Below are 128,839 nucleotides of genomic sequence, written 5' to 3'. Positions count from 1 at the left end.
AGCCCTCTGGGTGCTGCTCGTGGCTGAGAGAACAGAAGGGAGCCCTGTCCACTGTGGGAAGCTGCTGTTTCCATCACCAGCCTGGGCTGTGGTGCAGAAAGAAAGAAGGGGAGTCTGGGTGGGGCGAGGGGGGCAGCAAAGGGCCCGGACCTTCGTGGCAGCACGGACATGCGGGACAGCCATTGTCGAGCTTGGACTGACCCTACTTGGTGACGTTAAGTTCTCAAGCTCCAAGAAACAGCATCTGAGTTCTTGAGCTCAATCTTCCCACCAAAGAAAATCATACACAAGTCCCGGCGCAGGAGCTTCACAGATCAAAGCACGGTCTGTGTCCACATTTCCTGTGGGTGGGTCAGGCCCCACTGCAGTCCTGAGCCAGCTCTGCATTCCCACCAGAACCCCAGGAGATCAGATGCGGGGTGAACTCTGAGAAGCGCTGCTCTAGGGCACAGGTAGGCTCATTGCAGCCTTGTCCCCAGCGGGAAAACGCAGTGGACCTGCAGCAGTCAGAGGCAAGGCACACTGCGAGCTCCAGGAACAGGCAGGACCCGAGAAACGTAGGTGGGTGGAAGCAGGAAGAAGGAGAACCCAGCGCAAAACTGATGATGCATATTAAAAACATGCACATGGCTGGCAGGGTGCCATGGCTCACGCCTGTAATCCCAGCACTTTGGGAGGCCGAGATGGGTGGATCACGAGGTCAGGAGTTTGAGACCAGCCTGGCCAAGATGGTGAAACCCCATCTCTACTAAAAATTCAAAAAAATTAGCCGGGCGTGGTGGTGGGCACCTGTAATCCCAGCTACTTGGGAGACTGAGGCAGGAGAATCACTTGAACCCAGGAGATGGAGGTCACAGTGAGCTGAGATTGCACCATTGTACTCCAGCCTGGGCGACAGAGCAAGACTCAGTCTCAAAACAAAACAAAACAAAACAAAAAAACATGCACATGGCAAAGTGACATAAAGGAGAGTGTTGGGATGGTGGGTGCAATGGGAGCCGTATTGTGTCAGTGTGAACTCTTCTGAATGTGATTATTGTTCCTGGTTATGTAAGAGCAGGTCCTTGTTCTCAGGAGACCCATGGAGAATGGTCTTTACATGTGTAGGTACTTCTATATGGCTCAGCAAACAAAATCTATGCAGATACTCAGAGAGAGCCCGTGGAGCAAAATGTTGACAATCTGTGAGTCTAGGTAAAGGGGATATGGGAGGTTTTTGTTGTTGTTTTTGTTGTTTTGTTTTTTCTGTTTTGTTTTTTGTTTTTTTTGAGACGGAGTCTCACTCTGTCACTGAGGCTGGAATGCAGTGGTACAATCTCTGCTCACTGCAACCTTTGCCTCTCAGGTTGAAGTGATTCTCGTGCCTCAACCTCCTGAGTAGCTGGGACTACAGGTGCGCGCCACTACACCCAGCTAATTTTTGTATTTTTAGTAGAGACGGGGTTTTGCCATGCTGGCTAGGTTGGTCTTAAACTCCTGACCTCAGGTGATCCTCCTGTTTCGGCTTCCCAAAGTGCTGGGATTACAGGTGTGAGCCATTGCGCCTGGCTAATTTTTATATTTTTAGTAGAGATGGGGTTTTGCCATGTTGGCCAGAACTCCTGGCCTCAAGTGATCTGCCTGCCTCGGCCTCCCAAAATGCTGGGATTACAGGCATGAGCCACTGCACCCAGCCGGATATGGGAGTTTATTGCACTGTCCACAGAGTGAAGGTGTGGCTCCTGGACTTCCTCCCTCGTCCAGAGGAGAGTCAGGCTGAACCAGCCGTGTCCCAGGAGACCAAAGGAGACACACACACACACACACACACACACACACACACACCCCACCTCCCCCACCAACAAACCACAGAGATTTTTACTGAAAATAAGTTTTCTTCCTCTCTTCTTGTAGTTACAAAGATAAACCAGGTTTATTGTAAAAATGTGAAATGACTAAGAAGTGTATAAAGCAAAAAGCAAAGCCTTTTTTCACCTTTGCCCCTTCCCCAAATCTTAACCTCTGTGGACAGCTTGGCAGCCCCTTCTAGGCATTTTTCTTTCCAGGTGAAAGTTCTGTCAATCTTTTTTCCTTCCAGAGGGAGTTCTGCACAATTGATTGTTCATATATCGGGGACAGGTTTCCATGGCAAGACATACAAAACTCAATCTGATTCTTTTTTACTTTTTTTTTTTTTTTTTTGAGACAGAGTCTCGCTCTGTCACCCAGGTTGGAATGCAGTGGCATGATCTTGGCTCACTGCAACCTCCGCCTCCCAGGTTCAAGCAATTCTCCAGCCTCAGCCCCCTGAGTGGTTGGGATTACAGGCACCTGCCACCACGCCTGGCTATTTTTGTATCTTTAGTAGAGATGAGGTTTCACCATGTTGGTCAGGCTGGTCTCGAACTCCTGATCTCAAGCAATCCACCCACCTCGGTCTCCCAAAGTGTTGGGATTAAAGGCGTGAGCCACTGCCCCTGACCCTTTCTTACTTTTTAAATCAAGAACTGAAAACGACTTTATCTACTCTTCTTAGAACATGGCCACGCCCATGGAAGTCCCCAAAGTAGGCTGGACAGGCCACAGCAGCACCCAGAGCAGTGGTGGCAGCTCCTGTTGAGCTGCCCTCCAGAAGCCAGTTCTGATGCGTGGCCTCGCCGGGGGCCTGAGAACCCCTGTTTCCTGTGAGGCTGGGCCAGGGACAGGATAACAAGGGAGGCAAAAAAGAGTGCTGGCTGGGAGCCAGAAGGCCTGGGTTCCAGCCCCAGCCCTGCCGCTTGCCTGCTGGGAGCCCTTGAGAAAGTCACTTCCCCTGCCTGAACCTCAGTCTCCTCACCTTCAGATGGAGATGCCGGCCCAGAGGGTACCGGAAGCCTTTCCTGGCTTGCAAACAGGATGCAAGTCCATAAAGCCACAGGGTGAGGGCGCTTCCCAGTTCTCTGTGCTTCGGAACAGCGTGCTGCTCTGGGGGACCTTGGAAAGGTGACTGGGCTCTTCTGGTGGTTTGGGGTGGGAGTTGTAGTTTCTGCTCCCGGATGTTTGCCCACGTGTGTGGAGCCTGCCTGTCTGTTGCCCCTTAGAGGGAAGTTGGCAGTAGGATGGGTGGGGGGGCCGTGGATGTTGGGAGGCTCTAAAGCTGAGCCCAGACTCTCAGGCTTGGGAAGGACCTTCCTGATCAGCCTTCTGTCCATGGCTTGAATTCCTGTCTTGTGGCATCAGGAAAGACTTATGTCTTTTAGGGTCCAACCAAGAAAGCAGAAAAACACTCAGGTGTTGCAGACAGAGGGCCTTCATACAGGGAGTTAGTCACACAGGTTATGGGAGAGCCGAGAAGCCGAAGAGGGTGTGATGAGTTAACCCAGAGATTAGCGACTGCGAGAAACCGCCACCGCCCCAGGATGGAGGAGCCAGGGAGGTGGTGGGGTTAGCAGATCCTGGGATCGGGGTCACCCAGTGCCAGCCAGGGGCTTGTGGCAGAGAGCTGGAGCACATAGGAGACATGGCTGCTGCCGCTGAGCTCACCAAGGAAGACAGGGAAGGGGAGGGATACCCAGCTTCTCTCATCACATGTGCCCCATCTCCAATCTCACCCAGTGCCTCGCTTTGGCAGAACCCGCTGAAAAACGCAGCCTGCAAGCATCAGCCCCCACCCTGCCCCAAACACAGAGAGGAACATATTTGAGGTCAGAGGCCCAGGACTGGCCCAGTGACTGTGTTTAAATGCTTCGGGTACTGGGGAGCTCACTCTCTAACTCTTAACTGTAGAGGTGGTGGCAACAGCCTGTTTTGCTGGCGGCTGAGCATGAGCGTTTGGTTCAGAATAAGGAAGAAACATTGGTTTCCTGTGACTCCCTACAGAAAGACGAGGGGTTTGTCTTGGGAGCAGAAGCCCCGTGTGTGTTGCTTTGTGCTGTCATGTCTGCCAGGAAGGCTCTTCCTGCCCTCCCATCACCCGAGACCCAATTCTCCCAGAAAACCTTCCGGCACCTCCATGTCGAGGGATAGTACCCTCATGTCCGTCCACAGCACCTGCGCTTCCTTCTCTATTTAGCAGAATGTAGTGAACATTATGTTCAACATGGACTTCTCTGTTTGTTCTGCCTCATGCATAGGGGGCATGGAGCTTGGAGAACCTGACTTTGCCTACCCAGAGCTGGCTCTAGGTTAAAGAGATGCTTGTTGAGGCACCTATAGTGTGCCAGGTCTGCCAAGTGCTTGGCATGCATTATCTAATTTAATTCTCCCAACAAATCTGGAGGTTGGTATAATTAGCCCATGCCTGCTCAGCTGGAGAATCTGAGGCTCAGAAAGGAGGGTGCCCAAGGCCACTTGGCTAGTGGGGGCAGAGCTAGGATTCGAACACATCCTCTTAAAGGCCGCATTCGTTAGCCACGGGGCCACGTGGTCTTGCCACAGTGCAGCTGGGCCCAGGGTGGGATTGTGTGAAGTTCCTCACTGGGAATGTTTCCAGCTCAGCTCCTGGTGCCTCCTCCCCTGTCCTCTGTCCAAGGCCTCATGTCAGCCCCTTGAAGGTGAGGCAGCCATTCCCACAGCCACTTCTCTATTCTGAAATGACCAAGAGGCCTGGCTGGGACAGCAGGTCTGACCACAGATTGACAGATGTTTCCACATGTGGAAGTGAGGTTTGAGCCTCGATGTGCTGTTTCTGCGGTTCCCTTTTCACGCTTTCCTTGGGGGATGTGTCCAGACATGGTCTCATTGCCCTAATAGGTTTCCATGTCTGCTGTGCACAATCTTTAGACTGTTTAACAATCCTGTTCACTGGTAGAGCACTGCCCAGTTTGCACACAGCACTTCCTTATGCATTGGCTCAGTGGCTCTTCCCAACAAGCCTGGGACTTGGGTTCATTTGCTGGACGGAGGCTCAGAGAGGCTAAGTAACAACAGTGACAACAATTAGTTGCCTTTTGCAGATCTGTCAGCATGCCTCACTAAAGACAGACAGAAACTGCCCTGTACACAGTGTCTCGCTTGATCTTCACAATAGCCCTGCAAGGTAGATATTATTACAACCCCTCATTGGAAGTAGGGAAACTGAGGCTCAGAGAGAATAATTGACTTGCCCAAGGTCACACAGCAGCAAATCCACACCTAGAACCCATCTCTTGGTCTTGACTCCTGGTTCAGTGTTCTAACCAACTGTTGAGAACATCCATCAAACTTAAAAATATATATGACTATATTTCAACAAATCTATGACATCATTGAATATAGATACACCACTCTTTTATATACCCCAGGAAATAGAAATGCTTTCAGCTACAGTAAGACACAATACTTCTCATCACTTAGAATTTTTTTATTTTAGACTAATTAAAAGAGCTCTTTCATATCCGTATGCATCATGTATATATAAGCATATATAATGCATCATATATATGCATCATATATAAGCATATATATGATACATATATATGCATACATATACATACATATACATATATGCATATATATGCATATATAAGTATATATATGCATACATATACATACATATACATATATGCATATATATGTCTCTCACTTGTCTGTACATAGAAGGAAAATTTATCTGAAAATAAATTTATATGACATGAAATGGATTTATATGAAAATAAACTTCTTCATATTCAAAATCTAACTGAGTAGCTGGGCATGGTGGCTCATGCCTGTGTCCAGCACTTTGGGAGGCCAAGGCAGGTGGATCACTTGAGGCCAGAAGTTTGAGACCAGCTTGGGCAACATGGCGAAACTCTGTCTCTACAAAAAATACAAAAATTAGCCAGGTGTGGTGGCACAGGCTGTAGCCCCAGCTAGTTGGGAGGCTGGGGCAGGAGAGTTGCTTGAACCCGGGAGGCGGAGGTTGCAGTGAGCCAAGATTGTGCCACTGCACTCCAGTCTGGGCGACAGAGTGAGACTCTGTCTCAAGAAGAAAAAAAAAAAAGACAAAATCTGAGTGAGCAGTAGAAGCCCAGCTCTTTCCCACAAGATCGTTCTTCGCACCAGCAAATGCTGGCGATGAAGATTTCTCCCTCTCTCTTCAAAAATATGTTAGAGAGGCAAAGCATGTTCACATATAATAAAGTACACAAATTATAAGTACACTTGATGAATTTTTATCCACGTTAATATTCATCTAGACTCACTGGTGGGTTGGAGCTGGCTCACATTAGGATTGTTAAACACTCAGGAATTTTGCAAACTGGTTTTTAAATTGTTGGTCACTTAAAATCAGCTGCGGGCCAGGTGCAGTGGCTCACACCTGTAATTCCAACACTTTGGGAGGCCAAGGCAGGAGGACGGCTTGAGTCCAGGAGCTTGAGACCAGCCTGGGCAACATAGGGAGACCCTGTCTCTACAAAAATATATATATTTTTAAATTAGCCAGATGTGGTGGTGTGTGCCTGTAAGTTCCAGCTACTTGGGAGGCTGACATGGGAAGATTGCTTGAGCCCAGAAGATTGAGGCTGCAGTAGGCTATGATTGAGCTGCTGCACTCCAGCCTGTGTGACAGAGCGAGACGCCGTCTCAAAAAAGAAAAACAAAAACCAAACCCCAGCTGCAATGGGAATATTTTACATCATGGAAATTGGCAAATGCTACACAATTCAGGGCTGTTTTTTTCCCTTCAGAGGTCTGGTTTACTGGCCCACCACTGAGTGTAGCTACTACCCAGATGGGGAGAGCTTCCCAGCACCTTAGAAGCCTCCTTTGTGGCTGTCCCAGCCCCTTTCCACCAAGGGAACAACTACTGGATGCGGCATTTCCTAGAGGTGGCTGAGGGCCACTGGCGCTGGGCTCCTGCGCAGGGTTTGCCATTGTGCGGGGCTGGCCCACTTTCGACGCCCATGGGAGGAATGCTGCTAAACACGTCCGATTTACCACCTCCTCCACCCCGTACCCACAGCCATTTGGTTCCTAGAGGTTAAAAGAACACTCCTCTATTGTCTCCAGGATTTCCTTCCAAGCCACAGAATCCCATTGTCGATGTGATGGTGTAAGCGGGCTGTGACCACTCCCTGGAGAGGGCCTCCTGCCAACAATTACTGTAAGACACACCCCGATTTCAGAGACACTAAAATGTGAAAAATCAAGCCTCTTAGAGTCACCAAAATACAATATATTGCCTTCTGAAGATCTTTACTGAAGCAATTTCCTTTGAGAAGCAGCTTGTCTCCATCATTAAGCCCCGGAAAGCAGATGACACTGCAGTTCCTTGGGGCTAGCTGTTTCCGTGGTCACTTCGCCCCCAGACAGGTAGCATCTGCCCACCTCTCTCATGGGGCAGCCAAGTGTTACTACCTCTGGCCCCAACCTGGAATAAGAGGGCCAGCAGGCCGTGGGAAACCTCAGCTCTAATACCAGGCTGCTTCTGGACAGTCCTTTCTGGGTGTGGATAAAGACCAGGCTTGCGCCCTCTGGGGACCATTCAAAGCGGTCTTCAGGATCGGACCTCAGACTCATCCCTGTGATGATTGTTTCAGGGTCCTAGTGAGTTACTTTCCCAACCTGACTGTGAGCTTCTGCCACTGTGGTTTTTTTTGTTTTTTGTTGTTGTTGTTGGTTTTGATATTTTTTTCTTTCTTTTTTTTCGAGACAGAGTCTTGCTCTTTTGCCCAGGCTGGAGTGCAGTGGTGTGATCTAGGCTCACTGCAACCTCCACCTTCTGGATTCAAGCGATTCTTCTGCCTCAGCCTCGCGAGTAGCTGGGATTACAGGCACCTGCCATCACACCAGCTAATCTTTGTATTTTTAGTAGAGACAGGGTTTCGCCATGTTGCCCAGACTAGTCTCAAACTCCTGACCTCAAGTGATCCACCCACCTCAGCCTCCCAAAGTGTTGGGACTACAGGCGTGAGCCACCATGCCTGGCCATGCAACTGTATTTTAATAGCCTTTGTGTTCCCAAGGCCCTGACATGGAACAAGCACCCAGTAAGTATTTCAATGAATGAGCAAATGAAAGGCCAGGAAGGGAGAGGCTTTATTCTGAAGTCTGCCCACCAGGCTGCCCTTGGGAAAGCCACTTTCTGCAAAAGTCACAGGAGCAAATGAGACAAAGATGCAAAATTGCTCTGCCTGAGCTGTGAGGGGTTAACTGTGAATGACTTTAAGTGACCTTGGAGACCTCAAGACCACCCCTCTGTGACTTGGTTCAGGCTGCCCTGCCATGATGTCTGCTGGGGCCAAGGCCTGGGTCCCCGGGTGGGGTGAGGTGGGAGTGGCAGCAGGAAGGATCCAGCTGAGACTTGCCCTGGGGGGCCAGGGAAGGAGGGTGGCAGGAGGCAGAATCCACAAATGAAGTAGATCTGGAGCCAGGCAGACCAGCCCTTAGATATAATCTCAGAAGGGACTGGGAGAATGGAAGGATTTTGCTGAGGATGGAGTGAGAGGGTTGGAGGGTTGGGTATGTTCCTGAGAGCATATCCCTGTCTATGTAGCATTCAGAGAGAAGCCCACGTGCTCCAGGCCAGTGGCGGAGCCTTCAACATGGAGCTGGAAGACCTGGGCTCGAGTCCCACCTCTGCCATGTCCCGTCCTCCCTCGTGACTCCCAGTAGTTACTGCCTTCTCTGGGCCTCAGTTTCCCCAACTGGAAATTAAAGAAAATTACCCTGTTCCTGCATCAGATGGTTGGTTGTAGATATCACTGAAATCTTCTCCCGTGGTATTGAGCTCTTGGCCAGACACAGAGCAATTTACATGAAATGATTTTCGAAGTCTGGTCCAGGGACCAGCAGTGTCAGCATCACTTGGGAACTTTGTCAGAAATGCAAATTCTTGGGCTCCACCCCAACTACTGTAGACCCAAAAACAATTTTTATTTTGATTTTTATTTATTTTATTTTTATTTTTATTTACTTTTTGAGATGGAGTCTTGCTCTGTCACCCAGGCTGGACTGCAGTGGTGCAATCTCAGCTCACTGCAACCTCTGCCTCCTGGGTTCAAGAGATTCTCCTGCCTCAGCCTCCTGAATAGCTAGGATTACAGGCATGCACCATCACGCCCAGCTAAATTTTTTTATTTTTAGAAGAGGCAGGGTTTCACCATGTTGGTCAGGTGGTCTCAAACTCCTAACCTCAGGTGATCCACCTGTCTCGGCCTCCAAAAGTACTGGGATTACAGGCGTGAGCCACCGCGCCCCACCCCAAGGACAATTTTTAAATGATATGATTCATATCCCATAAAATTAACCCTTTAAAGTGTGCAGTGTGGTGGCTTTTAGTACTATCCACCAGGTCATACAAACTATTATCACTAATTCCAGAATATTTTCATTGCTCTCAAAAGAAACCTTGTACCATTTAGCAGTGACTCCCCACCCCCCGTCCCTCAGCCCCTGCAATCACAAACCTACTTTTCATCTCTATGGATTTGCTTATTCTGGACACTTCACATAAATGGAATCATAGAATATGTGGTCTTTTCTTTCACTTAGCATAATGTCTTCAAGGTTCATCCATATTGTAATATGTATTAGTACATGTTGTACTGATAGAACATGTATGTTGTAGCATGTTTCACCCTTTTAAAAAATCTTTTTAAATTAAAAACATTTTTTAAATACATTCAAAGTTTTTTTTAGAGTAGTTTTAGTTTCACAGCAAAATTGCAAGGAAGGTATGGAGATTTCCCTATGTTCCCTGCCCCCACAACATACGCAGCCTCCCATCATCAACATCCCCCACCAGAATGGAACAATTTTCACAACCGATGAACTGACATTGACACATCATTATCACTGCAAATTCATAGTTTACTTTGGGGTTCACTGTTAATGTTATACATTCTATGGGTTTGGACAAGTGTATAATGACATGTATCTGTCATGATGGTATCATACAAAGTATTTTCACTGCCATAAAAATCCTCTGTGCATCACCTATTTCTTCCTCCTATCCCCCTAATCCCTGGCAACCACTGATCTTTCTACCGTCTCCACAGTTTTGCCTTTTCCAGAATGTCATTCTCTTAGTCCATTTTCTGCTGCTATAACAGAATACCACAGACTGGGTAATTTATAAAGAAAAGAGACTTACTAGGCTCGTGGTTGGGGAAATCCAAGATTGAGGGGCGCATCTGGTGAGGGCCTTCTTGTTGTGTCATAATATGGCAGAGGGCAAGCAAGCTCACAGAACAGAGAGAGGAACTCAGACTGAACTCATCTGTTTATCAGGAGCCCACTCCTGCGATAACTAACCCCCTCCCCTAATAGTGGTATTAATCCATTCAAGAGAGCAGAGCTCTCATGGCCTAATCACCTCTTTTTTGTTTGTTTGTTTTTGTTTTCAGACAGGGTCTCACTCTGTTGCCTAGGCTGGAGTGCAGTGGCACAACCATAGCTCATTGCAGCCTTGACCTCGCAGGCTCAAGTGATCCTCCTACCTCAGGCTCCCAAGTAGCTGAAACTATAGACATGTACCACCATGCTTGGCTAATTTTTAAATTTTTTTAGAGATGAGGGCTTGCTATGTTTCCTAGGCTAGTCTTGAACTCCTGGACTCAAGTGATCCTTTTGCCTCAGCCTCCCAAAGTGATGGGATTACAGGTGTGAGGCATTGCGCCTGGCCCTAATCACATCCTAAAGGTCTTGTGTCTCTACACTGTTACAATGGCAACTAAATTTCAACATAAGTTTTGGAAAAGACATTCAAGCCATAGCATTCCACCTCTGGCCTTTTGTATGCAAGGAAGACAAAACTCTTGTCTTCCTTGCATACAAAATAACATTCATCCCATTCCAATAGCCCCAAAGTTTTAACTCATTCCAGCACCGACTCAAAAGGCTGAAGTTCAGAGTCTCATCTAAATCAGATATGGATGAGACTCAAAGCATGACTCATGCTGTGGCAAATTCCTTCCAGTTGTGAGTCTGCAAAATCAAAACAAGTTATCTACTTCCAAAATACAATGGTGGGACATGCATAGGATAGATGTTCCCCACTTTTACACTGTTGGTGGGACTGTAAACTAGTTCAACCCTTGTGGAAGTCAGTGTGGCGATTCCTCAGGGATCTAGAACTAGAAATTCCATTCGACCCAGCCATCCCATTACTGGGTATATACCCAAAGGACTATAAATCATGCTGCTATAAAGACACATGCACACGTATGTTTATTGCCGCATTATTCACAATAGCAAAGACTTGGAACCAACCCAAATGTCCAACAATGATAGACTGGATTAAGAAAATGTGGCACATCTACACCATGGAATACTATGCAGCCATAAGAAATGATGAGTTCATGTCCTTTGTAGGGACATGGATGAAATTGGAAATCATCATTCTCAGTAAACTATCGCAAGAACAAAAAACCAAACACCGCATATTCTCACTCATAGGTGGGAATTGAACAATGAGAACACATGGACACAGGAAGGGGAACATCACACTTCAGGGACTGTTGTGGGTTGGGGGGAGGGGGGAGGGATAACATTGGGAGATATACCTAATGCTAGATGACGAGTTGGTGGGTGCAGTGCACCAGCATGGCACATGTATACATATGTAACTTACCTGCACATTGGGCACATGTACCATAAAACCTAAAGTATAATAATAATAATAATAATAATAATTACAATAAAAGAAAAAAAAAAAAAAAAAAAAAAAGGATAGATGTTCCCATTCTGAAAGGGAGCAACAGGAAAGGAGAAAGGAGTAACAGGCCCCAATGAAGTGCAAAACCCAAAAGGGAAAACAAGATTAAGTCTTAAAGCTGGAGAACAATCTCCTTTGACTCCACGACCCGCAACCTGGGCACACTGGGCAGCCCTGCCTCTATGGCTTTGCTAGGCTCAGCCCACGCAATTTTCACAGGTTGGGATCTCATGCCTGCAGCTTTCCCAGGCTGCCATCACTCACTGGCAGCTTAACAGTTCTGTGGTCTGGGGTGTGGCCGCACTTCCACGGCTGCAGTAGGCATTGCCCCAGTGAGGACTCTATGCAGTGCCTCTGATCCCACATTTCCACTCAGCATTTGCCTAGTAGGGCTTTCTCTGGTGGCTCTGCCCCTGTGGCAGGTTTCTGCCTGGGCCGCCTTTTAAATCTGGTTGAAGGTAGCCATGCCCCCACAGCTCTTGCATTCTGTGAGCTTGCAGACCTAACACCATGTGGATGCTGCGACAGTTTAAAGCTTGTACCTCCTGGAGCAGCAGGTTGAGCTGCACCTGGGACCACTTAAGCCACAGCCAGGGAAGTCAAGAGGTGCTGCACTGGAATGAGGGGGGCAGAGTCCTGAGATGGCTCTGGGCAGTGGGCCTGTGGAGGATGTCCCAGGCATGTCCCCTGAAACCATTCTGCTCTCCTAGAGCTCTGGGCCCGTGATAAGAGAAACAGCCTGGAAGAGCTCTGAAATATCTTTGGAGTCTTTCCTCCATTGTCTTGATGAATAACACCTGGCTTTCTTCTATCTAGCCTGATCTTTTAAGCAAATGGTTGCTTGGCCACACCCTTAGTATTCTCTTCCAAATGTTATTGCTTTTCACTCTTTAGGTGGCCAGGCTGTAAGTTTTCCTTTGCTTCTCTTTTAACTGTAAATTCTGTCTTTAAATCATTCCTTTCCTTTTGCATCTCACTGTATGTGGTTAAAAGGAGCCATGCAGCAACCTGAATGCTTTGCTGCTTAGCTGTTTCTTCCATCAGATATCCCCATTCATTGCTCTTGAGTCCTGCACTCTATAAAGCCCTTGGACATAAACACAGTTCAGCCAAAGTCTTTGCTACTTTGTAACAAAGATGGCCTTTCCCCTTAGTTTCCAATACCTTGTTCCTCATTTCTGTCTGAGACCTCATTAGAATGGCCTTTACTGTTCATATTTCTACCAACATTCTGGTCATGACCACTTAAATAATCTCTAAGAAGATTTAGGCTGTCCTTAGTTCTAGGGCCTTCTTTTGAGCCCTCAGCAAAATTGCCCTTAATGCTCCATTCACAGAAATCCAGGCTTTTTCTAGCCTGCTCCTACAAACTCTTCCAGCTTCTATCCATTACCCAGTTCCAAAGCAGCTTCTACATGTTCAAGTATTTGTCATGGCAATGGCCCCTCTTCTCTGCACCAATTTTCTGTTGCTATAACACAATACCACAGGCTGGGTAATTTTACATATATATAGAATATATATATATAATATATAGAAAAAATATATATATAGTATGTATTTTATATAGTAATACTGAGTGTTGACTCATGGTTCTACAGGCTGGGAAGTCCAAGGTTGAGGAACTGCATCTGGTGAGGGCCTTCTTGCTGTGTCATAACATGGCAGAAGGGCCAAGAGAAAGAGGACAGAAATCAGGCTGAACTCATTCTTTTTATCAGGAGCCTACTTCCTAGATAACTAACCCACTCTCACAATAACAGCATTAATCCATTCATGAGGGCAGAGCTCTCATAACCTAATCACCTTTTAAAGGTCTTGCCTCTCAACAGTTACTATGGCAACTAAACTTCAACATCAGTTTTTTGAGGGGACTTTCAAACAATAGCAGTCATATATTGGAATCACACAGTATGTAGCCTTTTCAGATTGGCTTCTTTCACTTAGTAATATGGATTTAAGTTTCCTCCATTCTTTTCATGGCTTGATAGCTCATTTCTTTTTAGTGCTGAATAATAGTTCATTGTCTGGATGTACCACAGTTAATCCATTTACCTGCTGAAGGACATCCTGGTTTCTTCTTTTGGCAACATGAAAAAAGCTGCTATAAACATCTGTGTGCAGATTTTTGTGTGAACATAAGTTTTCAACTCTTTTGTGCAAATACCATGGAGTGTGATTGCTCGATCATATGGTAAAAGTATGTTTAGCTTTATAGAATGACAATTTATCTTTCAAAGTGACTGTACTATGTGCTAAGTGGCTGTACTATTTTACATTTACATTTACAACGATGAAGGCAAGTTCCTGTTGCTCCATATCCACCTCAGTGTTTGATGCTGTTTGTATTCTGTATTTTGGCCATTCTAATAGATATGTAGTATCTCATTGTTGTTTTAGTTTACATTTCCCTGATAGCATGTGATGTAGCATATCTTTTCTTATGCTTATTTGACATCTGTATATCTTTTTTGGTGATGTGTCTGTTAAGGTACATGGCCTATTTTTTAATTGGGTTGTTTTTCTTCTTATTGGGAGCTTTAAGAGTTCTTTGTATATTTTGGACAACTGTCTCTTATCAGACATGTCTTTTGCAAACATTTTCTCCCAGTTTGTGGCGTGTCTTCTCATTCCCTTGACATTGGCTTTCACAAAACAGAAGTTTAAAAAAATTTTTAATGAATTCCAGCTCATTCATTATTTATTTCAGCAATAATGCTTTTGGTGTTATACCTGACAAGTCATCACCATACCTAAGGTCACCTAGACTTTTTCCTATGTTGTCTTCTCAGAGTTTTACAGTTTTGCATTTTTAATTTAGATTTATGAGGTACTTTGAGTTAACTTTTGTGGAATGTATAATGTCTATGTCTAAATTCAGTTTTTTTGTATATGGATGTCCAGTTATTCATATTTTTTAAAAGACTGATTTTTGCGTGATATTTTGAAAAGACTGTCTTTGCTCTATTGTATTGTCTTTGCTTCTTTGTCAAAGATTAGTTGACTATATTTATGTGGGCCTATTTTGGGCTCTCTATTCTGTTTATTAATCTACTTGTTTATTCTTTTGCCAATACCACACTGTCTTGATTAGTATAGCTTTAAGTCTTGAAGATTACTATAGCTTTAAGTCTTGAAGACTACTATAGCTAGTAAGTCTTGAAGAAAGGTAGTGTCTGTCCTCCAACTTTGTTCTTCCTCAGTATTATGTTGATTATTTTGATCTTTCCCTCTCCATATAAACTTTAGAATCATTTTTCAATATCCACAAAATAATATGCTGGGATTTAGATTGGGATTGCACTGAATCTATAGATCAGGTTGGGAAAAACTTATATCATGACAATTTTGAGTCTTCCTATCTGTGAATATGGAATATCTCTTTATTTATTTAGTCCTTCTTTGATTTTGTTCATCAGAGTTTTGTAGCTTTCCTTATGTAAATCTTATATATATTTACTTAGATTTATACCTAAGTACTTTCTTTTATTGGGTGCTAATGTAAATGGTATTGTGTTTTAAATTTCAAATTTCACTTGCCCATTGCTGGTATATAGGAAAGTGACAGACTTGTACAACAACCTTATATCCTACAATCTTACTATAATCACCTATTAGTTCCAGAAATTTTTGTGTTGATTTTTTTGGATTTTTCTACATAGATAATCATGTCATCTACAAAGGCAGTTTTATTTCTTCCTTCCCAATCAGTATAACTTCTATTTCATTTTCTTGCCTTATTGAGTTAGCTTGGACTTCCAGTATGATGTTGAAAAGGAGTGGTGAGAGGAAACATCCTTAACTTGTTCCTGATTTTAATGGGAAAGCTTCTAGTTTCTCACCATTAAGTATGATGTTTGCTGTAAGTTTTTTGTAGATATTTTTCATCAAATAGAGGAAGTTCTCCTCAATTCCTAGTTTACTGAGAGTTGTTATATGAATGGGTGTTGAGTTTTGCAAAATTATTTTTCTTCATCTATTGATATAATCATGGGGTTTTTCTTTTTTAGCTTGTTAATGTGATGGTTATATTAATTTATTTTCAAACTTTGAACCAGCCTTATATACCTAGGATTAATCTCACTTGGTAATGAGGTATAATTCTTTTTATACATGGTTGGATTTGATTTGCTAGTACTTTGTTGAAGATTTTTGCATCTGTGTTTATGAGATATATTGGTCTGTAGTTTTCTTTTTTGGTAATGTTTTTGTCTGGTTTTGGTAGTGCTGGACTCATAGGATGAATTAGAAAGTATTTGCTCTGCTTCTATCCTCTGAAAGTGATTGTAGAGAATTGGTATAATTTCTTCCTTAAATGTTTGGCTGAACTTACCAGTGAACTCTTCTCTGCCTGGTGCCTTCTGTTTTGGAAGGTTATTAACTATTGATTCAATTTTTTAATAGATATAGGCCTATTCCGATTGTCTATTTCTTCTTTTATGAGTTTTGGCAAATTGTGTCTTTCACGGAGTTGGTCCATTTCACCCAGGTTATCACATTTCTGGGCATAGAGTTCATAGTATTCCTTTCTTATCCTTTCAATGTCCGTAGGATCTGCAGTGATGTCCCTTCTTTAATTTCTGATATTAGTAATTTGTGTTCCCTCTTTTTTTCTTAGTCTGGCTATAGACTTATTGATTTAATTGATCTTTTCAAAGAATCAGCTTTTGATTTCATTATTTGTTAATTTTCTTTTTTCAATTTCATTGATTTCTGCCCTAATTTTTACTATTCTTTTTTTTCTTCTACTTACTTTGGTCTTCTTTTCCTAGTCTGTTAAGGTGGAAACTTAGATTATTGATTTTAGATTTTTCTTCTTTCCTAATATATGCATTTGATGCTATAATCTTCCCTCGAACCACTGCTTTGGCTGTATCTTACACATTTTAATAAGTTGTGTTTTAATTTTCATTAGGTAAAAATATTAAATTTTTTTTTGAGATTTCTTCTTTGACCCATGTATTATTTAGAAGTGTTTTGTTTAATCTCCACATGTTTTGGAATTTTCTAGTTATCTTTCTGTTATTGATTTCTAATTTAATTCTATTGTTGTCCGAGAGCAGATGTTGTATGATTTCTACTCCTTTTAATTTGTTAAGGTGGGTTTTATGGCCCAAAATGTGGTCAAATCCATTCAGTTTTATGGCCCAATAATATTCCATTGTATAGATATACCACATTTTGTTTATCTACTCATGAGTTGGTGGACATTGGTGGTGTTTTCATTTTTTGTTAATTCCATTGTACACTGAATATACAATTCAGTGGTATTTTGTATGCTCACAATGTTGTACAGCCATCACCTCTATCTAACTCCAAAACATTTTCATCAACTCAAAGGAGATCTTGAATCCATTAAGCAGCCATTCCTCACGTCCCTGCTCTCAACCCCTGGCAACCACTAATCTGCTTTCTGTCTCCATGAATTTAGCTATTTTGGATATTTCATTTAAATGGAATCATACAATATATGATCTTTTGTATCTGGCTTCTTTTACTTTTCATAATGTTTTCAATGTTCATCCATGTTGATAGCATTCCTTTTCAGGGCTGAATACTGTTGGGTTGTATGGATATACTACATTGTGTTTATCCATTCATCTACTGATGGATGTTTGAGTTGTTTCCATTTTGCTGTGTGAATAGTGCTGCTAAGTATTTGTACTCACTGTACACATTGTACAAACATTTGTTCAAATACCTGTTTTCAATTCTTTTGGAGAATTGTTTTCAATTCTAGGAGCAGAATTGCTGGGTTATATGGTGTCATTGTGAGGAACTGCCAAGCTCTTTCCCAAAGTGGCTGAACCATTTTACATCCCCACCAGCAACGTATGAGAGTTCCAGTTTCTCCACATTCTCACCAGTGCTTGTTTTCTTTTCCTTTCCTTTCCTTTCCTTTCTCTCTCTCTTTCTTTCTTTCTCTCTCTCTCTTTCTGCCTTTTAAATTATAGCCATTCTAGTGGATATGAAAGAGTGTCTCATTGTGGTTTTGATTTGGATTTTTTAAGTGACTAATGATCGTGAGCATCTTTTCATGTGCTTCTTGGCCATTGTATATATTCTTTGAAAAAATGTCTGTTCAAGCATTTTGACCATTTTTAAATTGGATTATTTTGTCTTTCTGTTGCTGAATTGCAAGAGTTTTTTATATATCCTGGATTCTAGATGCTTATCAGATATATGATTTACAAACATTTTCTCCCATTACATTATTCGTTGTCATTTCTTTTTCCTTTTTTTTTTTTTTTTTTAGACAGGGTCTCACTCTGTCACCCAGGCTGGAGTGCAGTGGTGCAGTCTTGGCTCACTGCCACCTCCACCTCCCCAGCTCAAGCAATCCTTCCATCTCAGCCTCCCCAGTAGCTGGGACTACAGGTGCACACCACCGTGCCCTGCTAATTTTTGTATTTCTTGTAGAGATGAAGTTTCACTATGCTGCCCAGGCTGGTCTCGAACTCCTGAGCTCAAGTGATCCTCCTGCCTCAGCCTCTAAAAGTGTTGGGATTACAGGCATGAGCCACTGTGCCCAGCCTCATTTTATTTTCTTGATAGTGTCTTTTTTTTGAGACAAGGTCTCACTCTGTCACCCAGGCTGGAGTACAGTGACATGTTTATAGCTCACTGTAACCTTGAACTCTTGGGCTCAAGCAATCCTCCTGACTCAGCCTCTCGAGCAGCTAGTACAACAGGTGTGTGCCACCATGTCTGGCTAACTTTTACATTTTTTTGTAGAGATGGAGTCTTGCTGTGTTGCCCAGGCTGGATCTTGATAGTGTTTTTTTGTTTTGTTTTGTTTTGTTTAGATGGAATTTAGCTTTTGTTGCCCAGGCTGGAGTGCAATGTGCAATTGCGTGATCTTGGCTCACTGCAACCTCCGTCTCCCGGGTTCAAGCGATTCTTCTGCCTTAGCCTCCCGAGTAGCTGTGATTACATTCATGCACCACCATGCCAGGTTAATTTTGTATTTTTAGTAGAGACGGAGTTTCACCATGTTGGTCAGGCTGGTCAGGTGATCCGCCTGCCTCGGCCTCCCAAAGTGCTAGGATTACAGGCGTGAGCCACTGTGCCTGGGCTTGATAGTGTTTTTTGATGAAATCCAAGTTACCTGTCTATGTATATACTGAGCTGACCCTGAGACATGGCAAAATGTGTGAAGATGGTACTTGAGTGAGTGAAGTTTGGGCAATGTTGTTTCTAGTGAATTCTTTCTCCTTGGTGGTTTTCTCTGGCCTGTGGATATACTTTATTCAGCAAAAGATGCCAGGGCTGAGGGGATATGGCCTCTGGTCTGCCACCCAGAGGGGGTAAACTTGGCAAGACCCCAGCCAGGCTCCCCTTCCTCTGCTGTTCCTAAACAAGCATTCATGGACAAGGGGTCTCTGGAGCAAAGGAGAGTGACTCCTTCCCTCTCCCGCAACCTTGCCCACTTACCTTGTAGCCAGCCACTCCTTCCTCTTTCTGTAACTGGGCATTGGTCCAGCTGCCAGGCCCGGGACCTCTCCCGTTTAGCCAGATGTAGTTCCAAAAACAACTGCAGGAGTATTTGGATACATTTTCCAGCCTGGACTAGTGGTGTTCCTGTCCATAGCTGGGATCCAGGTTTGTTTCCTCTGGGTGGGGCTACAGCTCCTTACCTCCTGGAAGGTTATGGAAGTGTGGTTTTCTTTTTCTCCTTTCTCTTTTGGAACATAAGCATCTTTCCAAGTCCTTCTGGCCAGATGATGATGGTGTGAGCCTGTCAGTCTCCCATCAGTGCTGAGGGGCCTCAGATGCTGCTTCTTATCCGTAACCCAGATGCTCCCAGGTGTGTTTATTTCCTAGAGCTGCTGTGACACAGAGCCACAAACTGGGAGGCTCAGAACAACAGGCATTGTTCCTTGCACAGTTCTGGAGGCTGGAAGTCCAAAATCAAGGTGTTGGCAGGGCTGGTTCCTATGGGAGGATCTGAGGGAGAATCTGTTCCAGGCTCTCTCCTGGCTCCTGGTGGTTGCTGGCAATCCTTGGAGCCCCTTGACTTGTAGATGTATCACTCTAGTCTCTGCCTTCATCTTCACATGGCATTCTCCCTGTCTCTCTGTCTCTGTGTCTTCTTCTCCTCATCTTATTGTAATATTGGAGTAAGGGCCTACCCTGCATCAGTATGTCCTCATCTTAGCTAATTTCATCTGCAGTGACCCTATTTCCAAATAAGGTCACATTCTCAGGTTCTAAGAAGGACATGCATTTTGAGCGGGATAATGTCCAGCCCAGCGCACCAGGCAATGCCAAGGGCATCACCAGGTAGGAGGCTGGAGATGACTCCATTTCTGTGAGCTGAGCTCCTCCTTGGCTCCTCTGTGTCTTTGCTTCTAACAGCCTGTGACTGCCACTGTCTCTCGAGGGCTCCCCTTGAGCTATTAGGGGGCTTTGTGTGCACAAAATTCAGACACACACATGCACAGACACACACATGCACACACACATGCACATGCACACACACACACATGCACACATGCAGACACACACATATACACACACACACAGAGCCAGAGTGCCTGGGCATTCGTGACCCCTGGAGCTGTCTTACCATGGTGATGACTGACAGGTGGGCTGGGCGCGGTGGCTCACGCCTGTAATTCCAGCACTTTGGGAGGCCAAGGCAGGTGGATCACCTGAGGTTAGGAGTTCAAGACCAGCCTAACCAACATGGTGAAACCCTGTCTCTACTAAAAATAGAAAAAAATTAGCTGGGCATGGTGGCGCATGCCTGTAACCCAGCTACTTGGGAGGCTGAGGCAGGAGAATCACTTCAACCTGGGAGGCGGAGGTTGCAATGAGCCCAGATCGCGCCATTGCACTCAAGCTTGGGCAACGAGAGTGAAACTCCATCTCAAAAAAAAAAAAAAAAAAAAGGAATGACTGACAGGTGCACATGCAGAAGTGTAGAAGCCTAGATCCCTGGCCTGGAGTTGGGCACAAACTCTGAGGTGTAACTTATACTCCAGAGCCCCCCACTGGTCAGTTTCAACTGACTTCACCCTCCGAGTCTAGCTCCCCCTACTCTCACACTGGCTTGTCCTGGGAGCACTTTCTTAAGAAATCACTTTCACGTGAATTCTCTTCCCAAAGTCTGCTTCTGGGCAGCCCAAGCTGAAACAGATCCCCATACCTGGAGCCTGCTGCAGCCAGGACTGATATGCAGGAACCCAGCCCAGGAAGCCACAAAGGGATCCACCTCCCCAGATCCAGGGGTTCATGATTCATGGGCAATGGTGCTCTGTAAATGGGAAGGCCCTCTGTGAACACTGGGGTGTTTGCCACGCATTGTGCTCAATTGTCCCTTCTATGGGTGGGCCTTCCCCAACCACACTGTCCAAGATATTCTAATCTTGTCCTTTCAGGCTGCTGATCAACTAGCTCAGGAGTCAGTGTGGACATGTCACACTTCTTCCTCCATGAGACGGAGATGACCAAATCTGTTTGTAGTTCTGTGTGCCAACCTATGAACCAGACCTGAGCCCCTTACCCCTCTGACAGTCGGCTTCAGGAAATCGCCATGAGGCTACAGGTGTGTGTTGAGGGGTGGGTAGAGACACAACAGAAGTGGGTGGCATGGGGTCTGGCACACTTCTTCATGTAACCCACTTGTACCTGCTGGACCTGCCAGTCTCAATCCCAAATATCATTGTAGCATTTCTCTTTTTTTATATTATGACAAATACTTATTTATTTATTTATTTTTAAATTTTATTTTAAGTTCTGGGGTACATATGCAGAATGTGCAGGTTTGTTATGTAGGTAAATGTGTGTCATGGTGGTTTGCTGCACCTATCAACCCATCATCTAAGTATTAAGCCCAGTATGCATTAGCTATTTATCCTGATGCTCTCCCTCCCTATGCACCTCCTGAAAGGCCCCAGTTTGTGTTGTTCCCCTCCCTGTGTCCATGTGTTCTCATTGTTCAGCTCCCACTTAGGAGTGAAAACATGCGGTGTTTGGTTTTCTGTTCCTGCATTAGTTTGCTGAGAATAATGGCTCTCAGTTCCATCCATGTCCCTGCAAAGGACATAATCTCGTTCCTTTTTATGGTTGTATAGTATTCCATGGTGTATATGTACCACATTTTCTTTATCCAGTCTATCATTGATGGGTATTTGGGTTGATTCCATGTCTTTGCTATTGTGAATAGTGCATTGCAGCATTTCCATTGTACAGTGGGTTGCTGCTGTGCCTGCCTCACATTAGGATTTGGTGGATCTGGTCATAGCCAGCTCACAGAGGGAAAATCAGCCAGCATAGTTGCTTGATGTCTCATGGTCAGGCTCTGAGTCTCTGTAGGGTTCGGTAGCATGCCAGCAATTGTTTTTCAAAAGGAGAGTAGTTCTCCACTGCAGAAAATTTTAGAGGTCTGTACTGGGACTCTTCTACTGGGGTTTGTTAAAGGCTCCACCCAAGTTCTTTATCTAGCACCATAAATCTTCTCAGTCTCATGGCTAGCAGAGCAGCTCACACTGCAGCTTGGACCTATGCAGCGTTCTCTTTTGCTTTGTCTCAGAACTGAAAGCTTTCTGAATTGCCTAATAAATAGGTCAGAGTAGTGTTCCCAAGTGTGGTATATGCTGCTTTGAAATTCAAGGAGGACAAAGAAGGTGGGCATAAAACAACAGAAGGACAGTTTCTCTTAGTTGGGGAGATCAGAAGTCTGAAACCAAGATGTTGGCAGGGCTGACACAGGCAATACAAGAGACCCGTGTATTGCCTCTTCCTGCTTCTCTTGGCTCCAGACATTCCTTGGATTGTGGCTGCATCACTCCAATCTGCGTCTGTGGTCACATGGCCTCCTCCTCTTCCCTATGTGCCTCTGTTCTGTATGTCTCTTATAAGGACATTTGCCATTACATTTAGGACCTGCCTGCATCGTCCAAGATTACCTCCCCATCTTGAGATCCTTAACTGAATTACATCTGACAAGATCCGTTTTCCAAATAAGGTAATATCCCGTAGGTTCCGGAAATTAGAACATGGACATATCTTTGCGGTGAGGTGGGGGGGGGCACTTTTTCATCCTACTGTATGGTAGAGGTGCAAATGCAGCAACTTGTCTTTTTTTCTGAGAGGGGATGGCTTGGCATGCCTCAGATCACAGGTTCCTTAAGATCTTCATCAATACGGGGGACCCTGAATTTTCAGAGGCTTTATCTTCCACTCTCTGGTGTGCATACATTTTTGTTTTGTTTTGTTTTGAGATGGAGTCTCACTCTGTCACCCAGGCTGGAGTGCAGTGGCACGATCTTGGCTCACTGCAACCTCCAACTCCTGGGTTCAAACCATTCTCCTGCCTCAGCCTCCCAAGTAGCTGGGATGACAGGCGCCCGCCACCATGCCTGCCTAATTTTTGTATTTTTAGTAGAGACAGGTTTTCACCATGTTGACCAGGCTGGCCTCGAATGCCTCACCTCAGGTGATCCACCCACCTCAGCCTCCCAAAGTGCTGGGATTACAAGCGTAAGCCACTGTGCCCAGCCATATATTTTATTAAAGCATCTTGGGTTCTTGCCATTTTTCCTCCTTAGGTTTAGAGCAGCAGGAGCATGAGGGCAACTGTCCAGTGAAGGGGGTCTGCTGAGAGGCTTACCCACAGCATCCACTGCAGTGTCCTTGATCATCTTGACACCCCATGCTACCACCCAGGTCCATCATGTTAACATCGTGTGAGCATTGGCTGCAAACTGCTCACATCTGCGTCCTTCTCTGCAGAAGTGCTCTCTGCCAAACAGTAGACATCTCACCATGGAGGTTATGCCCCTTTGGGGATGTGGCAAGTCTTGCCAACTGACTTACCTGAGGACACAAAATCTCCTCTCTGGAGGGGACGAGTCAGTGCTGTAATTCATGCTCCAAAGGCCCTCATGAGACCAGAATCAGGCTGGCCTCCAGCCCAGGGATGTCATAGATTAACTTTCTTTCCCTGCTCTGTCCTGCTTCCCTCTTTCCACTTCCCCTGAAAGCCCTCCCTGCAAAAATCCCCACCTCTGGATCTGCTTCTAGGGAAACCTGACCTAAGAGATTCCTTGGGTGTATTAGTCTATTCTCACACTGCTAATAAAGACATACTCGAGACTGGGTAATTTATAAAGGAAAGAGGTTTAATTGACTCACAGTTCCACATGGCAGGGGAGGTCTCACAATCATGGTGGAAGAGCAAGGAATGTCTTACATTCCTTTTTCCAAATGGGAGAAATTGGCCAAAACAGAGGGACTACAGGCCCCATGCAAGTCCAAAATCCAGCGGGGCAGTCAAATATTAAAGCTCCAAAATGATCTTTGACTCCATGTCTCACATCCAGGTCACACTGATGTAAGAGGTGGATTCCCATGGTCTTGGGCAGCTCTGAGCCTGTGGCTTCATGGGGTACAGCCTCCCTCCCAGCTGATTTTGCAGGCTGGTGTTGAGTAGCTATGGCTTTTCCAGGTGCACAGTGCAATCTGTTGGTGGGTCTACCATTCTGAGGTCTGGAGGATGATGGCCCTTTCTCACAGCTCCACTAGGCAGCACCCCAATGGGGACTCTGTGTTGGGGCTTCAACCCCACATTTCTTTTCTGCACTGCCCTAGCAGAGGTTCTCCATGAGGGCCTCACCCCTGCAGCAAACTTCTGCCTAGACATCCAGGTACATCCTCTGAAATCTAAGCAGAGGTTCCCAAACCTCAATTCTTGACTTCCGTGCACCTGCAGGCACAATACCACATGGAAGCTGCCAAGGCTTGGGGCTTCCACCCTCTGAAGCCACAGCCCGAGCTGTACCTTGGCCCCTTTTAGACATGACTAGAGCAGCTGGGATGCAGGGCACCAAGTCCCTAGGCTGCATAGAGCAGGGGGGCTCTGGACCCTAGCCCATGAAGCCATTTTGTCCTCCTAAGCCTCTGGGCCTGTGATGGGAGGGGCTGCCACAAAGTCTCTGACATGCCCTGGAGACATTTTCCCCATTGTCTTGGCGATTAACATTTGGCTCCTCATTACTTATGCAAATTTCTGCAGCAGGCTTGAATTTCTCCTCAGAATATGGATTTTTCTTTTCTACTGCATCATCAGGCTGCAACTTTTCCAAACTTTTATGCTCTGCTTCCCCATTAAACATAAGTTCCAATTCCAAACCATATCTCTGTGAATGAATAAAACTAAATGCTTTTAACAGTACCCAAGTCACCTCTTGAACACTTTGCTGCTTAGAAATTTCTCCCACCAGATGCCCTAAATCATCTCTCTCAAGTTCAAAGTTCCACAAATCTCTAGGGCAGGGGCAAAATGCCATCAGTCTCTGGTAAAACACAGCAACAGTCACCTTTGCTCTTCCTTTGTCTTCCACCATGACTGTGAGGCCTCCCCAACCATGTGGAACAGAGAGTCAATTAAATGATACCATGATGGAGGATGGAGTGAGGGAGTCCTGAGGCTGGACCATGAAGGTGCTCTGCTGTCCCTGCCATGTAAACTGCTCTAGTGCCTCTCTGCTGTTGGATATCAGGAAGAAAGGATTTACCAAATTGGTAGCTGCATACCAAATTCCAGAGACAGTGTTGATCTGCTGTAGTCAAGATGCCACATCTGGCACAGTGGGTGAAACTGGACTATGCCTGGCTATGTTTATGGTAGTCTGCAGTCAGCTCCTCTGAGAGACCTCCCCTGACCACCTTATCTAATGATGCCTTCCAACTCCCAGTCTTCCTCCATTCACATTATCCTGTTGTTTTTTTTTTATGTCACTGATTACTGTCTGCAGCCATGTGATCTATTTATTCGTTTATGGCCTTTCTCCCCAATTAGGGTGTAGGCTCCAGGGGAATAAGGACATTGTGTGACTTGTTTGCAGCTGCATCCCAAGCACCCGCCACTGTAGTAGATGCCTAACCAATGTGTGTTGAATGAATAAAAGAGCAGGCCAATGTTCTTTCGCTCGAAGTAGATAGAGGGGAAGAAATAGGGTTTTCTGTGGAGATTCCAAGGCAGAGGCCATTTCTGGGGGTCACTGGGTGGGAGAAGGCAGGTCAAGGTGGGTTGTCTTCCAGGCGGTGCAAACCCCCTGGCCTCTTCCAGCCTCTCACTGGCCAGTCTGCTTGTTGGGTCTGGCACAGGCCTCAAGGAAACATAACATTTTTAATAAAACCTCAGAGTCAATAAAGGCGAATGGTCCCGGGTGCCTCTCCTGCCGGCCCCAGCTGTTGACTTTAGAAGTCAAGAGAGTGGGGAGTTGCCCAATTCTCGTGTAGTACAGGGAGATATAAGCTAGAAGGGCCTAGCCCATTTTATATGAAAACAAAACAAAACAAAACAAAACAAAACTCACCAGGCCCTGGAAAGAGTCCACCACCAGCCAGAATCAAAGGTCCATTCAGAGCGACAGAACTCCTCACATTCGCCGCTAATGAAAACCAAATTTCTCATCCCTCTGAGCATTTCCAGGGGCTACAACTAGAAGGGGCTGCAGAATCTTTGGCCACCCCTCCCACCACCGAAGGGGCCCCACTGTGTTAAAATAGTTTTATGATAATATAGGCCTCGTATTTTTCTAATTTCAGGCGTCAGTGATTTAGGACGGAGTTGTTTTCATGGAAAAAGAAATAGAACCTGTTTGTGGCAGGGCAAGACTGCCGCCGGGGCAGATATTCCCACTGTGTGCATATTTAGGTAGGGGGGTGAGCCTGCCATGAAGCGGCTTGGACCTGGCTCCGGGGAGTCCTCGTTCATGAAGTGCCCTGCCTTGGGCGGGGAAAAACGGGCTGGGGGTTTCCAGACAGATTCAGAGACAGTCACAGTGACTTCTGTTTTTTGATTTCATGCTTTGTGAAATCATAGAATCACAACTCAGAAAGGTAGAGGCATCCCTCTCAGATGCAGAGAAAGGGCCTCTGTTTTTTTAAAGACATTTTCTCATTTCTTTTTCATTTTTTCCTCCCCCTTGATCAATTTTTATAAGCAAGTATGTGTAGAAATGTCACTTTTTTTTTTTCTTAAAGTCAACTTGATTCTTACTTTGAGCCTCCAATACTTTTAGTTGGTAGGAAACTTAATATTTTCAGCGACTGCTCTACCTTCATCAGGATCAGGTGGAATTCTGTCCTTGTTTCTAAGTTTTGTTTTGTTTTGTTTTGTTTTCAGATGGAATCTCACTCTGTTGTCCAGGCAGGAGTGCAGTGGCACAAACTCAGCTCACTGCAACCTCTGCCTCCTGGATTCAAGTGATTCTCCTGCCTCAGCCTCTTGAGTAGCTGGGATTACAGGCATGTGCTACCACGCCTGGCTAATTTTTGTATTTTTAGTAGAGATGGGGTTTCACTATGTTGGCCAGGCTGGTCTCGAACTCCTGACCTCAGGTGATCCTCCTGCCTCAGCCTCCCAAAGTGCTGGGATTACAGGCATGAGCTACTGCACCCAACCTGTTTCTCAGTTTTTTTCATCTGTAAGATGGGGAGAATGATAATACATACCTCAATGGGCTGGGTTAAAAAATGGCAAAATATTTAGAATAGTGCCTGGCATAGAGTAAGTGTTAACTATTATTATTATTATTTTTGTTATTCCAGAGATAAAGAGAAGGCATCAAACCTAGTATGAGGGTATCAGGGAAGGCTACCTGGAAGAGGTGGTGTTTCAGCTAATGACAGATGAGGTAGTCCTTGCATGATTTTGAACTCCTCTGCTTGGACGTTTATCAGTCTAGAAGTCTGATATGCTATACCCTGAACAAGTGTGCTAATTTTAGAAAACTGTAAAGAAGAAAACAGAAAACAGCCATAATCCCATCTTTGCATTGATTTCATTCTGGATTAATTTTATCTCTATTTTTAACTATATTAATTGATAACCTGTATACGCAGTGTGTGTCTGGCTAGAAAAATGTTTATTTCTAAAAAGTATTTATATATTTATAGGAAATAAAGATCTGAATGGGGGAGAAAAGCCTAAAATATTAATAGTGGTTATCTTTGGAAGGGGGTGATTATGGATCATTTTTCTTGTGTGTTTGTTGGTAATCCGGACTGTCTACTTTCCCTCTCATGATTGATTATATATTAGTTTGTGTCATTTAAAAATGTCATTTAGTCTGGGCGTGGTGGTTCATCCTGTAATCCCAACACTTTGGGAGGCCAAGGGGGAAGGTTTGCTCGAGGTCAAGAGTTTGAGGCTAGCCTGGGCAACCTAACGAGGCCCTGCCTCTAGAAAAAAATTAGCCAGGCGTGGTGGTGCACACCTGTAGTTCTAGCTCCTTGAGGGGCCAAGGCAGAAGGATCACTTGAGCCCAGGAGTTGGAGGCTGCAATGCACTCCAGTCTGGGTGACAGAGTGAGACCCTGTCTAAAAATAAAAACTAAAAATATTATTTAAAATGTAATATATAGAACTCAGGAACCATAGATGGAGAGTCTCATAACCTTTATATTTTCAGACCATGAAGGAGAGTGGGGTAGCTTGGCCGGACTCTGAGCGGCCTGGACCCACAAATCTGAGAGGCTGCATGTGGCCTCTGGTGTGGTCACACGGTTCTATAAGGAAACTGAGGCAGGACATAAGGCTTCACTTGTGAAGCGGTGGCGAGGGAGGGGGCAAGGGCCAACTGGATGATAACAAAGACTATTGTTAAGACCTTGCCCCCAGTGGCACATGACATGCCACTAACCCTGAGGGATTGAGAGACATTCAAACCTGAGGTTTGGGGCACGGTGCCCTTCCTGTGACTTTGGTGCTAATGATGTCTAAGATACCTCTTAGCTCCTCCCTCTGTCATTGTGCACAGGCTTCTCCTTTGCCTGGACTATTTTAGTAGCCTGTGAACAGGTCTCTGCACCCTCATCCCCAGTCCGCACCATCATGGTGCTCCCCTCCAACACATACGTTTCCGCTTGGCTCCCCCGTGCCACCGACCCCTGACATGGATCCTCTCCCACCTCCCATCACCATTGCTCCACCTGCCCCACCATCCTCCCAGCTCAGCGACACCTGGTTCTCCAGGCCTTTGCACATGGGATTCCCTCCTGCCACATCTCTGCTTGATCCATTCCTACTCATCTTTCCATCTGATCTCGGGGGAGAGACATTTTCTCTGAGGAGCCCAGCTTGTTTGCCCTGATCCACAATGGGCTGGCACAACCTGCTTTCCTGTCTGCCCTGTGAGATCCCTGAGGCCATGGCTGTGACTTGTTCACCTTGTTCTTGGTGTCTGGCACCTGAGGGTGGGGTGGGGCTCTGTGTCTGGTGAATGAGTGAATGAATTCTGGCCAAGGCCTCGAAGACACCCAGCCCAACGAGCTGAGTGGGGTGGTGTGGCCCAAATGGTGTGTTTGGACACCAGAGAGCCCGCATTGCTGCCAGCTGTCAGGGTGGGCACAAAGGAGGGTAGTCCAGGCCGGCTCCAGGGCTGCCGCACTCCCCTTCCCATGATAGGTCCCCCGGGCCGGGCGCGGGGCAGGCCCTTTCTGTGGGTGAATATAAATATATAAAACAAACAGCGCACTCTTAGCTGCAAAACTAAAAATAGGAAGCGCGGGATCCGGCTCCCCAGGCTTCCCCAGCCACTGGACCACACAGGTGTGGCTGCGGATGTCGGGGCGATGTGGCCCCTCACCCCTCCCAGCTCTGGAGCCCTCATGGGGAGGAATGAGGGGCATTTTGGATTTCTGCCAGGAACAGTTCATTCTTTCACTCTGGCCTCCCTCCTGCCCCCGTCCCATTTGACAGCTCATTTCATTTACGACCCCAAAATGAACCGACCCACTGAAGTGTATTCTCTACTCACGTGGCCAGGCTGGGGTGTTTGGTGCAGCTGAGAGCTGCCCTCTGGGCCATGCTGGGGGGCCGCATTTATGGGGGGGTGCAGTCTGGGGCAGGGGAGGGGCCGGGACTGAGGAGAGAGGCAGGGCTGGGTCTGCATCCAGCCCTGCCCTCCCCTACACACGGCACTGGCCCCACCCCGCGCCATCTCCTGAAGCCCTCACCAGGCCCCAGCGTGGGAACGTGTCATCTCTGGCCTGTAGCCTCACTGCCAGGACATCCATTTCTCAGCATAAAAGCCAAAGCCATCCCCATGGCCACAGCCCAACAGTGGCAGGGCTGCTCCTAGGGGCCGGCAAGGCGGGTCCATCTGGGCCACTTCACCCCACAGGAGGCCACTTCTGGGAGCCCCCAGGCCACAGCCGGCTCTCTGGGTCCATCACTGGGCCCATCTGGGCCAACCTCAAGCTGTGGGGGCTGAAGAAACTGGAGGGACTCAAAGTCCAGCCCAAATCAACGGGACTCCTAGAGCCTCCAAAGCGGAATTCTGCAGTCCAGGGGCTCCCAGGCTGTGGAACTAAATGGCTTCCTCAGCCTGGACTGGCTTCTACATGACCTAAGCTCCTGCTGGTGGCTCGAGGGACATGGGTGGGGCAGGGCCCAGGGTCCAGGAGGCCAGGGTTGTAGGACTATGAAAGTCAACCCCACCTTCAAGCCAGGTACACCCTGTCCCAAAGCAGACGACCATGGGGCGTGGGGTCCTACTCCACACCTGGCACACGGCCGGTGCTCATTCAGCGTATGACCAAAAAGGGAGACTCAGAGAGGGACAGGGACCTCCCACCGCCACACGGCTAAGGAAGGGAAAACCTTCCTCACATCAAGACCTTTAACAGGCCCTTTCGGGAATGAGCCACCCGGGGTTGGGAAGTTTTTCTTAATACCTAACCTGAATTCTTGCTGTAACCGAGGCAGCCTGTCCTCACTCTTGTCCAAAGGGGATGATGTCCACTCTGTCCACCTGCTGCCCAGCGATGCCGCCCCCTGTCGCCACCTGCAGGCTGCTGTGGCTACTGCAGCGCTTCCTCCCGCAGCCCTGGGACCTCAGGCAGGCTGAGACTTCTCTGGACCTTGAGTTTCCCCTTGGCAAGCTGGGTGTGCTGGTTCATGCCTGCTAGGGTGCAGGTGATGGAGATTGGAGTCAGGGACTCTGGAGGTCACAGTTCCTCTCCCATCTGCTGTGGCACCAAAGTGTGCCTGGTGAGGAGTGGCTACATCCCCTACAAAGTGACCCCATATAAACATAAATAGAAACGGTCTTGGCCGTGTAGATGCCGTTTCAGGACCAACCCTGGCAGAGGCTGCCCAGAGCAGACCCACAGAGAAGTTCTGTAGCTACAGCTGAGGTCCTGTCCAGAGATGGACCTGCTGTCTTTTGGGTAAAAGGGGATGCCGGGCTAGGGAAATGGAAGCTTCTTGTTGGGAGTTGAGTTTCAGGCAGACCAACCAAACTGAGCAGGGCAAAGCTTTGGGAGTGGTTTTTGAAGTCAGTGGGCATCACTCAAAAATAAGGTCTGTTTCATGAAAATTTCCCTTCACAAATCCCAACTGGCCAGGCTCTGGGCTGTGTGTTGGTACAAATCCCAAGTGGACCAGGCCTCCCTGCTGGCAAAGTGGGAGCGGGGCTGTCAAGCCAGGTCCCCACACCATCACACCCATGCTACCATTGTTGGGCTGTGGTCCCAGTTCAGCCATGGACAACCCCAGGGAGGCATGGACCTTGATGACACTCCTTTGTACCTCAGTTGTCTCATCTGCAAAATGGGGGCACTGAAGTGGCTGCTTGCTCTCAATCCCCACTGTTGCTAGCTTGCCACAGATCTTGAAACACGAGCCTCAGAGGGGGGTTCTCACCAAGGCACTTGGACTATCCCTCTGCCTCTGCCCCCTCCCCAAATCTGAATCTGGGGAACAGGCAGGAATTCTTCCCAACATGGCTGGGAAGAATCACAGCCCGCTCATGATTGGTGGAAGGGTCGTGGCACTTCGAAGACCTATTTGATGCTCTCCTGGGGTCCCAGCCATACAGGAGCAGGCCTCACTGGCTGTCCTGTGGCCAGGGTGGTCTCTGCAGCCATTCCTGAAGAAGTTGGAAGCAAGGAGATGAAGGCGCTGGGTGTCTCTGTTCCTGTTCCTTCTGGGCAACAGCGGGAGGTCTCCATCCTCTCCCCCACCCCGCCCCACCTCCATGCATTGCCCTAGAAACCTGGCACTGGACTCCTTCCACACATCTCAGAGTTGTATTATTGTAACAAATCAGTCAAAATTCCATTTTACAGTTAAATAGTACAGAAGACAGTTTACTGTACAAGCAAGTTGTGCATTAAAAACAAACACCAAGCAAATGATAGTGCAAAGCAGTTTCCACCCTGCTCCATCCTCTTGCCAGCTCTGGGATGGTTTTACGTCGGATATGAGTGCAGCAGGTGTCACACCTCAGCATGACAATATGTCACAAAAGATTGGTACCCACTACTGACAGGCTCACAGTAACACTGTATCAAAACATCTTCCTTTCCTCGTGCTTCCTACATCAGTGTGTTTGCCTAGTACAACTTTAAAGCAGCCTTGTAAATAAGGACCTACTTTTACCAGCCCAGGCTGTCTGTACCCACTTTGGGCCTCACAGACTCAGTATGGCTGCCATCACTTTTTGTCAGGGGATGGGGGATGGGGTAGGAAGAGCAATTTATTTCCTATCCCTGCCCCTCCAGGATCAGGCAGGGGTAGTAATCTGGGATGAGACTACAAAGTGCTGGGCACTGGGAACCCAAAGGTGCCTCCCACGCTGACCTGGGACCAGCTACAACCAGAGAACAGGAGGGAAGAAACTACCAGGACAATGGATTCATTAGCTGCTTCCTGAGAAGGCAAGGAGAGGCCCCTTGGGTGCAGGGAGTCAGCAGCTATTTTGAAGAGATGGAGACTGTTTTTCCAGTGAGGACAGGCCAAGAGAAACCGCAGCAGGTGGGAATGGAATAGGATCACCAGAAGGACTGCCTAACCTGCCAGTGTGTCTCTGGTGTATGGTTCTGGCCATTGTGACAGGTTGGGTGGGGACAGTGCTCTCACAGAGACAACCACTGAAGAGCATTTTGTAGGGCAGATTTCTGCATCCACAGAGGCCGAGGCAGAAAGTTAAAATACCGCATGCTGCTAGCCTTTATGAGTTCCCTTACGCCTTTTCTAAGCCTTTCTAGGGCCAGAGAACTCTGATGTGAGAATCCATGCAGCCTGGCCCTTGGGCAAGTGCCCACTTTCCCATTTTGCAAAATTCAGGGGCAAGACTTCACCTCGGAACACAGTGCAGCCGAGCTGTGGCTGGAGAGCCCTTTACAGTGCTTCTGTCCTGCCACGCACAGCCAGTGCTCCCCACTTCTCACATCCTGCCCACCTCCGCACAGCCTCCTGGACAGATGTCCTAGGGCCACAGAGGAGAGACAGCCCAGCGTCTCATCAGCGTTTCCCTCGTCCTCCCAGGGGAGCCTGTGGTGCAGGCTGGTGGGATGCTGCCTGATGGGGAGTGTAGCCCCTTCAGAAAGTATTGAGACCCTAATAACCCCACACCCTCAGGAGGCAGCTGGGGGTCTGCGGGGGGGAGAGGGGGTGGGGATGTTGCTTATAATCACGGAGCTATCATAATCACAGAGCTATACCTGTAAGAGACCTTGTGTTTGAAAATGTTAGATTAAGCTTCTTTTTCTAAAATCAGTTTTAAAAACTGTTTTTTTTTTTTGCTCAGGACTATTTGCTTTCAGAGCACAAAACAGGTTACAGACAGGTGTGTGCCAGGTGTTGCAAGATTTGGCTGGATCCTCCCAGGCTTGGGGGATGGGGCACAGCTTGGCTGGACCCAAGGGGGACAGGGACATTGATGTCTGACCCAAAATGATCCCTCACCTCAATGCCTTCTGCTAGGACCTATCTGGCCCTCCTGTTCTCTCCACAAATGGAAATCATGAGACCACCTAGGGGAAAGGGGACCTCCTACCCCCACCCCCCCCGCCGCCCTGCCAAGAGAACAGAGAGTGGATGCGTTGAGCTGGTAAAGTGCATGGAGGAGCTGGCCTGTAGGTGCTTTCCTGGGTTTAAGGACCTGATGCCATAGACTCATCTTCTCTGGGGCCTGGGACCCATACGGCTAGGGGAAAGCCAACAGTTAGGAACGGAGGGGAAGCTGGGCTGGGGGGACTGGCTTGGATGTATTCTCAAACCATCTCTGCCAGCAGCGTGCTGGGTCCTGCCCCATCTGTACAATGAGGGGAACCCCGCTCAAGGGTGGCGGGGGCGGGGGACACTTTCCAGTTCTGACTCAAATCTGTGTAAATGCAGAGGGGGCTGGACCCAGGGGGTGCAGGGGCTCCAACGAAGGTGCAGGGGTCGGGAGGCTTCCCAGGGCCTGAGGCTTATCTCTGGAAGAGAGATGGCCTCTGTCCCAGGAGACATGGGCCCCATGCAGCACTGGGCATAGCTGGAGACAGTGAGGTCCTTCTGGGGAGGTGGCAGGAGGCTGATTCCCCACAGAAGTATGGGATGAGATGGCCAGGATCTGGGCCGGGGGCAGTGTCCCGGGCCGGGGTGGGGGTGGTTCCTTATGCCTCTGTACGAGGATGTGGCTGCACGGATGCAGCCAGAGCCACCTACCAGCCGGGACCACCCTGGGACCGAGACCACCCTGGAGCGCAGGTTCCATTCCTGCCCGGAGCCTCGGAGCCAGCCCATCACTGGTCTTGAAGGTTGTTAGGGTCCCCGCCTCCAGCGGGAGGAGTCCACCAGGGTGGTCAGTAGGGCCGCCACACGGCCTCATCCATGCGGCCTGGCGTGCTCAGGGCTGTGGGTGAGTTGCTGTGGCTGCCGTCGGCCTCCACGCCATCACTCTGGCCGCCCAAGCTGGGGTTCATGAGGTTGCCGGCGGCGACAGAGGCAGCGCTGCTGGTGCAAGAGGCCAGCATGCGGGTGGGCGAGCGGTCGCCCCCACTGCTGCTGCCAGCCACCATGGAGAACTGGTAGGAGCCAGAGGATGTCCCGTAGTAGAGGTGGTAAGGGGACGGGTTGGCCTGGAAGGGCCCGCTTTGGTTCTGCGGGGCCCCCGGGTAGGGTGGCGGGAGGTAGGTATGGTGGAAGCGGCTGGTGGCCGGCATGCCCGCCACGCTGAGGCTGCTGATGCTCGTGCCCGAGGGCGTGGCGCTGTAGGGGAAGGCAGCTGACATGGCCCCGGGGTAATGCATCCTGGGGTCTGGGAAGCGGCTCTCCGTGAGGGCTGGCAGCGTGGGGAAGGAGCGGTCAAACTGGCGGGGGTCGGAGAATGGGTTCAGTTCCGAGGTGCCTGGAGGACAGCAAGGAAGAGGTCAGTTGCAGCTCAAGACAACCCCAGGAGGCCTTCCTGAAGAATGACCTTGGGCTCTGGTTCCCAAGGCCCATCTGGGGGACCCCTAGTTCTAGACCTGGCTCTCCTCTTCCTGCCCTAGGCTGCCCGGGGCTTCCCCTGCCAGGACTCTCAACACAGACCTGCCGGGAAGCTGGTGGGAGCGTGCCCCGGGCCAAGAGGGGCCATGGGAGCCCCCCCGCAGCAGCAGCAGAAGAGAGGGGGGGTCTTTTCTTCTTTTTAAATCCTCCTTCCCAGCCTCGCAGAGGAGAGGCCTAGGATGCGGTGGTGGGGCTGAGGGCAGAGTCAGCTCAGGCCTCCCAGCAGCCCTGCCCAGGCAGGTTCCTCTCCCCACTGGCCCATGTTAACAGCTGGGAAGGCTGTGGATGTGTAAAGGGCTCCAACGACCGTGTGAGACTGGGAGTTGGAACCCGCTTTTGAAGACAAGGAAATGGAGGCAGAGAGAGAGCAAGGCTGAGTCTCTGTGGCAGAGAAAGGACTGGTTCTCATCACAAGGTCTCTGCTGGGGACACACGTGCCTCTCCTGCCCAGGTGCAGCATGCGGAGGTTCTGTGCGCTCACACCTGGGTTGTGGGCACTGAGTTCACAGGAGCTCTGGCCTCCACCTCACCCTGGGCCTGTGTCTCTGGTGCCGACTCGTGGCCACACAGTGACTGGATGCCACCCTCACCTGCCTCGGCAGCAAAGCGAGACAGCAGTCAAACTTGGGGACCCAGACCCTGACCTGGTCACAGTGTCCAGCCCAGACCCTGCCCCTGCTCCCCCAGGAATGTGGCTTCTCAATGGGCTCCAAGGCAAGGGTGTTCCATCCTCTGTCCCCAACTTTTGTCATCACAGACCCCCAAAACCTCAGCATTCAAAGGGGCTCAGGGATTGAGTCTAACACCCTTGATGGGGAAACTGAGGCCCAGACAGGGTGAGGCACTTGCCTCAGGGTCACACAGCACATTGGACCTGGCACACAATCCTAGGGCCTCTGGTCCTGAGCCCCAGCACGTACTTGAGAGGGAGCTGTCCCGTCTTTGAGGCAGCACAGGATCAAGGCTTACCGTGTGGCTTCTGGAGCCAGACAGTCATCCTGGTTTGGACACTTACTAGCTTTGTGTCCTTGGGCAAGTCACTTAACCCTCTCTGCGCATCAGTTTCCCCATATAAAACATGAGACGATAACAGTTCATCAGGATTCAGTTAATTCACATAGAGTACTCAGAATGGCACGGGGCACAGAGCAGGGGTCCATGAGGCTTTGCCAGGCCACTGTGGCTGTGGTGCCTCTTACTCTGGGTACCGAGGAGAACTGGCTCATTCAGGGCCCTGCCAAGTTGAGGCCCTGGTGCAGGGCCTCCCTTCTACTCTGGCAGCAGGGGGAGGTGGATGAGCCCCCAGCAGTGGTGCAGAGGTGCAGTCTGTCCAGCCCAGCAACCCCTCTGTGTCACCCACCAAAGGATAAGGGCCGGTGCTAGCCGGGGTGGGCTCTGCCTGCCATGCCGAGGCTTGGCTGAGGACGGAGAGCTATGAGCCTGAGATGCTGTGTGACGTCGGCTGGGACCTGGAACTTCTCGGGGCTTTGGGGTCTTCCCAAGTCAGCTGGGGTATGTTTCCCTCAGCAGCGGACTCTGGCCCTGGGTGTGGATCCGAATGGAGTGATGCTCCTGGCTTAAGAAGATGTGGGGACAACAGTCTGGGTGGCGGGGGCCTTCTGGGACATCTGGGATGCTCCCTAGTAGGTCACTTGGCTGTCCCTGACCCTTGAGGCCGAGAGCCTCCGAGGCACCTGGCTGCCAGTTTATCTGGGGAGCCCCTTGGGGGGAGAGGTCCTGTTGCAGGTGCTGGGCACGTCAGCACAGCTGAGACGGGCGGGATGGAAGTGGGTGCTGGCCGCCTGATGGGAACCCCATTCTCAAGACGAAGGAGACAAACGGGGACCGCAGGATGCAACGGCAGGACTGTGCCCCTCAGAGCTCACGCGGGCTGCAGGGAGCTGGGCTGGGCCTCCCTGGACCTGCCACCGTCCCCTCCAGCTTCTCTCCTCAGGGCCACCACCCCTCCTCTGGGGTGGTGGGGGAAGTACCTGCCCTCAGCACTCCCTCAGACACCCCAGCAGCTTCCTCGGAGCTCCTGTACCCCCACCCCGCGGCCTCGCAGCCCCAGGAAACCCGAGCTGCCCGGGGCACTGTCGAGCGGCCAATCCCAACAGTGGAAGAAAATGTTTATTTTCTTCTCCAGATTGCCCCGGCTGCTGCATGGTGGCTGAATGAGCCCTTTCAGCTGTGAGAAGCCCCCATTGTGGGCGGCTGCGGCTAGGGGCTGGGGCTGGGGCTGGGGTATGGGAGGTGCTGGGGTCTCTGCATTGCTTGCCAGTGACCAAGGTTGGGGGGTCAAAGCAGTTAACAGGCACCGAGGGAAGTGATATCCCAAGGGGGATCCCCAGGAGGGAGTCCAAGGGCAGAAGGAGGTGGGCCTGTGAGAGTGACTTCCCAAGCCTGGGTCTGCCAGCAACCCCTCTTTGTCAGGGACCTCTTTCTCCCCACTTCACAGATGAGAAAACTGAGGCTGAGTTTAAGTGACTTGTCTAAGATCATATAGTCAATGCCTGGCAGAGCCTGAATTCCTAGCCTGGTCCAGCTGACTGCAGAGTTCATGCTTCTGCCCTGTCCTGGTCATCAGAGGCCCTTTCTCTCACCCAAAGGGGATGGGCCTGAGGATGGAGAGGCCTGGCTGCCTGTGGCCCAGTGCTGTTGGGGACTAGTGAGGGACTGGGCCAGGCCTCAGGAGGAAGCAGGCAGAGAAGCAGAAGTCAGCCACTGCCCCACACAGGCTGGGCTCCTTTCCTCCCAGCCCAGGGTGGAAGCAGCAGCTGTGCCTGCTGTGGGGCCAGGCACTGATTCCCAAGCTGTGCCCACCCAGCAGTGGATGGGCAGATGTGGGCTCTCCTTCCATGGGGGCTGGTGGACAGGAAGCCACTGTTCACCCCACCTCCTGGATTCTGGCCCCCCCGCTGGGCCCCGATTCCCCTGGCCTGGCTCTGTCCATGGCAGGGAAAGGCTGGCTCTCAGGCTACGGCACCTCGACAGATGCTGTGGGCAGCAGAAGCAGGGGCAGCTATGTGGCAGCGTGCAGGGCTCCTTCCACTACCTCTTGAGAGCAGACCTCCAACTCGTGGGCTCAAGAGCTGACAGTCTCAAATGCACTAGCTCCTGGGCTCAGAGAGGCTGGGCCTGGGGCTTCTCCCGACCTTGGCGTCTCAGCAGGACCAAAGCCAAAAGTCCTGAGCCCAGGCCAGAAGGGGAGGGGTCCTCTCTTCACACTGAGGGCCTGCACCAAGGCCCTGGCCACTGCACTATGCCTGGAACAATGTCAGTAGGGAGACCCAGTCAGCCCCCACCTCAGCGTGGCACCAGAGAAGGGGGTGGGGCAGGCAGACCGGTTGGCAGCCCCTTCCAGGCCCCTTTATCTGTCCCCTCAGAAGTACAGAAAGTTCTTGGGAGCAGGTACTGTGGAGACTGTGGACCTGGTCACAGATGGGCTGTGTGACCCGAGGGTGGCTCCGAACCTCTTAGGCCTCTCAATTCATTCATCTGCCAAGGGGTTCTAACCAGGCTCCGGGGAACTGAGAAAGAATGGGCACAGTCCGTGACGGCAGCCAGTCGCCTGCCTCTGTCCACCCAGCCACCAAGCACCCTTGGTACCCCACTTAGCCCGAGGGCCGGCTGTGCTCACAGCCTCCCATGTCCACAACTCACTGACTAAGGAACAGAGAGATGCAACCGGCAGCCATTTAGTGAGCGGCTACTATGCGCCAGGCACCTCGATACTCCAGAAGACCTGCCTGAGGCCTGGCTGCAACTGTGCTTGCTGTATCCATCTAGGCAGTGGAGATGGAGACCCCAGCTCAGTCTTCTCTCTCACCTCAGCTCCTCCTGTTTGGGAGGACACTCTGGGCAGGGTGGGAGACCTTTCCCAGGAATGCTATGTGCCTCTCTAGGGTTGGAATGTCACTTAACTGTGTGCAAAGTTCGTGTGAGTGCAGTAATGTCATTTGAATGTCATCCCAGCCCTGGGTGGAGGCATCCACCACCAATCCACTTTTGGATGAAAAATCGCAGGCTGTGGGGCAGGGGTGGGGAAACTGTACATGGCAGGGGCGAGTCTGTCACGGCTCCTTGGACAAGTCATGCCCCAATTTTAATAGGGGCACTATGGGGTTAACCCCATTTCCCCAGGCACAGTGAACTCGTGGTATGCAGATCCCTGGGGCCAGGCACCGGGCACGTGTCAATAATGTCAGTAAGTGTTTGCTGAGTGAATGAATGATGGCTAGCACACAGCAAGCCCACAAGAACTGTCTGCAGGTGCCAATAAGCACCAGCAGCTCCTCTACAAAACAAGGGGGTGCAGTGACCGATCTTCAGACAGACTTTTGGTCTGGGGCAGATTGGACCACATCCAGGCCCTCCACCCCCACATCACCCCGCTGCAGCCCCTCCCTCCATGCCGTACCTTGGATTGGGGTCTGGGGCTGGCTGCTGAAGTGGCTTGTGGTGCTGAGTGAGCCTCGGGGGCTGGGTGTGCTCGGTGTCACCCGCATGCGCAGCCGTTCCAGGTCCCCAAAGCGGTCAGGGAACGGCTTGGTCTGGTCCTCCAGCTTCTGCCGGTGCCCTGCAGAGCACAGGGAGCCCATCAGCCGTTGCTTCCCCAGAGTCTCAGTGGAGACAGAAATGCCTCACTCTGCTGGGAAGATCTTCCTGAAGTCTGACCTTAGGCCTCTGCTGGGAGAACCCTGAGGTCACCACCAGCCTCTATAGAGGTTTTCAAAAGACTTTCTGAACAGAAAATGGTCGTTATGTGCCACCCCACATATCTAAACCTCTACAACACACGGTGATCTAAACCCCTACAACACGCTGTGATCTAAACCTCTACAACACGCTGTGATCTAAACCTCAACAACACGCGGTGATCTAAACCCCTACAACATGCGGTGATCTAAGCCTCAACAACACGCGGTGATCTAAACCCCTACAACACGCGGTGATCTAAACCCCTACAACACGCGGTGATCTAAACCTCTACAACACGCGGTGATCTAAGCCTCAACAACACGCGGTGATCTAAGCCTCAACAACACGCGGTGATCTAAGCCTCAACAACACGCGGTGATCTAAACCCCTACAACACGCGGTGATCTAAACCCCTACAACACGCGGTGATCTAAACCCCTACAACACGCGGTGATCTAAACCCCTACAACACGCGGTGATCTAAACCTCTACAACACGCGGTGATCTAAACCTCTACAACACGCGGTGATCTAAACCTCTACAACACGCGGTGGTCTAAACCTCTACAACACGCGGTGGTCTAAACCTCTACAACACGCGGTGGTCTAAACCTCTACAACACGCGGTGGTCTAAACCTCTACAACACGCGGTGATCTAAACCTCTACAACACGCGGTGGTCTAAACCTCTACAATACACTGTGATCTAAACCTCTACAACACGCGGTGATCTAAACCTCTACAATACACTGTGATCTAAACCTCTACAACACACTGTTTGGCAGAAGAGGAAACTGAGGGCCAGGTGCAGTGGCTCACGCCTATAATCCCAGCACTTTGGGAGACTGAGATGGGAGGATCAGTTGAACCCAGGAGTTTGAGATCAGCCTGGGCAACTATCGAGACCCCTGTCTGTACAAAACTTAAAAAAAAGAAAAAGAAAAACTTAAGCCAGGTGGGGTGGCACAAGCCTGTAGTCCCAGCTACTGGGAAGACTGAGGCAGGAGGATCACTTGAGCCCAGGAGGTGGAGGCTGCAGTGAGCTGATTGTACCACTGCATTCCAGTCTGGGCAATAGAACGAGGACCCTAGATCTAAAAAAGGGAAACTGAGGCAACAGACATGAGAAAGTGGCTCATGCCCCCAAGGGTCAGGGAGATAACCCAGGAGCACTGCCACCCTCTGCCTCCCAGCATCCCAGCCTGCCTTGCACACTGTCTCCCATGTCTACAAGAACAATGGGAGGTGGCCCCAGGATGGGACTGCAGGCTTTTCCAGCCCTAAGTCACTCTGGGATCCCCAGAACATACCTTCTTCTCTCTGGGCCTCAGGCAGAAAAATAACTCCACCAGGATGCTGGGCAGAGGTGTAGGGGGCTTGCGTGAGGGACTAGACAGCCATCTCTGCCTGGAAGCTGGGGTCGGGGACGAGACGTCACACCTGGAGAAAACTGCCAGCATTTTCCACTCCCTATCTGCCAGAGCCCACACAGGAAGAATCCCAGCCTTACATCCAAGGGCTCAGAGGTGCTGGGAGGGTCAAGGTGGCCAGGCCCCTGCCCTCCTGCGGCCTACTGAGGCCGAGGGACACTTCTGGAGTGACATCAAGCTTGCAGGGACCTCCCCCGCCACACACACTTTTTAAATTACTGATTTTACATTTCACAAGCAACATGTGAATATTTACAAAAATAAAAGCATTACAGATAAGGCTCTTTCCACCGCTCTAAGCTCCTCTCCAGAGTCCCCACTGTGACCAGTTTCTTTCCAGACATTTTTCGTCTTCCATGAATGGAAAACACAAAGTAAGTTTCTTGTGGAACTCTCTTGAACAGTCTCAGCCTGGGTGTGTCATTCTGTAATTTGCTTTTTTATTAGCACACCTTGGAGCTCAAACTCAGTTTCCTTATCTGCAAAATGGGAAGAGTAATCCAGCCCCACAGAAATGACGGAGTTCCCATAAAACCCTGGGAATCCTCCCCGCTACGGAAGGGATTCAACAAGCATGGTGAGAATGACACTGCTATCCCTCCTTTCTGCTGGCCACTGGAGGCACAGTTCACTCCACAGTCCCCTCCACCCACACTGCAGTCCTTCCCAAGCTTCTCCTTTAGTTCCCTTACATGCAACACTTCCCGGAACGTCCCTGTTCACACCCCCTAGTGGCTGCGGCTTCTCCAGGGCTGACCCGAGGAAAGGACGGCTCCCTTGGAGGACTGTGCACTCCAGGGTTCGGCTGATCAACCCTAACACGGTCACGGCCGTTCCACCTCACGTGACTTGGCGGGAGGCTGCCAGGCAGGCAGGGTGGCCAGGCCCTCTTTTACAAGTAAGAGAACTACAACTGCGGAGAGTCGAGGAAGCTTGTCGGAGGCCACACGCCGAACAGGGGGTGGGATTTCCTGGACCTGGGACCCTTTAGAAAAGATGGCGGCTAGGCGTGGTGGCTACGCCTGTAATCCCAGCCGAGGCAGGCGGATCACCTGAGTGAGGTCAGGAGTTTGAAACCAGCCTGGCCAATATGGTGAAACCCCGTCTCTACTAAAAGTACAAAAATTAGCCGGGCGTGGTGGTGGGCACCTGTGATCCCAGCTACTCGGGAGGCTGAGGCAGGAGAATCGCTTGAACCCGGGAGGCGGAGGTTGCAGTGAGCCAAGATCACACCACTGCACTCCAGCCTAGGTGACAGAGCAAGACTCCATCTCAAAAAAAAAAAAAAAAAAAAAAAAAAAAAGGTGTGGAAGGGGATAAGGGGAGGAGAAGGTTTGCCTAAGGCCTTGGGTCTAGAATGACATGTGCATTTTCTAGACTGGCAGAGGGAGAAGAGGCAAGATGTAGGTGGGAAGTAAAACAGAACTCACTGCGCTTCTTGGGGCCTGGACAAGTGATTCCTGGGGACTCGAAAAGTGGGAAAAGACTTCGACCACTGTAGGGCATGAGGGGACAGAGCCCAAAGCCTCGCATGGGCCTGATTTCTGATTTTCAGAATGGGAATGCAATGGATTCTGGTACTTGTAGGCCCCCAAGCTCCCTACACATCCCTGTTGGAAGCTCAAACAGGCATCTGGGAGCCTCAGAAAGAAAGCAGGGGGCCTGGGAGCCACAGGGGCTCAGCCAGTCACCAAGAACCAGGGAGCCCTACCTTCTCTTCCAATGAGGCCCCAGACCAGGAATCCATGGGACACTTGGTGGCAGGAATAAGACCATTTGGTCTCTGGCCAGGCCCCCACTGCTTCCTCCCAGGGCCCTTGGCAACAAAGGGGAAAACATGGGCTGGGGGCGAGTTTAGGTGGAGCTGGGGCTGCAAACTCAGATGCCCATGGGGATGGGGCAAGTCACGTGAACGAGGCAAGTGGGATGGGTGGGGCCTGGGGCGGATGGGGAGGAGGTGCCTTGTGGAAGGCACCTGACTGCTACCCTGAGGAGGGCAGGCCCAGTACGGCCAGAGCTTCCAATTCCAGACCGAGTCCTCAGCCGTAACAGGCCTTGGAGGAAATGCTGTCCTTGCTCCTGAGGCCACTGGAAATGGCAGGGAGATGTGGATGAGCTGGGGGACAGGTGAGCAGAAGAATCTTAACAGGCATGAAGCCTGCCGGGTGGACGTGGGAACCACAGACTGATCCGACAACAGCCTGAGTGCAAAGGATCTGGGTGTTTTAGTCAGCCACAAGCTTGAAGGGAGCCAATAGGGCTGGTGCAAAACCTCAGGCCTTGTTACTTTCGTCACAGGAGAATAAAGTCCCCTGTTTCTGAGTCACACCATGTACCAAGTGTTTACAGTTACTCCTGTGGCCTGGCGGAAGAGGGCGGGGTTCACAGCCAGCCTGGGTTCGAGGACGGGTCCTGTCACTTGCAGTCTGCTGGCCTCACTCAAGTCACAATCCTTTCCCCCACCCCAAGCTGAGGTGTCCCCATCACACTGTCTTTGTGGGTTGAGGTGCTGGTCTAAGGTGTGGACACTTTCCAGCCACGTGGGTCACCACCATCGTGACCATCGCTTTTATCTCTGCTCATGCCCAAAGGAAGCAGAACTGTCATCCCCATGCTGGAGACCGGGGTGTGGAGGCCAGGATACTAAAGTCATGTGAGGAACACAGAGCCTGAGCAGCAAGGCAGGATTCACACCCGGATCCCCCGACTCCAAGCCCAGGGCTCTTTTCTGACACTTTCTCTTTTGTTCCCAATGTTTAGACGGGGCCACTGAGGCTTCACCATGAGACCAACGCTGAGCGCCTGTTCTGGGACCCAGGCTGCCGGTCAGGTAATCTGACCCCAGAACCCATGCTCCCACCATATGCTCCCTTGCCCTCGGTAGGGCAGACTTCCCGGAGGAGGGGAGTCCAACAGCACTTCGGAAATTGCTTCCTTGTTACTGTGGAACGCTGGAGCCACTGCCAGGGAGGAGAGAGGGGAGCCAAGGCGGCCCCACGTGGCCAGGGCGCCAGAGAGTCTCAGAGCCATGGGGCCAGGGCTCTCACACTGAGAATAGGACAGAAGTTCCTGTGCCTGAGGAAAGAAGATGGTCTTCAGAAAAAGCCTCTTTCATTCGGTTACCCAGAGCGAGAGCTGGGTGGGGAGCTCTGGCTCTAAACCACTCCGTCATCTCGGGCCCAGTCCTGCTACGCCTCAGTTTCCCCTCTGCAGAGTCTGCTCACTGAGGCCCCTTCCTTTTGAAAGTCCCTGATTTAAGGTAGCAAAGATCAGCCGCTGGTCAGAGGGGCCCCAGAAAGAAAAGAAGGCAGGGCTGCTGGCCCCAGGGCCCACTCACTACCACTTCTTCCTGCTGCTGCTGTTTCCAGTATTTCTCGAATATTCTCTGCCCCACAGTCTTCAGAGCCTCAGCTCAGGACAGCCTCTGCCAGCAATGCTTTCTGTCCTGTGAAGCCCAGTCCAGGAGCCCCTCCTCCAGGAAGCCCCCCTTCTCCCACATTAGAGCCCCATCACACCTCTGCAGGCTAGGACTGCCCTTTAAAGCAGTCGCCAGCAGGAGTGGAAATCATCAAAATGGCAGCAGATGCTTACTGGGCGCTTCCTCCACGGCAGCGTCTAAGCAGCTGACAAGCACCATCTTGTTTCGCCTTGCAGCATCCCCTTGAGTAATGTCTGCCACCATCCTATCATATGGGTGAAAAAACTGAGGCTCTGGACAGCCAGTGAGCTCAAGGTCATGCAGAAGACACACGGCCACCTGCTCTCCCCAGAGCCTGTGTTTTCACAATCGGGACTCCACAATAGATGTTAGGGCCCCGTCCAGCCCCAGGGCCCAGAGCTGCTATCTGCAGGCCCAGGAGGATAGGACTTGGGAGAGGAAGATGAGAAGGTCTCAGTGGACTCCACCAGGGGCCCTTCCCTGCTCTGAAGCTCAGGGTTGAGAGTGCAATTTCCAGTCATACCCTGCTCTAGCCCACCAAGTCACTCTCTGCCTCTGGGCCACAGTTTCCACATCTGTAAAGTGGTTATCGTACTGTCTAACCCCTGAGGGTGCCGATGAGCTGGAGGGCAGGCCACATGTTTTTAAAAGCAGAGGACTGAGACGGCTGGGGAAAGCCCCGCGTTGGCCCTCAGGGCCTGTCCTGGCTGCTGTCAGCCTCCAGCTGCTGGGCTCCGATCAGACAGCTCCTCCAGCACGGCCTGGATTAGTGCCTATGACCCTCACTTATGGGAGGGCAGATCCCAGCCTGCCCCTCCCAAGGGCCCAGTGGCCCCAAGCTCATACCAGGCAGCTCTCACCCACCAGTGGTCATGGTCTTGGGCAAGCCACTCTTGCCCTCTGGGCCTCAGCTGTCTTATCTGCAAAATGGGGATCACACCTCTAACCCCCGAGGGTCAGGAAAGGTTTCAAGAATTACACAGCCCACCAGGCCTTGGTCCTTGAGGAAGGTGTTCTGGGTTCCCATTCTGACTTGGCCACCTGCTCCTAGGCAAACAGCTCCTCTCTGATGCATCTGTGCAGTGGGGGGTGACCAACCTCATAGGCATATGATAAAGGCCAAAGTGGGAGCAGGAATGCTGGGCCCCAGCCAGCCTGGGGACTCATCAGGGTCACACAGTGTAGGAGCTAGAGGACCAGGGCTGGATTCTGTGTTGGCGGCCCCTTTACCACTGTCCCCAGGGAATCCTTCCCCACCACCAGCCTGGCCAGCCTGGGGTCCTACCCCCGCCAGGTACCTGGTGCTTCTGGGGGAACCAAGAGACCATCAGGGTTACCCCCCTGCCTCCATGCAGGCCCAACACAAGCCCCTGTCATAGGAGTGGCAACCATTTTAGCAGGCATCCATGATGTGCCAGGCACTGTGCAAGGTGGGCCATGCATGTCGTCTCCAAGGGTCATATCCCTCTGACAGGCTGTGACTATCACCCCCATTTTACAGATGGAAAAGTGGAGGCACACGGTCAAGGTCATATGGTGTGTGGCACCCCTGAGATTCAAACCTGGAAAGGTCACACACTCTATGGAGCTCAGCTGCTAAGGTCATTGCTTCCCAAGACCTCCATGAGAGAAGAGCTGGGTCACCTGGCCGTAAGGTCCAGCTGGCAAGAGGCCAGCTCAGTGTTCAGCCTCTTGGGAAAAGCAGAGTCGGGCAGGGCCACAGGAACAGCATCATCTGCTGGGGACAGTGTGGGCTCCAATGACCAGGCCCGTCACCCATCTGAAGCCACTCGGCAGCCTTCTTGGCCGCCTGGTGCGGCTGTGACCCAGACACAGCAGCCACTGTCTGCCCAGCAGCAGGGTGGGGCGCCGGGCCCGAGGCCGGCTCTGCGGCCTGTCAGGAGATTTACACCCGACTCTTAACAGCCTCGCGGAATCACAGGCGGGTGCCGGGCCTGGGGTGGTCTGCTGTGAATCGGCCCCCTGTGAGCAGATGAAAGCCGGGTCGGTGGCTGGGCAGGGAAACGGGCTGGCTGGGGGCCAGCGGGCAGGGAGGCGAGCGGTTCCCTCCCAGGGCTGCAAGTGGGGCTTCCAGCGGCCTGGGGTTGATTAGGAGAACCCGGGAGGTCTGTGGTTAACCCCTTCCCTCCTGCTGGGCAGACTCCGCTAGCCCTGCCCCTAGCACAGGGGACACTCCTGGGGGTTGTGGGGATCTTGGGAGCCAGGGACCTGGAGCAGTTGCCTCTCCTCAGCCCAGGAAGAAACTGCAGAAACTCTAAGGCCTTCAAAAGCCCAACTGCGGGCTTAGGGTCACTTCTCCTGCCCACGCCAAACCCTCGGCAGCCACACTCTGCTGGCTGCTCACTTCAGGCCCCTGCTCGAAGGTCACCTCTTCAGGAGGCCTCCCCGCCCTATCCCTTGTCCCATCCCTTGCACGCTCCACTCCTTCTCCCAGCTTTGTTTTTCTTCACAGGACTTCCCACTACCCGAAATGACATTAATGAATCATTTGCTTATTCATCAATGATTTATGGAGCAGCTCTGAAGGGCTCCTGCCTACATTCCCAGGGTCTAGCTATACCAGGGCCTGGCAAACCAGAGCAAAAAACTCTGCCCTTGTAGAGCATAAACAATAGGGGGCCGGGTGCGGTGGCTCACGCCTGTAGTCCCAGCACTTTGGGAGGCTGAGGTGGGCGGATCACTTGAGGTCGGGAGTTCAAGACTAGCCTGGCCAACATGGTGAAACCCTGTCTCTATTAAAAATACAAAAATTAGCTGGGCGTGGTGGCATGTGCCTGTAATCCCAGCTACTCGGGAGGCTAAGGCAAGAGAATCTCCTGAACCTGGGAGGTGTAGGTTGCTGTGAGCCGAGATCTTGCCACTGCACTCCAGCCTGGGCAACAGAGCAAGACTCCATCTCAAAAAACAAAACAAAACAAAATGGGAGAAATGAATAACAAATGAAACAAACTGTCGAACTAGATCGCACCTTAGAAGGTGGTAGTGGTAAATGCTCGGGGTAACCTTAAAGCCAGGAAGGAAAAGGGGGAGAGGTGAGGAAGGCTGTGTGTGTGCCACTTGAAACAGGGGGGCTGCTGAGAAGTGCAGAGGCTTTAGGGTGTGAAGGAGTGTACCATGCATCTGGGGGTGTCCGGGGAGGAGTGTTCCAGGTAGAAAAAAGAGCAGTGCAAAGGCTCCCAAGGCAGGAGTGTCCCTGGCAAGTTCAAAGACCAGCTCCAGGAGGCCAGGGTGGCCAGAGCAGGATGTGGGAGGGAGGGCAGGGGGTAACGGGCACAGGCTAGGTGGGCGTGAGGGCCGTTCCCCCACCGTGGTCCATGCCAGACTTGCCAGGTGTCGCAGCCCCTCCTGCTGGGATCCTGGACTCGGCTCAGCAACCTGCTTCTTAACCAGCCCCCAGTGACTCTGAGGGACACCAGCACTGAGAACCTCAGAAACCGAGGCCACACAGGCAGGAAGCCACCAAGCCAGCCTTCAAACCCAGCTGGCCACCTGGCTGCAGGCCGGGCACGCTCTGCAGAGCACCAGAGGGGAACGACCCGGCCACAGAACCCACAGCCGGCCTCAGGGATCTACAGATTCCCGGTCCTTGGCTCCCAGGACCAGCCCCTACTCCCACTTCACCCCACAGCGGGCTCAGATTTCAGAGGGTCGGAGGTGGCAAAACAGGAAAAAAGCCGGGAAAGGAAGTCCAGGAGCACAAAAGGCCTGTAACAACCCGTGAAGGTTGTGGGGGCACTTCCTGGGGCCAGGCCACGGTAAACTCAGTCAACCTTCACAGTGACTCCCCTACGCAGACACCAATACCATCCATTTGACAGCTGAGCACACTGAGGCGAAAAGGCCCTTCCAAGTGGCCCTCACTTCCCGCAGCCCCCAGGTCGGAGCCCCCAGGGTGTGCTGACAGTTAAGTTGGGCAAGAGGTTTTGCGCCCTGGCCTCTATCCTCTCCTGGGGCTGCCCAAGAGATCAGTTACTAGGGACTTTGCACAGGGCCTGACACAAGGGAGGGGACTGCTCAGTGACCAGGAGCCACCCTTCACTCTTATAGATGGGGACACTGAGGACCCAAAAGGCCAAGGATTTGTCCAAGGCCAAAGACAAAGGAGTGGGGCTGCAACCCAGGGTATGGGGGGACATGATCTCAGGGCCAGGATGTGCCAGGGACAGGGGCAGGCAGGTCCTAAGGATGGGGGACCTAGTAGACTGCCCCCCGACTCCATCTCTGCTCTGTTCTGTAAATAAAACCACTGATCCAGCCCGTGCCAGGGCCCAGAGAGGGAGGTCACCTGTCTCAGGTGGTGCAGCAAGCCTGGCTTCTGACGCTGTGGGTCTCCAGGCCCAGCCTCTGTCCCTCCCTCTTGTTGCCTCATCCTGAGCCACCCCTTTACCTTCCAGCTCACCCCAGAAGGGGCCATCTCAGGTCTGGGAGACCCAGGCAGGGAAGAGCAGGCAGGGGATTCTGCTGGAATCTCCCACAGGCAGGGCTGAGTCTCCACGCTCATCCAGGGACCCCAGCAGGGCAGAGTGGGCGGCTCTGGGGTGGGCTGGGCTGAGCGTGGAGGGCTCTCAGAGGTGCCAACCTTGTCTGGTCCCTTGGGATCTTCCCACCAAGCGTCAAGACCCTGTCCCGTGCCTCCCTCTTTCTGGAGTGGCTCACCTCTTTCTGGAGTGGCTTCTGAGTGCCGCATCCCCACCCAGAGCCCAACTGAGGCTCCTGTCCATGCTGACCCTGCCCCTGGAGACGTAGGGCAGGGCTGCCACCTCCTTTAATGGAGACTTGATGCCTGCACCTCTATTACCAAGGCAGCCACCCAGCTGCTGCCCATGAGAGAGCTCACCGTTGATTAATGGTGGTGGTGGGAGTGCAGGAAGGGGGCTGGGTACTAAGGATGACAAAACGCTGCAGACCCAGTGACTCATGGGACCCCTCTGTGCTACGGCCATGTGCTGTCCACACGTCACCCCGATCTCCAGACCCGCAGGGTGGGTGGCATCATCACACTTCATGGAGGAGGGAGCTGAGGCCCAGAGAGGTCAGTGACTTGCCCTAGGTCACACTGCAGATAACAGCCCTGGCTAAAGTGACGGATCACTTGCCAACCCCCACCGCTAAGTGCTTTCTATAGATTAAGCCATTGTTTCCTCACAATAGCATCATGAGGTAGCTGCTTGTGTGAATCTCATTTTTCAGTTCAGGAAACTGAGGCACGGAGATGACCAGCCCAAGGACCCACAGCCAGGAAGGCTGGCTCGGAACCTGCTCTCTACACCATGGTGGTCTATGGCTCACGAGGGCTTCCCACCTTGAGACTCCTGGAGTCACTGATCCAGTTCTCAGATGACAAAACTGAGGCCACAAAGAAGACATGACTTGCCTAGGGTCACGAAGCCCAAGGCCAAGGGCATGGGCTGGTCTATGTCTGATCTCAGCAGGAGGGAACCGGCAGGAGTGTGGCCAGAGCAAGTGCTGGCTGGGAGCTGATGGTGCAGGCCTGAGGATGCGTGCAGGGGTTCAGGGCTGGCAGAGGTGACCCTGAGAACCCTGGAGGGAGACTCTTCCAGGGCTGCTGGACTCAGCTCCAAGCCTTTCGCAAGTGGCCAGATGCTGGGATGGGCCCAGGAATTGGATGATGGGGTGTCAGGCCCAGCTGACTCCCAAGAAGGGAGGGGCCGGCCCAGGGCTAGGCCTCCTGCCCCAGGCCTCCTGCCCCAGGCCTGCTCAGCCTAGAATCTTGCCTCTGGGAAGACTGAAGCCTGGGGCGCCTTCCTGCACCTTGCACAGCATTAGGTCCTATTCAGGTACCCAACTCCCTCAGGCCTGGATTCTCTCCTCACTGGAACTTGAGTGACCCCTCTGGCTCTGCTGTCACGAAGATCCCAACAGTCAACAGTGACTGCAAAAAGGTCTTCTAAACTGCAAAGGGTCACATTTCTGAGAAAGAGAGGGGTGGGCCAATCCTCAGTGCACCAAGCTGAAGATGCCTCAGGGAGGTGGGATGGAGCTCAGGAAGCTGGCTGGCTCTATTTCATTCATTCATTCATTCATTCATTCATTCATTCATTCTGTGGACACAGAGCCTCGGCCTACCCTCCCACTTCCCCAGCCTTAATCTGACCTTCAGCAAGCAGAGAGAATTAAACACAAACTCGCTTTGATGGACCAGAACTCCCTGCTCATAGGGTCCGGGTGCCCGGACTCTGGGTGACCTGAGCAAGTCACATGCTAAGATTCAAAGACTCAGTTTCCAAGGAAGAGGCCTGGCCTCACAGCCAGACCAGCCCCTGACTTTTGATCATTCCTGCCCTCCACGCATCCCTCAGCCACCGGCAGAGAAGCTGGGGGCAGAGTAAAGCCAGCCTGGCCCAACCTCCACCCAGAAACACATAAGCACCCCACAAATGCCACATCTGAAAGCTTTCTCCATCCTTTTCCTTTCCTTGACTCCCTCAACAGTCTCCACGGACAGTCATCTCCACTCCCAGCCTCCTCGCTGGCCTCGCACAGTCTCAGGCTAAGCCCAGAGGGTTTAGGGGTTTGCCAGCAGGCACACAGTGTGTGGGGGCACAGAGCCAAGGACTGCAACCCCCCAGGAGGGCTCCATCTGTCTGACCTAGCTGCTGTCCTTCCCGCACTGGACCCTCCTCCCCCGCGCAGGGGTTCAGGGGGCTCGGTGGCACTTACGTCTGGGCTCCCGGGGTCCGTCCACAGTCACCTTGATGGCTCGGTGGTAGGTGGCCACTTGGGTGGGGCTGGTGAACACAGTGATGGTCAGAGTGAAACTCTTCCCTGGGGAGAGTGGGGTATAGAGGCAGGCGGTTGGCACCTGGAGCTTCCACAACACCCTGCTCTCCCACCTGTACCTACCCCTGGAAGCCCCTAACTGTCAAGAAGGGGCACTCTGTCCTCTCTGAACCTGGGCAGAAGATAGGGCTCTGGGTGAAGTTCAAGACGCTGGGCTTGGCATTCAAGGCCCCTGGGGGTCTCACGCCAACTTTGTCACCCCTCCTGCCCCATGCCGTGGCCACCCTGGCTTATGTTCCCCTCTTCTTGGCCTTTCTGCTGTCTCTTCTATTCAGAAACCCACACGATTTTGTGGTGGGGAGCAGGATGGGTATATTCTATTTTCTGAAAGTAATTGGTGATCTTTGTAGAAAAATTCAAGAACATAGAAAATATAAACAAAGAAGAAAAGACCCCCCCACAGTTCTACTAGCTGGAGATAGACACCGTTACCATTCGGTGTTTTCCCTTTCAGCTCTTTTGTATGGGTTTGTATATTTACACAGTTGCAGTGGTACTAAAATACAGATTTTCATACTGTTTTTTTTTCATTTAACATCACATCAGAAGCACCTTCCCACGTCATTCAAACTCCATAAACTTCGTTTTTAATGGCTGCAAAATATTTCATCTCAAGGAAGCCTCCTCATCTTTTATTTATCTACCTCCTTACTCTTGGGTATCTACATCATTGCTAATTTCTTATTGATGTGTGCAGCTGGAGCTGAAAAAGGACTGATTTGGGAGCTGCAGACATTTCTTCTGTAGACACAACTGTTATTTCCAGAATGTTGTTCTATTTTTAGATAGACATTTGGCTCCAAAGTCTCCATTCAAAATTCCTGAGAGGGGAAAAAACTTTTAAAATACTATTTTTTTTTTTTTACCATTTAAAATAAAATGAAAGTGACCTTCTGTTTATAAAAATCTTTGTCTGCATCTCTGCTTATTTCCTTAGAATAGATTCCAAGAAGCGGTGAGTGATTTCACGGCAGCAGAGGGTTGGGACATATTACGGGCGCTGATCCCTCTTGGAGTGAGATGACTCTCCGGAGAGATTTAGTCGTCACCCTCGCGTGTGAGGCTGCGTCACACCCCAGGGATATGCCTATCAAGATGGAAGATCTTTTACACGCTCTTGATTTTGTTTGCCTTTTTTTCTATTACTAGTGAGACTGAAACTTTTTATATGATTATTATCCACCATAATCCAACACAAATTATTGCTTCATGTTCTTTTACTTTCCTGTGAAGGTTTTAGTGCCTTTTAAAAATCGCTATATATTAAGCTTGTTAATACTTTCCATGCTGTATTTGTGGCCATCAGTTTCCCAGGGCACAGGCCTGCACATTTTGCCTTCACACACTGGGTGGTTTTTCATTTTCACTTCTATTTCTCGTTCTTCTATCGTTTTATGTTTAGACGGGTTTCTCCGTGTAGAAAGCAGTTTATGAAGATTTACTTTCGACAGTCTTCTCTCTACTTTCTACAGTGAATTCTCCGATGTGTCTGGGAGTTTGGGGGTCTAGGTAAGAGTCCTCCTCTCACCCTTTTCTCTGTTATGATCCACAGCCTCATGCTCTATGAGATTGGTGGCAGGGAGCGGGAGAGATTTGTGGATCCCCCAAGCCAGACTTTATCCCCCTATCCCTGCCTCTGGATCCCACGTACAAGCCTGGGAACTCCCTGTGGGTAGGAGCCAATGGTCTCGCACTCTCATCTGTACCCCAGGGCTGGCACAGGATGGTCACGGAGGGAGGCTGCCCAAGCACATCCCTCTGGTGTCCCCCTGACATGCCTCCAAGGTGAGCAGGTAGGTTTCAACAGCCCCACGTTGCAGGTGGGAGAGGAAGCTCAGGGTGGAGACCAGTATCTCACAGTTCTCTTTGCATGGCCGGGTACTTGTTAGTCAACTGATCAAGTGAAAATTCTAGCCCCAGAGGCAGGAGAATCCGGAACAAAATTAAACCAGCCAGGCTGCCAGGAGCCACGCCACAGGACCCAAGGCCCTCTGAGACATCAGGGGGAATTTAAAGCTCAAGACCCACTGAGTGTGACTCCAGCTGGGAAACAAGGGGCTTCTCTGGAAGCCTCTTCCTAAGCCAGCCGGCTGAGGCAGGGATAGAAATTCTGACTGCACTTGCCCCCAGAGCCCCAGGTCAGAACAGACTTGGTCTCCCACTCTCAGGTCACAGGGGCCACTTTGCATGATTTCTGGAAGCAGAAAGTGCAGATGGTCTAGGGAAGTGCCAGGCAGATGCCTCAGGCTCCCTGCCCGACCCCTCCTACTGCCTTTCCTCACTCTGAGGTCATTTCTCTCCTGGACCTCTTCCTCCTCCAACCAGCCCAGCACTCTCCTGGGGTCCCTGAGCCTCTGACCCTGCCAGCATTGTCCAGCATCTTCTTGGTTATGACGCGGAGTTTAGGCAGACAGCCCAGAGCCCTAGGGGCCAGACTGGAGACACGGAGGACTAATGGGCCCCAGTGCCCTGCCACAGGGCCCCGGGCCCACAGCAGCATTTGAAAGTTTACTAACACGCTCCTTCAGGTTGCCCACCTTCTCAGTCAGGCCTTCCCTGGTCACTTTATCTGAAGTAGGCATTTTTAATTTTAATCAATTTTTTTGAGACAAGGTCTTGCTCTGTCACCCAGGTTGGAGTGCAGTGGCATGATCATAGCTCACTGAAGCCTGGACCTCCCGGGCTCAAGTGATCCTCCTGTCTCAGCCTCCTGAGTAGCTGGGACAACAGGTGAGCGCCACCATGCCCAGCTATTTCTTTTTTTTCCTTCCTTCTTTTCCTTCCCTTCCTTTCTTTCTTCCCTCCTTCCTTCCTTCCTTTCCTTTCTTTTTTTTCAAGCTTTTACTATGTGCCCAGGCTGGTCTTGAACTCCTGGGCTCAAGTGATCCTCCCGCCTTGGCCTCCCGAAGTGTTGGGATTACAGGCCTAAGCCACTACACCTGGAAGGCATTTTTAACTTGGCTCTGTAGAATTGAACAAGCCTGAGAACTAGGATAGGAAAAAATTACAATCGTATTGTCCCTAACCTCTAACTGAAATTTAGCATCACTCTCAAGTACGAGCGTAGGCAACAAACCACAGAGGTATTATCAGCCTTACCTGTGACCTTGTCACCAACAGACGTCACAGATACTTACATATCACATTACAGTTGCTGCAGATTGCTCTAAATATCTTTTATGCTCGTCACAACTTCAAAACCATGGTCGTCATTAGACCTAATGCTAGATCTTATTTAATACATTGAATAAAGCAGCACATTTACCACAATTTTTAAAGTATTTTGCTATGTTTTAATAGAATTGGTTTCCATTGTAATACTTTGTATTTGATTTTATACCTTAAAAATATCATTGTTCTGAGAAAGGTGTGCGGGCTTCACCAGATATCAGAGGGGCCCACGGGGAAAATAAAATAAAAAGCCCTAAGCAGCTCAACCTGAAGTATCACAGGCCCTTCCACTCCCTTTCTCTATTCCCTGCACCTGCTGGAATTTTCTCACAATGCATATGCTTTTGATAATCCATCTACTCATTTTGTCTCCTTATACTAGATTATAACCTCCCCAGGGGCCCAAGTTTTTGTCTTGTTCATGCAGTGTCTCTAGCCCCTAGGACGGCATCCGGCACTTAGTAGGTGCTCAACAACATTTGTTAAATAAAGTAAGGGCAGAGATAATGGCTCCCATTTTGCACACAGGTACTAACGTCCCGCTCCTGAGAAGTGGGAAGCCCCCACCCATACCAGGTAGCAAACCACATGCCACCCCTGAGGTCACCAGCACTCCTCAGCCACTTCCACCAGCTTCCGAGCCTGTCACCACCCCTCCCAGGTACAAAGGAGAGGAGTGTGGGGCCTAAGAGGAGGCGTGAGAGGGAGAGGCAGGCATATGGGACCTCAGGAGACAGGGAGCCTGGGGAGCAGGGGTGGGAGAAAGCTGTCTCCCTGAGTGCCCCTCAGCTCCCCCGGCCCTGCCCAGCTCTCTCTCTGCCTGGCAGCGGCAAACCCATCCATCCCTCTCTCTCAGCCTCTAGATATAACTCCATGCAGGAGCCCCGCGCAAACCTGCAATCCATCAGGAAACCAGGAAGTGTAAACCCAGGCTCTCTGAGGGCTGGCCCTGGTTGCAGGGGAGAAGTCTGGGTCTGGGAAATGGGTTTCCTCTAGGGCTCCAGAAACTCCTCCAGGACCCATCATCAACCAGCCGGGGTGGCAGCGGGGCCTCAGGCAAGTCCTTGAGCCTCTCTGCCTGAGTTCCTATGTGTATAACGTCCCCGCCCCACCCACAGGAGCTGCATGGGCGCGGGAGGGGACGTGTCTCAGTCTCAGGGGACTTCGGGGTTTTCTCAACTTCATCCAAGAAGCCATGCATCCCTCCCAACCAGCGGTTCCCCTCAATCTGCACCGGCACACTGCACCCCGAATCTCTGTCAACACACGGTTGCTTTTTAACCAGTTGATCACAGCTCAAGAGCTCATGTGCTTTTCATTTTCACTTAGGCCAGTGGCCGCCTGCTAGAGGGGCATTTTTGGGATCTGTGGTGGCGTGTGGTCAACACAGTGTTGGGGTGGCACTGCCAGCGTTAGGGGTGGGGTGTGTGTATGTGGTGGGGGACGCCAGCACCCAACACTGCCCAGGGTGGTGAAGATTCATTCTTCCTGGGAGGGAAAAACTTGCTTATAAAAGTTCTCTGGCTGGTAGCAGTGGCTCATGCCTGTAATCCCAACACTTTGAGATGCTGAGGCGGGAGGATCGCTTGAGTCCAGGAGTTCAAGACCAGCCTGAGCAACACAGTGAACAACACCCCCATCTCTACAAAAAATAATTTAAAAAAATCAGCTGAGCATGGTGGCGCATGCCTATAGTACCAGCTATTGAGGTGGGAGGACTGCTTGAGACCAGGAGGTTGAGGCTGCAGTGATCGCACCACTGCACCCTAGCCTGGGCGACAGAGCGAGACCTTGTCCCAAAAAAAAGTAAAAGAAAAAAAAATTCTCTGAGTCATGAACCTAACTCAGTTTTACATAAAACAAGGGTTTTTTTTTTTTGTACTTTTAATATCTACTGAATTTTCCAGAAGGAAAGACAGTTCTTTTTTTTTTTTTTTTTTTTTTAATTTTGTTCAGCGCTTTGCCAAGAGTTGTTGACAACTTCAGAAAGTCACGGTATTGGCAGCAAGGCCAGGTTCAGATTGAGCCCTGCCACCCTGCCTGTTCCCTCTGCTGTGGGCTTCTGCGTGGAGGGCATTCGTCCACCTCAAGGAGTCCTGTGGCCCCAACGTTTACATATTCAAATCAGTGTTTTATTATAAATTACTTTCCCTTTTTTTCTCCATCATAGCTATGGAATAACATAGTTTGCAACTGCATGTAAATAGGTAGGTTACATTATTTACACATTTCAACGTAGAATAGTAAGGCTTGATACAAAATATGTATTGTAAGAAAGGCTCCTCCTGTCTGGCAGGGCAGGGACCTCAGCCCTAATCACTGCAGGAGACAGCAATGACCTGGTTTTCTTCCCTTCCTTTTCTTGGTTCACACCTTCAGCCCTACTGTAAGAGCTCTGTGGTGTTACTGGGTGCATGTCTTTCATGGAAAGCCATCTTCCTGGAATTCAGACAGAATGTAGAACTAAAAATTGAGGAAACAAGCAGAGGTTTCCATCAGACTTCTTAGTTCTGGCAGAAGTCAGAGACCCAGGCAAGGGTTCTGGGTCCCAACCCCCAACCTTAACTCCCAAAGTGTCCCATCTCCTAAAGTGGCCCAGATTGTCACTGTCAACCACTGACTGTTCTCTCAGGTGGGAATTTCCCAGTCAGCAGGATGAGCACCGCAGATGTGTGTCTGCATGCCAGCGGACCCGGCACCCTCCTTCCTCCCTGCCAACCGCCTCCACCTCTCCCACTCAGCAGTTCACACCTTCTGGGTTTCCCCCACCCCCGCCCAAACCACACAGTAATCAGAGAATCAGTGGCTGTCACCGCTCAAAGGGACCTCAAAGTCCTCCTCCAGTCCCAGGCATTTGAAGTAACAAAATCTCTAACATGTATCCAGCTCTCAATATGCGCCAGCTGATACACTTATATCAATTTCCCTAACATTCCCAAAATCTCATGAGGTAGGTACCATTATCATCTCCATCTCATAGATGAGGAAACTGAGGCACAGAGTGGTTAAGTCATTTGCCCAAGGTCATCCAGCAAGTCATTAGCAGAGCTGGGACTCAAACGCAGGGTGGCTGATACTAGAATGCAGGCTCTCAAAGACCTTGAGCCTCTGAAGGCTGAACGCCTTAGCCACAGTTCCTCAGACATCGGAACTCCTCCTCAGATCACTTCGTGCCTCGCAGGACCACTGAGACTGGTTATGGACCTCTGAGAGGAGATAGATGAGAGAATCGTTTATAAACTCAGCCTCTTGCATCTCCCAGAGCCACAGTCCCAGCCTCGGCCATTCCTGCTACAAGGACAAGCTCCCAACCAACGCTTTGGAAAGCCATTTCCCTCCCTGCAGGCCTGGGGAGGGGGGCTCAAGGTCTGTGGGCATGAAAACCCCTAAAAAAAATCATTCTCAGTATGCAGAACGGCCAGACAAGGTCTCGGTAACTCAGAAAATCATCGTCTCTTCTCTTTCTCTCACCTCCCAGGAGAGAGAGTGGGAAGGGAGAATCAAGTTCCTGATGCCTTGCTGGGCTCCCAGATCGACAGCACCTTCTGCCCGCCTCGCAACAGGCAGCAGCTATAGTGCTCCTGACACATACCTGGGCTAGCAGACCTGGCCACTGCCCCGCAGTCAGCAGAGCCATCAGCCTTGTCTGCCACCGACCAGGGACCAGTGACTCTCCTCTCAGGGTTGGGATTAAGTTGCAAAGGGTTTGAGAGATTGGGGATGACAAAAGGGACTTGGAGACTAATTGGGAGCAGCAATGAAAGCTTAATTCATAAAAGCAAACATTTTCCATCCATCAACCTGCAACCAGTTAAGGGCACCGTTTGAAAGAAATCTGTGCGTGGGGAAGGGAGCCAACAGGAACAGGAAATGTTTGAAAGAATGTAAACTATTTCAGTTTCATAAAAAGTAACAAGTAAACAGTTATTACATGCAAATAATGTCCTGGTTTTAATTAATGCTGAAAAGTCAAAATATGGTTGACATTTGTATGTATACATTGAACGGCTGGAAAGGAAAAAATGGTGCCCAGATGCCCATTTCAGAGCAGGGCTTGCGGCTCAGAGGGAACTAGAACCTTGAGAAGGTCCTGTTTATTGGTGATGAAAAGCATGGTTCTGCTTCAGCCACTTCAGCCTGCTGTGGAGTTGGGGAGCAGAGGGAACCCAGCTTACTTCTTAACAAAGCTGGAGGCGGGCCTGGTGCTTGGGAAGGGTGACTCCCACTTCAGCCACTTCTCGTAGGCAGGCTGGTCTTAAAGGGCCAGTGGACCCTCAGGCCTCCATTCCACGGGGGCAGGGTTTCCAGGACTTTCCCATCCAGGAGTTAAGTGATGATGGGTTTCAGGTCCCAGAAGCCTCCCATTCAACAGCCCCCCACCCCCGTCCCGCCTTCCTTCTACTGCTCAAGGTCGGTCAGACAGGCAGGGTGGCACACCAGCCTTGACTCTGGGGCAGGAGATGGCAGCCTTCGAGCTGTGCTTTCCAACATTCAGCTGCGTTAGCTTCCGTTCCAGACCACCTAGGGCTCAAAGGGGCTGGGAAACTGGGTCTGGGAGACCACAGCTGGAGAGACAGCCTCAGAGTGTGGGGGAGATTCTGCCCCCTATGGAGAGAGTGGCTGGGGTGCTTGGGCCCCACAGATCAGGCACTTGTACTGCAACCGCCTTGCTGAAAGACCTATAAGCTCCCTTTTTGAGCTTGTTAATCCACCATCTCCTGCCAGCATTTTTTGTGAGACCACGTGTGCTTAACCGGGAAAGAGGGGGTGGCATGAACAGTTTCAGGAGTTTGTAAACCCTAGAAACTGGGAGAAAATTGTGTCTTTTTCTGGTAAGAGACCATAACTTTCCTCACCTCCTCAAAGCGATCTGTAATATCCTACAGGATTCCAAATTGCTGTTTTTAGACAGAGCTGCATCTGGAGACCTGTTTTTCGGGATTCTAAGGCCCCTCTTTCAACCTCCTCCCCTGCTGCCCCTGCCATTGCCAATGCTGAAATGGCGAGGCCTCCCTTCCACTTACCTCGCCCACTGCGGCCCACGAAGCGAAGGTCGTTGAACCTGGCCACCTGGTTCTTCATGACGGCCGAGGCGTTGCGCAGCTCAGCGGAGTAGTTCTCGTCATTGCCTGCCATCACGGTCACCACCGTACCATCCGGCACGTCCCCCAGTGCCACCACCTGAAGACACGGGGCAGGGGGATGCAGGGGGACAGCTTAGAAAGGAAGAGGGTGGCCAGGGAAAGGAGGGGAGGGGCTGGGCTGGGCAGCTCCCCTAGGTCTCAGGCGCACTGCGTATTTCTCCAATGCAGGGTGGAGAAGAGGCTTAAAAACGATAAAGACCTTCCCCCAAATATCACGAAAACAAGAAGATGGAATCTCGAGCTTCCACACCAAAATCCTAGATCAACTGCTTACATAAACTGTGTCCCAAGAAATCATCCTTTCAATGAAATCTAAGCCAGAGCTGTGAATGAGCTCAGTCACTATGATGTGGGGTGCAGTTCCCCTGTTGTCTTTGGCTGCAGCGAAAGAGGAATCAACATGCTCCTAGCAACGAAGTCTCCAAATGAGAAAGAGTATCAACAATAATAACAGGGCTGCTACCCTCACTCAATTTATGCAAGAGCTGTTTAGGGCATGAAATTTGGCCCTGAAATGTGGACCAGGCCCAGTTTATTGGCCTCTGCAGAGCCTAAATTCGTTATGCAGAGAAAATGCAGAATGCAAAACTCACTGGTGTTTTGAAAAAGGTCACCAGAAAACCCCTTTAAAGTGAGAGTGGGGCTTTTGATAATGGAAGGATGCACCTGCCGGGAATTGCAGGATGGGGGTGGCGATATCCCCCTAAACACCATCTCCTCCAAATCCCCCACCCCCAGGAGCACGGAGAGGCAGATGCCTTTTGAAAAAGAATCAGACTTTAAACAGAGTCACAACCATTTAAACGTGGCCGCCGCGTGCAAGGACTGGGGATCCATATGGTAAAAATTTCAAGGAGAAAATGTTTGGGATCTGATTAAAAAGACCAGATTTCCTGTCAACATCCTGTCTTCTTTTAATTTCAAAGACTCCTTTTAAGCTCCAAGTGACAGTAAAACCTCCGATCTGACGATTAAAGTCACACGGGCCTCCCGCCCCTCCCGGCGAGATTTCCCCCACTGGTATTTCAAGATGTCACCCGGGAGACCTCAAAGAGCCACTCTTCCTTTTTTTCCCATTTGGAGTCGTCTTAATGGGAGCAGGGACGGCCTCAGCTGCCAGCGGCCGCCACTTCCAGCCACCTCGGGCAGCACCACCCCCAGCCGCCGGCCCTTCCTGCCCTGCCCTTTTCTCACGGCAGCTGTGAGAGGTTTAGGGGAAAACCGAGGCGTTTTCGTTTCATCTCGCTGCCCCCTTAAAAAAATGAAAATGAAACAGTCGCCTACTCCCTGGCATAAAGAAAAAGGTCCTCTAAATGGCTGGGGGCTGCCAGGGTTAGGGGTCTCTCAATCTCAACCCGCCATTCGGGACGCATAATATCCCCGAGCAAACGTCTGGAGAGCAGTGCCCCGATCCCGGCCTAGCGCCGTCCGGTAAAATTTCGGAAGCCCGAGGGTGTGAGCAGGAAGCTTTTGCGAAGCGGCGCGGGAGGAGGGCTGCTGGAGGCGGAGGGTAGGCCCTTTCACCGTTCGCACCCCACCCGCGGTGTCCTTGCCCCGGTCCCGGGATCCTCTTCTCCGTTACCCGCAGGGCTGTATCTGAGCGATGCGGGTTAGGGGGGCGCAAAACCCCATCCGCCCATTTCCGCACCAACGTCTCTACGCAAGGCGCCCCAAAACCCAGGTGGAGCGGGGCAACCGCGTTAAAAGTCATTCCTGCAGGGCGCATCCAAAACCGAACGCCGAGGTCCCGCAGCCGAGTGCGCAGCGAGACTGAACCGGGTGCCCGGGTGTCGCCGCGGCGTCTCGGGCACCTCCCCTCCCCACTGCTCCCGAGGCTCTGGCTCCCGCAGCTCAGACGCCCGGAGCCCCAGGGCCGGCGCCCTCCCGCCCCGGGTCCCGCACTCACCTTGAAGGCGACGGGCAGCGTCTTGTTGCAGCGCCAGTGCGAGGGCAGCACGGAGCAGAGGAAGTTGGGGCTGTCGGTGCGCACGAGCTCGCCCGCGTGGTCCGCCAGCACGTCCACCATCGAGCGCACCTCGGGCCGGGCGCGCCCTCCGGGCCCCACGGCCGCCTGCGCGCTCAGCGCGCCGCTGTTCTCGCCCATCTTGCCGCCGCCGCCGCAGGGGAAGGCCGTGGAGGGAGGTGTGAAGCGGCGGCTGGTGCTTGGGTCTACGGGAATACGCATAACAGCGGCCGTCAGGGCGCCGGGCGGGCGGAGACGGCGCGGCTTCCCCCGGGGGCGGCCGGCGCGGGCGCCTCCTCGGCCGCCGCTGCCGCGAGAAGCGGGAAAGCAGAAGCGGCGGGGCCCAGGCCTCAGGGCGCAGGGGGCGGCGCCCGGCCACTACTCGCCAGGGCCCGCCCGCTGCGAGGCCTCGCTGGCCCGACGGCCGCCCGCAGCCTGCCCGGCTAGTCCCGCATCCTCGGCGTGCGGCCCCGCGTGCGGCCGCCCCTCGCGGCTGTCCCGGCTGCCTGGGCCGCGGCGGAGCCCGCGCGGGGCTGTGCCGCCGCCGCCGCCTCCCGCCCCGAAGCTCGCCCGCGGCCGCCCCGACTCCGCGGCCGCAGCCCCAGAACAAATCCTCCAGAATCAAGTGGCGGGGCAGTGGCCGCCCGCGCGGGGTTAGTACCCCCGGGGCCCGCGGGGCGGGGCCGGCGGAGCGACGCGTCGCACAGCCAATCGGCGGAGCCCCCATCGCGGGCACCTCGGTGGCGTTCGCGGGGAGGAACGGGGCCTGCCGGAGGCCGCCCAACGGGGAGGGGCGGAAGGCGCCACCCCGCGGAGGAGGCCCCAGTGCCACAGCCCAGGGCCCCCGAGAGCTCTGGGAGCCCGGGGCAGATGCTAGAAATTTGCTTAGAACGTCCGGGTCCCACAGAAGGCGCCCTTGCCGCCCTCTCTCGGGTCGTAGCTCCCTGACGCTGGGGCGCAACCCCTTCGCTCCTCCTCCCCGCTGGCCGCGGCCGGGCTTCCCCAGCTCTTGCTGCTTTGGGCCTGTGACTTCTGCAACCCCGGGCTGGGGGCCGCGGGGTCTCAGGGCCCGTGACGCCGCACTGGGAGCCGCCCCAAAGAGCTTACTCACCTCCCCCGTCCCGCACATTATTCTGACCCAAGAGCCTCCACCCCACACGGGATTTTGCGCGCCGTCCACGCCCGGCCGGCGGCCTCTGCTGCTCCCAGCCCTGCGCGGCTTTGGTCCCGGCCTCGGTGGCCCCTGTGCCAAACCGGGGACAGGCGGAAGGGAGTCTCCTAGGGACCCTAAGTAGCCTGGGGCCAACAACCCCTATCCTCTCTGCTCTCCCCTCAAAACAAGTTTCAGGATCTTGCAGGCCTCGCGGCGTCGTTCTTCGTTGTGGCGGCCTGTGGCTCTTTGAAAAACACGACGAGGCCTGCAAAATGCGTTTTCCTTTTTTTCTTTACGCATGTAACCACGGTCCTGCATCGTGAAACGGTACGCGCGTCGGTGGCAAAGAAAAACAGCAGTGGCTGCAAAGCTAAGGGCCCTCGCTTTCAGAGGAGAGAATTTTCTTTCTCCATGCGGGTGGAAAGTGGCCTCCGCGGGTCCAACCTCACTTCTTCTTGGGCCCGTGCGCTCCGGCTGCGCCGCAGGGACCGCGGACAGCTTCGCCAAGGCACTGCCTGCCCGCCCGGCTCCGGGTCCCCGCTCCCATTCCCAGCCGCGTGGCCCAACCTCTCCTGGGCTTCACTGCAAACAACCCCTTCCTCTCACGCCTCCTAAGTCAGTCGAGCAGGCCTAGGGGCCGGCTACAGCTGGGAGGGCAACGGGAAAGATCAAGCCACAGTCATACCGAATTATCGCCCCAGACACCTCCCTAGACTCTGGGGAACGAACGCGTGCTGAGCCTCCCCGCCGCTTTGGAGACGGGGCTAGATTTTCGTTGCTCCCGGCTCTCGACAGGTGCAAAACAATGAATTCCAAGCCTCGGAAGCAAAGAAGCTTAGGATCCGACGGTGGCCGCAAGATCTCATCATGGATCTGATCCCTGCTCAGCGCGCGCCATTTCGTCGTTGCCAAACGAAATCAAGCCCCGCGTGCGCTCCAGGGGCGAAGGACTCTGGCCTCACCCCGACCACCGGGAGAGCTGGCCTCTACCCACCTCGGGACCTCACATCACGCCCTCAGGCCGTGTCGAAAGGAAGGACAGCAAAGGTCCCTTACTGAACTTTTTAAGAGAGCCTGCGCCTGGCAGTTGTCGATTGCGGACCCAGGCCCGCGCGCCCTCGGACGCGCTGGCACGAGCAGCAGAACTAGAGGAAAGCGAGCGATCCAGCCTGGGCGCTCCCACCTCCGGGAAAGTCTCCGAGAAGGCCCAGCGCGTCGTGGCCAGGTAGGGCCCTGGCCGGGGGCGGGCAACACGTGCTGCCCTCGAGCGGGTTGCGGGACCATGACCCGCTGTTTCAGGTGGTGGTAAATTCCATTTGTCGAATGGTTTCGGTTTGCACCGTGCCCTTTGCTTGTCCCTCCGCCTGATTTCTCCCTCTCCGCTTACGACGGGTTCACAGACAAGTTTCCAGAGAATGAGGGACTCTTGTGGGCCCTGGCACCTGGCGCAGGGCCCGGCACGGCTCCGGCTCTCCGTACGGCGCTGGCTCCCCGTGGGCAGCAGATCCAAGGGACCAGGGCGGCGGGGGGAGGGGGGGCGGGTGCAGGCCCTTGGGTCCCCAGACCAAGGTCGCCGGGCCGCCTGGCAGGCACAGTGGCGGGAGCCGCCGCTAGTTGGCGCCCGCGCCCTGCCAGCCGCGGAGGTACGGGCCCGGCCGGGCTGCAGATGCGCGCCAGCTGCGGCCCGGGTGCAGGCGCGGCGACCACCCCCGAGGAGCTGCCCTTTCCTTGCCATCCATGCGGCCAGGTCTCAGACAAACCGATGGCTTTGTGTCAAACCAAGGCCGCCTTCGTCACCTCTGATAAGATGGACGCCTTCTGCCTTCGCGTTTTCAGGCACCCGGGGGAGACCCACAGAACAGGCTAGCTTGTTCCCAATTTCCACCTGCTTCCTCCCCATCCCGGACCGACAAAAATTGTCGTCCGTTTGATGGGAGGGAGAACTCCCACTCCCCCACCTGGGGCATGCAGACACCCTCGCCCTTCCCCACTTGGCATGGACCGTCGTCTTTTCTCCCTCTTCCATCAGATCGATGGACAAACAGCCCAGTTTCTCCCCAGTGGCCCCCACCTAAGAGCACCCTAAGTTGTCCACAGCAGGGCTAGGAAGCAGAAGGTCAGGACACTCCCCTACCCTACCTTGACTTAGAGCTGGGTAAACCCAGAACCCATCCCCGGGCAAATAGAGCCAGCTCCTTTGCCCCAGGAAGGGGATTCATCTCCCTCTGGCATTTAGGAGTGTGCTCTAAGTGCGTTCTTGGCAGTGAGGGTGCCGGCTTCCCAGGGCAGGTGTGATTCACGGGGACTCTGTGGCGCCTGGGCAGGGATCCCCAGGTATACCAGACAAGGGGCAGGTGTGCCCTGGGAAACCGCCTGAGAGGTCCATGGGCTATGGAAGGAGCTGGGGTCCACAGTCACTCTGCCTGAGTGTGTCTTCTTCCCTCACCCACAACGCTCTAGGGAAAGTTGCCTAAACCTCTCTGAGCCTCATTTCTTTCATCTGTAAAGTGGGGGCACTCATAGTGGCCCCTCATAGAATTGTGTGTAAAGTGCTTAGCACAGGCCTGGCACATGGAGGGTGCTCCAGCCTCGGGGAGCCATCACTGTCCTTATGAAAAAATAAGACCTCTCAATCCTTGCTGGGGGCCTTTGACCCACCCCTCCCCTCTCTGGGCCTCACACTTCCATCTGTGAAATGTCCAGTTCTCATATTCAAAGCTTGCCAGGACTCCAAGCCAGTCCATGCTGTCCTGATCCCTCGATTCGCCCAGGGGCTGCCTGGGGGAGGTAAGGACTGGCTGTGACCTACCTCCACGTGGAGTCAGCTCACAGCGGGGTTTCCAGCAACCACCACAGGGCAGCTGGAGCTGGGTCTTGATGATTGCCCGTCTGACCATTCCTCTCAGAACCTCACTTTCGCCCCCAGCCGGCCGCCCTCCCGTAGGCAGACCCTTTCCTGAGCAGCAACTGGGTTTCAGCGGACACTGCCAGGGACCCCGTTTCCATCCCAGGAGGTTTCTGTTCCCCATATCCCGAATCACACAGGAGCCTAGTCCAGCGAAGAGGCAGAGGACTCTCTTCTAGAACTGAAAATTTCTCCCAGCCTGGCCCTAAATCCCCTGTCCAGAGGGACCCGTGGTGAAACCTATCTCCTGCCCAGTGCCCTAGAACTCAAAGGGGACATTCATGCCCCTCACTGAGCCTCAATTTCCTCTTCTGTCAATGGAGGTCATTCTAACCACTCCATTTCACGGGACGGGGATTAAGGATTCCCTCTAGGAGAGGAGGGGCATCATTGTGATTGGTGATCGATTGTTTGAAGAAACAGAAAGAAAATGCTGCTGAGTAAACTAGGACTCATCTGCATCCTGATTTCAGATAATGATCTCTGAATATGTAAGCGAGAAATGTTAATGAAAAATGGCAGTATATCTGGGTTGAGGGGTTGTCTCCTGCAGGCCGGGGGTCCAGCTCCAGAGAGTCCAGCTCTGGGGTCATCTCTCCTGGGCAGCCTCTCTGGAAGGATTCAGAATGTGTGGGAGCACAAATGTGCTTCTCAAATTACAGAGATCTTTCTTTCTTTTTGGAAAGTGCCAGACTTGGAGGGGAGGGAGAAGGAGCAAGGGAGAGCAGGGTGGTGAGGGTGTTAGGACCCAGATGCTGCCTGTGTGGTCTGAGACTTTTGCCTGGTGTCCGTGCTCCCCTGAGCCTTGGTCCCCGAGGGTAAAATGGGAAGAACAGTAACAGCTGGGGGTGCTGAGGCTTTACCTTGTGCCAGGCACCACACGTGGGCATTGCTCATGGTATTCAATCCCCACGGCGTCGTATGTGGTAGCTGTTATGCCCATGTAAGCAAAGAGGAACGTTGTCCGAGGTTGGCCAGGCTAGAGAGGGCCGGACCTGGGTTAAAAGCCTGCTCTGGCTCAAAATGTGGGGCATGAAGGCATCACCTGGCCAAGCATGTCAGCACTCTCCTCCTAGTGGCTGAGTAATGGGAAGAGCTAGCATCTAGATACAGAGGAAAGAGCTATTGTGATGGGGAGAGGGAGCTGGGGTGGTAAATCCTGCTAAGCAGCCCTGGGCTTGGAAATCAGCAAACTCTTCAAATCTGCAGGGAGTCAGGAAGGACTTGCCAGGGTCATTCGGGAGGGTCCTGTGATAGCCAAGGTGCACCCACCACCTGCTGTCCTTTGGCCTCAGGACCAGTCTGCAAGGAGGCAGGACTGGCAGTAGTCCCCAGTTTACAGATGGGAACACTGAGGCCCAGAAAGGGGAGAGGCATGATCAGGATCTGGAATGAGCTCCAGCAAGGCCAGGAACAAGCACTTCGAGGCAAAGTTGGACAGGACCTCTGCCTTGCAGGAGACTGCAGCCCAGTCCTGGGCCTCATACACTAGCACCCCGATGCCACTCTCAGTGCCTCTCTCGCCCAGGGGAAGTGCTAGTCAGACGCGTTTCCCTCTGGGCCTCAGTGTTTGCATCTGAATGCGGGGGTGCACTTTCAAGGCCCCTCTACATGCCAGGCGGGTTCCGCAGGACCCCAGGGTTTCGCTGTGACCCGAGGCCCCTCCTCCCCACCCACCTCCTCTCCACCTCGCCAGCTCCCTTGTGTCCACATGACCTCGGATCCTTCCACGCTCATCCCCACCCTGTTCTGCAGGTGGGTGGTCAGAGGGTGCCCTGCTTTGAGGATGGGAGAGAGGGAGGCAAGGACGGAGAAAAGAGACTTCTCTTGCGGGAGCGCAGAGCAGAAAAACTGGCTCCGTCGGTTACCAGGGAAGGGGTTTCTGGTTTCAGATCCCATCACTTGGTGGGGCCTTCCTACCACCCTCCCTGCCACTCACTCTTGTCATCTGTAAATCAGGGAAATACTTCTAGAAGACAGTTATTTGGTCTGTGACTTTGATCATTGGTCTATGACTAATAATTGCCCTAATTTTTTGGACACCTGCCGCATGCTGGGAGTTTTCCGCCAATTGTCGCTCACCCTCAGGTGCCTCTGCAGGGCAGAGATTTTATTCTCTCCATTTCACAGATGGGGAAACCCAGGCTCCGAAAGTAAAGAGCTTTTCCTCTGTGGGCCTCAGAATCTGAGAAGTTCAAACAAGTTCTCAGGAGCCCTTCCAGCACCCCCACTCCTCGACTGGGGAGGGGCTCTCTGCACTCTGACCGCTGTTCTCAGCGGAGAGCTCTCCGTCCAAAGCAGCAGGTGCGTGCAGAGCTACCTGACAGCAGAGCCATCAAACATGGGAGGCACGGAGTGGTGAGAGGGACCTGGGCAGCTTGGAGCCAGGGGGGCTTCTGGGAAACATGTGCCCTTCCCCCAGGGTGGGGTTCAGCCCTGGCAGGCAGGGAGAGAAAGGGCTCTTCTGAGTGGCTGTTGCTTTACACACATTTTTGCTTCACGGTATTCTTAGGGAGTAGCAACAGTTATCACTCCCATTTTGCAGGAAAGAAAACTGAGGCTTAGAGAGCTCAAGTAACTTCCCCAAGTTGGCACCGCCGGGAAACCACAGAGGTAGGGTTCCAACCAGGCAGCCTGGCCCCAGAGCCCACGCTGCTGCCCACTACACTCTATTCTTGTGGAGTAAAACCAGATGCTCGAAGTTACAGTCATGGAATAGAATTAGAATCCTGGCAGAAGAACTGTGGGCAGGATTTGGAATTTTACAGTGTCAGACTCGAAAGGGCTCTGAGTGAGATATCAAATCCAAATCCCCATTTCTCAAATGACAGAACTGAGGCCTAGGAAGGAAGAGTCTCACTCAAGGTCACAGCCTGTGCCAGGGACAGAGTCTGCACCCCTTCCCTCTCCAGCTCCCTCCCGCTGACTCCGCACCTTCCTCTCCTACAGGCCCTCCTCTCCCCACTGCCCACCCAGCAGCTTCTGGGCCCAGCCAGGCCCATTAGGGATTTTCCACCTCCCCAAAAAGGTCCTAATGACTGTCAGTCCTTGTGAAGCCTTAATTAATCTCAGAGGCCGATGGCTCAGAGGAGACTGGGGGCTTTGGCCTTATGCAGATGAAGATTGCGGCTCTATTTCATGTGGTGGTGAAGGAACGCCTCAGACATTCCTGCCAGCAATAAAAGCCACATGGCTTTCCAGCATTGCCCTTGGAAAAGAAAAAAAAGTGCAGCCCTTTGCGGAAAGAAATCAACTATGTGCTGTACGCATGGCATGAGATACAAATGGGCACACGGAGGTGGGGAACAGTCGGTCTTTTATGCCGCCTCTGATGTCTACTGACAGTGGCAGGGCCAGTGGTCACGGTCCCAGCTGCAATCCTGGGGAGAGGGAGTGACCCCCAGTGTGGTGGGGGAAGCCTCAGCTCCTCCACCTGAACTGGATTTGAGCCACCCCAGATATCCCAGAGGCAGGGCTGGCTTCCTGGCCTGTGACCCGTGTAGTCACACAGGGCCCTGGTCTCAGAAGGGTCCTGAGCTTGTTTAATGCCCTGCCACCACTGCCTTGAACTTCTGAATACTTGCTCAACAAAGGTCCTGCGTTTTCATTTTGTACTGGGCCTCCCAAATTACATAGCCAGTCCTGACCACAAATCCCCCCCACCCCTTAACCAATTGTCACGTCTCTCCTGGCCCCTGCCATGTACCCAATCCCAGGGAGTAGGGTTTCTTGAGTGCCTACTAGCCACTTTGCTTATATCACCTGAGATGAACTTCAGAATGACTTTGTGAATTGGGCAGATGTGGAAAATTGAGGCTCAGAGAGGCTTCCATATGGCAAGGAAGCCTAGACTTGAACTCAGGTCTCCCTGACTCCAAAGTGAGTGCTCTTAGCAGCTCTACATCCTGCATTATTTTGTCTTCACCATGCCCAGGGGGATGGGGATACACACAGTTAGGCTGCTCTATTTCCAGATAACAGAAGGCATAACTGAGGCTGGAGAAGTGAAGGTTCTCAAGTCAGTGTCAAACCGAGGGCCTGGGCAACAGTGGACCTAGGCCTGGATCCATACGGCTGGGGATAGAGTCTCAGTTTTATAGTTGTTTGTGCCACTTGTAAATTTATTAGCTCTTTCCATGCAGGTCACTGCCTTGAGTCTGGTCTGGAATGTGGCTGGAGCCCTGCCCTGTCCCCCTCCTCCACAGCTCTCTATTCTAAACATCTGGAAGTCCTTCCTTGTGTCTTCTTCCACTCTTCCATGCTGCAGTTTTCCTCTGCCACCCTCACCGGTTGGGAAGCAGTTGGATCTGGCACCTTGATAAACTCAAAAGAGTCCAAATTCTTGATGAAAACTGGGGCTGAACAGAGCCCAAAGATTGCCATGTCCTATAACCAGGCCTGGGCCTGAGGCTCATAGAGCCAACTGCTAGATCCAGGGGAGTCATTTCCTTGTTCCTTGCTGGGTAACCTTGAGCAAGTCCCTTCCCTCTGTGGCCCTCAGACTCCCCTTCAGGGAGATAAATGCATTGAACCACACCTGAGCCCCAGGAGGCCTCTCTGTCTTCAACATTCTAGAATTCCATATTAATCTACAACAGGTCTGCTCATTTCCCTATCTCATAGCTGGGGAAGGCCCAGGAAGGATCAGAGATTTGCCCAACGTCACAGAAGGTGCTTATTGACAACTGGGCTTGACTCTGAGGCTCCTGTCAGCCGGCCCGGCTGCCTCTGCACAAACCTTCGGAGGATCTGGCCTCAGCATCAGCTCAGCTTGTCCTTGGCCCGCCCCCTCTAGCCCAAGTGGCCTGTCAGGCACCCTCAGTGTCCAGGCCTGGAAATCACAGCTAAGGGTCCCTGGCAGGCAATAAAAGTTCCTCTTCTATGGCTTGAATGTCTCCCAAAAGTCATACATTAAAACTTCATCCCCATTATGGTGGTATTAAGAGGCAGTGGGGGGCCTTTCGGGAAGTGATTAAGTGGTGAAGGCTCTGCCCTCATGAATGGATTAGGCCCTCTTTGCCCTTCTGACTTCAGGACACAATGTTCTGTGTCCTCCAGAGGACATGGCCAGAAGGCACTGCCTTAGAAACAGGGAGTCCAGGACCTCACCAGATGCGGAACCTGCCAGAGCCTTGATCTTGGACTTCCCAGTCTCCAGAACCGTGTATAGTAAGTTTCTATTTCTCTATTTATAAATTACCCAGTCTCAGGTATTTTGTTACAGTGACACAGAGTGAACTAAGACACTCTCTTTAGACAAAAGTGGGCCAGGGGATGGCAGCAACCCTTTTCTCCCCAATCGCATTTAGGCTGTGTCAGTGTTTCCGTAATAAAGGCCCCTTTTCCAGGGGTTATAATTTGGCTGGAAAATGAGGAGGAAAGACCAGACTCCAGGACTGGAGGGGCACATGAAGTAGGAGGCTAGGATGAGAAAGTCTCCACTGGACCCTGGGCACGCAGAGTGCACACACACACACACACACACACACACACACACATACATCTATACCCTACATGTGTGCACTCACACACAGCACCCATGCTCATGGGCACAGTCTCTCTCTCACACACTCACTGGCAGCTCACACCCACATGGACAAGCCCTCATGGAAGACAGCATTGTTACAGTGCAGCCACAGGTGTAAACAGTTAAGTGCAGGTGTGTGCAAAGATACTCCTAGGAGATGCATCTGTCTGCATCATCATGCATGGACCTATTGGTATAGATGCACAGATAGATGCACAGATAGGCCCCATTATATGAGTGGTGTGGACACACACATGGGCAGAAACCCACATCACAGTTGTATAAACAGCAGACCATTGGTTGGACAAATCTTTACACGCAGAGGCAGGCATGGAATCAGGGCTCAGAGCTTTGGATTTGTTCTACAGATCAGCTCTGGGAGGAGTTGAACCCTGGCTGTGGAAGTTTGTGCTTCTCCTCAATTCAGAGGCATAGACTTTATGGGTGGTTTGCCCCCCTGGGGCTTCCAAACCATTCCCCAGCATCTGAGTTTAACCCGCTCCCTCATTGTTCGATGGGGACTAGGAGAGCCTGTCTTCCCCGTCCGGAGAAAGGCAGTGGGAGGGGAGAAGTGGGAGGGTTGCAGCTAGGGTGCCCCACGGCGGCATAGGTGGAAGGGCAGGGCACTAGCCTAGGAGCGCAGAGACCTGAGTTTGGGTTTAGGTTGAGATGCCCTAGGCCAACACATGGACTCTCTGGGCTTCATCCTGAGCCCCCTCTGTTAGGGCCATGTGACACCCCCAGGGACCTCAGCATGGGGAAGAGCACTGAAACCATGTCACATGATGAACTATTAAAGCAACTGGAGACTTTGTCCTGGAGGAGAACAGGCTTGGGGGGTAAGAGCTCCTCTGGCAGATCTATGAAGAGGTCCCAGGTGGCAGGGACCATATGGATGCTGGGGACTCCATACCAGGAATAGAAGTATTGAGAGCTGGCTTGGAATAGGGACACGTCCCCTCAGAGGTAGAGAGCAAGTTGAGACCAGGATATTGTGCAGGGAGTTCAAGTGTTGGATGGGACAGGGGCTGGACCAGATACTAGTGTCTCAAACGCTCAGCTCACAGCAAACACATATTGAACAAATGAGAGAGTGACTGCAGAGCTCCATTTCTGAGCCAATCATCCGTGATTCAGAACATACCAGCTCTGGGTTCCCACCTTGCCATCTGCATGACCTTGGCCCTCTCCAAATCTCAGTTTCCTCATCTATGAAATGGGGAGAACAAATTATTTCCAAGAGCTCCAGCAAGTCACATCCCCTATTGTTGGTCTTTCGGGTCGTCCCAGAATTTCTGCTCTTATAAATAGAAAATGACATTGAAGGCAAAAAGCAGACAGACAAGCAAGAGAATGGTTAATACAAAAATCATAGCTAGGCGTGGTAACTTGTGTCTGTAATCTTAGCTACTTGGAAGGGTGAGGTGGGAGGATCACTTGAGGCCTGGAGTTCAAGACCAGCCTGGGCAACAAAGTGAGACTCCGTATCTACCAAAAAAAAAAAAAAAAAATCAGGAGAGTGGTCACCACCACTTGCCACCTGTGATGAGTAGGGAGAGGGATGCAGTCAGGGAGGGGACACTGGTGGGAGCCCTAAGGTCCCATTAGTGCTTTGTTATTTAAAGCCAGGTGGTAGGTAGATAGGTGTCTGCTTTATTATTATTCTTTAAACAATACCTATATTTTATACATTCTTCTGTACATGTATTTTACATGTTTAAAAATATTTTTAAAGGAAAGCAAAAGATAAAAAATAGAAAAAGTTCCCCTGCCCCAAACTTTGGAAAAAATGGACAATATGCTCAAATGTGCTTAATATTGTACAATTATTCATGATGCAGCAAAGCTGCACTGTTTCAACCAGATGGTCCTGTGTACCATCACACCCTCAGCTGAATCTCTGCAGGCCCTTGCAGCTGTCCTCATCACGGCAACCCCCACCTAGGTAAGCACTTCTAGGTAACAACCCCTGCTGAGCACGCCGCTCCCCAAGCACTCCTCATGGCCCGCCAGTAGCGCTCCAGGTATGTGTCAGTGGGCCCACTTTACAGGCAAAGAAGTCCCCTGCACCTACATAGGAAGGGGCAGAGCTGGGATTTGAACCAGCTCTGTCAATGCCAAAGTTGTGCAGCAACCTCACCCCAGGAGCCAGGCCCCTCGATTATAGTAACTAGTGTTATGTACACTCACACACGCCGTTGAATCCACGGAGCCACTTTTGTATTAGGTACATTTATCATCACCCCCATTGTAACAGTAGGAAAACTGAGGCATAGCAAGGTCAGGAACGTGTTCAAGCTCACACCCTAGGTGAGTATCAGAGCCGAGCCTTGAACCTCAGCAGCCTGATCCCAGATTGTGTTTCCTGGCCTGGCTGTGTGGGGAGCTCAGACTTCATGGAAACAAAAGACAGAACGGTGGCTCCAGGGTCCACAGCTGATCCCAAGGGACCAAAGGCAGCAGGGTGGTTGGCTGGGGTTGGAGGATGCTGCCTAGGAGATCTGCTTCCAGAGTGATGCTAGCCCTGTGTGATGAGCTGAGTCCCCACCTCCTTACAGGGTCGTGGCTGCTGGGGAGGTGCTGAGGCTCTGGGTACAGCCAAACAGAGCTAGAGCAGGCTTTGGACTCCCTGCCTGGCGAGTCCAGGTGACAGGCTCAGACACCGGGCACTCTGTCATTTGCTGTTGGCATAAGTTTCCACTGGCAGGAATGTGACATTTATCACCTGAGCGGGCTTCTAGAAGCCCACTGAATGTCTCGGACCTGGGGTGAGGGGCCCTCTCACTGCCTCACCTCTGAGCCTTAATCAAATCCAGGGTGGCTGGATGATCTGAAGGCCCTTTTAGCTCTCGGAGGCCTGGGCTTGCCCCTGCCCCCATCCGTGTCCTCAGGGGAAAAGGTTCCCAGTCCTGCCCTTAGCAGCTCTGAGCTTAGATGAGGGGGGAGATGAGATGGAAAGGAAAAGGAGAAGTAAGAAACAGACAGAGGAAAAGGAGTTGGCACTAGATTCAAGCAGTCAACACACACTTATTAGGCACCTAGGGCTATTTTAGGTGCTGGGGATACAAGCAATGGACAAGAAAGCCATGGAGCTCCTTGGGGGCTTTGATTCCAGCAGGGCAGACAGAAGACAGACAAGGAGGCAAATAAATAAGCACACCAATATTTGATAGTGTCTTGGGACACTCAAGAAAACAGATGGGGGTAAAGTCATAGAGAGTGACTGGGTGGGTGGGGAGAGGGGCTCTTGCCAATACTTTAGACAGGGTGGTCAGGGAAGGTCTGTCGGAGCAGGTGACATGCGAGCTGAGACCGGAGGTTGAGAGGGACCCAGGAAGGGAGAAAGGGGCTGGTAGGAGGGCCCACTGCACAGTGGAACTGGCTTTACCCACCTGCCTTCTCCCCATTCCCCACTCCTCTGCACTGCCAGTATCCCCAGTTCCAGTAACTCTTACTGCCCTTTCTCTCTGTTGCTTCTCCCACAACAGCCCTGAGAGCTAGATGGGGTGAGTCTAAGTAGCCTGACATGCAGTGCAGGAAACTGAGGCTAGAGTGGGGAGGGTCAGCATCAGCGGTGCCCTAATGCCAGGACCTGACCCGGGCTCCCGCCTCCCAGCCTGGTGCTCCTCGGAGCCTGCCCATTGCCCGGCATGTTATTCAACCACCCAAGTCCAGGCAGGCTGCAGCCACTGCGAAGCCAGCCTGTGGGCACCGCTCCTGAGAGGTCACAGGCTGGAAATGTGGGCAGCTGGGTAGGGTCTAGGAGGGGGCAGCGGCTCAGGACTGGGCGGGGGTCTGGAGCGGAAGGCGCCCAGCCCTGATTGGAACAAGGTGGCAGCACCGGGAGCCGAGCTGGGCGTCATTGATCTTGCCCGGTGTTCCAGCCACCAGGCGGGGCCAGCGCCGGGCAGACTGCCGGTTTTCCCAGGTGTGGGGACACCCTGGGGGAATGACTTTTCATGTGGTTGTGGGGCAGGCATGCCACCCAGCACGTGGGGGAGGCCAGGGCTTTGGGAGCATGCTGGCAGTGAGGTGGAGGGGGGTGTCTGGAGACTCAGAATCCCACAGCCAGCAAATGTGAGGCTCCTGGAGACAGGGTCGTGGACTTGAGGCTCCGAGACCCTAAGGATGTTTGAATCTTCATCGCGGTAGCTCCCACTGATGGAGTGCTCACGGTGCCAGGCACGGTTCTGAGAACTCACATAGCTTAACTCTTTTCATCCTTGCTCCATCCTAAGAGGGGGTTCTATGATCATCCCCACTTACAGATGGGGAAACTGAGGCTTGGCGAGGTCAAGTAGCCTGCCAAACACGCAGCTACCAGGTTTTTGTCTTAGGAAATAAGAGCCCTGAAACAGCTGGCCAGTGCTGGGAGGACCCCTGAAGATCTCTGAGGCTGGTCCCCTTGTGTCGGAAAAACAGGTCTGGAGAGGGGATGTGATGTGCTGGGGCCCAGGGGAGTCCAAGGTCAGGACTCATTCTTCCCCCAGGTCATTGTGGGACCTCTGCTGGTCCCTGAATGTCAGGCCCCCTGAGGGCAGGGTACTCAGCCAGGACCTAGGCTCCCAGATGTTACCAGCCTTAACTGACAGTTTTCTGCTAGCACACAGGAAGTTCTTTTAAACATCTAACCTGAATCCCTCATTTGCAGGGAAAGCCTCTTCCTTCTCATCCTGCAATACTTCTAAGAAGAGTTTGGCCTTTGATGTTAGGGAAGATCACCAATTCCCTGGTGTTGTGGGCGATGAGGCTGTGCCCCTCTCTGCCATAAAATATCTCTTTACTGTCCATCGCTGGGCCTAAACATTAGCGACTTAGCCCTTGGAGTCTTACAGAGTTTCTTTCTTTTTTTTTTTTTTTTGAGATGGAGTCTCGCTCTGTCACCCAGGCTGGAGGGCTGGAGTGCCGTGGCACGATCTCGGCTCACTGCAAGCTCCGCCTCCCGAGTTCACACCATTCTCCTGCCTCAGCCTCCCGAGTAGCTGCGACTACAGGCGCCCGCCACCGCACCCAGCTAATTTTGTATTTTTAGTAGAGATGGGGTTTCACTGTGGTCTCAATCTCCTGACCTCGTGATCTGCCCACCTCGGCCTCCCAAAGTGCAGAGTTTCTTATTAAAACATGAATACTCTTGGAATGGGTGTCAGCTTAGCAGGACAGGGTGGTACTTGAGGGGCAGGGCTTGGGGGCAGTTGAGGGGCAGGAGAGAGCTGATTCTCCCCTTCCAGCCAGCCTTGATGGGGTTCTACATGACCTGTCGCCCTCCACCTCTCTGACCTCATCTCTTTCCACTCTGCCCCTCCCTCACCCTGCTCTAGCCACCCTGCCCTCAAATATGCTCATCATACTCCCACCGCAGAGCCTTTGCCTGTGCCGCCCTTTACCTGGAAAGCCCTTCCCATTCTGTCTGATTGGCTCAGCTCCCTACTTCATTCAGGTCCCTGCTGCCTCCTCCAAGAGGCCTTCTCTGGTCTCCTGTGGTAAACAGAAAAATGGCCACAGAGATGTCCACATCCTAATCCCCAAACTTGTGGCTATGTTACCTTATATGGCAAAAGGGACTTTGCAGATGTGATGAAGGATAAAGACTTTAAGATGGGAGATTATCCTGGATTCCTCAGGTGGGCCCCATATGATCACAAGGATCCTCACACATGGAATAGGGAGGCAGAAAAGGACAGTCGGAGGGAGATGGGGCGTGGAAACTGATTAAGGAACCTGAGAGATGGCAGCATGGGAAAAATGTAGCTCAAAGCTGTGGGCTTTGAAGGCGGAGGAAGGGTCTGTGAGCCATGGAAAGCAGACAGCCTTTAGGAGCTGGACAAGACAAGGAAACGAATTCTCCACCAGAGCCTCCAGCGAGGAACACAGCCCTGCCCTGACCTTGATCTTGGCCAAGGGAGACTCATAGAGAATTTCTGATCCCCGGAACTGTAAGATTATAAATGCATGTTTTTTTAAGACGCTAAAAGTGGGTTAACTTATGACGGCAGGCATAGGAAACGAATATATCTCCCTTCCTTGATTGACAGTTCCTCAGCACATTTATTAGCGCCTAATACACAATAGCTTGACTTACGAATTGTCTCTTTTCTCTCACAAAAGGTCAGCTGCAGGAGGGCAGGGATTTTTTGCTTGCTTGGTGTTACATTCGCAGATAGAGTTGTCAGATTTAACAAATGGAAATATATAACACCCAGTTAAATTGAATTTCAGATAAATAATGAACACCTTTTTAGTATAAAGTTGCCCCAAATATTGCAATTATTTATTGTTTATCTGAAATTAAAATAATTTAGGAGTCTTGTATTTTATCTGGCAAATTCATCCCCAACACATAAAACCATTCCTGGATATGTATTAGGATCCCAATAAATGTCTGTTGAATGAGTGAAATAGATAAGCAAATGAATTCACATTAACTTCTAGCTTAAAAACCCTCTTTGGCTCCCAGAATGCCTACAGGGTAAAGTGTAAAATCATAGCAAATGATAAAAGCAGACAGTTTCATAGCCGCTTCAATATGCCAGACCCGGGCTGAGTGCTTTACGCTTACTAACTCACTCGGTTCTTGCAATAACCCAGTGAGGTGGTTAGCCCATTTTCCAGAGGAGGAAACTGAGGCCCAGGAGGCTTAGTAACTTGTTCAAAGTCACATAACCATTGAGCAGCAGAGCCAGGCAATTCCAGGCCTTTGAAAACTTGACTCATGGAATGTTCTGATGTTATCTCCCCACCCATTCCCCTGAACACTGTGGATCCTCTCTCTCTAACAGCCACCGGTTCCTTTTCAGGGTATGTGCTTCCACATTCTCTGACTGCTGAACTCCTCCTCTTACATCAAAGCCCTGTCCTACTTTTCCCTCTTTGTGAGACCATCTCTAAAACTCCCAGGAGGACTTGGCCCCCTCTCTTTCCCCTCCCCACCGTGGCCCCTTGTCTGAATGCGTTGTAAGGACTTGCTGTTGTGTCCTTTACATTTCCTGATTGTGACCTCCCCTGAGAACGGAGATGGGCCCCTTTCAGCGCTTTGGCATGGGGCTTCAAACTGAGTCTGGCTTTAGGGGGGTTCCCAGAAGCATTTGAGAATCAATGAATGAACAAATGAGTGAGTGAATGAATGGCTGAGTGAATGAACGAATGCTGTTTGTTTCCACTTTGGGCCTCAGTTTCAGAGTCTATAAAAGGGGAAGAACAATCCCGAACCCCCCCATTCCTTAAAACAAAACACATTTTTTTCTGATTATAAAAATAATACACATTCATTAAAGAAAAATTGGAAAATAATAAAATTATGAAGAAGAAAATTAAAACCATCCATAATCCTGCCACCCAGAACAATGGTTCCCACTGGGTGTTCAGCCTTCTGCTCTTCTTACTGTATGTATAGATTTAGCTGCTGCTTCTCTTCTCCGCCCTCCCTCCCTTCGCTCCTTCCTTTCTTTTAGAGTGTTGGAAACATACAGTATGGGGTCCTTTAAACCTGCTTTTGAAATCCCCCAACATGTGTGTATGTGTGTTCTCCTGTTTTCCTAAAGCCTCCCTGATGGCAGGGGACAAGTGGCTGCTGGACAAACCTGGTAGGGGCTGGGGTGTGGAAAGCCCATTCCCCTCCTACTCATGGACCACCATAGTTCCCTTGTGATGGGCTGTTTAGGGGGTTTCCAGATTTCTGTCAGGGAACACCCTGCGTGGATGTCTTAGCTGCATCCCTGGTTCCTTCCTTAGGACAGATTCTGGGACTGGGGTTGCTGAGACCAGTATAGACACAGAGGCTCCGGACACTGCCCCACATCCTCCCCACAGCTGCTCTCCAGCCCCACTCCCACCGGCAGCCTGGACTTCTCAGCTTGGCAGAAAGCCAGGGGGCAGTATTCCACCTCCTCCAGAGAAAAGCCCTGTCTACACCCAAGGCCTCACTGATTCCATCCAACGCTGAAAATACCCATTTACTCAGCTATTTCTCCACGTTATGGTCTAAGGCCCAGATGCTTAGTTCCAATCAAAACAGCCACAGAGGTCACTGCGGTCTGAGGGTGCTCTGGACCTCAGGCCTGTGTAGACATCACACTTGTTAATAATTAACCCACGGAGCTCACCACGTGCCAGACCCTCTTCGTCTCTGTGTGTGCTCACGGTAACCCTGAAGCTGGGGATGGCTGTCTCCCATCTTACAGGTGAGAACACTGAGGGTGCTCCAGAGAGCTGTGGGCCCTAGGCCTTGTCACCTGGGGGTACAAAGGCGCTGCCCCAGTACACCCGCTGCCTGCTACCCGATGGGGCAAAGTCCCAGCACTACCCAGAAACAAGAACAAGCTTTGGCCTAGAAGCTGGGCAGCCAGGTCCTGTCCCTGTTTTGGCTCCATATGTTTCCTGGGCAGCTCACTCTCTCCGTCTGTGAAATGGGAGAGCAGGGATTAAGAGACGGCCTCCTAGGCCTGTGGCGGCTCTGAGCACAGTGGGTGCAGATACTCAGTGCTGAGTCAAAGGGAGAGAGAACCCTGCCAGATGGGCCAGCTTACCACAAGCAGCCAAGCCTGGTCTTTGAGGGGTTGGAGTGGGCAGGTCTTTGCCCAAGGCTGAGCTAGGAGGGACCTGACAGCCCCAGATGGAGACTGGCCCACCCTGCCCCAGCAGATGGGAGGCTATTTTTTAACCCCACAGGAAGAAGAGGACAGAAATGATTGCAAGGGGTTAACCTAGGCCCCTGGGGACGCTCCCTGTTTGCATCCTCCTTTCCCCACAACCCAGAGAGCTATGTGGGCTTCACCTGGAGCTCCCTGAATCCTTCTGGAGCTCCCCGCAGATCACAGCCGGAGCTGGCAGGGCCTGAGTGGCCCCTGTCTGATGGGTGAGGGACCCAGAGCCCAGAGAAATTTGACCAGGACTGGCTTCCTCTGCCCTCTCTGCTGTGTGCTTCCACCGGGTGAGGTTGCCTCCTCCGCTTCTACCTTTCTTCCTGGGGTGACCTGGGGAGGCCCCACCTTCTCCCGGGCCACTTTCCCCATCTGTCAGACAATGGGACCCTCCAGACATCACTGAGGCTTCTCCCAGCTGGGAAACCTCCTTCTGAGCTGGGGCCTTGACTCTGTCACATCAGTCCTGGATTCCTGGAGGCCTCAGCCCTCCGGAAGCATCAACCCAGTGGACAGGAGCTCGTGGCAGGTGTCTGGGGACCCCCAGGAAGAGGAAGGATTTCCTGGCCAGAGATGAGAAGAGCAGCGTGGGTAGGGGTTAAGCATCCTCCCCCTGCAGCCTCCCTCAGACCATGCCACCAGGTGGCCCTTGGTCCCCCCAAAAGGAGTTCCTGAAAAGTCTGTGTCTGTTGCAGCAGGTGCGGCCTGTGAAGTGTGTGTATGCTTGTGTGAGGGTGGTGTGTGTTCACATGCACGTGGTGGGGGTGGGCACACAAGGCAGGAGGCCTAACATGGTGGCAGGGACAGACTTTGGTTGCTGAGCTGGGACAGCCTGTGACAGAGGCCCCAGCACACCCGCAGGTCTTACCAGAAACCCTCAGCTGGTGCCGGTCTGACCTGAAGGTGGGCACATGCCGGGGAGGGGTACGTGCAGGACAGGGGTGCATGTGGGGGAGGGCCATGTGCAGGACAGGGGTGCATGTGGGGGGTGCGTTCAAAACAGAGGTGCATGGGAGAGAAGGGTTCGTACATGGCAGGGGTGCATTGGGGGTGCACGCAGGGCAGGTGTGCATGTGGGGGAGGGGCATATCCAGGACAAGGGTACAGGTGGGGAGGCCACAGGGCCCAAATGCTGTCAGGGCCTCTGGGAAGCTGGGACCCCAGTGAATGCTTGAGGGGAGCCAACTCTGCCTGACTTCCTCTTATGATTGTCTATTTAAACAATACTGTCAATTAATCACATTACTTGAACCCACCTCCCTGCCTCCTGTTGCTTGCGCCTGTGATACAAATAATATGAGCACAATGAAAAATCTTGGAAAATACAGAAAACACATAAAAAATGTTAAAGCCTGAAGTCTTATAACCACAGTGAACACTGCGAGTGTCTTTGAGGGGATGGGGGTCTGCAGGTCTTCTCGATACAATCATATTCATTCCCACATACTGGAGCATTTCCCACGGGCAGCTGCGGAGCTGAGCACTTCAGGTTTGTCTTAGTGAATTCTCTAATAGCCTGAGAGGGAGGTACTGTTATTCTCCCCACTGTACGGCTGAAGAAACAGCAAAAAGGAGGTTAAATATCCCCCTCAGGGTGTAAGAAGCAGAGCCAAGATTTGAATCCAAGTCTGGCTAAATGGAAAGTGCAAATCGCCCAGCGTCCAGGGCTGCACTCCAGCCATGCCCCGCCCCCCGTGAGCAGACCACTCATTTATTCATTCCTCCAGGAGCATTTACTGAGCACCTCCTGTGACTCAGACCCTACCCAGCACCCACACCAAGGACTTGGCGGATGTGAACGAGACAGAGAGAAGCCCCAACCTGACTCCCCAAGCGGCCACAAACTGAGTCCCAACCTTGACCACAGCTTGATTTCTAGTCCAAGTTGTCACTGACCCCCACCGGCCTTCATCACTGACTGAACTGTGACCTGGCCTCCTGTACTCCGCAGTGGCCTCTGTGAGCTTTTCATTCCCCATGATGTGTGTGAAAGCCAAGGCCAGGAGCCCACCTCACCCAGCCTATCATCCATGCGGCCAGGGCCAGAGAGGCCGTCAGGAGCCCACCCACCACCTCTGGCATGCCACTCTGGGCCAGGCCTCTCTGGAGCGGGGGTTTGGCCTTGGCCCTTGGCACCCTGCTTGGCAGAAGGGTGGGCCTCGGCTCAGAGCATGGGCCACCCCAGGAGGGGTCAGCATAGCTGAGCTCAGGGTACCTGTGGGCGGGGCTTTCATGTCCCAGGGTCCTTGCACTGCAGCCTCCTCTTTTTGCCTGGGCCCTGGAACCCCAGGAGACCCCAGGAGCCGTTGCTCCCTCCTCTCACTTGCAGAAACTCAACAGGGCAGGCCTCATCTGAGCTCCGCCCATGCCTGCACTGTATTTCTGGGGGTGTTGCATGTCTCTCCAATCCTCAGGCAGGGCCATTTACCTACTTTATAGGACCCGGTGCAAAAAGAAAATACAGGACCCCTTTTCAAACTGCAAGAACAAAAGTTTTTCCTTTCTTCTGTGAACTGTCAACCCACGGTGGTGTTTTTTATTTGCTGTTCAATGTCACACGTACTTGGACCTGGGGAGACTTGTGCAGAAAGTGCAGACCCTCACAGATGCTCAGGGGCCACCCCAAAACTTGGTGTGCAGATTCCATCCCCCTCTTCTCCCCACGCCTGCCTCAGTGGAGGGCGGCAGTGCAGATAGTGGGCTGCTGAGAACCCATCCCTGGAGGGAGCAGGAGGCAGACTGGACCCGGGCTCCAAGTCCCCAGGCATGCTGCACTAGCCCATCAGACTTCACTTACAACACACTAATTCAGAGCAAAAATGATCCAGCATTTCAATATGGCAACTGCTGAGCGTTAAATTCAAGTGCAGGAGGTGGGGGGGCCAGGTAGCCCTGGAACATAGCAGTCTCACAGGTGGCTGGCTGCGTGTGGGGTGGATCTCTGTTCTTGGAGTAGAGGGATGTGGAGTACCTCCCTCTGCTTGGAGTATCTAGGGTACCTGGACAAGCACAGGGGGCCATGAACAGGGCCATGCCTGTGTGCCTGCCCCTCGCTCAGAAGAGGGGACCTGACAGGGGAATGCCAGGGCACATCTGCACCATGCCCAGGCAGTAGGCCTGGGCATGACCCTGGATCAGGCAGACCTGCGGTAGGTGGAAGGGCCCCAGGAGAGCTGAGGAGCCTAGGGGAGAGGAACCCAGAGGTCCCTGCCAAAGTGCTTGATGTGCTGCCGTAAGAAGGGCAGCATAGGCCGGGCGTGGTATCTCACGCCTGTAATCCTAGCACTTTGGGAGGCTGAGGTGGGTGGATCACAAGGTCAGGAGATCGAGACCCGCCGGGATAACATGGTGAAACCCTGTCTCTACTAAAAATACAAAAATTAGCTGGGCATGGTGGTGCGTGCCTGTAATCCCAGCTACTTGGGAGGCTGAGGCAGGAGAATCACTTGAACCAAGGAGTCGGAGGTTGCAGTGAGCCAAGTTCATGCCACTGCACTCCAGTCTGGCAACAGAGCGAGACTCCATCTTTAAAAAAAAAAAAAAAAAGGCATCATGGGCGCCTGCTGAGAGAGAGAGAAAGAAGCTCTTTCCCTGCATGTGTTGCCATGGGATGCTGGCCTGGCTCCCTCGGGTGCTCTCTGAGCTCAGCTTTGACCCTGTCCCTCTCTCTCTGTGCCTCAGTTTCTCTAACTATGCACTGAGCAAGGAGAAGACCACCACACCTCAAGTATCTTCTGCATGGGCCATGCACTGAGTTTTATGAATCTCCCCTCTCTTGTTCCACAAATGATTACTGGCCCATTTCTCAGATGAGGAAACTGAAGCCCAGAGGAGGCAATGACTCACCCAGTAAGAAAGTGGTGGAGCTGGTTCTGCCTGGCTTCCCTTCACCCCTTGAGTCGCTCCAGCCTCTCTAGGTGTGGGTGGAGGACGTGGGAACCGAGCTTGTGGGGGCACCACCAGCTCTTCTCAGAAAGGGGGCCAAGAGAAGACCAAGGATGCTCCTTGACCTGAGGAAACATCCATTAATTCATAGCTACTGTGCTTTGACGAGCCGCACAGGCTCTGGATGCAGGCTGCCTGGGTGGGTGACCTGAGCAGATGCCTTAATCTCTCTGGGGTTCAGTTTTCTCATCTGTAAAATAGGCCTCATAATAGCTTTTGTCTTATAGGGTTGTGAGGATTAAATGAGCTAAGGTATATCACTTGAGCCTGGGAGGCAGAGACTTTAGTGAGCCAAGATTATGCCACTGCACTCCAGCCTGGAAGACAGAGCCAGACCCTGTCTCAAATACATATATAAACAAAATGAGCAAAGATATGGAAAACACTTAGACAGTGGCTGACATAGAGTTAAGAGCTATGTAAATGTTTACTGCTAATGGAACTATTTAAGAGTTGAGTCATAATTTATATTTTCTAGACTGTCAATTACAAATTTATTCATTTCAATGTTGTACTTTTCCCTTTTGTATTTAGGATCCAGCAAATTTTCCTTTGAAACCTCAATACAATTTCCTAGGTCCTTGAAAAGATAATTTCCCCGCCCCCACAGTGCTTGTAGCCCATGGTGGATCCAATAGCTCTCTCTAGAGCAGTTTTTCCCAAAGTGGACTTTGCACACACCAGCCCCTTCCAGATGCATCATCTCACCCCAAGAGATAACTCAATAAACAGTTGAGCATACACTATTTTAGATCTCCATGGCCCAACAAGGTAGCCATTAGCATATCAAAGGCTCTGACAAGTCCTGCAGCAAAACACCATTGAACATTGTTTGAAACAATCAGTCCCAATCTTGTTTGACCACAGAGTTCCATTATTTCTGCTCAACACCTGATAACATCTGAACACACGCTGGGAGATGCCACCCTCATTTCCTGGTTTCTAGGAAATGGCGAGGGGAGTCAGAGCTGTGAGGAACACCCTCTCGCAGGGATGAGTGGTTCCACCCCTACAGAAATCAACTCCAGTCATGCGCACCATCACTAGGCCATTCCTCTTATTCTCACCTTCCTTGTTGATCAGTCCCCACAGCGGCCTGGAGAGGTCACTAGCATCAATGTCCCCATTATACAGACGAGGAAATTGAGGTTCACAAAGGTTAAGTGGCCACATAGCCAGTAAGTGGCAGATCCGGTAGACAAACCCACAGCTTCTGATTCTAAACCCCACATTCATTCTTCTGTAGGTGGACTGGAAAAGTAAAAATAGATCCTATTCTAACAGGATCAATCTTCCCCCATTATAGGCTTTTAAAAATCTCAAGTATTTTTTTTCCCGGTAGCATTGAATGCTTTAAAAACTTAAAATTTTTAGTATCTTTCTTTTGATTACTAAAGCAATACGTGCTTGTTATGTATAAAACTTTTCAAACATTTTGAGTTGAAAAACGAAAAAAAGGCAGGGCGCGGTGGCTCAAGCCTGCAATCCCAGCACTTTGGGAGGCCGAGGCGGGTGGATCATGAGGTCAGGAGATTGAGACCATCCTGGCTAACACAGTGAAACCCCGTCTCTACTAAAAATACAAAAATTAGCCAGGCGTAGTGGCGGGCGCCTGTAGTCCCAGCTACTCAGACGGCTGAGGCAGGAGAATGGCATGAACCCGGGAGGCGGAGCTTTCAGTGAGCCGAGATTGCACCACTGCACGCCAGCCTGGGCAACAGAGCCAGACTCCGTCTCAAAAAAAAAAGAAAAGAAAAGAAAAATGGAAAAAAAAAAAACAGATCTGTATAGCCCTACAAAGTAGCCATTAGCTTTTAAATGAAGATATTTAAATGCTATTTAAATGAAAATAATTAAAATGAAATAAGATAAAAAATTCAGTTCCTCAGTTACAGTAGCCACGTTTCAAGCGCTCGGGATCCACGTGCACCTGGTGGCTACCGTGTCGGGCAGCACAGACATGGGACATTACTATCATCACAGAAAATCCTACGGGACGGTGCTGTTCTAGATTCTTCCTAGACATATCCTAACACCTATACAGGTTGATCATCCCTAACTCAAAAATCTAAAATCTGAAATGCTCCAAAATCCAAAACTTTTTTAGGGCCAACATGGCACTCAAAGGAAATGCTCATTGGAGAATTTTGGATTTTGGACTGAAGTATAATCCAACTATTCCAAAATCTGACAAAATCAGAAGTCCTAAATTTGAATGCTTCTGGTCCCAGCCATCTTGGGTAAGGGATGTTCAACCTGTAATGACTGTTAATTGACTGTTAATGTTGTTAATGTGGTGTTTTTGTTTTTTTTTTTTTTTTGGAGACCAGGTCTTGCTCTGTCACCCAGGCTAGAGTGCAGTGGCACAATCATAGTTCACTGCAGCCTTCACCTCTTGAGCTCAAGTGATCCTCCTGCCTCAGCCTCCCAAAGTGTTGGGATTACGGGTGGGAGCTGCCATGCCCAGCCTATTGATATTCTTGTTGAGGTTCTCAGACATATCTGCATGGCTTCACACATGGAGGAAAGAGACCCACAGAGGCAAAAACAAGACATGGGGTAAAAATAGACTGGAAGGAAACACACCAAATGATAGCGGTTTTTTCTGGGTGTTGAGATTACCGAGTTTATTTTTAAATTTCTTAGATCCTTCAGGTGTTCTAACATAAAATGCAGACAGGGTGGGGACATTGGTTGGATTCATATTTTCCCTAATGTTCTTACTGGTTCTAAAATCTTCAAGCTATGCTCTCACTCAAGGCTTCACTTATTATTATTTTAACACTGTGGATTCATAAAGAATGGAAGCCCACACAAGTCCAAGGAAGGAAGGAAAGGCAGACAGAGGCTTATTTTCAGGCCTGGGCAGTTGCACAGGGTCCCTTGCTTAGAAGGGCCTCATGCTTGGTTTCGTGTTCTGTGGTCGCTGTCCTGAAATTCTTACTGATTTTCGAACAAGGGATCCTGTATTTTCATTTTGCATCGTGCCCTGAAAATCATGCCGCTGTCACTAGCCCTGGGATTCTCCCCAGGACAGGTTTCCCTTCAGCTGCTCTAAGCCTTCGCCCTTGTCCATGTCCAATCACGGACGTGGCCATCCATGGAGCCCTCTACGTGCCTCAGAGCAAGTGCACTTCGGCTGCTCAGATGTGTGTCTAGAGACTGACAAAAATAGGGCTCGTGAGCGGGTGCGGGAGGCCCCTGTGGTTTCTGTTCACACACATACCTACCCTCAAGGCCATGTCTACACTGGCCTATTTCAGAGAACCACCCTGTGCATCATGGGATGCTTTGCCCCACATCACGGCCCTGCTTGGTTCAGTCCTGGAGCCCCGTGTCCTGAAGCCATGACCAACCCCAGGCCTGGCCCACCTTCTTCCTCAGTCTCCTCTCCCTCAAGCCCTCCACAGGACCCATAAACCTTCCATCTCCATGTAATCCTTTTGTGTGATCCTTCTTCCGTACCTTTGCCCATGCTGTTCACTCTGCTTGTACCAGCAAGGTTCCTTCCTTCCCAGATCTGCCCTTTCTAGACCCATCTCAGATTCCACCCTTTCTAGGAAGCCTTCAGGAAGTATTTGAGAAGCGCCTGAAGATGCTGTGGTTGCATGGAGGAGGATATGAATCACCTCGCTTAGAGGTATCGGGGAGGGCTCCATGGAGGTGGTGCCCTCAGGCCAAGGAAGAGAAGACACCTTCCAGGCAGAAGGGAGAGTTTGACGGGCTGGTTTGATGTCAGACAGATCACAAGATGACTCAAGGTCCTCTTTCCTCTTCTTAAACATTAGTTGCAGCAAGTCCCACCATCTGCCTGAGTCTGTTTTCATCTCCACAATGGAGGTGGTGATGCCCAGCACACAGAGCTGCGATGAGGATTTAATGGGGAATCCAGAGCATTTATGGAAGTCCCAGGAGGCCAAGATTCTGCATAGGTAGGAAGGACCTAAGCCAGAGGTGTGTGGGTGGCCAGAGGAGAGAGCCTACCTTAGTAGGGCTTGGTGGGCTAAGGTCTGGGCTGAATCTCGAGGCTCTGGAGCTTAGAACAGCATCTGCAACTCCCTGGCTGTAGGGGTTCAGGCAAGGACTGCCTCCTCTCTGAGTGTCACTTTCCCCATCTATAAATGGAAAGCTGGGACACTGAAAAACACTGCGGGGGAGGGTGGTTCCTGAGGCAGTCTCTCTCCACACATCACGGGAATGTCGGGCCCCAGAGAGAAGGCATCTTTGTCCATTGTGTTCACTTCTGCATCCCCAGTGCCCAGAACAGTGCTTGCATGCAGTAGATGCTCAATAAGTGTTCATTGAATGAATCAGCAGCAACCAAATTCGCCCACCTCACCTCCTAAGTCTGCTGGGGACGTAGGCCCACCTCTCCAGGGAAACTGTCTGCAGATTGGGACCACACCTCAGGTCACAAGCATTTCCTGAACACCTACTGTATGCATGACTCTGCGCAGTCCAGGGCAGACCCTTGCTCCACAGCCTGACAGGGCAGAGCCAAGGAGACAGGTGACAGACACAGTGATTTGGGAAGAAGAACAGAGAGCAGGGTGGCCAGCAGGGTCTTGCCTGGGTGGGAGCAGGCCATTCCCAGGCTGGAGCTCAGGCTGACGGGAGCCCCAGCTTGCGTGTTCCTGGGAGGGTGGGACTGCCTCTTCCTCTTTCTTTCTTTGAAAACAAAAATTGTTTTCCCTTAAATTTACAAGTATTAAAAATTTGGAAAATACACAATAATCAGAAGAATGTAAAATAAAGGTTACCTGCCATGATGGCGGACCACACAGTATTAACTATTATGGACTTTTCAGTGTTTCCCTCTAGTCTTTTTTCTGAGGTGGCTTTGCTCTCAGAGGTGGCTTCCTCTCCCCCTGGGAAGGGATATAGCTGCTCTGTAGGAGATGTGGGGGCACGAGGCTCTCTCTGTGGGCTCTTTATCACTTCTGACTTGGAGGTCCTTTCTCCACCCCTCCTGGACCTAGCACCTCTTCCCGAGACACAGGGGTGCAAAGAGCTGGGGGAGGCATGTCATCAGGCCTCCCCTCCTGCCCCTGCTTACCCCACGGAGGTGGGGTGGGACAGAGCTCAGGCTTGAGGAAGGAGCACTGGAGGCCAAGCCACAGGTGCTGATCCTCAGCCCTGGTGCCCAGGCAAGTTGGGTTTGGGAACAGGGGCATGACCAAAATGGACCCCTCCTTTCCTCCCCACCCCTTTCCACTCCATCTGCCTTTCCCTTTGCGCTCTGCAAGTGTTCCGTCCCCCAGATGCCCTCTGTTTCCTCTGCTCCAGCCGTTTAACTCCTCTCAACAAAGGCCAAGGAATCAGGCAGACTGTGAACACTCAGGTGTGCATGATGGGAAGGGACCTTCATTTACAAAAGCCCCACCCCCACAGGGACTGAGTGTGCTGGTGGAATCTCAGTCACCATGTCCCACGTTGAAGGATGTTTGGAGGGGGCTGACTTTGGTCACCCTTCAAATCATAAGTTATACGCGTCTGCCCTTTCCGCCCACATGTAAGTCTGAACCTTTTGCCAAAAACACTTTTCCCAGACTCGAAAGAAAACCCCAAAGAGGAACCTAAACCTTCACGCTGCCTGCACCGATTGGACCGGAGTGCTTAGGCTCGCGCCAACAAGTGTTTCAAAGAAGAAGCCAGACAGTGAAGGGGGAAGTGAGGGAGAAGCTGGAAACCTCTCAGGCTGACCAATCGTCAGCCCATTCATTCGTTCATTCATCCATCCATCCATCCATCCATCCATCCATCCATCCATCCATCCATCCATCCATTCTTTCTTTCTTTCCTCTATCCATTCAGTGAGAAGGGCTGAATATCACCTGTGAGCCTGCCACTGCTCCCAAGAACACCCTTTGGACACCTGTGGGGTGAGGAGTGAGGGGCAGCAGTGGCAGAGCACCCCCAACGCCTGGAGGGGAGAAAGGGAAGGGCTGGGAAGGCTCCCCAAGGGGGCGGCCATGAAGACAGGCCAGGGTTTCTCACCTTCCACATCCTGCTTAGAGTCAGACAGAAGGTTTTTGCAGAGGAGGAGGAACATTAAATAGTAGTAATTTCTGGCATTCCGTGAGAGCTTGTCTGTGCCGGGCCCTGTGCTGTGCACATGATACACACTACCTCATTAAACCTACCCAACATGGCTTGAGGTGGGTGCTATTCATTTTCTCCATTTTACAGGTGAGAAAATGAAACACAGAGAGGTGAGGCACCTCTCCCAGTGCCATACAGCGAGGAAGTGGCAGAGCCTGGCTGCAGCTGAGGCTTATAGCCGCATTTTACATTGCTTCCTCTCCGAAGAGTGCCTTCCTTTATCCCTGGGAGCCATTGACAAGGGGTCTGACAGTCCCTTTAGTCTTGTGCCTGCTCAGCCCTCTCTAGCCCTGAAAAAAACAGGGCTTGGCGCTGGAGAAAGAGCAGGAGGGTGAGATGTGGAAACATTTGTTGAGTGGCAGGGGATCACGCTGGCGCGGAGGGGCCCGAGCCGATCAGGAGGCTGGCCTGTGCCAGGCCAGTGCTCCCTGTGTACCAGGTGCCACGTGTGTGGCTCAGGGAAGGGCCATAGTCACTCCTCCCAACCACCCTTTGAGGTCGGTGTTACTAGCCCATTTTACAGAGGAGGAAACTGAGACCTTAAGAGGTGAATTAACATGTCAGGTCACCCAGCTACCATGCAGTTTAGGCCTAGATTGTTCTGACTCCTAAACTGTGTGCAAGGCGGATGATTGGACCCCAGGGAGGCAAGGAAAGTCAGTTTTCCTGCTGCTGAATTCGACGTTTTACAAGACCACACACCTCTTTAGACCTCAGTTTCATCATCTATGAAATGAGGAGGGGAACTCTCTGCCTCCGGGCTCTGACATGCTCCTGGACTGATTCACTGTTCCTTGTTCTTGTGACTTCTCAAAGCAAGACCAGAGTCCCACTCCCAGCCCTAGGCCCAAGATTCCCATCCCCACTGTTTCCAGGGGCTTCAAGAGGTGCTATTTTAAGGCAGATGGCAAAGGCCTGGGCTGTAGATCCACTGAGAGCTAAAGGCAATCTTTCTTCCTTCCATCCCTCCCTTCCTTCTTTCCTTCTCTTTACTTCCACTAAGCAAGGTAGGGAACTACTCGCTGAGTCTCAGGGCAGGCCCAGGGACTGAAGCTCAGGAGGACAGGGCTCCCCAGTGGCTGCAGGTATCCCAGCAATGACTCCTACCAGAGGGGGTGCTTGGGTTCAGTCTGGAAGATTGGGTGAGATTCCCCACCTACAGGGGGTGGGGGCACACTCTGGGTGGCAGATTTGAGGAAGGGTCTGCAGATAAGGCATCCCCAGGAGATGGCAATAAGAGCTGGTGTTGGGGCTGCCCCACTGAACCCAGAGCCCAGGCTTGTTTCCCCACCTATGAAGGAGTCCGGACTGGCTCAGTGGCAAGGCTGGGGTCAGAGGGTGCCACTCTCCTCCTGCCTCTCACAGTCCGCTGGAAGGTCAGGTTTTCAGGCTCTGCTTATCCGTCCCCCGGCCTCCTCCCTCCAGGTAACCGAGGGAGCCTCGGCTTTGATGCGGCCACCTCCAGGCCCAGGCGTCAATGAGCCCTCTATATGACCAGTGGGGCTGCTGGGGGCCTCCGGCTGGCCAGAGTGGGTGCGGTAAGGCCTGGACACACAGTCCCGCTGTGTGGGGTCGGCTCATGCCTGCCTAGACCCTGTGGGCAGTGGGGGGCTCCCAGGAATGCTTTTCCAGCCTGGGGGGCACTTTGGACAGGCAGGGTGGTCTGGTGAGATGGGTGTGTGCAGGGCAGCCTCAGAAGCCGCCGTCAAAGGGACCTAGCAGACGTGGCGCCAGGCAAGCGCCATAGTGGGCACAGAAGGGCTGGCGGTCAGTCCGTTCCTCTCCCAGGGATGGTGGGGAGGGGGAGGCCCCATGGACACATGTGCTCAGGGTGACCAGCCGTCAGGGGTTGCCTGGGATGAAGGGGTTTCCTGGGACGTGGGGCTTTCAGTGCTAAAACAGAGAGTCCCCTGTTATTGGAACGTCCTGGACCTTCGGAAAGGATACAGTGACTGACCTCTCCGGTCTGGGCAGCCTCCTCCCTGTCCGGTGACCTCTGAGTCAGACCGTCTTGGCCAGACCTGCCCAGGGCCATTTTGTCCACCCCCTGCCTCCACACAGGCCCACCTCATACCCAAGAGTCCTCTTTCCCTTTCTCCCAGGCATCTTCAGGGGAGGAGCTGCTGGCCAACTCCAACCACTGCTAGGGGGACCTTGGCCAGACCCACACCACGCTCCCAGCCCTCCCCGTGGCTCCCGAGCCAGCTCATACTTTCCTGCTTCCACACCTTTGCCCAGGACGTTCCTTCTGCCTGGAACATCCTTTCCCTGTCTTTGTTACCTCTTCACCCTTAGGGACCCAGCTTCCAAGTCACTCCTCCAGAGGGCTTGTTCTCTCTTTCCCAAGGCTGGGCTAGTACCCCTCTTTGAACTCACAGCCCTGGTTCTTCTCCCAAAAAACCTTTATCACGCCCCAGGGCAATTTTCTGTTGACCCATCTTTTTCTCCACCAGACGGTGAGCTCTTAGGATGGAGATCCTGACCCAGTTTCCCCTGGGCTCCCAGTACAAGGCCATGCTCATGGTGTTCATCAAATGGAAAACGCTTATTGAGCAACTACTCTGTGCCAGGCATCATGCTCCTTTAATTCTCTCCATAGCTCTGCAAGGTTGGTGTAACTCCTACAGATGAGGAAACCAGAGACAGAGAAGTGAAGTAACTCACGCAGGTGACGGCAGAGGGCAGAGTCAGGACTTGAACCTGGAGAGCCTGGCTCTAAAGCCCGAGCTGGAATCTGGATACTCTACACCTCGATAAGTTTTTGGGAAATGACTGACTAAACAGATGAACACGTTTGCCCCCCCAAAGCCCCCCTTAAAGCCTACATGTGGCAGTTTGGGCCCATTTCCTGGCACCCACCGCCAGTGTCCTTGGTGAGCGTTTGCCTGTGGGGGTGCAAGTGAGGGTTCAGCAAAGGTGACCTGGTGTGAGGGGGTGCCCCATGGGGTGCAGAGGAGGGCCTCATGAGGCAGATTCAGAATGAAGGTGCTGGCCCCCAACGGAGCCGTGCATGGGCAAGGGGTCCTTAGGGCCATCGGCCTATAATTGTCAGATGGGGAAACTGAGGCCAGAGAGAGGAAGGGACTTGTCCCTAGTCACACAGAGTGTCTGGATCACAGCTGTTAGGTCTCAGCTTCCCCATTTGTCACACAGGGAGAATAAATTCCCCTTGTCCTGCCTGGGGGTAGACCCCTGTGCCCTCTCACACCTTCCATTCCAGCTTCTAGAATTCCACCAACCGTGCGCCAGCCCTGAGGGTAAGCATTGCCTTCTTCTCACCTCCTGCTCACGCCTCTACTGCAGGATGGGAACCAAATGCGTCTCCACCCTTTTCCCATACCCCTTCTCTCCACAGTGAACTGAGGGGAGTTTCTGATCCCTTAGCTCAAAGTCAGAGAAACCGAGAGGAGAGGGCTCGGCGGAAGCCGTGGGAATGTCATGCACAAGCAGTCGGACTCTCCAGGGGTCTGGAACTCTCCCTTGCTGCCTCGAAGGCCCCTGCGCAGGCTGTGGCACTGGCTGAGTACAGGTGCCTGAAGGCAGAGGCATGGATGGGATGCTTCATTCTCAGCCTGTTTTTGCCAGTGAAGACAAAAGGGAAGTCATCTTCCGTTGGTCTATGGGGACACTGAGGTAGTAGGAGCTCAGTGATAATTCTAGGGACCACCCTGGGTTGTCAGGTGGGGGAGACAGAGAAGCCCACATAGGAGGCACCAAATGCAACTCACTCGTGCCCTTTTACCCATGAGAGAACACGGATCCAGAGATGTCAAGTGACTCAGACACAGTCCCACAGCACACAGGCAGCAGAGCCAGATGGGGGACTGGGCTCCCCTGGCAGCAGTCCCCAAGCCTGCCTGAGAGGCACATCAGAATCGCTTTGGGGGATTTTCAAAACCACACCTGCCCAGGCCCAAACCCTAGAGATTCTAATTCCGCAGTCTGAGGTAGGAATGGAGAATCCTTCACAGACTGAGGTAGGAATTGGGAATCCGGTGTTTAAAACTCTCTAGGGGCGGTGATTTCAGAAAACCCGCTGGCTCCATCACACTTTGCTCAGGGACTGAGGTGGGATGGCATTTGGAGGACACAGGTAGGAGGAAGAGGAGGCAGTGGGGGGCACAGGGAGACCCTTCCCCTTCTGGCAAAAGCCTATGGACAAGAGAACAGCCCGAGTAAGATTCTGAGAACACGAGACACGGATGGACCTGGAGTTTTTGTCTTGTGTATAATTTAGGGGTCTGTGACACTGGGCTGGAGATAACAGTGTCTTTCCCCGGCCTCTAGCTGAAATTTAGCACCATATTCCATGGCGATTTTCCACCAGTGGAAATCACAGGTGTTCTCTGGTCTCACAGCGGTGTCAGGGATGACCTGAAATATTATTCATGCTCATCACAACTGCACGGCCCACCGCGGGGTCTTGTCACTCAGTCAGTTCTTGAAGAGGCACAGAGTGAGTCAGTATGTCACCAACTTGCTTTCTGAGTTTGACAACAGTATTTCCGTCGATTTCTTTTCCTTTGTAATCCTTTGGATTTTGTCTTACATGCTTAAAAACGCAACTCCGAGGAAGAACCTGAAGGTTCCCTGAGACTGCCAAGGGTCGGTGGGTTAGGGACCCTGTAGGGGGCAGCGTGGGGTTGGCACCCTGCAAATGGGACCCTGGGGCTGGGTCTCTTTGAGGAAGGAATTGGCAGCTGGAGCCCTGTGAGCCTCCAGGGATGGGATTTGGGAGACAGGCCCCCACGGCGAGCACGTCGTGAGCAGAAATGAACAGGAGAGAGAAGGCTGAAGAGGGGAGACAGGTCTCCACAAAACTGGAGGGAAGGCCCTCGGGCCGCAGACCCCAGATCCAAACATCCCCACAGACCCTAGCCTATGAGGCGCCTTCTGTGCCGCTGCTGGCCAGGATCAGCCTGTTCTGCCCAGCGGCCTCCTGTCTCTGGGCGCATACATGACATGTTGGGCCAAAGCCACCTCTCCTTTTGTGTCCTTCGTGCTACTGCCAGCTACCTCCCAGGCTCCGAGGATCAGGACCCAGCCCAGGCCGACCGGGGCTCTAGCCCTGTCTCCCAAGGTTCCTTTGTTTTAAACCCTACATTTCTCCATCTTGTGCACGGAAGGAGAAATACAGATTACAAAGATCCGGCAAATGGATTTTATAAACTCTTATTTTCTTGCCACAGAACTGCCTTTAATTAGCTCCGAGGACTACAAAGGGAACAACGTTATAATAGCAGCAACTCCAAGGAAGCAGCCACAGCTCTCGGCTCTCAGACCTGGGGCTGCCGCTTATCATCGGCCACAGCTAGGTTTGATGGGAGTGCCCCCACTTCAGGGGACAGCAGGCCCCCTTCACTCCCCGACTGAGTCCCCATCTGCAGCAGCACAGCCTTCCTCAGCCTCACCAGGGAAGAAGAACAGGCCCCGCTCTCAGACAGGCCTTCCCAGAAGCCTGAGGACTCAAACACCCAAATGTGTCTGGGTCCCTGCCCCGAGCCGGCCGCCCAGGCACCAGCCCTGAATCACTCGGTCAGCCAGCGGCAGGGCAGGCCGATGGGCTGGAGGGTAGGCAGGCAGGCAGACCCACCTCTGCATCTCTGCTGACCGCCTCGGCTGAGGAAAGGCAGCACCAGCCCCCAACCCTGAAGTTCTAGATCTCATGCAGCCCCTCTGTTCTGGAACCATCCAGAGGCACTGCCCTTATACATGATCCACCCCCAGGCTCAGACAATGAGAATTCCACAAGCAGAGGGGACTCTATTTGGGGCACAGAGAGGTTAAGTAACTCCCCTCCTAAGGTCTCTCAACAAGGAAGCCACTGAACCGTGGGACTTGAGCTCAGGGACTCTTGATCACCAGTCTTAGGTGTCACAGCCCCATCTGGGCTCCTGCTGGGGAGGAGGAAGGCAGCAGGGGGTGTCTGAGGCCAGGGTGCATCAGCCCTAAATGCCAGACAGAGGCAGGAGAAGTCTCCCCATGAGTCCCAGCCCCATTAGAGGCTCCAGGTTGGGGATCCCAGACCCCCTATCCTTGCTGGGAGACACAACCCAGAACTCTGCATCCCTGCAGCCACCAAAAAAGGCAAAAGCTGCCCAGAAACACTTTCTCCTCTTCCGTGGCCAAATCCACGAACTTTCTCGAGGTCTGTCCCCCAGCCCCGTGCGGGTCCAGCTTCGGTGCAGCCCAGCTCTGCGCAGTTTTCTACAAAAGCCTGTGGCTTCCTTCTCCTCCCTCTGCTTCTGATATCCCAGGAGTTACACACAAAATGTGGGCGGTGATCTCCAGGAAGACCCCTGGATCCCACAGCTCTCCCCAGAAGCTGCCAGCAGTGACCTCCTGAGCCCAGGTGGGGAGTCCCAGGCAGGACAGGAGCTGGGGCTGCAGGCCCTGGGGCCCCGTTAGTGAAGCAGGAAGCCGAGGGTCTCTGAGAGTTCCCCTTGGCCCTTCTGAGGGCTGCCCTTTGAGGTCTTGAGGTCTTGGAGTATCCATCGCCCCCACCGCTTACTGTCCCCACCAGCGGAGGATAAAAGTGCCACAGTGATGTTCCATGCCAAGAGACCACAGAGACCACCAACCCCTCTTCCCACCTCAGGCTTTCAGAGGCCAGCGGATTTAGGCAGACAGGCTGTGCGCTTGAGGGCAGCCGGGGCGGTCAGTGGAGGGACGTGGCCCGGGGCCTGGCCACAGCTCCCCACCCAGAGCCCTGGGCAATCGTTACTCACCGCGGATGAAGGTTGGCGAGTAGGTCGGGAAGGAGTCGAAGATGCTGTTCGATGCCATGCCCCGCTCTGAAGAAGGCGAGAATTTTTAGCCCTTCAGGGGGTTGGGTTGGGATTCACTTGGTTGGCTGTTGTTTTATTTTTTTTCCCCCTAGCTCCTTTTGAAAATAAAAGGGGGGGTGTTGCTTTTTGTTGTTTTTTGTTTTGTTTTTGTCTCTTTTTCCCCCCTGCTGCTACGAAAAAGAAAAAAGGAAAGAACACGAGAGTGTGTGTGAGTGAGGGAGAAAAAAAAATCCCCAAGGAAAGTAAGTTTCTGTTTGTACCCAAGAATTTGGATTCCCGGTCCCACAGGAATGTCTAGCCACAAATTCTCAACAGAAGCGTATGCAGAGTGTATCATTAGATGGCGGGAAGGGGCTTTCGGCAGCCAGGGTGGAGGAGCTCCGAGGCTGACAGAGCAGAGTGGGCCCCCTCCAGTGCCACAGGGAATGAATGAATGAGGCTTACCCTTGACAGAGCCCAGGCTCCGGTGGGTACGAGGGCGGCCGGGGGTGGGGAGCACCAGGAGCCAACCAGCTCCCGCGCAGGGCCCTGGAGGCGGCGAGGGCCTGGCCTTGTGGTTCTGTGGTTGAGGGACCAGGCCTTCCCAGTGTCAACCCAACCTCAGCTCACAGGATGCGAGAAGCCTGTTCACGGCCTTGGCTCATTGGCTGGGCTGCGGTCACCTGGGCCGTGATGTCACGGCCTTTTAGAAGATCTTGTGGCTGCCTCTCTTTTTGGAAAAGAAAAAAAAAAGAAAGAAAGAAAGAGAGAGAAAGAGAGAGAGAGAGAGAAAAGTGATGGCTTTTATTTGTGGGGCTGGCCTCAGCACGCGGCCCAAGAAACAGAACTGAAAGCGGTGGCAGTGGGCGTGGCCAGGAGGGTGGTTTGGCTCCTGGGTGGGAGAGACTCCTTCTTAACTAAGGCCAGCATTGGCCTGGGCGGGCTAGGAGCCCCGCGGGCCCCTCACCGAGTGCCTGGAGCCCGGATCCACCAGTGGCCGGAGAGCTCCCTGCCATGCCACCTCGCCTCTGGGCTGCGGCTGACTCCCTGCCATTGTCCACCACCATTGTTGCCAGGGAGAGGTGTCCACATGTGTGGCTGGGTGGCACCTCTGGGGCTTTTATGGGAGTTGGGACTAAGTACAATGGGAAACACATGAAGTGGCATTGCCAGCACTCACGCCTGGCCTCGGCCTGCCCACCAAGAAGGGCCTTCCTGGTGAAACCTCGTGGCCTGGCCGCACTGGGGGGCCCTCTGCAGGGCTGGGGGCTGAGGCCCCAGCATGTCATTCAGGGCCCTTTGCTCTTCTTGTTGCCACCTGTGCATCCCCTTGGGGGTCTCTGCCCCAGCATGATGCTCGGGAGCTTTCCTGCCTCCGGGCCTTCGCTCATGCTGTTCCCCTCACCTGAAGCACCCTTTGTATCTTCATGTCCTTGAAGAGTCAAGGCCCAGAGAGGCTCAAAAGTAGAAAAGTCATGAAGACGATTGAACCCTATACTTGCATGTTCCCCGAAGTCATGTCAGGATGGGAGAGAGGGTGGAGAGTGGGAGAAAGGTGGCGGCTTTTACCATTTCCCTTGCAAGCTCTACTCTCCCATTTCACAGGCCAGGCTGCGAGGCCCAGGGTGGTGACGCCAGCTTGTCTAAGGTCATGTGGTATTCTGGAATGGGATTGGAACTTCAGCCTCTGACTCACCAGCCCCAACCTTGGGCATGACACCAGAGTGCCCTTCCATGCCCTTTAAATGAAGACTTCAGAAAGTCCCTCTGCAGCCTGGCCACCATCCCCTGGCCTCTCCCAGGGACCCCAGCCTTGGGGCTAGACCTTAGCACCAGCCTCAGACTCACAGTAGCCTCTGTAGGCCAACAGGGGTGGGGTGGGGACATCCCTGGAGGAGGATGGGCTGGTCCAAGGTCCCAAAGAGACTTGTTTCTGCCCAAGGCACAGGTGCAGAAGATGGCCTTGGAAACGCTCACTCTGAGCCTCATCTGGAGCCTCATGAAGATTCAGTCTTCTGTCCCTGAATGGTGGGTCGATTGGTGCTGAGGGTGGGGGTGGTGGGGACAAGAGTTCTAATTTGGCCAGAGAGGAAGCAGGTTTATGGTGACAGCCACAGAGCTCTAGAGTCAGATTTGGCTTCCAGCCCCAGCTCTGCTGAATCTGAGTGACCAGACCCTGGGGCAAGTCACTTCCTTTCTCTGGGCCTCAGTTTTCTTCCCTGTAAAATGGGGATAACACCTTCTTCAAAGGGACAGGCACGGGGTGAGGGCATCATAAACATTGGTTTCCTTGGCTGAGCCTCCATGACGCGATTTGGGCTCCGTTATGAGTCAGCTCAAGTAAGGAGCTATGACAGTCATGCGGGGGGAGAGGCTGCCCCGCCCCCACCCTCTGTTGTAAACTCATCAGCTGGCCAGCCTGCATGGGACCCTCGGGGGTCAATGGCACAGGGGGGACCTGCCAAGGGGCCTTGACCTCCTGGTTGAATTTGATGCCTTTTGGAGTCAGCCATCTGTGAAATAGATTGGAGAATGACACAGCTGGGAAGACCCCCCCTTATACAGAAGCTGAAACTGCGGCCCCCAGAGGAGCAGAGACTCATCCAAGTTCACCCAATGAGTCAGTGGAACCCAAGCCCCTGCTTCCCAGCCCAGGAGCTGTTTCCATTCCACCAACACCGCCTCCAGTTTTGAACATACCACCCTACGTGCTTTGCTGTTTTTTCCACACCTAATAGTGGGCCCCCACAAGCCCCTATAACTTGATCACCCTGAGGGGCTTCCCCCTCCCTGGGAACCTGAGTCCAGGCCCAGGAATGGGAGGGAATTCAAGAGGCTGTGCACGGCCCAGTGATCCATCTGTGCACCGAGTAGTTCAATGCATTCTCGGGGCAATGTGGCAAATGAGAACCAAGCTTGGTCCTTGCCGCTAAGGGGCTTATCATCTCTACATGCCCCCTCATAAGCATGTGCTAAGCTTTAAACAGCCCTAGGGAAGCTGCCTAGGGAAGCAGAAAGGACAAGGAGGCTGAAACCAGCCATACCTGAAGCCTGCTTTGTTTCTTATGAACTGTGAGATCCTGGGCAAGAGGCTTTACTCTTCTGAGCCTTGGTTTCCTCGCCTGTGAAATGGGGCCAACAGTAGTGCCCACCTCCCAAAATCATAAAGAGGATTCAATGAGAAAATAATTGTGAGTGTGCTTGGCACGTAGTAGGTGCTCAATTTCCAGGGACTCCCTTCCCTTGAAATTCTGATTGTGCATTCCCCTGTCATGCAGTGGGCAGTCAGGCTTCCTCTTGTTCTCCACTGAAAAAAACCTATATCAGGTTAATAAATGTGATTGAAGAAGGGAATCATAAGAACTATTATGTAAAAATAAAAGGGAATCATAAAAATAGTATCTTAAACCCTTCTTTTAGCTTTAAACTTATAAATGTGCATTAAATGGCCTTCCTCTTGTCCTTCTAGCTTAACAATTTCCAGTTTGGGTTTCTTTTTTCTTTTCTTTTCTTTTCTTTCTTTTTTTTTTAGAGACAGGGTCTTGCTCTGTTGCCCAGGCTAGAGTGCAGTGGTGCAATCATAGCTCACTGTAATCTTGAGCTCCTGGGCTCAAGCAATCCTCTTGCTTCAGCCTCCCAAGTAGCTAGGATTACAGGTGTCCACTACCATGCCCAGCTAATTTAAATTTTTTTTCTGTAGAGACAGGGTCTCACTATATTGCGCAGGCTGGTCTCGAACTCCTGGCTTCTGATGATCCTCTTGCCTCTGCCTCTCGAAGTGCTGGGATTACAAGTGTGAGCCCCCATGCCTGGCATAGTTTTGATTTCTTTAAAGTGGAACATGAATGTAAAGATGCTAAGGAAGGAATGAGCATGTGGCATCATCTAGATTTTACTACTTCTTTCCATCCTTTACAATGTCCCACCCATACCAAATTCAATTTATTTTTTAGCAATTTGCCTTTATTGAATCTTCCCAATTTTCACAGAAGCAGAGGCTCCTGTTTGGCATCACACGATTGACCTCATGGCATTATCATCAGTCAGAGTCCAACCAGGAAAACAGGAGCCATATTGAGTCCTGGAAGTTAACTCAGGGAGTGTTAGCAACACAGGTGAGGGACAACCTGAGGAGCCAAACAGAGACAGTGAGGAGTCCCAGTATGAGCATCAGTTCAGCCACTGCCACCCTTTGGGTAAGAGGGACACTGAGAGAGGTGGGGTTACCAGGGCCCCCAGCAGAAGCAGGAACTTAGTGAGCCAGTCCGGCATTTGCTAGAGTCACAGGGGAGACTTAGCCACGTGGAGACATCACCTGAGACAGAGAATAGAGGGGAGAAACACCCCGACTTCTCCCTTGCTTTCGTTTTTCATCTTCTCTTGGTGCCTCCCATTGGTTGAATGTAGCGGCGACCAGCCGGCCAAGGAGCTCGGGGAATGCGGGAATGCAGCCCGTGCCATCAAACCCTTGTGTGACAGAGCCAAACAGGGGAGTGAGCAGAGCTGATCTGTGGGCAAACTGGCCCAGGACTGGCATAATCTCCAATGACATTCTATAGCTATGCAAACCCAGCTGGCACCAACTGGTTGGGACACATTCCAACTCACGTCTGGTAAGCTGACGGTTCAGTGGCTGGTGGGAGGAGATGTGCCATTCCAGAGAAGGGCCTGCCAGTTGAGGGCATCCATTGGCATTTTATACGAGAAGTACAGGTGAATCCTGGGAGATACTCGGGGGTCAATTAAGAAGATGTCTCCTGTGAATGGTGATGAAATTCATTTCCCTAACCTGTGTGCAGGGCTGAGGTTATGTCACCACAATGAGCACTGGATGCAGACCCTGCCTCTGAACATTATGGTTATGATGACAGCACACCCCAAACCACCAGATCCCCCCAACAACCTGCAGGACAGGGTGGCCCTCCTCACTTTTCAGAGGAGGAAAAAACGAATACAGGCATTAACCCGAAGATTTAGCCTCCAGGAGTCAGCACGGCCAGCTTGGACCGGGCAGGTAGCAGATTCGAGGTGGACACTGGCCTTGGAGTTCAAATTCTGGCCTTTCATCAGCAGATCCTGGTGTGAGCCCAGGGAAGTTGCTGGAGCGATATCTGCCGCGGGCTGGGGGTGGGTGTGGGGGTGGGGCACAGAGACACTAAGATGCCGCCACTCAGCCAGATCAGCCCCTCTCTGGGGGTGGAGAATGGGGCCCGCAGAGCCATGCAACCCACCCAGGATAAGAACACCCAGGCCAAGCCAAGGGATCATCAGCTGAGGACCTACCACGTGGGGCACACATGCTGAGAGCTTTAGGCATGGTCCCTCCAGGGGTGGGCTCTGAGGACAGGGCACCACGCGCCTAAGCGGTCTGATAGTCTCTGGGGGAGAGCCAGAGAGGTGGAGAGACCTGCCCAAGGTCCCCCAGCTTGCCGGTGGAGGAAGCAGGATTCAAACCCAGCCCACCCTCCACTTCTCTCTTTCCTGTTGTTTTGAAAAACTGCTCTAGGCGCCCCCTTCGGAATGAGAACCACCTGTCCTCACCTCCTGCCTCAGGCCTTGCTCTTGGCCGAGCCCCGAGCTGCCACCCCATACAGCTGCTTCAGTATCTCTTGTACCACAGGGGTGGTGGCACCGAGGACAACCTAAGGACTGTCTCCACCCGCAGCATCTGCCTTGCCGGGGACCCCAAGAGCTCCACCTGCTGCCTCTCCTCCTGCCTGAAGTTCCCTTAGTGTATGTTCAGGTTTGAATACGTTTCAGTGAGAAGTCCCGTGTTTAAGAGGCAGATGGAATCAGGAGGAGGAGCAGCATCGCCCTGGGGAGATTAGCTGACTGAGGGGGGAGAGCGCAGGCTGGGATGCGTCCCGCTTCCCCAGTAATGGGCTCGCTGCCCCCTTCTGCCCAGTGTCATCTTTGCTTAAATAATGATCAGAGATGCTCCTCTCACCCCACAGCCGCCTACGCACAAATGCCTCCTACGGGAGTTTCCAGAGCAAGCTGTTCGGGAGGCAGACGGGGTGGAGATGGCTCTCCCCAGCATCCAGCCCAGGAACTGAGGCTCACTGGGGGAAGGCCTCATATACGGTCACACAGTGAGTCAGAAGGATTCACCCGCAGGTCTGCTGCAGCCACATCCCATCGTGTCCCCAAGATACCCCTCCACTCCCCGTTTCTCCCTAAAGTCCCTTCCAGGAGGGTGAAGGTGCTGAGGCCGTAGAGTTGGATAGATGAGCCACGTTCAGATCCCAGCTCTGGCACCGCCTAAGGGTGTGCTAGTGTTCGGGGCCATCAGAACCTCACTGTTCTCACCTGCAAAGTGGGAAAAATAAGCACCTGTCATCTCCCCAGGGGTGAAGGTGAAAAGGGACCTCCTGGGAAGAGCATGTGGTGGGCACTCGGCCAGGGTGAGGTCTTGTCTGTGTGTGTGAGTGTGTGTAGGGGGTGTGTGTGAGCTTGTGTATGTGAATGTGTGTGGGTGTGTATGTGTGTGAGTTCGTGTCTGTATGCATGCACGTACGTGTGAGCATGCATGGGTGTGAGTGCGTGTGTGTGTGCATGTGTATGAGTGTGTGAACTCATGTATGTGTGCATGTGTGTGGGTGTGTATGTGTGAGTGTGAGCTCGTGTCTGTGTGCGTGTGTGTGTGTGTGAGAGAGACTGCGTGTGTACACATGCGTGTAGGGGAAGACAGGGCAGAGGCGTGTGGTGGAAGGGGGCGTGTGTCTGACTCACCACTTTGCCAGGGCCTTAGTGGCCCCCAGCAGATTCCTGCCCTCTCACTCACTTCCTCCAAGGCCTGCTGTGAGGGGCACTGAGCTCCCTCGGTTTCTGGAGGCCGACCCCAGCCAAAGGCTGCCTGAACCTGGGTACCAGACTGCAGGATGGGGTGCTGGAGAAGTCACTCGGTGTGACCTCCCTGAGATGCTGTTCAACTCAGGGGCCTCTCTTGTGTTCCTTTGAGACCTGGAGTCTTCCCCATAAGATGCTTCCCTCCCTCAGAGTTCCAGGCCCCTCAGAGGAAGAAGAAAAATCCCAAACTACAGCCCTTTTGGCTCATAAAATGATCTTTCTCTGGGTCTTTGGGTGGAATAATCTATTTTTAGCATCAAAGGGTTCTGCCACGGGCTTAGACCTGGTAAGGGAAGGGCTTTGTGTGACCACAGCATGGCTCAGAGGCGGGCACTCCTCAGCTGGGATGGGGCAGGAGGGCACAAGGAAGGGAGCCCCACCCTCAGGGCAGGCAGAGCGGGGAGAGAGCCACTGAGAGCCCCACTCTCTGGATGCCTGGCCCAGGGCTCCTTCCCATTCCATTCAGTGAGCATCTGTTTGGGGCCAGGCCTTGTGCCCTCACCATTTCCTCTTAGTGCATTCTCACTACAAACCTAGTAATACTAACTAACAATAATCACAAGCTAGCACTTCTTTAGCACCAACCACATGCTGGGGACTCTTCTAAGAACCTTGCATAAATCAACTTAATTCATTTAACAGATAAGAAGACTGAGGTTCAGAGAGGTCAAATCACTTGCCCAAGTCCAGCTCAGAAGGGACAGAGCCAAGATTTGAACCCAGACAGTCTCTATTATTATTATTAGTCCCATTGACAGCAGAGGAAGCAGAGGCTTGGAGAAGCTGAAGGATTTGCTCAAAATAACCTAAAACAAATGTTGAATCAGGATCTGTGACAGGGCTGTCTGACCCAGAGCCCTCTGAGCTCTCTCCAATCTCCCAGAGCCCTCTGAGCTCACTCGGATCTCCCAGATCCCTCTGAGCTCTCTCCAGTCTCCAGGCTTCCATGATGTGATGCCTATGACCTCCATTGATTCTCCTAACAAGTGATGCATGTGTATGTGTGGAGAAGTCCTCCTATCTTGCCCTTCCTCATATTACTGAGAAGGAAACAGGTTCAGAGAGGAAAAGGGACTTGCCTAGGCTTGCATAGGTAGGAAGTGGTAGATTCGGTGTCTGAATTCTGCTGGAATTCCCAAAGCCTTTGCTAGAAGCTGACATATCAACTCCCAGCTCCCATGCCGCTCCCAGTCCCTGCTGCTCTCCTTGAGGGACTGGGTCCCAGGAGATGTCAGGATTGGGTTGTAATTTTAAAAAATAATTTGATCTTCAGGATTTCTCCCCCCTTCTACCTCACTCTTTTTCTTTCTCTTTCAACAATAATGACCTTGTTTTCAGGGGTGTGCCGGCCAGCAAATTCGCTGACCCAGGCAAAAGGAGGGGGGATGTCATTATGTGGTTGGGCAATGGTGGGGCATTTTCTATGCCACCGACTTAGCATCCCAGGAATTTCAGCAGCCCTCAAGGAAATGACACAATGAGTTCCCATCCAGGATTGTGGCTTCCCGTCTCTCTCTGTGTGCATTTTCCTGACATTAAACTAGGATGCTTTGAGCATCTGCACATAAGAGCGTGTGGGAAGAGGGTCTGCCTGGCGTGAGGAGAGAGCCCTGGCCAATGAGGTTACAGGCCGAGGCTGACAGTTGGAGGACTCAGGCTCAGAGAGGGGCAGGAACTTGTCCTGGGCCACACAGCCAAGGCCAAGATCTGCATCACCCGACTCTTGGTCCAGTGCTCTTTCTACAATGTTAGGTTCTGGGAGTAACCTGCTCTGTGCACACAGAAAAGTCCTTTTCTCTCTCTGCATCATTTTCCTCATCTGGGAAAGGAGGATTGAGATCGGTGTCTTAGTTTGGGTTCCCCCACAGGCAGACCCTGAGTCTAAACAGTTTATCTGGAGGGTGATCCCAGGAAGCAGGGGTGAGGGAGAGGGGCAAGTGATGAGTGACACAGGGAAGGGAAGGCAGCCCATACAAGGTGCAGGGTGGGGTGGTTTACCGTCCTGGATATCTGGAGCTCAACCCCACCGGGGACGCTCAGGGGGACTGTGTGGAGTGCAGTACAGAGCTGCTCCCCTGGGGCGTGGGAGCTGGGGTATGTATCCACCGGCTCCCAGGTCTCATTGGTCGAGGGTTGCTCTGGCAATAATGACTCTCAGCAATTCTTGCTGCACCACTGAGCAAAGCTCACTCACAGCCAGAAAACATCCTCAGGCCGATCTGTCCTTATGGGGAGCTGTCAGTTTAGGGCAGATGATTTATCTTTTATTTTTTGAAATAAAAATAAAAAAATTAAATAAAATTTAAAAATAAATTATTATTTTTTTAATTTTTAAAATTAAAAAAAGGAAAACTCTGGTTGCCCAGGCTGGAGTGCAGTGGTGCAATCTCACCTCACTGCAGCTTTGGCCCCCTGGGCTCAGGTGATTCTTCCACCTTATTTTCCAGAATAGCTAGGACTACAGGCATGAGCCACCACACCTAGCTATTTTTTTTTTTTTTTGTATTTTTAGTAGAGACAGGGTTTCAACATGTTGTCCATTAACTCCCGGACTCAACTAATCTACTCGCCTCAGCCTCCCAAAGTGCTGGGATTACAGGCATGAGCCACTGTGCCCAGCCAGGGCGTATGATTTCTAGGGTGTCTCCTAGCTCTGACAAGTGAGGACTCATCATTTCACGTGCATCTTCATTAACTCCTAATTCAACCCTTCTAAGCTTCCCTGCCATCAAGAAAGTGATGTGTTGGCACAGTAGATAGGGGACAAAATCACTCCCTCACCCCCGTGCCAGGGCCTGAAATTCCCCTACCCAAGCTTCAGCATGTGAGGCCTTGGTTTTTAAATAGTGTCCCCTGGAACCCTGGGAGGCAATGCCTCAGGGTGCCCCAAGGATTAGGCTGGATGGGGGAAAGGCGACTCTGTCCACTTCACCACTTTGACCAGAGAAACCTGCTTTGTCTATCTTTTCATTTTTATTTAGCTTTCATTTTCTACCTCAAAGTTATACATGCTCATGGTTTAAAGAGTCAAATATTTCTAGACGGCTGTCCTTCCCAGCCCCAGAGAAAAATCACTTTCAGTTCTTTGAACTGTTTCTTCTAGTATTTCCTCGATTTCTCTAAATAGCATATTTCCCAAGCTCATTGTGATTTTTCCATTTTTGGCATTATCTAATGACTTTCCACCATGGAGGAGGACTGAGCTGCTTTTCACCTGGCTCCCTCCTTACCAAGCGCCTTTCCATCCTCACTGGATAGTTATAATTTTGTTTAGATTAACTGTTAGTATTTCCCTTTTTACAGCTGGGTAAATGCTTCCCACAGCTGAGCCATGTAGTATGCTCTGATTTCATTTCCTTCCTTGCACAGCTTTGTTTTCCCTAGAGTTGTTATTTGTTTAGCTTTTCATTTGCATAATTTTCTGTGTACTTGTCACTAATACATCCCTACACTCTCTGCTAGCTGTCCAAATCTCCTATTAAGAAATTCATGGCTGAGTGCAGTGGCTCATGCCTATAATCCTAGCACTTTGGGAGGCTGAGGTGGGAGGATCACCTGAGTCCAGGAGTTCAAGACCAGCCTGGGCAACATGATGAAACCTTGTCTCTCAAAAAATAAATAAATAAAAATTAGCTGGGGGTGGTGGCACACACCTGTAGTTCCAACTACCCAGGAGGCTGAGGTGGGAAAATTGCTTGAGCCCAGGAGACTGAGGTTGCAGTGAGTGTAATAGCACCACTGCCCTCCAGCCTGGGTGATAGAAGCAGACAGAAGGAAGGAAGGAAGGAAGGAAGGAAGCAAAAGGGAAAGGGAAAGGGAAAGGGAAAGGGAAAGAAGGAAGGAAGGGGAAGGGAAAGGGAAAGGGAAAGGGAAAGGGAAAGGGAAAGAAGGAAGGAAGGAAAAGGGAAAGGGAAAGGGAAAGGGAAGAAATTCAATAACTTCAGGTATTCTCTCAGTTTCATCTTTTTTGAGCCCTCTCTCCTGGAATCCCCTAACTTGATCCAGTCTGTACGATTGCTCTTAAGGAATGCTGCTATCTGTCAACTTGGGAACTCCCTTCACTGTCATCCTGGGGTTCTCTTTGCCTTCTCTTACACTGAGCCCTCTGTTTTCTGGATCCTTTCTCTTTCTTGGTTTACTCCCTTTTTTGATGGAGCATATCTTCCATTAGCTTCCTGAGAAAGCACACATGAGAGGTAGATTTATTTGGGAGCTTGTTGCATTTGATGTCTTTGGTCATATGTCATAGATAGTTTGGCTGGGTATAGAAATTATGATTGAAATAATTTTTCTTCAGATTTTAAAGGTATTTCTCTATTGCTTTCTTGCTTCTTGTGCTGCTGTTGATAAGTCTAAAGACACTAATTCTTAATATCTGAAAATAGCCTACTTTTTCTTTCTTGAAGTTTTGAAGATATTCTCTTTGTCTCAAGTGTTCTGAAATCCCATAGTGAGATGCCTTCATGTAATCCTGTCTTCTCCATTGTTCTGGACATTCAGTCAATCTTTTTGATCTGGACATTTATAGTGATCAATCCTGGGTCATTTTCATAATTATTTCTTTGATCATTTTCTCCCTTGCCTTTTCATTGTTCTTTTTTTAGATTCTAAAGAATTATAAAATTCTCATTCTTTCTTATTTTCTATCTCTTTGTATTTTTATAGTCTTTAGGTGGGGAGGGGGATGATATCTTAATTTTTTTTCTTTGAATGCTTCTATCGAGTTTTTAATTTCTATTATAATAATTTGAATTTGTACTTTGTTTTCTAATTATTACATTTCATACTACTTTTTCTTACTGCATAGATGGAGTCCCTTCTCTTACTTTCTGAGGATAGTGTTGATATAATTTTTAAAAATATTTCATCTCCCTTCATAGTCTGTTTTTTTCAAGTTACTTTAAAAAAATTCTCTATTTTGTCTTGTCTTTCTGGGTAGAGGTTTTCTTCATATGGCTGACGATTCTTTGCTGTTTGACCTTATTTAACAACAAGGTACTAAACTCTGATCAGAAGCTCTGTGTAATTGTGTGGGACGGCCAGACTCTGGACTTTATAGAGGGGGTCTGGCTAGGTCATTTCCTTGGTCAGTATCTTTATATCTTTCATCTTATTCTGCTTGGATTCCCTAGGGTAGACCCTTCTGATCTGTTTGGAAGGTACTGAACTGGCTATCAATGTTCTGGAGTGAAAAGATTCTACAGGTATGTATGCCACATTCACTGGATCCTTCATTTCAGCAGAGTAGCCTTTGTCTTTTACATGGCTTGTCCCCTCCTATCCAGAGTCCCTCTGTTTTTCTCTTTTTAGAAAATAAACCTCGAATATTCCACTGGGGTGGGGAGAAGAGCTGGGGTCTAACTGCTTTCTAAGCAGACTTTTCCTGTTGTCAGCCCCATCTTTACCTCCATTTCTGGATATATCTGTTGTGCTGCCAATCCCCGAGTCTTCAGAGGTTTTGCAGGGTAAGAGGCTGAGTGGCTTTCTGGCTTTCCCCACTGCTGTCTGTAGGGATTTAGGTCTCTCAGATCTGCCAAGTCCGTGGCTTCTCATGCCGTTGCTTTCCAGGTTCCTACGCTTTGTTGTTGTTATCTTTTCCCCTGTTCTCTTTGACTTTGTAGGTTTATGCCTAAAACAACACAAAACACCACCACCAACAACAGTACTTTATAGAGAGGAAGCAGAGGTGAATGCATGCGTCCAAACCACACCTTTCTGTTTTCTACATCGCTGGGAAGATTTTGTTTGAGGTAAGAATTCCTGATGTATCTTATGTTTGGGAAGACTTAATTTTCAAAAGATGCTCATTCTTTCCAATTAATTTACAAATTATATTAGCAAGTCCAATGAAAGCCCCAACAAGATCTTTTATAGGAGTTGACAAATTGTTTTTAAAGTTCATATAAGAGGCCAGGTGTGGTGGCTCACACCTGTAATACCAGCACTTTGGGAGGCTGAGGAGGACAGATCACTTAAGGCCAAGAGTTCAAGACCAGCCTAGCCAACATGGTGAAACCCTGTCTCTACTAAAAATACAAAAATTAGCTGGGCGTGGTGGCAAACACCTGTAATTCCAGCTACTTGGGAGGCTGAGGTGAGAATAACTTGAACCCGAGAGGCAGAGCCTGCAATGAGCTGAGATCATGCCACTGTCCTCCAGCCTGGGTGAGAGAGTGAGACTCTGTCTCAAAAAATAAAATAAAATAAAGTTCATATAGGAGAATAAATGGCCAAGGAAAGCCAAGACAGTTCTGTAAAAGAGGAGCAAGGAGGCCGGGCACAGTGGCTCATGCCTGTAATCCCAGCACTTTGGGAGGCTGAGGTGGGAGGATTGCTTGAGCTTAGGAGTTTGAGACCAGCCTGGGCAACGTGGCAAAACCCCATCTCTACGAAAGATACAAAAATGAGCCAGGCATGGTAGAGCGCACCTGTAGTCCCAGCTGAGGTGGGAGGATCACCTGAGCCCAAGAGGTCGAGATTGCTGCGAGCCAAAATTGTGCCACTGCACTCCAGCACAAGCAACAGAGTGAAACCCTGTCTCAAAAAATAAAATAATAATAATAATAATAAATATAGCACCTCCACATGCTGAACTGAAGAAGCAGCCTGAAGCTCTCTCTACCTTCCCCACCCTTCCTGGCTGTCAAAGCCCAGGATAAAGCCATTCTCTGAAGTTCCCTTATCTCTCCAGAAACTGGACCCCCCGAGAGAAACACAATTGCCTTCCATCCCTTCTCTGAAATTGTATTAACCAGAGAAGATTCAAACTCCAACCATAGAGAAAGCCACTGATAATTAAATGCCACATATAGAGCCCAAACTGAACTTCGAATTTTGTCCCAAACCATTGCTTGCTTTCCTCTTCCATTCAGTTTCCAGAGATTCATTCACAAGATAATATCTACCTCCTGGGTCCATTCATTTCATTCCGCCTAAAAACTGTTTACTCCTATGCCCCCTATTCCCTCTTCTCTCATGAAGAAGGGCATATAAGCATCTGGACCTCACTGGGCTATTGGATAATCGTTCTTCTGCGATTGTCTCACACTACACATGTTAAATAAATCTATATGCCTTCTTCCCCTGGTAATGTGCCTTTTGTCAGTTCATTTTCAGTGACCCTTTGGCAGGCGAAGGGGAAGCCTTACTGAATGCCACTCACTCCATCACCAAGCTACATCCTCCCTCACTGTCCACTCCCCATGTACCGCCTCTTGTCTGGTGGTGTGAGCAACTCATTCCCCACCTCTCATCCAGATAGGTGAACAATCAGTTAGCACCCTGCTGAAGCTTTCACAACTTCCACTTTCTGCAGGAAAACCCTGGTCTTTCCTCCACCCACCCCTCCCAGCCCCAGCCCTCCAGACCATGCGTGGCGCCTCCAGAGCTCCAGACTTCACATCTGCTGACTCGAACCGTGTAGAGACCGGGCTCCTCCTTGCACCTGCTTCCCAACCATGGAGGAGCTACTGTCTCTAAACCTCATTCAGGCTTCTCACCCTCTCCAGGCTTGTGGTTTGTAGCAGCTTTTGTTCCCATGTCTGGCCCCCTCCACCAGTCTGTGAGTGTCCTGAGAACAGGAAGTGTGTCCCCAGATCCCAGTACAGGGTTTCATAGAAAGCAGACATCCACAAATGTTTGTTGAATGAATATTTGATTGATTGACCCAATGGGGGATCAAATGAATTCCCAGCTTTTCTGAAACATTGAAGAAGAGAGAGCTCAGATCATTGGGCTTGGCATTTGTTTCATTTCTTTGATAGCTATGTACTGTACACTTACTAGCTGTCAGGCCCTGTGCTTTGTGCTAAGGATAGGGCAATTAACACTGTGGAGGGGATCTCTCCCCTTGTGGGACTTAGAGTCTAATGGGGGAAACAGACTGGTTTGGCTATGTCCCCACCCAAATCTTACCTTGAATTGTAATAATCCCCACATGTCCAGGGTGGGGCCAGGAGGAGATAATTGAATCATGGGGGGCAGTTTCTCTCATACTGTTCTGGTGGTAGTGAATAAGTCTCACGAGGTCCGACGGTTTTATAAAGGGCAGTTCCTCTGCACATGCACTCTTGCCTGCTACCATGTAAGACGTGCCTTTGCTCCTCCTTCACCTTCTGCCGTGATTGTGAGGCCTCCCCAGCCAGGTGGAACTGTGAGTCTCTTAAACCTCTTTCCTTATAAATTATCCAGTCTCAGGTATGTCTTTGTTAGCAGCATGAAAACGAACTAATAATACACAGACATTCAACAAGTAGCTTCACAAATAATTATTTAATTTTAATCATGAAGGCTTCATGGATAACATGACATTTACACAGAGTCAGGAGTGGAAAGGACCCAAGTATGGGGAGGCGGGTGAGGTCTGGGAAGAGTGCGCTTGGTGGAGGGAACAGCATGGGCAAAGGCTCAGAGGAGGGCAAGAATCCAGCCTGGATTAGAAACTGAACAAAGGGGTCAGGGGCAGTGAAGAGAGGACAGAAAGGCAGGCTGGGCCAGCACGGTCAGGTGGTCAAGGTGGCTACAGGTAAGCAGAGCATAGATAAGCTCCTGATGGGTTTAATTTGATCTTGGGGTAGGGACATGACATGATCGGTTACATTCTTAAAGTTCTCTCTGGATAGCTAGTTGTAGGGGGCCTGGGAGGTGGGGTTGGGGGTGTCCACACATACATAGGGACAGCCTGCAGCCCCCTGTCACCAAGGGCAGAAGGCAGGTGACTCCCATCTCCACCCCTCCCCTGAGCCCCCCTAGTGTCTTCTAAGGGCTTACTTTTGTTGTCTTTTTTTTTCCTTGTTGTGGAGAATGGGGTCTCGCTATATGGCTCAGGCAGGTCTCAAATTCCGAGCTCAAGCTACCCTCCTGCTTCTGCCTCCCTAAATGCTGGGATTACAGGTGTGAGCCACCATGCCCCATGTAAGGGCTTACTTTTAAGGTAGCCCTGGGCTCCTGTCCCCACCACCTCTGAGGTAAACCTGTATCTTCTGAGCCCCCTGCCCCCATATACCCATCATAAGCTACCCCAGGTACCCCACATCATTGGAGAAAGGGGTGGCCTTTCCCAACTTGAATGGTGACCCCAAAAACGATGCGTTCACATGCTAAGCTCTGGGACCTGTGAATATTACTTTACATGGCAAAACAGTGAATATTACCTTATATGGTGGCAGATGTGATTAGGTTAGGGATTTTGAGGTGAGATGATCTGGAATTACCTGGATGGGCTATAAACACCATCACAAGCTTCTTTATATAAAGAGGCAAAGGAAAGTAACAGACAAGAGGAGGAGGTGATGGGGCTGTGGAGGCAGATATCAGAGAGGTGCAGCCTCGAGTCAAAGGATTCTCCTCTGGAGCCTCCAGAGGGAGCGAGGCCCTGTCTACACCCTGATTTCAGACTTGAGGCCTCCAGAGCTGGGAAAGAATAAACTGCTGCTGTCCCAAGCCACCCAGCTTGTGGTGTGGTGCCGTGGCAGCCCCAGAGAGGGAAGGTGCAGGCGGAGACCCCGCTCGCTGACTGGGGTTTTTGTTAAATGGATCTGATGTCCTGGACCTCACTGGCTGGGCCAGTGTCCGGAGTGCCCAGCCCAGGGCTTGCTGCATCTCCATTGCTCAATGTGCATTTGTTGAATCAAATTTAGGAGAGTTTGCAAGTGGACAAGGCTGGGCTTGTCAACCAAGCAACCTGTATTCATGTCCTGGATCTGCCAGTTACTTAAGCGATGTGACCCACAGCAAGTGACACAACCCCCACATCTGTAAAATGAGTGTGATGCCAGCACCCGTCTCCTAGACAAGGCGGGGAATGGGAAGGGCTCAGGCCCTGAGGAGGGGACGTCTGCTTCGAGGGTTAGATCACCTTTGGTATCAGACAGCACGGGGTTTGAATGTAGGTCTGCCGCATGCTGGCTGTGTATCTGAGGCCAATGTCTTACCCTCTCTGAAGCTGTATGGCCCTCTGAGGGTCTGGAAAGCATCAGGGAATTGGATTGGGGGCAGCTCTCAGCAGGTGGTTTCAACAGTGTCCTCTGGACCTCAGGGATCAGCCCACAGGCTTGGACGTGCTCATCAGCTCACCCCAGGCGTCTCCTCCCTTGACCTCAGCCCCTCACAGGGACTAGAAGCTAGGGACCCCCAGAAAGTGGTCCTGTCACTTGGGGGGAGCTGCCCTCCAGGCTTCTTGTGGGGGGTGCTGAGGAGAAGTTGCCCCCCCCTTCCTAACTCCCCTCCCCCCACCCCGCCCTGCCCCCTGCTCACAGAGGTTTGATTTCCCCCTTTCGAGGAAACAGATCAAAGAACCTGAAGTTGCCTCCCACAAAAAGGAAAAAAACTTGCCAGCTGTCTCCCCACCCCAGGCCTCAGAGAGGCAACTGTGTGCCTACATTTCCCCTTACGTCTCACCCTCACCCTCGTCCTCACACTCACCCTCACATGATGACAGGGGTGTCACTATCAGTCCCCATTTAGCAGGTGGGAAAACTGAGGCTTAGGCCAAGCACATCAGTGACCCCGGGGGCTGGGGCTGCTCCACAGGCCTGAGCCCAGCGGCTGGGCTCCAACCCTTATGGCCTCCCCCAGGCCTGTCCCGCTGCACCTTTCACCGGCTTTTGTCCCCTCCCGATGGCGCTGTCTGCCTCTCCTCCCTGGTAACAAAAGTGACGTGTGGTTCATGCTGAACAGTTGAAAAGACTAAAAACAATCTTAAAAATCACTCCTGTCCTGTTATCCAGAATGAAACACTGTCACGTTTTGGGGTGTTTCTTCCTCTTGAGCTCAAGCTGTCTTTTCATCTTTCCTTCTTTCTTTCTCCAAATATTCCCCCCATATTTCCAAATGTTCCCCATACCTAGATTTTCCTGACTCCTCCCCCACAGAGACAGACTCTCTTTTAACATAACTGGCATTCTTACCCAGAGCACACAAGCTTCAGGGACCTCTGAAAACCCAACACAAAAGTATGTAAAACGTGCAGTCTCCAGCGAGAGGGTCCCTGGCTTTCATAAAGTTCCCAAGGGGTTCTGGAACCCGAATAAAGGTTAAGAACCCCTCCTCTGCCTGGGTTTTTTTTTGGGGATGGACCCCTGCTGGCCCAGGCCACAGACAGGGGCTGTGACTGTGGAAGGGGCTCGCCAACCAGGCCCGCTCGCTCTAGGGAGGTGATTGCCACACAAACATGCTCATGGATGTGCCAGGGGGTTCTCTGCAGTATGACCCCGAGGACAGGAATGTGTTTTGGGGGGTGGTCCATGGCCCCCCTGCACTTGGCACTTGTGAAAATACAGCTTCCCGGAATGGCGGACTGGCTTCTGCCTACTCAAGTGCGACCCGCACCCCTCCAGCCACTCCACTTTCCTGCACTTGGAATCCAAGTCAGAAACGTGCCCTCTGGTTTCTGAACTTTGCAGAATCAAGGAGGTGCACTGGCCCCTTTCAGAGTGGCTCCCCGGGGCGGTGTGCCGAAACAGAGGGACAGATGACTTTCTTCTGCTCGCAGGTATTTATTTTGCACCTGTTGTGTTCTAGGCACAAATTAGGTCTAAGATTCACAGTGAATCAGATAAGGTCTCTGTACCTCTGGAGCTGGGTCCTAGGCAGAGATGATAAAGAACGGAGGAGTAAGTGTGTGCCATGGCAGGTGGTATCCACAATCTGGGGAAAATAAAGCAGGGAAAGGGATGGAGTGAGGGAGGGCCTATTTTAGGTGGGTGATCAGGGACACTTCTCTCAGCAGGGGACATGTGAGCAGAGACCGAGAGGAAAGAAGGGGTGAGCCCCATACATGGGGTGGGGGGTGCCTTCCAGGCCGAGGGAACGGCAAAGACAGCGTGTGTGGCGGGACAGGCAGAAGCCACCGTGTCGCTGTTTTCTCAGCTCCAGAACCCTGGGGGCTCATCTCGCCAGCCCTCAGCTGAGGCCATGGTGGTGGTTTGGGGGGTACAGCTCAAGATGACTTTGAACCTAGGGTTGGCTGATCTGGTGCATAAAAATGTGGGACATCAAATATTACCTGGGCCATACCAAATAGTTGTTGCCTTTCTGAAATTCTAATTTAACTGGACATTCTGTATTTTGTCTGGTGATGCTATCTGGACCTGGACCATGGACAGAGGTTGATTTAGAAGGGAAAGCTGCTGTTCCCTGACACAGCATTTGTACTTAGCCCTGGGCAGGCAGTAGGGAGCCACGGGAGGGTACTGAGCAGGGGAGAGGCAGGCTCCAATTTGCATTTCCGAAAAGTCACCTGGGTGACTGCAGGGTGGCATTGGAGGGGGAGTGGTGGGGAGAGAGGATTGGTGGCAGGAGATGTCCAGGCTTCTGTGATGTCCAGGACTGGGGCTGAGGCCTGAGACGGGACAGTGGCTTTGTGGAAAGGGGAGAGATGGATTTAAGAAGTGTTTAGGAAGCTGAGTCGAATGAGTCAAGGCTGGCCCAGGTTTGTGGCCTGGAGACTGGATGGTGGTGACGAGCACAGCAGGGCCTGTTGAGGTGTGGTGGGATGAGGGTGGAGCCTTTAGGAACATGGGGGCGGACCCTGTCAGGTCAGAGTGTGAGGGGTTCACACTGGCCCTGCCATGTCTGAGGAGGTCTCTCCTACAGCTCTGGAGCCCACGAGAGAAGACAGGAGTTTGGGCATCCATCAGTTGTCCAGACGTGGCCATGGAAACGTTGTGCCTGAGGAGATGGGTCAGAGGGCAGGAAGCTGGGATGTGTCAGGCTTTGAGGGTGGGGCGGGGTGAGCATAGAAGGTGACTGGGTGGGTTCAGGGATGAGGGGAGTCCAGGGAGGCCTGTAAGGAAGGGGTCATCAATAGGGTGCGGTGACCAGGATCAGCTGGCGAGTTATCAGGAGCAATTTCAGGTGGTGAGTGGGTCTTGCAGGAGAGGCCGGCAGAAGGCAGACAACATGCGCTTATTCACTCATCCATTCACAGATTCGTTCTTTCTTTCAGCCTGGGGGCAAAGAGGAACGTGGCCCCCCAGGAGCCCAGGACTGGAAGGGCTAAGGGGGTGTGGTCAGGGGCCTGGGGAGTAGGGATAGGAAGGGGATGACCCTGAGGAACAGAGGGCTCAGTGAGAGATGAGAGGGAGAACTGTCTGGGGCAGCATCTGGAAGCCCTTGACAGTGGGGAGTGGATGGAGAGCAACCTCTCCTGGAGGGCTGCATGGAGGTGGTGTCTTTCGAGACAGCCAGGTTCAGGCAGGTGGGATGTGAAAAGAAACTCCCAGAAGACCTTGAATCTTCAGCATGCTGGTGACCATGGCCTGGGGACCCAAGGTGATCTGTGGCAAGGTTTGGTGTGATGAGGAGAGAGGATGTCAAGGTACAGGAAGCTCCAGTGATGAGCAGGGGAACTCTGGGCCAAAAGGGACAGAGTTTGGCTTCAGAAGTCCCAGGGCCCCCAATCTGTCCCTTTCCCTGTCTGATGCCTCCTGTTCCCACCCCCCAGAATCCCTATGCTTTTCTATCCATTTCCAGAAAACAATGGAAATGCCTTCCCTGTGAGTCCTCCTGGACGGCAGAGCCCCCTGCCCAGGCCCACACTTGAATCCTGGTGAGGACCAAAGCAGGCCCTGGGCCAGGGGAGGCAGCTGTGCTGGTGGATTCCAGGCAGTGGGAAGCAGAGGACAGGCAGAGATCCTCCCAGCGGTGCAGAGCCTGCTCCTGCAATTGCATCAGGAGCCTGATCCCCCCATGTTATTCTGGGGTCCCACCACACCATGTGACCCAATAATGACAGCAGAGTACTTGCCCCTAACCCTCACCAAAGCTACAGTAGCATTTCCATGGCAGAGCAGCCAGAGCAAGAGAGAAATCAAGACACTTCCCTCACGGCTCTGCAGACTCTGCACATTAATGCACATCAGATAAGCTTCTTTTCTTGTATGTGGTCAAAGTGTCAGACGAGCTGGCTGCTGTCTGCCTCCCTCCAAGGTTCTCACTGCTTGTCTGGGCCTCCAGGAAGCCTGGGGAGGACGTAGGCAGAGACCACTCACCATGGAGCCTAGGATGGGGTGGAATCCTCAGCCCCATTAAAGCCCCAGGAAATGCAAAATACCTGGTCCTCTCCCATTCTACAATCTCCCATGGCTCCCTAGGACCACAGCGTCACCACTATACTCCTCAGCCTGCTGTTGGGGTCCTCCTAGGTAACCCTCTTCCTGCTTCTCCCCATGCACCTTACACTGGCCAGGATGGAATATGCTCTGTGCCTTTCAACCTCCAGGTCACTGCCCACAGGGCTCTCTCCTCTCAGAATTCCCTCCCCTCTTCTGCCATTGTCTAAATCCTGCTCATCCTTCATAACCCAGCTTGCATATGCCTCCTCCAGGAAGTCCCCAGCTGCCAGGCTCATCATCTGTTCTTTGTAGCCAAGATGTCAGCTTCTAGGAATCTGTTTGCCCTTTAGTGCCCAGCACTGTGTGGTATGCAGCGTGGGCACCCATAAATGCTTTTGTTGAATTTTTTACCCTGTTCAGCTTAAACTCACATATATTAGGAATCTACTCCAGGCAGGCCTCCCTAAAAACTTCACATACTGGGTTGGGCTTCCTTAAATTTCCATAATGATGTGGTGATGTCAGTATCACTGCCTCCATTCATATGTCAGGAAACAGGCTCAGAGATGCCAGGGGACATCCCCTAGTCACACTGCCAAGAAGTGTCAGAGTTGGGCCTATGCCGAGGCCTTTCTGGGTTCAGAGTCTGGCTGTTTCTACTACCTGCTTTGTCTGTTCAGCTGGAACACCTTGTAGCTCTTCTATGTAACTGGGTCTTGGAAGAAAGAGAAGGGTGACCTGCTGTTTCCATGCTTACTTTGATTTCAACCACTCTTTATTATTTCTTTTCTTATAACAAAAGAAATGTGTGCTCTGGTCTGACCCTTGAATCCAGTGCTCTTTCCAAGATACCCCACCGCTTCTGTTTCAGGTGGACTCCCTGAGTCAGAGAAGGCGGGAGGGTGACCTGGTCCACGCCCCCTGCCTCCAGGCAACCAACTGTATCAGGACCGATTTGGTCATTGCAAGGTACAAAACCCAACTCTGATGGTAATTTTATGTGTCAACTTGCTTAGGCCAGAGTGCCCCAATATATCATCAAGCACTAGTCTAAACACTGCTAGGAAGGTACTCTTTAGATAAGATTAACATTTAAATCAGTCAATTTTGAGTAAAGCAGGTGACCCTCCATAATGTGGGTGGGCTTCATCCAATCAGGTGACGATCTTCAGAGAAAAAGGACTGACTTCCCCAAGGAAGAGGGATTTCTGCCTGCAATCTGTCTTCAGACTCAAGCTGCAACATCAGCGCTTCCCTGGGTCTCCAGCCTGCCGGCCTACCCTGCAGATTTTGGACTTGTCAGCCTCCACAATTGCATGAGCCAATTCCTTAAAATAAATCCCTCCCCGGCCCTGGCTCCCCTCCACCCCTTTTGTTCTGCTTTCCTCCGCGCTGGCTTCATTCTTGAGAAGGCTCTTCTTACAAACTGCAAAGAAGGCAGCCAGCAGCTCTAACTTACTGCCGAAGCTTAGCAAACCAGATAAAGGGAGGGCCTGTTTTTCAATAATTCCAGCAAAAGTTCCGGGGCCGACGCTCATTGGCTTGGCTCAGTTCACATGACCATTGATTCCTGAGCCAACTGCTCTGGCTCTGGCGGGCCGGCGGGCCAGGTAACCCTCCATTCTATGGTCTGACAATGATTCCTACATGTTTGCCTTGAAGCAGATCCCTGGACTTGGACCAGCCTGACAGGGGAACTGCAAATCTGAAGGAAAAAAAGCACGCGAATATAGTGGAGCCCTGGGGTTGGTGGAATGGGGTTGGGGGGAATCAAGCTTTAAATATCCCCCCAGGGAGTTCGCTAAAACTGAAACATCCAGGGAACTCGCTCATGACTCCCCCTCCCCACCAACCCCCAGGCTCCATGGACCTCAGGGCTCCTTTAGTTCCTGCCGTGGCTTAATGCTTGAACTTTCTCTATAGCATTCTGAAGTGGCCACATACTTCTAGTGATGGGGAGCTCATTACCTGTCATGGCAGCCCATGCCATTTTGGGCTAGCTTGGACTGCGAGAAAGTTCTCCTTTATGTCCAACTGAAGTCAGCCTCTGTATCTCTACTCATCAGTCCCAATTCTGCCCTCTACCCATCCCCGCTCCCTCGCTGCTTCCTGCCTGCCTCAGCCCCAGTACTGGGCTAATCCCTCATCCACACTATCCAGGCCTCTAAGTCAGCTCTCCCATCAGCTGCTCTCCAGATGCCAAACTGAGGACATCGCTCATGTTATCTCATGTCCTCCTGCCTGAGGCAGGCACTGTTACTGTGCCTATTTTACAGAGGAGGAGACGGAACATCAGTGACACAAAGCCACCTGCTTAAGATCACCCGACTAATACAAGGCTGAGCAGGAGGCCAGCTCTGACTCCAAAGCCCATGTTCTTTGCCATCAGGTACCCTGCCCTCAACTGTTCGTCAAATGACATGATTTTGAGAACATCCTGCTACCCTGAAACCCTTCTTCTGCTAATGGTCCAGTAGATCAAAGCTTCCCAAAGTGGGGTACCCACAACTGAATTATAATGGTCAGGATTCTTGTAGTTCTGTATTATGGAAATTCCTTGCAAACTGGCTTAATCATTGGCTCATACAACTGAAAATTCCAGGGGCAGATGGCTTCAGGCATGGCTGGATCCAGAAGTTCAAACAGCACAATTAGGACTCAGATCCTCTTATTCTCCCTCACAGGTCTCCACAGTGCTCTACTCTGTCTTAGCCTCACTTTCAGGCAGGCCTCTCCCCTTAGTGGCCCTCAGCAACTGAAGCTTTATATTTTATCAGTTTAACAATTCCAGTGGAAAGAGCTTCCCCTCTCCATCCTTCTAGGCAAAGTCTCAGGACTGGTTATCATTGGCTGGGCTTGGGTCATGTGCTCTCCCTTAAAGCAATGATTAGATACAGGATCCAGTGCTGATTGGCCAGGCCTGGATCATGCGCTCATCTCTTGGGCTGCAGAGTGACGTCATTCCACCCGAATCACATGGATTGAAAGTATGTGTGTGTTTGCTGGGAGAGTTCCCCAAAGGAGAACAAAGATGCTGTTCACAGAAGAAGTGAAAATGGATGGCAGACACACACACAGAAGTCTATTCCTGAGCCAAAATTTCTCTATTTCCCTATTGCTGGGCACTGGGTGCAGGTGTGTGAGCTAAAGGTAACGTTTACCTCCTTTCTCTGGGTGCCCTTCTTTTAGTAATGCAGTCGACAATCCCAAAGTCAATTTTCACAGCCGTGTCACCCAGTCGGTGCCCCTTTAAGTGCTGACTCCTGCCCCACACACCACAGCTCAGCCCAGCCTCTTCCTGCTGTGCTTTGGATGCAAGTCCAGCACTTGTCCATGTGTCCCTCTGACATCCTATCTTGTTACACTCAAATGAAAGCCTCATGGCGGCCAGGGTCTTTGTCTGCCTTGTTCACTGTTATGTCCTCTGCAACCTAGAACAACACTCAGTCCACATGCTCAGTGAATGTTTGTGGAATGAATGAATGAGACCAGCCTGTGGCACCTTAGCCAGCCCTGCTATGTAGCCACTTCGGGCACCTCTAGGCTTGGTGCCAAAAAGACCCTGCCTTCACAGAGCAACACTGGTGGGGGAGTCAGAGAAAGATAATAAACCACAAGACGCAAACAAAAATGGAATATGTCAGATGGCAGAGAGCATTAAAAAGGAAACAATATTCAGGATAAGAGGATTGAAAGGCACACAGGTGTCAGGAAAGGTCTCTTGGATAAAGGGACCCTTGAGCAGAGGCCTGAATGAAATGAGTGCATGGACTGTGCTGTCATCTGGAGGAAGGACATTCCAGGCAGAGGAAGAGCACGTGCAAAGGCCCTGAGGTGGGAATAGGCTTGGCAAGTTCTGGGAATAGCAAGGAGGCAGAGGGGGAGGGTGGGTGGAGAGGAGTCAGAGAGAAACAGAGGCCAGAGTGCGCAGGGCCTGAATGAAGCCCACTGTGAGGAGTTTTTCTTGTTTTTTCCTTTTCTTTTCAAACAGGGTCTCACTCCCATTGCCCAGGCTGGAGTGCAGTGGCAGGATCTCGGCTCGCTGCAGCCTCGACTTCCAAGGCTCAGGGCATCCTCCTGCCTCAGCCGCAAAGTACAGGCATGAGCCACCATGCCTGGCTAATTTTTTTTTTTTTTTTTTTAGTAGAGATGGGGTTTCACTGTGTTGCCCAGGCTGGTCTCGAACTTTTGGGTTCAAGTGATCTGCCTGCCTCAGCCTCCCAAAGTGATTACAGGCATGAGCCACTGTGCCCAGCCTTATTTTTTTTCTTTTTTTTCCCATGGTAGTCGGAGCCATTGGAGGGTTTTTAGCAGAGGGGTGACCTCATCAGACTCCTGATCAGGTGATCCAGGTGGACCACCTGGCTACTGTTGAGACTAGACTGTAGGGAACGTGTGTGGAAGCAGGGAGATCCTAGGAGGCTCCCCCAGTAACGCAAGCTGGAGGTGATGGAGGCTGGCCAGGGAGGAAGCACTGGAGGCGGGGAGATATGGGAGCTGTACCTTGAAGGTGGAAGCAGCAGGACTTCCTGACTGCGGGGACCGGGGCAGAGGCTGGTGGGTGGCAAGGCTGTAGGGAGGTTTCAGTTTGAGCAAGGGGAAGGATGAAGTGCCCACTACCTGAGGAGGGAAGACTGTGGGAGGCAGGCTCGGGGGAGAACAGTCCAGAATTTTCTTTTGGGCAGGAGCTGTTTGAGGTGCAAGTGGAGACAAGGGCACGGTTGGAGATGAGCCTGGAGGTCAAAGGAGGGGAGGTGGGCTAGAGACACAGAGGAGGGAGGGGTCAATGATCGAAACCTCTTAAACACAGGCTCTATTTCAAGTCCCAGCTCTGTGGAGTTGCCCAACTAACCCCCTCACCAGCACGGTCACATCCACTACTTGGTGATCCCACGGGGTTGGCGGGGATGGTCACACCCACTTTACGGCTGAGAAACAGCCTCACAGAGGTTAAGCGGCTTTTTCAGGTCCACGCAGTGAGCCCAGGGCTGAGTCTGAAAGAGATGCCGGACATTAGCAAGGACTAGGGGAGCCGCTGTGTCAGGAAAAGTGGCAAGTGACAGAAGAAGAGACTGTCAAGCTGGCTCTCACAAAACAAAGCAAAATAAACAGGCAATAGGAATATTATATTGGTTCACAGAACTGAAAAGTCCAGGAGTAGGGCCTGCTTCAGGCACAGGTGGATCCAGGAGCTCAAATGATACCATCAGAAACTCCCCCTGCCCCTCATTCCAGTCTGATTTTCTCTGCTTCAGCTGCTTCTCAGGTAGGCTTTTCTGACCCTATGTCATAAAGGGTCACCATCAACTTGGCTTTCATCCTGTCAGCTTCCACCCTCTGTGAAAGAGAACACCTCTTGGCTGACAATGCAGTCATGGCCCCAGGATTGACTGTCACTGGGTAGCCTGGGTCATGAGCCCTCCCCTGGAACTTGAGGCGGGGTCAGCTCCCTCCCACACTGCAAGGAGGGAACATGGGGAGGGGCAGTTCCTCACAAGAAAATCCAGATGTTGTTTTTAAAGGAGGGAAGAGAGGGAGCTGGGGGTGTCCAAACCACAGACAGCCATTGCGGAGGGTGGCAGCTGCCCAGCTCTGCAGAAGAGGGTGGGCATATAGACAAGCGGCTGCCCGAAGACAACTGTGGTGTCAGGGAGCACGGGCTTCCAGATCCTCCTCCTCTGCGTCCTCTCTCTCTTCTGCCAGGCCATGGAAGTCACCCTGCTGGGTGAGGTAACAGTGTTCTGCCCCAGGCATTCAGGGATCTGACTTCCCTTTTCCAGCTTGGGCTCTGGATCCCGCCCTCCCCTCCAGCCACTCAGCCTCCTCACTCCTTCTGAATATGCTCTGCCCAGTCCAACCCCTGGGCCCTCGCTCATGCCATCTCCTCTCCCTGGAATGCCCTCCTTAGCATCTCCATGTATTGCAATCCTGCCAGCCTGCAAAGAGGGCAGCCCTGCACTGGAATTGGCTGCTTGCGGGCCTGTGTCTCCTCTTACCGTGAGCTCCTAGAGGGCAGGGGAAACACATGTCCTGTGTCCTCATCTCTTAGTTTGGGCAGGTGAGCAGGAAATATTGGCTGAATGAATGAATGATGAATGAATACATTATAATTGAATGATGAAAGAGAGAGGTGAGAGATGGAGGGAGGGGAGAGAAAGGCAGGGAGGACAATCCAGTTTGAATGTTACCTTCCTTGGGAGCGTCCCCTGAATCCCATTTTCAAAGTCTGCTGTGATTTATTTCTCAGCACCAGTCATTTCTGGATGTGCCACCTCATCTCCCTGTCCTGTGATTCCAGGAAACATGTCTTAGTCGTCTCTTTTCCTCCTGCCTCGTCCTGCCCTCCTGTGCCCTCCCTGGCATGCTGTACCTACAAGGGCTTAACGGCTGCTGACTTAAGAAGACTAAAGGCCTTGTAAACACACCAGTGTCCTCCGCTCTCAGGATGATCAGCATTTTCCTACTGAAATAGTGCAAGGCTCAGCTCCATTATTCTCGAGCAGGAGAACCTCAGGCATAAAAAAGAAGTGAGGAGGGTGGAAGAGGACAGGCCTGTGAGTTCTCCAGAGAAGAAGGGGACATTGGTTGAGTGCCTGCTGTGTGTGGATGCTCTGTACACACTCTGAGTTTATTTTCGCTACAGCCCTGTGAGATGAGTATTGGTCTTCTAATTGCACAGGTGAAGAAACAGGCTCAGAGAGGTGGAATGACAAGATCAAGGCCACACAGCTGTTCAGAGACATGGCTGGAATTGTACCCCAGGCCCTAGGCAATGAATGGTATGCTAGTGGTAAACTGGCTCTCAAAAACAAAACAAAAAAAGCCCCAGTTTGTAGTGTTTGCCCATTCCTGTGGTGTAAATGCTCCCCACCAAGGCCATTTTCCAGCTACCAACACGGGCCTGTAAAATTCCCAAATATTTCACAATTGCCTCGTGCAAGCTGGTAGCAGCCCAGGCCAGCCATGTCCAGCACACCACTGATAGTCTGTCTGACCCCATAGCAAGGCTTCTTCCCGCCGTCCTGGAAGAGGTGTGGGATGGAAGGACTGGCCGAAGTTGCTGCAACGTTGCTGCTGCTGGACAGAGGGAGGTGCCGGGGATGGAGGTGGGGTGGGGACCTCCACCAGCCTCAAGCGTTCCTGTGCTGCTCTGTATCTTGCTGGCTCCCCGTCCCTCTGCCTCTGCAGCAATTTCTTGGCTACTTCCAAAGCTTCCCTGCACCAGGTCTCCATCTTAGATGCCCTCTCTGCTAGGTCTCTCCTGCTTCTGGTTCTTCGTCCTCATGGTATGTTTTCCCTCCCGTTTCTATCTGCAGGTTTCTCTATCGTTCCTTTTCGTGAACTCTTCCTCCCTCTCAGGAAACATTTCAAAGTCTGTTTAAAAAACAACACAGCGACTGAATTTACAGGTTTTTTTCCCCTCTTCTTGAGAACAGGACGTGAGAAGGCCAGGTTGAATTTCCTGTGTGAAATGGTGTGTGGGCTTTCTGAGCAAAACAAGGGTCAGGCTGTGGTCCTAAAGGAGCCGATGCCAAGGTCACCTGGAATCCAGTCTCCGGCAGTGCAGCCCTCCGGGATGCCCAGGACACTCCTGCCCTCCCTGGGGATGAGTTTTCCAGACGTGTGCTGGGGAGAGAGCTGGGACGGGTACAGAATGTTCTACCGCACACCACAGTCGCGCCCCATTTATCCAGGTCCTCACCGCAGGGCAAGAGGCCCCCCACCCCACTCCCAGCCCGTAAGTCCAGGCCCTGCTCCACCTCCTCCTGCTGTGGGTATGACCTGGGGCAAGTCACTGTGCCTCTGTGAGCCTCAGTTTCCTCATCTGCGAAATGGGGATGATGAAGCCGAATTGGGGGTCTTGCCAGGGGGACTACATGTAGATAACACACCTAGCAGAATGCCTGGTAAGTAGGCAGTATTGAGATAATCTTAGACCAGCGGGGAGCGGGTGGAGAGGCAGAAGAAAGGGAGGTGTTCCCTATAAATGCTAACTGAAGTCTTCCCCCATTATATGGCAAAACCATGATGAACTGAATTTCTCTCGATGGAAACCTCCAATCATTAGCTGTGGGGTCTTAGGCGAGTTAACCTATTTGTGCCTCAGTTTCCTAATCTGTAAATCAGAGTTTATAATAGGACCTACCACACAGGAGTATTGCATGGATTAAATGAGTTAATAGATGAAACGTGCTTAGGACAATGCCTAGCATATACTAAGTGCTTAATCAATGTCAGCTATTATTATTATCAGTTATTCAAATGATTCTAACAGCCATTCAGCAGGAGAACATGTAATAATTCTCAGTTAAATTCAAGGAGGCCTCCGATGGGGACACTTGCCATACATTTTGCTCCAAGACATCATGATTAAGGGGTTTTAACCTCCTATGCTGCCCTGGTGTTCTCACCGGTGACATGGGCTGGAACAGTCCCCGCTTGATAGTGAGCATCTGGGCGTGAGCATCCCTGGGCAGTGCTTAGAAACCATGGCAGGGATTATGTACTTTCTTGTCCCAGTCTCGAATTCCATGGGCGGGGGATGCACAGGGCTTTGTCCCTCTGTGGGCTTCAGGGCCTGGAGGTCGAGTCCCTAGGGCTCAAGGACTTGCCGCAGCCCCATCTCCAGGTGGCACCTAACCCAGATGGGACACTGCGGCTTCCCGCCCCTTGGTCAAGGTGATTGGTTGATTGGTTTGTGAAGGGACATATGACCCAAGCTGGACCGAGGGGAGCCTGGCCTTTCTTGAGCGTGGGTCATGTGCTGAGTGCTGTTGCAGACAAGCTTGTGCATGACTGTGGACCTTTCGCAGCATTGCTCTCCCCATGATATAGATGAGGAAACAGGAGTCAAGAAGCCTGATTCCAGCTCCTGATTCCAGCTCCTGGTTCTGCCACTGACTCACCGTGAACTTGAGGAAGCCCTTCCATTTACTCAACAGACAGTTGTTAAGCGCGGGTGCTGGGGAGTCATCATGGCCCCAACATGGAAGCCTCACTGCGTCTCTCTGATCACATCTGAGATAAATGCTTACTCCCATCTCGCAGGCAGGAAAACGGAGGTACCAAAAGTTCACAGGGCCAATAAGTGCTGCAATTGGAACCCAGCCGTCTGCTTCACTGTCTATGCTCTTGAACTGCTGACCATCCCACCCCTCCTAGCGGGGATGGGGTGTCCTCACTGAGCAAGGGTGGTAAGGGTGCTGGCCTTGGCCCCACTCTCCAGCTTCCTGGTTGGCTCTGGTCTTAAGGAGCACAATGGGAATCCCAGCTCTGAGGTCACTCACATGAGACCCTGGGCAGGTCATTGGTCCTCTCTGAGCCTCAGTTTTCCTAGTTATGGAGAGACGGGTTCTGGTGTTCCAAGCTCTTTGCACCTTCTGGGAGTGTGTGGGCTCCTAGCACCCCTCCATCCCCCACCCCTGACCCCAAGGTGTCCATTCCTCCCCACTCCAAACTGTGACCCCTCCTCTGGTGACTCGCACTTAGAACCAGCAGGCTGCGTATCTCCTGGCCTCGCTCCTCTAATGGGGGAAGCAGGCAGTCTGGGTGGGTAGGATCTAGAGGTCCTGGGTTGGTATAGATCCACTGCCCACCAGCCACACAAGGCTGTCTGGCAAGGGGCAGAGCTGTTTCTATTGATCTGCACTGTCAGCACAGGGAAAGCAGTTGTTGTCTTCCCAATCTGAAATCAATGAGACCCGGCCCAGCAGATGGGGGCAGAGGGTTTGGAGCCAGGAAATAGTTCCCCTTGAGTTTTAGAAACACAAGCCAGGGCAGATCAGACTGGGCTTGCTTCAAGGGTCAGCTGGCAAGGTGGGGCTGCAGAGCATGCTGGGAAGAGGCCCGGGCCAGGGGCCCCTTCCTGGCTCAGGGCCCACCAAGATGCTCCATGCTTCAGCTCATGGCTGTCCCCTTCCAGCCCTGGACTCTGAACCTGCTGCATGGCCTGGTGGTACAGGCCTGACATCCCTGGGCTGGGTCATCAATCTGGTTCTAGCCCCTCCTCGGACATTGACCTGCTGGGCAGACTAAGGAAAGTCTCTGTCCCCAGGTGTCAAAGGATGAGGTCAGACCAATGGTCAGTAAGGACAGTCCAGCTCTGCCCTGAAGGGTGATGGTGACAATATTTCCTCCTGTCTGGGCATGTTGCACCCCCACCCCCCCAAGTGATGGCTCATGGGGTAGGCATGGCCCTTGGGGGTCCCATTTCACACCCTAGCCGCTGCCATCCCAGTGTCAATTACTGCCCCTTCCCACACACATCTACCCTCTCCTGGCAAAGCTCTTTCCCAAAGACCTCATGATATGCCCACCCCATCCCACACACATCCCCAGGGCCTGCCTGTCTCCCAAGGAGGCTGCAGCTCCCCACGGGGTCAGGAAAGGGGCCCTGCATCTTTGACCTTCTCTGTGGGGGCAGGGCTGTCCCCCAGGAGGGGAGCTCAGTTGCTGGGCCCACAGACAGGGGCCGTACAATAGCCCCCGGAGCTGGGCTCCAATATTTGCTTCAGGAAGGAACACTGGGCTGGAGTTCTGTGCTGGGTCCTAAGCTCTGGGCATACCCTGATCTTTGGCCCTCAGTGTCCCCATCTGCAAAGGGGCACCCTGAGCTGGGAAAGGTAGAAGGGCCCTTCCAGGCTGATATTCTCACATTCCCTCCTCTCTGTCTCTCTGCTCCCCCCATTTTCCCCCCTCCATGCTGCTCCTCTCCTCTTGGCCCCTCCTCCTGTGTCTCACCTGCTGCCTGGCCTCCTGGCCCAGGCTGGCCCTTCTCTCCCCTGTTCCACTCTCTCCTTTAAGATGAGCCATCAAAAGCGCATGTCTGATCAGCTTCTGCCCTGCTCAGCAACCTTCCTGGTTCCCTGGTGCCCAAGACACAGAGATCCAGTCCTTCAGGTAACATTCGAGGCCCCCCAGCCTCCTCCTAATGGCCCTTCCTGGGCCTCCAGCTTCCAGCCCCAGCACACTGTTCCTGTTGTCGGTGGGCCCAGGGCTTCCCCACCTGCAGGCTCAGTACCTGTCCTTCCCTCTGCCTACAGTGCTTTCCCACCCTTTTCCCTTGGTCAAAACAATGCTTCAAGACCCACACAAGTGTCATGTCAGCCATGGGACCAGGTGTGCCCCCTTTAGAGCTCCCACAGCACTGGCTACAGCCACTCCCCCTGCAGGCCTGGGTCAGATTCCAGGTGACCCCCACAAGGGAGGGTTTGCTCCATGGAGGCTGGTGTCCTCTCCCAAACTCTGAGAGACTGTGGGGTCCCTGAGGGCAGGGGCAGGGTTGTCCCCATCTTTCTCCAGGGGTTCCTTTAATAAAGAAAGGTAGCAGCACAACAATAGTATGGGTGTTGGAACCTGCTGGGGTGCCCTTTGTAGGGAG

General features: G+C 51.8%; 1 protein-coding gene across 6 annotated transcripts; it reads right to left on the bottom strand.

Moving 5' to 3' along the window:
- Positions 1–31,657: 31,657 nt before the first annotated feature.
- Positions 31,658–97,215, bottom strand: RUNX3 (RUNX family transcription factor 3). Of its 6 annotated transcripts, none has more exons than XM_054499967.2 (7): positions 97,022–97,215; positions 96,518–96,583; positions 61,465–61,727; positions 59,439–59,595; positions 51,124–51,228; positions 39,273–39,431; positions 31,658–34,712 (listed from the first exon to the last, which is right to left on the bottom strand). In XM_054499967.2, the coding sequence occupies exons 2-7, from the start codon at positions 96,573–96,575 to the stop codon at positions 34,168–34,170; spliced, it is 1,287 nt and encodes a 428-aa protein (XP_054355942.1). In that variant the 5' UTR covers positions 96,576–96,583; positions 97,022–97,215; the 3' UTR covers positions 31,658–34,167. The 6 variants fall into 6 exon arrangements, with proteins under 6 accessions (XP_054355942.1, XP_054355934.1, XP_054355931.1 ...); XM_054499959.1 differs by having other exon boundaries at positions 96,518–96,672; positions 97,022–97,102; XM_054499956.2 differs by having other exon boundaries at positions 96,518–96,747; positions 97,022–97,080.
- Positions 97,216–128,839: the final 31,624 nt, after the last annotated feature.

This window comes from Pongo pygmaeus, chromosome 1, assembly GCF_028885625.2.
Source record: "Pongo pygmaeus isolate AG05252 chromosome 1, NHGRI_mPonPyg2-v2.0_pri, whole genome shotgun sequence".
NCBI classification, from domain to species: Eukaryota; Metazoa; Chordata; class Mammalia; order Primates; family Hominidae; genus Pongo; species Pongo pygmaeus.
This window is presented reverse-complemented; position numbering and strand designations above follow the sequence as displayed.

Coding starts and splice junctions, on each gene's coding strand:
- RUNX3 (XM_054499967.2), bottom strand. CDS start 96,575: ATGGCATCGAACAGCATCTTCGACTCCTTCCCGACCTACTCGCCAACC. Junction 61,728..96,517: donor CTCGCCAACCTTCATCCGCG/GTGAGTAACGAT, acceptor GTATTCCCGTAG/ACCCAAGCACCAGCCGCCGC. Junction 34,713..39,272: donor GCCCCAGACCCCAATCCAAG/GTACGGCATGGA, acceptor GCTGTCCTCCAG/GCACCTCGGAACTGAACCCA.